A 144179-nucleotide genomic window follows, 5' to 3' on the forward strand; every position below is an offset into this window, starting at 1 on the left:
AAGCCCTTCTTGTACCTAATTGGGGTAAAAAGGCTGAGGTCTGGCTGTTTTAACACTGCATGGTATTAAGGAAGGGTTTTCTTTCCTTTTGCTTTTTTTGTTTTTTGTTTTTTGTTTTTTGTTTTTTGTTTTGGTTTTTTTTTTTTTTAGATGATTTGGGGGATAAATGAAAAGAAGAAGGAAAAGTGAAGGTGGAGCCAGGAGAAGGCAGAACATCATGTTACAATATGTACCCCTCCTTATAATTACTCCTCGCCAGCACTCCCTGCCCACTTAAGTCCTCAACACAGATTCAGAAAACACAAATATTTGCTCTGAATAAGTATTTCGTGGAGACCAATGAAGGCAATGCAATCTAAGTATAGATAGTTCAAGACAAAAGGGGAATGTAGTTGAAGACAGCACGGTAAAGTAAGGTGTAAATTTTCACAGCAAGCAAGCAGAAGGCCTCTGAACTCACTGAGTCATGGACACAAGGCTTAGGTCAAGTTCAACTGGACCTTTGAGGGATAAAATGGCCTTAGCTGAATACAGGTCATTCATTTATATTGATTCATACTTGATACTGTTTATAAGATATATCTCCGAAGCCAATAACATTTTTGAAAACATATTTTATTGGCTCTATAATATTATTACACTAAAGTATTCTACCTTTTATATCCTACTCTTTCTCTTTGTTCCCAGTTTTTTGAGATTTTAAACAAAACTGTCAATAGTACTTTTATATAAATTAGGCAAACAAGTCTAATTATCTCATTAGCGTAGATGAATGCCCACTCTTGCATTGAAAAATTAAACGTTTACAAGTTATGATATACATCGCAAATCTCTTTGAGATAATGTATACGAATTTCCAACTGTCATCAGCAGAGTATAAATGTATCTGTTTTATTATAACATTACCAGCACTATTATATCTGAATAGTATTTCACTCTTTTAACATTAAAAATATTGTCTATAGGGATACATTTAAAGTACTTTAGAACACTCTGGCCCTCCCTTTTTAAGTTGGGAATTAGGAGTCATCAAAGCCAATCTAGAAAGCGGACAAAACTGATCATTTGAGCCAGGAAGTGGTCATTAAGGTTAAGACATATGTATTGCTTTTGTTTTATATAAATGACAGTTTCATGTCTCCTTGAGAGAAAACAGAGACTCTGAAGAGGTCCCAAAGGAGACTGAGATGAGGAAAATATGGTTTACTAGTAAATGAGACACAGTATAATATCATGGAAGCCATGTGGCTACTACCTGGGCTAAGCTGAGAGGCTAACATAACAAATAGGTGAGCAGACTATTGATTCAGACTCAGATCAGACAGGCTAAAAAGGGAATGCATTCTTCTGGGGGCCGTTTGCTTTAGAAATTATCCACCAAGGGAATCAAAGAGGCAAAGGAAAGTAAGTGGTTCTGAAGTCAAGCAGGCTGGAAAAATAAACGATAGGAAACAGGTAAGACGTGTTTTCCCTTTCTAGGGAGTGAGGGAGGACTAAGAAATGTCCCTCAGGAACTACTGGAGAAGCCATAAAGCAGTATTGATCAGTGTGGTCCTAGTGCTTCCAACCAGCTCAGTACTGGGGCTTCTAGAAAACAGGCTTCTTGGGGAAGAGGAGAATGTGTGGGTAATCAGAAGAGTGATAGATGGGAATACTTCTGGGCCACGGAACATCTTTCTACCTATGTAATTCACTCCTAAACTGCTTGTTCAATAGGAGACAGAAATCAGACAGGATGTGGACCTCTTTCCAGGATTTAATCAGCTTGGACATAGCCAAGCCCACATGGTATTAAAACCCAGGTGTCTGCCACAAGAAACTGCGTATGAGACTGTAACACAGAAATTATAAAAATCAATACATTCCTGAGAGTGCAGAGATCGATTTCCAAATTGTTCACAACTTAGAAGCTACCCCCGACTCTCGTGGTTGTAATGAACAGTACCCAGAGACGATGGAGAGACACTCATTTTGTGCACACTATTTGCAGGACACTACTTTAGATTATAGAAAAACAGAGACTAAGAGCAGCAGAAGAAAGAAGGGTGGAAAATACTAATTCTCAATAGGCTGAGGACATATATGATGTTGTCCCCCTTTTTTAGTGGTAGGATGGTATAAATACTAGCACTTTATCCATTTCTTATTTCCTCCCAGGGACTTCAACAGAAGGCAGGAAAATTGGAAGCAGAGAGCTCCTAAGAATGAGAATATATTTGCTCAGATTACATCAATTTCTCCATGTTAGCTTTTTGTAAATGTTTGGGGATGTAGTAAGAACCTCCCATTTTGCACATAAGCATATGTTCCTCATTTTCAAAGCTCAGCATTGAGGATCTGGTGAAGAACATATAATCCTTATATCTAGCCTGGATATTTCATTGGGAGATGTGTATGGAGGTGCTGTTGGATCACATGTCCACCTGCATGTGCAAACAAGCTTGCTCTGAGGACGTTTTCCCTAAGTATTATCCATTTTGCATCGTTTTTGCCAGTTTCTGGAACTAATTTTTTTTTATTTTTTTAAAATTTTATTTATTTTTTTTTAATTTTTTTTTCAACGTTTATTTATTTTTGGGACAGAGAGAGACAGAGCATGAACGGGGGAGGGGCAGAGAGAGAGGGAGACACAGAATCGGAAACAGGCTCCAGGCTCTGAGCCATCAGCCCAGAGCCTGACTCGGGGCTCGAACTCACAGACCGCGAGATCGTGACCTGGCTGAAGTCGGACGCTTAACCGACTGCGCCACCCAGGCGCCCCTAAAATTTTATTTATTTTTGAGACAGAGCACAAGCAGGGGAGGGGCAGAGAGATGGAAAGACACAGAATCCGAAGCAGGCTCCAGGCTCTGAGCTGTCAGCACAGAGCCCGATGCAGGGTTCAAACCCACGAACTGTGAGATCATGACCTGAGCCGAAGTCCAACGCTTAACCTACTGAGCCACCCAGGAGCCCTGGAACTAATTTTTAATGGCTCTTCTATCCTAAGATATGGAGAGATAAAGAAGATTTTTGTCCTAAGATTTTTCCACATTTCCCACACAGCTGAAGCTAAAAATGGGTACTATCTGTTTTCCTTAGAGAGATTACATTATTTCTAAAGGGTTAACTTCATATTCCATAAATAAATTTGTCAGAGTATAAATGTTTCTAAACATACAAGGATGGAATTTCTCTCCCTCTTTATTTCTCTAATATTGCCCTCTGAGAGGAAACACATGGGCTTTACTCCCTGACTTGATCAAACACACTTTGATAGTATTAGAACAAACACATCGCTGAAGGACATTCTTCTAACCACAGATAAACACTTACATGGGTAACTCACAGCTATGCGGTCAGCCTTTTTTCCTTGTCAATGTTTTAGCATTGCTGAAACACTTACAGCAAAACTAATGGCATGAAAACATTATGAATTTTCTGGGTAAGAGAATAACTGGCGTCAGGACAAAGTCAAAATATCTCCTTCTCCTTTATTTTGATTAACCACTGATTAGCTCTTGTCCTCATTCATATACCTCTGATTAGTTTTTAACAAATTAGGCTCAGTGAGGAGCTGGAAATATTTCAAGCTGTTCATTCTTTAGAATTATAAGGTGGGTGGTATGCTGCAAAAAAACTTGGGGAAAATTGCTCTCCTCTATTCATTAATATCATATTGGAATGGTCTCTCCCAATGGCACATGACTACAAAGAATGACACATGACACAGCGTCTCTTCCTTGCTGACCATTGTTGGCTCATAGCTCCGGATATTATTCCTTAAGCCTATCACTTTTTGTAATTCTGCTTCTGAGAATCTTAATATGCTTGAAAGTTTTCCCCCAGAGGTTTCTTCCCACTGTTAAATGGTGGTGATATCCTACTGGTTAATCTGGAAGCAGTAAATATTTCCAGTAAGGCCATATTCTGAGAATCTATAGACATACTGAGTTTAGTGACATCACATTCTCTGTACCCAGTATCTTCCCAGTTTGGGAATTTGACTTTGATAATCATGGCTATGCACACCCACCTTATGGCTCTTATAATTATTATAATTTGTCCTTCAATATGATAACTAAATACTTTTTGAAATGTAGAAAAGGCATATTAATGAATATAACATTTATTCTGTTCTTCAGTAAGAATTGATTAAGCACCTTTTAGGAGTCTGGTAGGTTTGGGGGATATAATCCCTGCTTCCACAAACTTGACATTCTAACATCAAAGAGTGAAAAATTTTAAGACAAAAATGTTGGGTAAGGACTACAGAGTTAATAGGACAGAAGCAAGAAGCCTGGTGTGTGGTGAACAAGGGAGAAATGGAAGGAAAGCAGGTCAGAGACGTAGCCTAGATCTGGTGGTGTGCTGAAACCAGCTCAAATAAGGTTACATGAGCTTTATGTAAAAACTTCAGGAATTTTGTGAGCTTACTCTTGAATTCATGGGCATCTTAAATCAGCCATGGTGGGATCATTTACATGGAAATCAGTAAAAACTAAACATCCAAGATTCCCTTCCCCCAGAGATCTGGTTATTAAATATTTGCCTACATACCACTGCCTAGAACACTGGGTTTTATAGGCATGGAAGTTTTGAGATTATAATTGAATAGAAAATTGTTGGACAGTTGTATGCATGGCAGTAAAAGATCTCTCTGGCTACCGCATTAAAAGCAGACTATGGTAGAGAAAGAGTGGAAGCATAAAAAGCCCTTGGAAAGTGTTTTGCAGTTGTTACTGAAAATTCTCCAGCTGAATGGAATCAGAATTTCTCAATCTTCCAATTATTCATAAATAAGACCTCTTGAGCAGATTATATGAACTCAAGCAGAGCTGCCTATAAACGGACCTTTGGTAGCGATGGCATGACTCCAAGAAATCTACGGCCAAGGATGGTTGAGAAATGCTCACACTTCTCTTTTCAAGGTATTGATACAATCCATTTGCTGATTATTAGTGGGACTTAGCCTGCTTCTAAATTTTGGGTCATAGAATAACCATTTTAAATGTATATTTACTCCTAATGAAATTTAAAGTACACCAATGCTATACTTTGTCCCAAAACTCCCAAAGAAAACACAAACTTTCATAAGAAGGAGATTTGAGGTGACGGGAAGGTGAAGGAGACTAGTTTCTGAAGTTACCTCCAAATCTCTCATGTTCCCTTTTTTAAATGTTTATTTATTTATTTTGAGGGGGGGCGGAGAGAGAGAGAGAGAGAGAAAGAGAGAGAATGAGAAGGGGAGGGACAGAGAGATGGAGAGAGAAAATCCCAAGCAGGCTCCACACTGTCAGCACACAGCCAGACACAGAGCTCAATCTTATGAACCATGAGATCATGACCTGAGCCAAAATCAGGTCACCCAGGTGCCCCCAAGGTACTCCTGTACTTGCTCCTGAGCTGCTCCTTCAGGTAAAAAGAAATGGAAAAAGGGTAGAAGAAATAGAAAACTAACTGTTTTCAAAAATTTCCAAAGCCTGTAGAGATTGGAGAAACCACTTCAAAGAACTAAATAAACTCTTCCTCTCAACACCACTATCTCAAATATCAATGGTACTTGATTAAAAGATTCTGTTTAATGTAGTAGTTAAGTATTGGATGCTGTTGATACCTCCTAAATACATCAAGCTTATCTGTGATGACTAGTAACTCAGAAAATGTAATGTACTGTTTGTTTTGTTTTTGTTTTTCATTTTTTAAATGTTTTTATTTTTGAGACAGAGAGAGAGAGAGAGAGAGAGAGAACATGAGTGAGGGAGAGGGACAGGGGAAGAGAAAGACAGAATCTTAAGCAGGTTCCACACTCAATGCAGAGCCTGACACAGGGCTTGATTCCATTACCCTGGGATCATGACCTGAGCCGAAATCAAGAGTTTGGACACTCAACCGGCTAAGCCACCTCGGCACCCTTGTTTTTGTTTTTGTTTTTTCCTATTAAACAGAAGAGTCAGTCATATTGCTGGTATTTTCCTGGAAAAGGGATACCTCTTTTTTTTTTCTTTTTAGTTAAAGCTTTTGGCTGAAGTATATCACACATACGGCTCAATAACCATTCACCCATTGTAACCAGCTTTAAATTGAAGAAAAAGAATACTACTAGTATCTACTATTTTATGCTTTCTCTGTCACTATTCCTGCAATCACTGTCCTGCCTTATAGCACTCAACACATGTTATTGTATAGCAATATATCCTTCATTCTCACTGCTTTATAATGATCCACTGTAAAAACACGCCAAATGTGTTTAATCTATTATACTACTGATTGACATTTGGGTCACTTCCTGTATTTGTCTAGTGTTAATAATACTTCTGTGAACCTTTTTTAAAATGTCTTATAATGAACAGGGATGCATATTTCCTTGGGGCATATATACAGCAGTGGAATTCCTGTCTCAAAGTGTACACATGACAACTTTGGTATACACTGCCAAACAGATCTCGGGAGTGTAATATTTATACACAATAAGCAGTGTAAGAAAATTCCAGTTGCTCTACATTCTAACCAATATTTGGTATTCTCAGTCTTTTCATATGGATGCTATTTTGGTGTATCTCTAGTGGTATTTCTGTCATTTAAAATTTCACTCCCCTGATGCTCAATAAGTCACTGTTTCTACATTTATTGGCTTTTAGAGATATAGTTCTTTATAAAGTGCCCGTTGAAGTCTTTTGATCATTTTTTTTTTAAGTAGAGGCTTGAGATCAAGACCTGAGCTGAGATCAAGAGTCAGACGCTTAAGTGACTGAGCCACCCAGATGCTACTTAACCATTTTCCTATTAGGTGATTTTTTTTTTTTTATTGATTTGTTCAAGTCAATTTGTCTAAATACCAGTCCTTTATCCTATTTGTATAACGTACATTTTCACTATATCAGTGATACTGTTTAATAAGCAGAAGGTCTTCATTTTTAATGTACTCCAAAGTTTTTTTTGTTTTTTTTTTTGTTTGTTTGTTTTTACAGCTAGTATTTTTGCATCCCGTTTCAGAAAACATTGTACCCTGGGGTCATGAAGATGCTCTACTAGGTTTTGTCATAGAAGTTGTATTGGTTTATCCTTCACATTTAGACTGGCAGTCCAATTAGAATAAATACTTGTTTATAGTTGGAAGTACAGGTCAAGGTTAATTTTTTCTTACCTAATTGTCACATTTACCTGGCACCTTCTATTGAGAAGATCATTCTTTTCCCTACTCCTCAGCCATAGACCATTTATCATAAATCAATTGGTATATTTGTGTGAGTCTGTTTCTGGCTGAAATACTGTGCTAATTGTTTCTCCTGGCTTCCAACATTTCTCCCTGTGATTCCTCTTCTCCAGCATGTTAACCTGAACCACTCCTCACCATTTCCAAGTAGATGGTTGTCATATTTCATCGAACTTCTCTACCTCTTTTCAAGAGGAGCATTGTGTGCCACAAGCATGAGTGAGTCTGAAGATTAAATCCCCAAAGTTATCATCAGGCACTTACTTTAAAAACAGAGCCCTTCACAGGGTTCCTGGGTGGCTCAGTTGGTTGAGCATTCAACTCTTGATTTCCATTCAGGTCATGATCCGTGGGTTGTGGGATCAAGCCCTGTGTTGGGGCAATGAGCTTGATTAATAGTCTTTCTCTCTCTCTCTCTGCCTCTCTTCTCTGCTTGCTCTCTCTATCAAATTAAAAATAAATAAATAAAAGATAACAAACATTAAAAAAAAAAACAAAAACAAAAACAGAGAACAGGGCTCCTGGGTGGCTCAGTCTGTTAAGCTTCTGACTTTGGTTCAGGTCATGATCTCGTGGTTTGTGAGTTCAAGCCCCATGTTCAGCTCTGTGCTGACAGCTCAGAGACTAGAGCCTGCTTCAGATTCTTTGTCTCCCTTTCTCTCTACCCCTCCCCTGCTCATGTCCTGTCTCTCTCTCTCTCTCAAAAAATAAACAAACACTAAAAAAAGAAAAAAAAAAAACAGAGCCCTTCACTTTTTGTGATGAGCACTGGGTGTTGTAAGTGACACTAAGTTCTATGCCTGAAACTATTATTACACTGTATGTTAACTAACTGAAATTTAAATAAAAACTTGAAAACAAAACAAAACAAAAAAACAGAGCCACTGAGGAACTTACAGTAATACTTGAGTGAGCAGAAAATTCACATTATGACAACTCAGGATACAATCAGAGTTCCCATGTTATGTTTAATTCCTTGTGTTGTATCACAACTAATGAATATTTGCAATTCATTAAAAATTAAATAACATTAGCTTAAAAATAAAATTAAGTGAATAAAACACCTAATTTAATTTTTTCAGGAATGCCAAAATATAAAGACTAGTTTTAAAAGATGTTGAATAAAATCAAGAGTTTTACATGCACTTAATAAAGAGGTGTTTTTTCTGAAATATGTAAGTGAGTTTGAGGAATAAGGCTGACTTGAAGCATGATGGTAACATGAGAAAATATGAATTTGGAAGTATAAAATTGACCAAAGAATTACTTCGAAACTACTCAATGTTATTCAATCTGGAGCAAATTTAGTACTTTTCATAGAGACCAAATCATGGTTCCTGACTTCCAGAAGAGTACAGTATATACAGTTAAAAAAATACTTTTTCTGGGTTTCAAAAGTAAATGTAACACTCAAGATCCTAATAGGAAATAAATGGTGCATTTAAATTACAATAAATCAAAGACTCCTGGGTTGCTCAGTTGGTTAAACATCAGACTTCATTCAGCTCAGGTGGGTTTGAGGCCTGTGTCAGGCTCTGTACTAACAGCTCAGAGCCTGGAACCTGCTTGGGATTCTGAGTCTCCCTCTCTCTCTGCCCTCCCCCGCTTGTGCTATCTCTCTCTCTCTCTCTCTCTCTCTCTCTCTCTCTCTCTCTCTCTCTCTCTCTCTCTCCCTCTCTCTCTCTCTCTCCCTTTCAAAAACAAATAAACATTAAATTTTTAAAAATTACAATAAATCAGGGATAGTTTATTTACAAAAGCCCTAATTTGGGTCCAGGGGAACCAGAAGTGATAGTGCATGCAATGACCTGTGATTAGTAGCAGTAAAAGGACTGTAACTCCTAGACATGAAGAAACAAAGAAACCATGACCAGATCCAAAAGAGAAGCATACAGAGTAAGCTGATCTTAGCTGGAGGGTCGCAATCAACCTAAGAACACTGTAAGAAGAGGGTTTTCCCTACAGAGAAATAAATACCCAGAATACTCTGAATACATGAATCCCCTTCTCCCTTTCCAGGCCCTTACCAAACCCAACCAGATGTTACAGGGCATAGGAAGCCACTGTTTGGAGTCCATACGTATCAATCTCTGGATACAGAGCAAAGTAGGGTAGAGAGGGTAGAAAGTGGGAGATATCTAGAGCAAAAGGGATTTGAAATTTCTAACTTTGCTACCATTTATTTGTTGGCTCTTCTGCAGGTTTAATTATTATACACTAAAATATAATTTCAAATCAATTAGACTTTAGAAATTTAGGCAGATTAGATTCAGACAGATGATGAGTATTTAACCTTACAGCAACTATAAACGTGTATTTTGTGCGTGTAAGATATCAGGAATGAGTTTGGGGGGAGAGGCAAGGGATATAGATCCATCAGAAATATTCCTCAGAAGGTCCTCCTACAATCGTTATGGAAATAAAAAAAACATAATTAGTTCACCTGGGAACATTTTTGAATCCTTTAAAAACCATTTGGCATTGCTATTCCCTATAAGGAAATCTAGATTAAAGGAATCAGTAATTAAAATAGAGAGCTTCAGATGTACTTAATAGAGATGTTCTTTACTGAAATACTAGGAATAATATTGGCTTGAAGCATTACAGTGATTTAAGAAATAAGAAGTAGGAGGCATGCAGCTGGCTAAGGTGGAGTATTTATAGACAGTTTTTGGATGTAAATCAAAACTCTACCAGGAAGGTTTAGAATAGAATGGATACTTTATTAGGTAAGGTTCAATCTACAACTGTGAGTCAATTGAAAGTTAATAGCAGCTTTGTTAAAGGTCATAGATAAATGGCTACTGTAGTTTTAATGAATATTTTATTCATGTCACCTTTAAATTAGTTAAATTTGGAAAGAATAATGATGTAATGCCAAAGGCTCCTTCCTGGAACATTAAAAGCAGAATTTAATTTTAAGGCTTTAGTACCAGTTTTAGCTCTCTGATACAAGACTTTAAGGTATTTGGAGCCTTTCTTTTTTTCCTTTTTAACATCGATTGCATGTTAGAATTTGTTTCTTAAATATATATGCTTTACAATAGCAATGCAGCAGACACAGAAGAAAATTTACAATAATATAGAACTCTTTTTGAATGCGAATTCATCAAATATTACCGTAGGAAAATTAGGGAAGATCATTTAAATCATTTCTTTGAGACTCAGTTTTGTCTGAGAAATGAGAATCACTCAAATTTTGGGGCACTAAAGTAAGGTAAGCCTTTTCAATTAATAGCATTTACCATCGTCAATTTTGTAAGAATGGAGCCCCTTTTGAATGTTTCATAAACAACAGATCTACTAAAATAGAGAGACCCAGGGAATTTTTCTTGTCAACAGTGTGACATAGAGCATTACAAAACTGAACTCAGGAATTATGAAGGCAGTTTTAGCGAAGAAGCTATGTGACAGTTGCAGTCAGAGGGAGACTACAGGTAGGATTTCTAGATGAGTTTCACAGGCATGACGGGGAAGGAGCCTGAATGGAACAGTCTTGGACCTGTGGTGGTGAGCCTCAGAGTCATGACGAGAAAAAAGGGTGAGGGATGAGAAATAGGAAAACAAGATGAGACAAGAGGAGCTAGGTCAATGGAACAAGAAGATGTTGGGGAATCCAATTCATTCAAGGGCATTAAGGACATCTGTCTTGGATCACTTTAAAAGGCCAGGTGAACACTCACACTGGCAGTGTCTGCTAGATCTTGAGGGTCCTTGAAGGCTTCTTCCTACTGAAACAAGGTGCCCTAAAGACTCATGAAAGTGTGGAATATTTTGAATGTTTTCCTTAGTAAGCAGTGACTAAAGCTTATGAGGCCTTCTAGAATCACATAATAATTTAAGTAATTGAAAACTCTCTTGTGAGTTGCCCACATATTATATACTATACATCAACTTATATTGGTAAATTCTTTTCAAAAGTAACTTTTCCAAAAATATGAATTACTGCATAACTACTTAACCACTTGTAAAACAATACCACAGTTTGAAAGTCTACTAGAAATTGACTTAGTCTAAACACCATAACTCCTTCTGTTCATTTGTGTAAAGTTTTGGTAAAGTATGATTCAAAATTAATACATTGTACATAAAATTAATTTGTCTTCTATTCATAATTAATTGTGTTTGGAATTACCACATAAGTAGGTAACCAATGATTTCTTAATGGACTCCATCTAAGGCAACTTACTGCCAAATGTCAAAATCCTTTTACCAAAGAGTATAATTAAAGCTTGCACAATTTTTCAGAAATTCATTCATTTATTCAAAAAGTATTTATTTAGCCTCCATCCTATGCCCTGCCTTGTTTTAGGAAGTGAGGTACGGTTATACATAAGACAAAGTGTCTGGCCTTATTAAAGTGCTTGCATTCTAGTGTTAGAAGATAGTTGACTAAAACAAACAACAATCTAAATAAATAATATACAATAGAAAGTCAGGTAGAAATTAATGGACACCAAAGTGAGAAGACAGAGAATAGAAAAATTTTAGACAATGTGGTCAGGGAAATCCTCTCTAAAGAAATACTTTTGAGCCAGAATCTTGAATAAAGAAAAGAAGCAAGCCCTACAGATCTCTGGGGAAAAAAGCATTCAGAGCAGAAGGCACAGCAAGTGCAAAGGGCCTGAGGTAGGAAGTTATCTGATGTGTTCAATGAAGAGCAGAGACTTTTTTAGCTAAAATGAAACAGAAGCCAAGTGATAGGGGCTTTATAGGCCTTACATGGTTTAGTTTAGGGGAGTCATGGGATTTGTCTTATGTTTGAAAAGAATTCTGTCTTTCTTCGGAAAAAGACAGTAAGGAAACAGGGAGACCATTAGGAGTAAGAGATCTGTTAACAAGCATCATAGCAGTCCAAGAGGAAAGTGATGGTGGTATAACTTAGGAAATAGCAGTAAAGGGAATGATGAGCACTTGGATTCTATGAATATTTTGAGGAATGGGATTTACTGATTCACTGGGTAATGGTCATGAGAGAGAAAATGGAATTAGAAATGACTCCAATATTTTTTTATTTGCAAATGAGTAAATTTTTTGAGATGGGTATTGCTAGGAACAGGTAAAATCTGGGAAGGCAAATAAAGATTTTGGCTTTAGATATATTAAATCTAAGATACCTATTAGCCATCCAACACAAACATGTGAAGTAATGCTTATATATTCATATCCAGAGTTTGGGAGAGATAGCAAAGCAAATGATCCCTACTCTATAAATGATGCCCATTTTCTATCTTTTAACTTCGTATTACAGAAAAATTTCTGAGGAGACTCATACGATGAAATCTGTGGGGCTCCTTAAGGCATGTTTCTCAAGAATAAGGCATAATGGCCATTATTACTTGCAAGGAACCAGGTCAGTATATTTCTGATTGTTTTGAAGATTGTGGCAGGCAGACCCAGATCTTTGGGAAATCTTGCATCTATAAAAAAGGAAAACCTAAAATGGGAAAAGCTATAAGTTGCTTTTCTAAGATAAATCGAGAACAGATAAAACTGTTTTCTCCAAAGACATGCATTTGCTTCTAAACATGATTTGTCTAATAAAAAAGTCTACCTGTGGCTATTTAAATTTAAACTAATTTAAGTTTTTAAAAGATAGAGGTCAGTTCGTCATTTGTATTAGCCATATTTCAAAAGCTCAGCAGCCACATGTTGGTAGTGGCTACCATATTGGACAGCACAGAAATCTAACATTTCCATCATCACAAAAATGTATTACAAACTAATGGACTGTCATAGCTTTTGTCCTCAAATATCAATTTATAGGTCATGGAATCACTCAAATTATAAATGTAATTTAGTTTTCATTTGTCACCTCAATCTTGTTGTATTATGTATTAGTCCTGTCAGTTCTGTGTATCAAAGTCTTTTCTGAGAGAATATTCCGAAGCCAGACCTGAATTCTTTGCAAACAGAAGTTGATGCACTCAGTCAGTCCAGAAAGAGATCGTAGACTGGGGATTGTTAGTTTGTGTGGTAAGCAGTTTACCATTCACTAGTTTTGTTAATTGTCTTCCTTTCACCCCCATGAATTAGCTTAATTCAAGGTCTACAATCATATGTGACTTGCTTTAGTCATTGAAATGTGAACAAATTTGTTGTAAGTCCCTTCCAAGAGAAAGACTTCAACTGCTGAACCATAATCTGTCATGTTGCTTCTCCTCTGCCGCACCAGTTGCAATGTTTCTGATGGTGAAAGGTCTGTCAGACTGGGTCCCGGAGGGAGGACAATGAACAACACCACATGGAACATGTAGAATGGAATTGTAGGTGGATGTGTGGAATAAGTGACAAATAACTCTGCTATTTGTATTAGTCAGCTTTTGTTAGATAAAGCTGTAGGAACAAACAACCCCCAAATAATAGGGGCTTACAATAACAAATGCTTATCTCTGCGACACCTGGGTGGCTCAATCACTTAAGTGTCCAGCTTCCTCTCAGGTATGATCTCAGGCTTTGTGAGTTCGAGCATCTGTGTTGACAGCTCAGAGCCTGGAGCCTGCTTTGGATTCTGTGTCTCCCTCTCTCTCTGCACTCCCTCGCACATACTCTGTCTCTCTGTCTCTGTCTCTCTCTCTCTCTCTCAAAACTAAATAAACATTTGAAAAATAAAAACAAACAAGCAAACAAAAAAACAAATGCTTATTTCTCTCTCTCTCTCATGTTCCATCATGGCCATGAGTCAGCCACACCTCTGAATTTCTATTATTAGGTATATTCCCCATCCCAGAATGCAGACCTCGAAAGCCCCCTTGTCTTGAACTAATGCTATGGAGAAAAGAACCAGAGTAGAAGTAGAATCCCACAATGGCTACAAAAGTGTTTGTTTTGAATGTGGTATACATGACGCTCATTCACATGCAGTTGGCAAAGGCAAGACAAATGGCCTAATCTCATGTCAACAAGATTGGGGTGTACATTATCCCTCAAGGAGATGCTGCATGTCGCATGGGAACCAGCAGGCATGTATGATCTTGTGACAGCAAGGAAAGCAAGCAATCAGAAATGATAATATAATCTATACCACAATTATTTAAGCTATTGAGTTTGTTTCTTCAGCATAACATAGCTCATTCTTTCTAATGCAGTTTATTAAATACCTCAGATAGGAGGTATCTATCAATTGAATAAAACTTATTTATCAATAACCTACTTATTGTCTTACACATACAGATGTTGAAGAAGTCTAAATGCCTGCCCTTAACAGGCTAACAGCAAGCACAGACACCCTTAAGTCAATCTGAATTCAACCTTATTTTCAAATAGATCAAGGAATTATCATGTTTCAAAGGGTCACTAGAATACTTAAGTAAACACTATTTGCCCTATAATAAAGTTCATAGAACTGTGAATAATGTTTGTTAGATAAATGAATGTAAATGAAATTAGTAAGCCCTATAATACTTATCACTAATATATTAGATCCCAATTTGATTAGAAATACATCATCCCATTATTAAGAATGCATAAAACCCATATATCTTCTTCTCTATCTAATGAAGATGTAGGTTAATTACCAGTCTGTCAAAAGATAATGTGATACTCTAGAAAATATTATAGAAAAATGACTAGTACAGCTATGAACCATCCTGAGAAATCCTGTGACAGAAAGAAATTAACTCATGCCATTTGTACACTGTAGGCAGTAAGCAGAAGTTCAGAAATAATTACATGGAAAAATCAAGTACAATCTTCAGACTTGCCTAATTACATGGGATCCAATAGAATTAATCAAAATGACTTAATGATTCAATTCTCAATCCCCATTCTCAAATTTGGTCTGTGTAATATCAGGAAGAGTTTGTTCATTTGAACATTTGTTCATTTAGCAAATAAGAACTGAACACTTCCTGTATGTCAGGCACTGAGAATAAATAAGAGATTAAGATATCCATTGCCCTGCCCTCTTTGGAGTGTCCATTTTAGACACCCAGAATACTGTTTCATTTTTATTTTTGAAGGCAACATATTTTGCACACTTTCAGGAAGAAAGTATAGTTCTAATTAAACCACACCAAAAAAAAAAAAGGCATAAGAATTATTTTCAACCAAACAAAATGAGTTGAGTTCAGCATGTCTTTCAAGCATTTTGAATAGCAACGAGTTTGAGACTGAAGTGCACGCCTATTGGTTTTATGTTTTTCAAGTTCAGGGAGCCATCAGCTACTAAGAATTAGTGAGTTTTTCTAAATGTCCACAACAAAAATAGTAAGGCTTTACCATTACCTCAAAAACATGAGGTAGTTGAATAAAAAGTATAAACTGTACATCAAAGAGGCAAATATGTCTATAAGATCAGCAAAGTGAAACAGGGCAACTATATTCCCTCAAACATGTTAGACTGTCCAAAGGGTAGAGACAATCAGGGACTTGTTGATGGTTTTAACTGGTTTTAAATATGAATTGTTAAATATTATGGAGCAATCCACAGAATGGTACCAAGGCTTAGCCTATTTATGTTAACCAATCATACACACATTCTAACCACTGATATATACTTATAACCCCATTTATCTAGCAGCCATTTATCTGGATTTATAGTTCATAGAAACCACTTGCTTTATAAGACCGTCTTGCCATCTCCATTACCACATTTTTGTGTAAAATACGACACACAGAAAAATGTAGTAACTATTTTAGTAAACATGGCTAAGGACTTTGGTTTACATGATTGGAGAGTTCAGAGTTGGCTTAAAAAGGGACCACACACTGTACCTGCTCACAAGACAGACATAGTACTTCATTGAAAATAAATACCCCAACACACATTCCTGGGTGTTCAAAACTATCCCATTCATTAAAAGGTGGAAAAACAGTATTGTATAAGAGAACAAGTATAGGAATAAAATTCACAAGACCTGGATTTCTCTTTCTTTCAGCATCATTAGAAATACCTTCACTGAGTCTCACTTTCCAAATTTCTAAAATAGAGATAAATAAAGTAAAATGTGGATAATGAATCTTACTTTCATAGTGACTGTGAAAGACATACAAGTGGAGATATAGAAAGAGATAAAAATTCAGAGGGTGACCCATATAAATATAAAGTGGGATTTTCATTATCATAAAAATGGCTATATCTGGGTGCAAGGTTGTTAGGGATAGAATTTAACAGGCTCAGAAAGCATTAAAATGTGTACCTAGAAATACTGAGTTTTAACATTAAGCAATTATCTACTTGGTAGGAAGATCACTTTAAAATGATATTTTCATTTGGTAGGTCATGGATATTTAAAGGATATAGAGATCTCAAGTTGAAGAAAAAAAAACTTTAAGGAATTGCTTGGAGGAGCTTTATTCTCTCTGAATTAAGCTCTGAGTGAAACGTGATTCTGCTGGATGAACCTCACCTCAAAGACAGCAAAACTTCTGTGCAATGCAGCATAATTTTAGCCTACTTATTTCACAGATTACAGGAAACCATCTGGACATCCTTTTTCCTATAAATCCTTAAAAAATTGGGTCCTCATGAGAGTAGAGTCTTTTGTGGGTGAACAAATCAGAAGAATGAGGAAGATGGTCCTGCTTCCGATCCCTGTCAATCCCACATGTTTCGAGTGCTATGGAAACTTTGAGGTGCATTAAGGTCCAGATTTGGTATAATGGTTTGCTGTATACTTGGTTACAAGTATTTTAAAATCTGAGCAGATGAGCAGACTAATGTACTTCCGTAAATTCTGAGGTGATTAAGTTTTAGCTTTCAACAAATACGTGTGAAGGCAGATTAAAGATTATATGACATACTCTTCGCTAAGCACTCAGTGTGCATATGTAGAATACTTAAGAAACAACATATGATATTTAAGAAGCATAGATATTGAGTTTAACAAAAGAAAACTTATGGAACTCAGTTAAATATGTATTAGCTTCATTTTTTTATGCCATGATATCAATTATGCAGCTTAAATCTTTTCAGTGTTAAAAACACTGTCCAAAGTTACTATAATTCATTTTCTCAGATGTGAAAGTCATATTAAATCCAAGTTATGGAGGGCTTAAATTAATCAGAATAAGGAAATTTATGTTTGTACACTCAGTTTTTAATTTCCTATGCCTTTACAACTACACCCCCAGCCCTCTCTACCACACAGGCATGCACAAACACATGCTTTCGTCTTACTTCTTTTTTTTTTAATTTTTTTTAACGTTTATTTATTTTTGAGACAGAGATGAACGGGGGAGGGTCAGAGAGAGGGAGACACAGAATCTGAAACAGGCTCCAGGCTCTGAGCTGTCAGCACAGAGCCCGACGCGGGACTCGAACTCACAGACCGCGAGATCGTGACCTGGCTGAAGTCGGACGCTTAACCGACTGCGCCACCCAGGTGCCCCAACTTTCGTCTTACTTCTTATGCTGCCGAAAAAATATATACATGTATATCTCTCCAAGCTAAAACTAAATAGGTGAGGTCGTGATGGAAAAAAGTGGGACATTTACACCATCCCAAAGTACATCCCCAAAAGATATTCATTAAGTACAAAGGGGAAAAATAGTAACCTTACAGTAGAGAAATGTGTAATCAAATGATCAAAGTTAATATCACCAGTAATAGATTATATACCCATTTTATTTATTATATAAATATACATTATATTATATTTACTGTTTCAAAGTGTACAATTAAGTGATTTTTAGTATATTTTCTGAGTCATACAATAATCACCACTAATTTTAGACTGTTTTCATCACCTCATTAGCAGTCACTCCCCATTTTCCCCTAAACTCAGCCTCTAACAACCACAAACCTACTTTCTGTATGATGAATTTGTTTATTCTGGACATTTAATATAAACACAGAAATACATATGTGGTTCTTAGAAACAGGCTACTTTTAATTAGCATAATGTCTTCAAGATTCATCTATGTTGCAACACGTATCTCTTATTCATTTACTTTATTACTGAATAATATCCCATTGCATTGATAAGCTACATTTTGTTTATCCATTTTAGTTGACAGACATTTGCATTCATCTATGGAGGGAGTGAACTCTTATAATAATACTGCTAAGAATACTTATGTACAAGTTTTTGAGTTGATCCATGTTTTGTTTCTCTTGGGCAATTTCTTCAAAGCCATCCTAATGGATGTAAAGTGATTTAAAATAAGATCTGAAACTGTAAAATTCCTAGAATATAAAAATACAGGAAAAGCTTCCTTGACATTGGTCTTGGCAATGAGTTTTTGAGTATGACACCAAAATACAAGCAACAAAAGCAAAATTCTACAAGTGAGACTACATCAAATTAAAAAACTTTTGCATAGCAAAAGAAACAACAACAAAATGAAAAAGCAATCTATTCAATGAGAGAAAATATTTGCAAATCATATATCTGATAAGGGGTTGATATCCAAAACACATAAGGAACTCATACAACTTAATAGCAAAAAACATAAACATCTCAATTAAAAAATTGGGCAAAGAACCTGAATAGCCATTTTTCTAAAGAAGACATACAAATGGCTAATAGGTACATGAAAAGATCCTCAACATAACTGATCATCAGGGGAATGCATAGCAAAACTGTCAGCTATCACCTCATACTTATAATGGCTATCATCAAAAGGATAAGAAATAAGTGTTGACCAGAATGTGAAGGGAAAAAAAAAAAAAACCCTTGTGTGTTATTGGTGAATGTAAATTAGTGTAGTCACTAATGAAAATAGTATGGAGGTTCCTCAAAAATTAAAAAACAGAGAGGTACGTGGGTGGCTCAGCCGCTTGAGTGTTCGAGGTCAGCTCAGGTCATGATCTCACCGCTCATGAATTTGAGTCCCACCTTGGCCTCTGTGCTGACAGCTCAGAGCCTGGAGCCTGCTTCAGATTCTATGTCTCCCTCTCTCTCTCTGCCCCTCTCCCACTCACACTCTGTCTCTCTCTCAAAAATAAATAAACATTAATTTTTTTATTTAAAAATAGAGCTATCATATGATTCAGCAATTTCATTTCTAGATACACATCTAAAGGAGGGGCGCCTGGGTGGCGCAGTCGGTTAAGCGTCCGACTTCAGCCAGGTCACGATCTCGCGGTCCGGGAGTTCGAGCCCCGCGTCGGGCTCTGGGCTGATGGCTCAGAGCCTGGAGCCTGTTTCTGATTCTGTGTCTCCCTCTCTCTCTGCCCCTCCCCCGTTCATGCTCTGTCTCTCTCTGTCCCAAAAATAAATAAAAGTTGAAAAAAAAATTTTTTTTTAAAATAAAATAAAAATAAATTTAAAAAAATAATAAAATAAAGGAAATAAAAGCAGTCTTTCAAAAAGATATCTGTACCGCCCCCATGTTCACTGAAGCAGTAATTACAATAGCTAAGACTTGGAAACAACCAAAGTGTCCATCGATGGGGAGTAGATGAAGATGTGAAATAGATAGATAAATCATATCATCTGCAAATAATGATAGCTTTATCTTTTCCTTTCCGATCTAGAGAACTTTTTTTTTCTTTCCTAATTGCCCTTGCTAGAACCTTCAGCACAATGCTGAATAGCAGTGGTGAAAGAAGACATCCTTATCTTGTTCTTTAACCTAGAGGAGAGCATTCAGTTTTTTCACCTTTAAGTATGATTTTAGTCGTGAGTTTTTGTACATACTTTTTATCAGGTTGAGGATGTCCTCTTCTATTCCCAGTTAGCTAAGTATTTTATCATGAGAGGGTATTGGCTTTGATCAAATGCATTTCTACATCTACTGACATGGCTGTGTGGTATTTATCCTTTATTCCAATAATATGATGTATTATAGTGATTGATTTTGATTGATGTTAACCAACTCATTTTTCTTGGACAAATCTTACTTGATCATGGTGTATAATCCTTTCTATATGTTGTTGGGTTTGGTTTCCTATTATTTTAAAGATTTATGGGGCTATATTCATCAGGGAATTGTTCTGTAGTTTTCTTTTCATCTGATGTCTTTCTATAGTTTTGGTATCAGATTAGTTCTGTCCCCATAGAATGAGTTGGGAAATGTTCTCTGCTATTTTTTGTAAGAATTTGTGAAGGATTGGTAACAAATATTTTCTTTTTTTTCCTTTTCTTTTCTTTTTTAATGTTTGGTAGAAATCACTAGTGAAGTCAACTGGGTCTGGGTTTTTCTTTGTGAGATTTTGAGTACTAATTTAATTTCTTTATCTTGTTTTAAGTGTATTCAGATTATTTATTCTTGTCTTCATTGTTAATAGTTTGTATCTTTCTAAAAATTTTTCCATTTCTTTTGATACCTAATTTTTGACATACAATTATTCATAGTGTTTCATTATGATCTTTTTCTCTTAAGTTTAGTAATAGTACCCCTTCCGTCATTATTGATTTTAGTTTGAGTCTTCTTTATTCTTGTCAATCTAGTTAAATGCTTGTCAATTTGTTGCGCTTTTCCAAGAATCAACATTTTATAAAAATTCTCCGTGTTATTTTTCTATTCTCTATTTCATTTATTTATGCTTTAATTTTTATTGTTTCCTTCCTTCTCTTTGCCTTGGGTCAAGTTTGATCTTCTTTTCTAGTTTCTCGGTGTAAACATTAGGTTATAAATTTGAAATCTTTCTTATTTTTTAATATAGGCATTTATTGCTATACAGAAAATTCCTATCAGCACTGCTTTATCTGCTTTCCATAAGTCTCAGTTTGTTGTGCTCTCAGTTTCATTTGTCTGAAATTATTTTCTCATGGGGGGGGGGGGTCCTTTTTGACCTGATGGTTATTTAGAAGTGTATTTAAATTCCATATATTTATGAATTTCCAAATTTTCCTTCTGTTGTTAACTTTTAATTTAATCTTACTGTCGTGTAGAACATAATTGGTATAACAAATTATTTTCACTTGTCCAAGCTTCTTTTAAGGTCTCACACATCCTACAGAATATTCCATGTGCACTCAAGAATGTGCCCCCTGCTATTGTTGGGTGGAGGATTTACAGGTATTTTTATGTCTAGTTGCTTAATAATATTCATGTCTTCTATTTTCTTGTTGATCATTTGCTTAGTTGTTCTATCCATTACTGAAAGTGGAGTATTGACCTCTTTAAATATTTATGCTACAATGTTTATTTCATCCTTTTAGTCTGTCAGGTTTTTTTTTTGTCATTTTCCAGCTCTTTTGTGTATATATATTTGCAATTCTTAAGTCTTTCAATTCTGTTGTCATTCTTTACCATATTTTTTTTAGTCATTTTCTTACTGGTTGTTCTGGCAATGCAATTAACCTCTTAATTCATAATAATGTAGCTCAAATTAATATGAATAAGTTATAATAGTATACAAAAACTTTGCTTCTATATATCCAACTCCTCTCTTTTATGCTATTATTGACACACAAATTACATCTTTATACATTGTATGCCCATAAACACATACTTATAATTATTATCTTATTAACTTGTCTTTTAAATTTTTTTTTAACGTTTATTTATTTTTGAGACAGAGAGAGACAGAGCATGAACGGGGGAGGGGCAGAGAGGGAGACACAGAATCTGAAACAGACTCCAGGCTCTGAGTGGTCAGCACAGAGCCCGATGCGGGGCTCCAACTCACGGACCGTGAGATCATGACCTGAGCCGAAGTCGGATGCTTAACCGACCGAGCCACCCAGGCACCCCTATATCCTTCATTTTTAAAGGATAGCCTTGTTGGATGTAGGATGCTCATTGGAAGTCTTTTTCATATAGTACTTGGAATATGTCCTTCCAGGGTCTTATGGTCTCTCTGATTTCTGATAAGAAGTTAACTGTTAATCTTAAAGAGAATCTCTTGCACAACATGAGCCATTTTTATCTTCCTGCTGGCAGATTTTCTCCTTGCCTTTCACTTTCAACAATTACTAGTATAATTATAGACTTCTTTGAGTTTATCTTACTTGGAATAAAATTAAGCTTCTTGGACACATAGATTGTATTTTATTTAATGTGGAACATGTTCACCCATTTGTTCTTTTTCTTTCTTTCTTGTTTTAAATGTTTATTTATTTATTTTTGAGGGAGAGAGAGAGAGATCATAACCTGAGCTGAAATCATGAGTTGGATGCTTAACTGACCCAGGAGCCCCCCCCCCATTCTTTATTCAAAATTTTTTTTCTACTCTTTTTTTCGCTCTTCTCCTTTTGGGACTCCCATTGTATGTATGTTGGTACATTTAATGGTGTTCCACAGGTCTGTGAAGTTCTGTTTATTTTATTTACTTTTTTTTTCAAAATGTATAATCTCAATTAATTTGTCTTGAAGTTCACTGTCTCTTTCTTCTGCCAAGTGAAATCTGATATTGAATCCCTCTAATAAAATTTAAATTTTATTTAATTTTTCAATATCAGTGATTCTATTTGATTCTTTTTCACGATTTTTTCCTTCGTGATATACTCTGTTTAGCAAGAACATCACCCTTGTACTTTAATTCTTTAGACATAGTTTCCTTTAATTTACTGAACATATGTATAGTAGCTGATTTAAAGTCTTTGTCCCATGGGGCACCTGGGTGGCTCAGCTAATTAAGCATCCAACTCTTGATTTTGGCTCAGGTCATGATCTTGCCATTACATGAGATCAAACACTACATCAGGCTCTGCACTGACAGTAGGGAGCTTGGGATTCTCCCTCTGTCCTCTCTCTCTGTCCCTTCCCATTCTCTCTCTCTCTCTCTCTCTCTCTCTCTCTCTCTCTCTCAAAATAAATAAACATTAAAAAAATAAAGCCTTTGACCCATGTGGGAGGCAAAATAATCCCTCTTCTCCAAATATGTCCAGTCTTTAATTACTTAAATCTGTGTATATGCTATGCTACATGATTTAAACAACTTTGCAGATGTGATATAGGTTAGGGACATTGACATTGGGAAATTATCCTGGATTATCTGGATGAACCCTATTTAACCACATGAGTCCTTAAAAGCAGAAAGCCTTTCCTGGCTGCTGTCAGAAGAGATGTAAATATGAAAGAAGATCCAGGGACATACAAAATTCTACAAACTCTATCCTCCATTGCTAGCTCTGAAGATGAAGAAATAATGCATGAGCTGAGTTATGCCGGTGACCTTTAAAAGCAGAAAAAGGTAACAAAATGGAATATCCCCTAGAGACTCCAGAAAGGAATTCAGTCCTGCTGAGTCCTTGATTTTAGCCTGCTGATCCATGTCAGACTTCTGACCTACAAAACTGTAAGATAATACATTTATATTGTTAAGACACTATGTTTTGGATAATTCGTTATGTTGCCAAGAGAAAAATACTGCATTTGGTAAATCTAACATCTGAGCTCTCTCAAGGATAGTTTCTATTGATTGATTTTTGTGTGTGTGTATAAGCCATACTTCCCTGTCTTTCTATGTCTCATAAATTATTTTTGAAAATTGAATATTTTAAATAATATAGCATGACAACTTTGGAAATCAGATCCCCTGGCCAGGATTGGTTGCTACTATTGTTGTTTCTGTCTGTTTTTGTTGTTGCATTCTGTTTATTTAGTAACATTTCTGGATTAATTATGTAAATTCTATAGTCTCTGTTGTGTGTAGCCATCTAAGTCTCTGATTAGCTTAATGTTCAGTTAATGATTAGACAGATAGTTCCTTAAATGCCTTGAACCGATGTCATCTACCCTTTGTCAAAAGGCCTTTTGTGTGCATTGGGGCATAGCTTCAATGCTCCAACAAATTAGAACTCTGCTTTAACTTTCACTTGAAAAATTCCAAGGCTGACCAGAGGTGAGAGATTAAAAACCCCAAGGTTGACCAGATGTGAGAGATTCGGTCTTTCCTTAGCATGCACACAGTCCTGCACATGTGCACAGCTTAGGCATGCAAACGGTTTAGGTTTCCAGGAACATATAGAAACTTTCTGAAGTCACATTTGGACTTCTCATTTTGTAGATCTTTTTTTAATTTTTTTTTTATTCACCACTTATTTACCCCCACTGGTATCACCATCTGAGGCAACATCAATATTAAGCATTTGCTGCTGACTAGCAATGCTCCAATGACCTAGGGATTGTATACAATCTATTCTTCCCTTTCCAGTGGATGTCATACAGTGGGTTTTCTGTCACAAAGCAAGCCCACTGCTATTATTAAGATGCAGTCATTTGTTGAATAAATTTCTTTTTTTGAATATTTGAAAAACTTTAGCTGTTTTCAGAATTCTGAAAAAGCTGATTTTTAACAATTTTGCCAATGTTTTTATTGTCTTCAGTGAGGAGCAAATTTCAAAATTCTGCTCCTTTAATACCATTTTTCCAACTATTCTGCAGATCTAAAGTTATTTCAAAATAATACTTTAACATACACACACACTTAGCAACTTTCAAATATATAATACAGTATTATTAACTATAGTCATCATGCTGTACATTACATCCCCAGGACTTAGCACAAGGAAAAAAATTATAACTATGTGTGGGTGGATGTTAACTAGACTTAGTATGGTGATCATTTCATAATATATACAAATGTTGAATTATTATGTTGTACACCCAAAGCTAATACACTGATATTATGCCATATGTCAATTATATCTCAATTTTTAAAAACTTACATACCTTAAAAAAATAAAATAAACACATGCACATATTTGGTGAGGAAAATAACAAAATCTGATTTGCGAAAAAAATATGTTTATATCCACTGGGCTTATCCCCAAACATAATTTCAGAATTCTATAATACTATATATGTACATATATATATATGTGTGTGTGTATATATATACACTATAATACTATATTATAATGAGATTTCCCTTTATTTTTCATTTTGACTTCCACTTTATTTTTTATTTTGACCTTAGGTATATCTAAAAATACTTAAGTTACTGAAGAATAAAGTAAGTGAAAGTGAAACTTACATCATGTAAGTGAAACTGATGTAATTCTACAAAATTATTTGCATCAACAATGTACAGAAAAGGAAAAACTTAATTCTGTTAGTTCTAATTCCAATTTGGATTCATAAGCCTCTTCTACAAGTTTTATAGGAAAAGGCAAAAACTATTTTTCTCCAACATATTGATTGAGTCTCTTTGATTTCCCCAAATGTCTAACCTCTAACATTTTATTGTTTTGAATACTTACTGTTTAAAAAAATGGTTATTTTTATCACTATAAGTGATTAAATTATACTCTCCTATTTATGGTTCAAGGATTACAAAAAAGAAATAATTATTTTAAAAGACAAAAATATTCTTATTCATTAGGGAAGTTGCTCAAACAAAAAGGAATTTCAGATGAATTCTCATATAGAAAGAATATGTTTCTTTTGCAGTATATCCGATTTTATTTCATCCTGTTTATCTTTGATCAAATGTTGTTATTGCATATTCCTTCTGGGAACCAAAAAACTTCAATGTTTTATATTTTGCACAGTCAAACCTGTCTGAAGAAAAATCTTGAGAAAGGAAAAGCCAGTCTCAAGAGCAGCTGCTCATATGACACCTAATTAAATTTTTACACACAGATTAAAAGGATATGCTAATACTTTGTGTGCTCTCAATGAGAATTTGTGAAGCAAGTTAGGTAATCAGAATTTATAAAGTATTGAGAGATACTCTTAAATTCTACCTGATGCTGCTCCAAGTGCTATGCCGCAGTATCTCTCACACTGACGCTCAACCTGTGTGCACACTGGAACCACCTGGGCAGCTTTAAAAAACAATTGTAATGCCCAGGTACCCATTCATGACATTTTGACTTAATGGATACAGAGTGTGGCTTGGGCATCAGGATTTTTACAGCTCCCCAAGTGATTCTAGGATGCAGCAACAGTTTTGCAGGGCAGTAGTCCTTAAAATTTATTGTGCATGAGTCACCTGGGATCTTGTTGAAATGCCAGTTCAGATCTAGTGGGTCTGGATGAGGTCCTGAGACTCTGCATTTCTAATAAGGCCCTAGAAGATACCCAAGCTGCTGGTGCATGGACTATTTTGCATAGTATGATACTAACAAATTAAAAGCAAAACCAGGGGCTCCTGGGAGGCTCAGTTGGTTAAGCTTCTGACATTGGCTCAGATCATGATCTCCCGGTCCCTGAGTTCGAGCCCTGAGTCAGGCTCTGTGCTGATGGCTCAGAGCCTGGAGCCTGCTTCAGATTCTGTTTGCCCCTCTTCTCTCTTTGTCCCTCCCCTGCTCATGCGCTCTCGCTCTCTCTCTCTCTCTCTCTCTCTCTCTCTCTCTCTCCCTCTCAAAAATGAATAAACATTAAAAACAAAATTTAAAAAAAAATAAAAATAAATAAGTGTAACACCAAAAATAAGTCCATAAACACTGGCCACTCACTCCTGAAAAAGTGTTTCAAAGTACATTTGAGGGGCGCCTGGGTGGCTCAGTCGGTTAAACGTCCTACTTCGACTCAGGTCACGATCTCACAGCTTGTGAGTTTGAGCTCCGCGTTGGGCTCTCTGCAGACAGCTCAGAGCCTGGAGCCTGCTTCGGATTCTGTGTCTCCCTCTCTCTCTGCACCCTCATCCCCCACAGGTGCTCTCTCTCTCTGTCTCTCTCTCAGATAAAATTTAAAAAAAAATCAAAGTACATTTGAGACTAGCCTCAGAACAAAAGTGAGAACACCAATTCCCACAACAGTACTCTCTTCTCTCTGCAAGATGACTCTTCCTCAACTCTCCTGACTTTCTGTTAAGTTTCAAGCTATTGCAAAACATGTCTGTTCTTCAGAGTTCAGGAAACCCTACCTTCCAAAATGAGACTGCCTTCACCAGCCATTTGAACTACTCTTAAATTCTCTGCAGCTCATTATTGAATTTTCTTTAATTTTTGCCATTATAAATTTTATAAGGGCAATGGCTGTCTCATATTTCCTCTAGAAAAGGTTAAGGACATACAAGATTCAATAAATACTTGCTAATTAAAGAGTGTTAAGATATACATCACATATTATACAGATACTGGGAAGCACTTAGCCTAAGAAATCAGGTTGTAAGAAAAATGACTGGCTTACATATGCCACTGTTTAACTTAGACAACATGTATGTGATTGCAATCCTATAATATACGTCTTCCTAAAATTGCAACACATGTTATCAGTCGCCTATTGAATTTTTCTTCAAGACTTCTCGGACACTTAATATCTATACAATATACATCCTGCAACAAACAGCATCATGCTTGAAAATAAGGGCATCAGAGAGTCTTTATGGGCCCTGAAATCCACCTCCATCTATTAACTGAGACATTAAATTCTCTTTTCTGAGCTTCAGGCCTTCAGTTTCTGCACTACAACCTTATTAAAATGTAAATACCCTGCAGGGGAAACATTTCTAAAATGTATTATTAGTAATCTTTCAATAAGTCTAAATGAAGAATTTGAGATTCAGTTTGGCAGAGTGTCAGAATCAGAAGACAGAGCACATGGTGCAATTCTGCATGTGGTAGTTCCAGAGAAACGAATGTTCCAACCCATTTCCAAAGTGCTTAGTGCCCACTACATACACAGGTCTGCAGGGTCATCATAATAAAATAAACATTTTCTCCAAAGACAAAGTTACATTCAAAGTGGAAGGTAAAATGACAGAAAGCAAAGGAACGAATTTATCAACACTGGACAGCTAGCAAATAAGATGTGTTGTAGAGGCAAGGTCACTGGTTACTTCCCTCTTCCAAGGTAGAATAAAGCATCTTCTCCTTTACTTCCAAAGCAGAAGTAACCGTATCCATGAGGATGATGTGACCACTGATCCCAGTGAAGCATTCCAGAGTCTTGTCACATTTATGAGTTGTTTAATAGTATTTGTCCATATGTGCTTCTCATATGCTGCTTCTCAGCAGCATCTCAAAAAGGTCACGGGACTATAGATTTCCTTCAATTTGTACAGAAGATAGTCCTAAATGGTAAGCAAATCAAGCTTTATTTTTAATGGCAGGCAATCTAAAACTACCCCGGATGAATCCTTCGGTTAACCAAGGAATGACTTTGAACTTTAATTGCTTTGGAATTCTAGGGCTCCAGATACACTCTTAAAATAGGTTCCATTTATGAAGATTTGTGTTTTCTCTCTCTTGTTCCTCCCTCCCTCCTTATTTTTATTGTCGATGCTATACCATCTTCACTTAAGAACATCCACTCGTTAGCCAAGTTTTTGCCAAGAAACAGAAAGAAAACATGGTTTTTTAGAAAGCTGAGATCTTGGATAGTGAGAGTTGATGAATCTCATTTCATTATGATGGAACACCTTTGATATCTTGACATTTTGTGCTCACATAATTCTTCAGAAATAGATCACTAATCCAGAATCCTCGTGTGGCATACTGGTACATTGAGGAAGCAAATATTGCAAAGTTGCCAAAAGAAGACCAATTCCAATCTAATTAGGACTTGCACTGCTTCAGTGAAGGCTACATAAACACTCTGTTAATATTCACAGCAGCAGCTTTGTCAATAACTCCCCCAGAATCTTCAAATTTATAAGGGAAATCAGCAACTATTGATTCTCTGACACTGATAGATCTATCCAGATTCACTGCCTCCTTTCTCTAGCCTCTGCCCCAATAGAGGGCACAAATGCCAGTGCTCTAATCGGCTCCTAAACACTGAAGGATCATTATTAAAGTATGGCTGGCATCCCTGATCATTAATTATAATCTTGTGCACATATGCAGTGCGATTGCAGGAAATAATCAGCTTTGTCTGCCAAATTGGCAACATTTAGAAACTAATTTGTTATGACACAGCATCAAAGATATTTAAACAACAAACTCAAAGCTCTGCTGCTCTGCATACATTGTTAAATATCAGATAACGTCATTAAAAAATAGTGAACATAACCAGAGGGAGGGGGTATGTATCCTTGAACTTCCGTTCAAGTGGAATTCTCAAAAAGAGTTTTTATGTGGTCCCAGTCCTGCAGTTTTGTGTGTTGGGGGTGCTCCCCGGAGTGACTGCCATTCAGGGGGCTGCCTGAAAGAGCAGCTGTCAACTTAAAGTAATTAAGTGGACTTTGGAAGTACGACTCAAAGTGTGCCTAGGGCAAGGATTAGGAAGTATTGCTTTTTGTTTGGGATACACCAGAATTCATTTCCCTACTTAAGGGTTCAGGGCCAAATCAAAGCAGCAGATTCCTCACACCAGTGTCACTGTCTGAAGGAGAGGAAATGGTGTTAAGGTAAGTTATGTTCCTTCCTTTAGTGACATTGGCCCATTTACTCTAGAGTGAGAATACTCACTTTCTGAACATTGAACTTCACAAGTATATTTCTCCCTCCACCAACCTTTCACTCTGGACAGCATCACAAGTATTCTTTTTTTTTTCTTTTTTTTTTTTAAGTTTTCTTATTTTTGAGAGAGAGGGAGTGAGACAGAGTATGAGTGGAGGAGGAGCAGAGAGAGAGAGGGAGACACCGAATCCAAAGCAGGCTCCAGGCTCTGAGCTGTTAGCACAGAGCCCGTTGAGGGGCTCAAACCCATGGTCCTTGAGATCATGACCTGAGCCGAGGTCGGATGGCTTAACCAACTGAGCCATCCAGGTGCCCCTGCATCACAACTGTTCTGAGCCCATGTTTTCACCATGGTCATTCAGGGAACTTTATATTCACTGTCTTTCCTCTGCCATTTCCTTTTATCCCATTCAGCTGATTCAAGCCTAAGTCATGTGCTTCATTCTTCTGCCAAGCTTCCACTCTCCAACTTCCTAACACCTCCCGAATACACATACATGTAAATTTTTATTTCATTCCTTTTGCATATGAAAATATCGATAAAAGGATGTTGTTGTAACAGTTTCTAAGGATTCCAATTACTTCTACAAATACTACTATTGATTCATTTTTGTACCCTCTCCCAAAAAGCAGTTAAATATGAAATACTCCCAATAATATACCCTTTACAGAGCAAAAGTCCTGAGTGTTTATGAGGGCAAAATTTTACCCTAATTCCTCTCTCTACCCTTTATTTACTCCATCAGGGCTGAAGGTGTAATTTGAGGAAGAATAAACAAGACTTATTTTGTTTTATTTTTTTAATCTTTATTTTTGAGAAAGAGCCAGAGTGCAAGCTGGGGAGGGGCAGAGAGAGAGGGAGCCACAGAATCTGAAGCAGGCTCCAGGTTCCAAGTTGTCAGCACAGAGCCCGATGCGGCACTCAAACCCACAATCCACGAGTTCATGACCTGAGTCGAAGTCGGACACTCAACCCACTGAGCCACCCAGGCGCCCCTAAATAAGACTTATATGACCAGAACCTCCTTTCTCCCTTTTGACACTGCCCTGCTTGCAGAAGAAGCTATTTATTCTCCACTGTTCTCCCAGAGCAGCTCTTTGCCCACCTCCACAAGCTGGGCCTGCCCGGGTCCAGTGCTGCTTGTCATGTGTTGGTAAGTCTCCCTAATTTTGAAGCTTCGTTCATTTGGCCCTCAAACTATGAGAAGTCCTCCAAATTAGCATTTGCCAATAATACAACTGACATTCTGATCTCTGTTGGCCATCCTTTTGTTTTATTTTTCACTTTTTCTGAATCCTGGCAAGGAAGTAGGATGCTATTTATTGGACCTCCACAAATGTTACATTTGCTACATCATCCATAAAAAATAAAAACAGAACAGTAGAATTTGGGAGACAAAATATGTAGTTGAGAAACTTCTGGTAAGGCTAGCACGTGGGGAGGCCTGAGGTTGTCTAGGGCTGCCTGCAGCCATGTGGTAAGTCTGCCTAATATGAAGCTATATCCTCCAACTTGCATTTTACTAGCAAAGAAGGTGACGTTTTGCTCTCCATCTATTTTTTTTCAGAACTTGGGTGTGAATAAGCTTTTGAAGAGTAGAAGTTAAAATAATAGGAAAGTAAGAAAGAAAAATCAATGAAATAGAGTGCAATCTAATCAAATAATTTTTGTTCTCTTCATTTTGAAAACTAAAGGTACACAGAATTAGATGAAACATACTCTTCTTTTCATGATACTCACCATCTACACTTGTTTTATTAGTTATACTGTGCTTAACAACATACTAAACACCTTCTTCTTGCCAGTCTCTGGCTGAATCAAGTTCTTAGCCCACCCGAAGAACCACTAAGTCATGAATCTATTCTGCTCTTTATGTATATTCGCAACCTATATGATCTCATGCAATCCATCGTCTTTAAATAGCAATTCAACATATATCCCCAACTCAATCTCTCCTTTAAAATCCATGCTCATATACCATATGCCTACTTAATACTTCTGTACAGCTAACGAATATTTTCAACTTCACATAACCATAACTGACTTCCAGATCTTCCTGCTCAGATCTGTTCCTACATGAAGGATCAGTGGAGGAGAACCAAGCACCCTAACCCCAGCTCTCAGCCTGAGCCAACTGTCAGACCTCTGAGAGAGAGTCCTTCCAAAACCAACCAGCCCCCTGCTGACTACCAACTCACCCCCTAAGTGTGAGTGAGCTCAGCAACCACGCTGGGGCAGAGTCAAGGTATCCCAGCTGAGGCCTTCCCAAATGGCCAACACACAGAACTATATGCAAGTTAGGTTAGTGGTTGTTGTTTTAAGCTACTAAGTTTTCAGATAGCTTTTGGAATAGCAATAAATACCTGATATACTTCCCTACAGTGATCACTTGGAAACATAAGACACATATGCCACTCATCTACTTAAAGGCTTTTGGTGACTTCTCACCATGGTTAGAATGAAATCCAAAGTCTGCACCATGGCTGTAGTTTCCAAGACCTACACCATGCAGTTCCTGGCTCTCACCCTACTTCTTACCACTCTCTATCACCCACCAGACTCCCGCCATCATAGCCTCTGTGTCGTCCAAAAGAAACAAGGGACATTCTCACTTCAGAGCTCGTGCACAAGCTCCCCTCTCCCCCGGATTCTCTTTTGCTAAATATTAGCCTTGTTCACTTCTGCACCTCACCTATATTTTTGTTGAGTCACCTCTTCCTCAGAGAGGCCCTTCCTGACCCCTCTGTCTAGTAGGAATCCAACAACAACAAAAAAGCCCTAACCTTTTATCCTCTTAGCCTACTCTATTTTTCTTCATCATACATATCCTTATGTGATAGCTTATGAGATTGTATGTTTGCATGTTGGTTATGTTTTATTATTTTCCTCCCCCAAGAGAATATGGGCTCCATGAGAGAGGACACTTTTGTTTACTACTGTTTTCCCAACACTTAGAACAGTGCCTGGCTGTGTGAATGAGGGGTAGGGCTCGGCCAGAGCACAGAAAAAGTAAAAAGTAGCCATGCGACACAGGCTGAGTTAACAGAAAGACTGCAACTCCAGTGCAGAAAACTTGCACATTGTTGGTGCTCTGCCCACCCTCCCTTCACCTCTGTGCACCTATCCCCTGGCCTTTGTGTGCTTTGCTTCTATGGCTTCTACCTGAAAGTTTTTTCTGAGGACCTTTTTATGTTAGATGCTTTAAACACATAGGCCAAGAGCCAGAAATGCTGGGAGTTTATGTCCCTCCCAGGGTGGCTTATAGCCAATGACTGGCCAGGAAGATAAAGCCAGCCCATCTACTGTGCCTCAAGGTGGAACACACTTTGAGGTGTAATATATCCTTCAGAGCTTCTATGAGATCCGGTTGGTACTAAGATGTCATTTGAAATCATGCCTTTGCTTGGATCTTTCCCCTTCCCTGTCCTGATTCCTATACTTCACTATCAATTGCTCCAGAGAACTTCTTGTTAGACAATCACCTGCACCTGATATCTCTGATATCTCTTCCTACCCTCTGCTTCTAAGAAGCCCAACCTAGGGAAAGGGTCTCCCCCCGCCCCCCATCAACAGTGGAAGGTCATTTGTGGCCCTGCATAGAAAACTGATAATGGCAAGTGTTTATTGGGTGCTAAGTGCTCAGCCCTATGCTAAGAGCTTCACATGTATGATCTCTTACAATCCTTACAACCCTTTATTATCCCTAGTGTGACAAGTATTTGTGTTTAATAAGTTTATTCACACAGCAATATACAGGATTATTAAATGGAGACAAAGGTATCAGTGAGAAGCCACTGCAATAGTGTTAGGCAAGAAATAATGAAGACCTGAATTTTGTGACCAGTGGTAGAAACGAGAAGGCAGACACCACAATCTAAAGGAACAGAATTTGAGATTGACCCTGCCCTCACGGGGTCCCTCAAATTCTCCAAGCTTTAGTTTCTCAATTGTAAAGTAATAGGTTTGGAAAAAAAGTTTCCTCAAGAGTTTCTTCACTTCAGGAAATCTGGGAAGAAGACTGGGCATGAAGTCTTCGGAAGTGAACTGATATTCCCTAGGACTCCTCACAGCATGGCACAGGGGAAGAATGTGGACTGTAGCCGGTCGCCCTGGATTCATGCTTAGATTCTTTCAAGCTATTTGACTCTAGGTAAGTTTCTTAAACTTGTTAAGTGTCAGAGTATACATCCACAAAATCGGAATAATATATTCCTTACAAGGTTGCTGTAAGGTTTTGAATTCAATAGAAAATACTCACAGGGTGCCTGGCAAACACTTTGGAGAGTCGATTTGTAACTTTACCTCATCTTCATTTCATTAAATCTAGTTTCCTCTAGCTCAAAAATGTTTAAAAATGCTCTCACTATATTTTGGTCTTTTGTTTAATTAGAAGTGTTAAAACAAATTTCTTTCTCATTTTTTTGTAAAATAAGACTTATAAATTATATTATGAGTTTGGGGCACTCGGTGGCTTAGTCAGTTAAGCCTTAGACTCTTGATTTCAGCTCAGGTCATGATCTCTCACAGTTCTTGAGTTCGAGCCCCACATCGGGCTCTGGGCAGCACAGAGCCTGCTTGGGATTCTGTCTCTCTCTGCCCCACCTCCACTCACTGTCTATCTCTCTCTCAAAATAAATAAAAATAAACTTCAAAAAATTATATTATGAATTAAATGGGATTTTGTAGGCTGACCTGGGAGACAAACTATCCTTTTTAATACTGCATCTATATTGTTTAAATTAAAACATTAAATATTGTTAAATGTTAAATTGTTAAATGTTAAATGTTAAATATTGTTCAAACTTGTTTAAAATTCCAAATAATTGACTTCCAAACAAATTTTCAAGAGGACTGACTCCTGAGTTGTTGAGTCTTGCTATTAATTTACTGATAGGATCAAAGATTCATAAATATATTTTTCATGAAGGAAAATACTACATTGAGACAATTTTCATGCAGTCATGATGAAGTGTTTCTTACCTTACAAAAAAAAAAAAAGGAAGAAATGGCGAAAGGGCAAGAAATGAAAGGAAGAGAATGAGAGAGTAAAGAGAATTTAAATAGGAGAATTATAATATTGAGTCTTCATTCTCTATTTTTTTTATTTTTATTTTTTTTTTTGAGACAGAGACAGAGCATGAACAGGGGAAGGGTCAGAGAGAGAGGGAGACACAGAATCCGAAACAGGGTCCAGGCTCTGAGCTGTCAGCACAGAGCCCGACGCGGGACTCGAACTCACGGACCGCGAGATCATGACCTGAGCTGAAGTCGGCCGCTTAACTGACTGAGCCACCCAGGCGCCCCTTCATTCTCTATTTTTTAATGTTTATTTATTTTTGAGAGACAGTGACAAACAGAGCATGAGTGGATTAGGGACAGACAGAGAAGGAGACACAGAATCCAAAGCAGATTCTAGGCTCTGAGCTGTCTGCACAGAGCCCGACGCTGGGCTCATACTCACGAACTATGAGATCATGACCTGATCCGGAGTCAGACGCTTAACCAACTGGGCCACCCAGGTGCCCCCAGTCTTCATTCTAGAACATAGTATATCTATTTATTAAGTCTTTAATTTGTTCTCATCAGTGTTTTGAGCTTTCTGTTGCAAAGGACTTGCACATCTTTCGCTAGGTTTATTCATAAAGGTTTAATGTTTTTGTGATGTTATTGTAAATAGCATTTAAAAAAATCATTATCTAATTTTTGCTAGTCTATGAAAATTATCATAGATTTTTGTATATTGGCTTTGATTCTAGCTAGCAAATTTAACTAAATTCACTTGTTAACTGCAATAGTTTATATATTCTTCTAATTTTATTTGTATACAATCATATTGGCTGAAATTAGTGACAGTTTTATGTTTTTTTCTATAACTTTTATTTCTTTTTTGTCTTACTGCACTGGCTACAATGCTCAGCACAATGTTAAATATGAGTGATGGTGGACATCCTTGTTCTATTCCCAAACTTAAGGGGAAGGCATTCAGTATTTTACTATCAGGTATGATATTCACTGGAGCATTTTTTATTTAATAGCTTTTATAATATTGAAGAAACCTCCTAATATTTATAGATGGTTGAGATTTCAAAAAGTATAAATGGGTACTGGATTTTATCAAATGCACTTGCTACATGTATTGAGATGATCATACTATTCTTTCTCCTTTATTCGGTTAATGTGGTGAATTATATTGATCAATTTTAGAACGTTAAATCAATTTAAGAATGATTTTGATTGTAGGAAATTGCTTTTAGACACTAATATTTGAACATAACTCTTGAGTAGAATGCACTTCCAGCATATCATGGAAAGTACTTATTTTTTTATAATGTTAATTTTTAAATATACGTAAAACTCATTCAAGTGGTAGATGTTTTAAGTTATCTCACGTAACTCAGTTTTGTCTAAAAATAAATACACAGAATTATGTATCGACTGTCCTTTTTAACTTTGTCTTTTTTGACTAAAGAATGGTCAGGTGGAATAACCTGGAACAGCCATTAATAAAGAATGTATGTGGGACAGGCCACAGAAAGAACTTACTTCTTTGGTGGCAAAAATGAGTTACCTATACAGTCCTCATATGCCTATCCTCAAGTTTTGTGCTTTGGGTCAGTAGGTTTCTATTATTTAAAGCCAAACACAATTCTGAACTAGAAGAGATCATATTTACATAAAATAATCCAAACTGGGTATAGAAAACAAATAATGGAGAGAAAATACATTAAAAACTGGACAAGCCAGGGGTTGCAAAAATATAGTGGATGATTTTTCCTCTGAACTCATTATAATCCGGAAGCAAAAGTCTTCGCCTGCTTCTTGGCCAGCCATCTCACATATGCACATCCTGACAGTGCTTCATCTCAGACCTTTCCTTCTGTGTCCTGAGAACCAGCCATGCAAGGTGTTACACTCATGAGGTGAACCTCTGACCATTCAGAAAGACAGTTGACAAATAATTCTCCCTTTTGTCCCCGATGGATTGTCTTAAGACACAGCATCTCTGGCTTCTTGAAAAAACATTGCTGTGGGATTAGGCTATGAGTTGCTCTTCTGAATGGTCAACTAAATAAATGCACCATCATTTGACTCTCTCTCCCTTCCTGTTTCCCTCCCATGGATGCTTTCCCCACTTCTACTCCCCAGGATTACACTCTCCAATAAAGTAGCAGCATACAAACCCTCTGCTTCGGCACTACTTTCTGGGAAACCCAAACTAAGGCAACACATTTCTGTATTCAGTGTTTGCAATCTTTCACGGACATCACCAAGTCAAGTGATTCTCAGGAAAATCTATTTTAGCCATTAACTTTCAAAGACATCCCCATACACAAGCTTTTATTTTAAATTTTAAACATTTCCCTTTTTTAAAAAACTTAGTCCTGATCATAGTCTTTATTTTATTTTATTTTATTTTATTTTATTTTATTTTATTTTTATTTATTTTATTTTTTATTGTAGTTGACACACCAGGTTGCATCAGCTTCAGGTGCACAATATAGTGATTCAACAAATCTGTAGGTTATACTATGCTCACTACAAATGTAGCCACCATCTGTCACCATACAACATCATTTCGACACCATTGACTATAGTCCCTACGCTGTACCTTTCAACCCCATGACTTCTACATTCCATAAAGAGAAGACTGTATCTCCCACTCCCCTTCACCCATTTTACCCATCCTGAGAATACAGTTTTTAAAACTATGCAGTTCTTTTGCATTCCTTTCAGGAACTATTTGGGTCATGTTATCATTTGAAAAGCCAAGGTAAACCAGAAAAGCTTAGGTAGTGTCAAGCCTAGAGGTCTAAATGGTTACAAAATTTACCATCCTAATTTTTAAAAATTTTTAATGTTTATTTTTTTATTTATTATTTTTGAGAGAGAGAGAAAGACAAAAAGAGAGAGAGCACAAGCAGGGGGTGGGGATAATAGATAGAGAGGGAGACACAGAATCCCAAGCAGGCTGCAGGCTCTGAGCTGTCAGCACAGAGCCTGACGCAGGGCTCAAAATCACAAACCATGAGATCATGACCTGAGCCAAAGTGGAACACTTAGCCCACTGAGCCACCCAGGCATCCGCCCTTGCTAATTTGTAAGATTATGTATTTATCTGCCGTATCTTTATTTATCAATTGTGTGGAGATCTATGCAACAATTTAAAAATGTTTAATACCACACCCAATGAATTATGTAATTTATCTTTCAAATAAAAAATAGTTTTGTTATCTTTAGAATTCTTCTAGTTGAAATCAGAATATAAATAATAAAAATCTTCATTGTAGAGTAATACATTTAAAAAAACCTTTTAAAATGCATATATGTTGGTATTTATTTCTAGGCCTGAAAAATGTATGAAAAACGTGCTTAATAACATACTTTAAAAATTTTACCCCTTTATATTGATTTGGAAGAATGACCGTCAGTTATGTGAGATTATCAGACGGGCAAAAACCAAAGTTGTAGATGATAACAAATAGTCTCACTGAATTTTAGGCTGAAACACATACAATAAGAAGCTTGATGTAAAGGGGTATTCTGCCTCAAAATACTTCTCAATCCTTTAATGAGCCTTTATGTCTGAAGTTCATTTAATAATATACTTATTTTTAGGTAAAACCATTATTACCTTATTAAGATGAGAAGCCAAGTAGGAAGAATAATGCTTTAAGCCATAACATTTATAAAGTATCACCATAAAATCAGCAAGTCTATCAAGTATTTATTAAATGTTTTCTATGTGCCAAGAATGAATATACAAATTAATTTATTTGCTTCTCACCACAGTCCTACAAAGCAGGTATAATTATTATCCCCATTTTATAGATGAAGAAAATAATACCCAAAACATTTTAGTAAACTGTCCAAAAGCCACATAGTTAATAAATGAGAGAATTGAAATTTGAACTCAAGATATGCGACTTATGCTAAAAACTAGTAAGATTTAAAAAATACTGAATTGCTGAGTGTGTTCTTTCCTTCCCGGTAGCAGCAACTGTGACTTGCTTCAGCAGTTTCCTCAAATGCTAGGGATATCATCTGGTGTATGTAAATGACAGTTTAACAAGTAGAGAATCTGCATATCTTCCAGGAGATAAACTCAATGCCTCAGTAATGGAAATTTTCTATTAGAGAGCTTTGAAAGCACCCGGAGGTTCTATAGACAAACACACCATCTTGCTTTTCAAAGTAGTCACACTAGATGGCCATAGATTAGTTCCAAATACTGTTATTCAACATGTTTTGGAAACCTCTTTAGTAACTGCCTTTAGGACTAGTTTCTAAGTTGCAAAATAAAATCACTATCCTTTTTTTTTTTGTCCTCTTAAGCCAAAAGAATGCCAAAAAGATTCAGCATCCATCTTATCTGTATGACTTCACCCCAAATCAAATTCTGCTCTGGAGAACAAAATTTTATCATCACTACAGATAATCAAAAGAATGCATGCCACGTCCTGGGTAGGATTCCCAGAATATTTAAAGGAAAATCAGTGCCTACTGAAGTGAAAGAAAAACTACTATTAGGGATGCATAGGACACCTGATGCTATTTTAAGTACATATACATTTTTTTGCAGTCAAGTCTTGACTGCCTTAGTGTGAGGCAATTTTGAGATCTATTTAGTGTAGAGCTGAGGGAAAAAATGAGGGCATGAGGGAAGGAGCACAGGACAGGTGTTGAGGGAAGTATATTTAGCCTACCGTACAGGGAATATAACAAGTGGGGTCTGTGATAATTTTCTCTCCTTGCTTGTTTCAAAAGGTGATGCTCGGGCTGATATCTGCCGCACAGTGTGATTTATGCCACAGAAATATTTTCAGTCAACTGAGATATCTCATCTGGATGCAGTGTCCATTAGTAGTCTTTTCGGTCAAGGTAAAGACAGTAGGTCTAAATACATTTAGCAGCTCGCTAAAAAGGACTGCTTTCTTTACAGGTTTTGATTCCTATATGTATTGGCCCCTTGCCTATTTTTTGTAAGTCGTGGACTAGCTGCAATGCATCATCCCAGGGTAAAGCAGGGCTGGGAAATAAGAGTAGAGATGCCAAGGCAAAATAGTTAAATTGTGTGATTGCTTCTCCATTCTTAACATAATAACTGTTTACTTGGGGAGATTATACTTCATCACAATGTCTACTTTAGTCAAAGCAGTTTATGCAACAATTTCCTACATTCCCCCATATTTCTTGGGATATATCATTCCATATTACTGAAATTGTATTCAGAAAAGCACAGTTTTGTGCAAACCATTTCACTAGTCAATTGCTATTACCAACCATTGAGGTAACAATAATGTTTACCTTTTCCCTATCTTGTACAATATTTTCTAGCATTCTGTTTATATTTTAACATTTTCAAATATTTGAGCATCACTCTGTATTGTGGGTTTTTGTCATTGTTGCTGGGTTATTAGCAATAAACATTATTTCCTACCTACCCACCTTAAAGTCTGAAATGTAAAACTAACTCAGTCGTTTGACATTATTAAGTAGAAGATACCTCAATAGATTTGACACAGCTTAAAGTTTTTCTTTAAAAAATGCCTACGGGTCCTGCATGAGTAACAAATGTATTTTTCTTTGTTCTGTATAATAGAGCTAACATGTGAAATTAAAATGAGCACCTTCTCAAAATAAAAACTGAACACATATAAATCTGCTGTATACATTTCACTGTAGCTTTAGCCTTTGAGCTCTTAACATTTTCCTTTCCTATTTGACTGTACACAATAAACAGTGAGAAAAGTACAAGGCCATTAATTATCCCTAAACAAGGACATTCCCTAATGTTGTTATTTAAGTTGGTTCACCATTTCAAGAGAAAAGTCTGAACTTTGCTATAGAAATGGGCAATTATTTACATTTTTTTTTTTTACTCCTGCTGGTTTTTTTCCTTCTTGAAGTCTGTTAACAGGGTTTTAGGGCATCCTCATATGCAGATCTGAGGTACTTGACAAGAAACAGAGACATGCACTGTATATTTTGTTGACTACAGAGAATTTTCTCTTCCTTGATTTGATTGATCTCAAAGGAAGACCTCTCTGTGAAATGAATGCATCAGCATGAATAGGCTACAGTTTTATTCCACATTTTTTGTACTATATTCAAAACACCAGGCTTAAAGGGGGAAAAAGTGGCCCTTGAAAGTTACTATGTCACACAAACAGCTACAAAGTAAAATGTACGTGTCCACAAAAAGAGTTTAATGTAAATATGAACACTCTATGATTTAGAATGTAGTATGGACAAAGTCAGATTGGCAATCAAGTTGCACTGTTGAGATCTACTAACTTTGCAACAAATCAGGACACAAACAATCTTAAACTGGTTTGCATTCATCTTTGGAACCTCTAAGAGTAACTCTCTACAGCCTATCACACTGAAAGTGCTCTCTGTGTTGAAATATTAGGGCGTTATGTTCTCTATGGTATTTTGTATTTGTAAGGCAAAATGTGTTCCACTAACTATTCTTTTAACAATGAAGCTAAATTGATGATGTCCTGACTGGAATTTTACATGAAATCTATTAGTGGTGGAAAGTATTGATAACACAAATTTTAGTGAAGAAAACATTCCTCACCAGCACAAACAGCCAGATCAGCCGAGGTGTGTAGTGGAATTTGGAATTAGCAGCCAGTTCACATCAAAAGGATTTTTGAGGTCCAGCTGGAACTGGGATGCTTACTTAAGGGACGCCTATCATTTCCACACTGAACTTGGCACAGGGGAAATGGAGCGACACCATTGTGTCATTTCAAATGCTAAATAGGTTTAAGTCAGCTTGAAAAATGCCCATATTCTAAAACAAAGATACTAGCTTTTGCATTCTACTGTAGGATTACTATGATCAATCACACTATTGTGACCAATCGTTTTTGGTCATAACATGGCCCCTTGTTTTCTGCCATTTTGTTGCCCCTGCCCCAATCTTCCAACCATTTCTTATGCACAAGTCTTGCACACTTAATGCATATCCGTTCTATTTACGTTCTGTGCTTTTATTGACATAAATTTGCATCCATGAACAACATAGAGTATAGTTTTGATAAATGGACAGTAAAATGATATTTTACTCTACATATCCTTATGCACCTTACCTTCATTGCTTATTCTATGTTTGTGAGATGTATCTATATTGGCATACATCAGACTACCTGGGAATGAACTGACATGAATTATTGGCTCGCACAAGTAATTGTGTAGGCTTAGGTGCGTGTTTGTGTGTGTGTGTGTGTGTGTGTTTGTGTGTGTGTCTGCGTGCCCCAACTGGAAAGACAACCAATTAGAGTCAAAAACTCAACCAGACCAGTTTTTGGTATTGAGAGATGATAAGCAAAGGCTGATTAATTCACCCAGAAACAATCAGTCTATTTAGGTCAAACAGCTAGTTGATGGAATTTTGTCTCAATTGAATAGTTGTTAAGACCTTTATGAAGGGCTCATAGTGCTGTTCCATCTTTGTTGCCTAGTAAAAGGTCCGTTAGAATAATGACTTGATATTTAACTGGAAGTCATTAGTCTTCCTGGAATCCACTTGCCAAGCTCTTAGTATTTTTATTAATATTTATAACATTGATATTTCAAGGATAACATTTTAAATCAACAAAAGGACAGAGACCTTGACGCTGCATTGTGTCCTACTAAGCAACGCAGGTGTCAGTGATTCAAGTCTCAAATTAGCATAATGTCAATGTGTTGCCTGTCCTATCCAGTGCTCCTTTGCTTCTAGAAACCCCACTTTCTGTAAGTTTACATTTTCCAATGCTAAGGGTTTCCTTAAAGTGAAAACAACAAATCAGTTCTTTACATAAGAAGTAAGTACTTTACTTTTAAATATTAGCCTGAGAAAAAGATTCACACAGCTTTCTTTTTATAAGCATGGGTGGCATTTAAATGAATCATAATCAGATCTTTTACAAATGTAATGGATATAAGTAGTAAATAACTTTTAATTTAAACAAATAAAGTATCAACGAACAATTACAGTTAATTTCAAATTAATTATTTGGTGACTAATATCTAAGAGATTGATTTGTTTAGTTGCTTGGTCATAAGTGCCAGGAAGCCTTGCTTTCTCTGATGAAAAAGCTAAAAACTTTAAGGTATTGAGCCTTCAGGAGTAGTGGGAGCATAGAAAGTCATCTAGGGAGATTTTCAAGTCACACATATTTCCTTCAATTACTTTGGAAGATATATTCCCTTCATTTACTTTGGAAGATATATTCTTTCGCATATGACAAGAGAATGAATTTTTTAATGTCTTCAATATATAATACACCAAACTCTAAATCTAGATACCACATTCTAAATAAGAAATTCTTATAATTATTTTATACATGAAGAAATAGAACTGGGAAGGAAGATAACTTGTCCCAGGTCACACAAGGAGGCTTTGAGCCAGGAACGAACTAAGGGCTTTATGATTCCAAAGCACATTGGTTTTCTTTTGTTAAGACTCGGCTCCCACATTTGAAGACATGGTTCTGTCTACAGTAAGCTAAACCTTAAAACACATTTGGACATCAGAAATCAGCACTTGAGAGAAGGGAAAAAGTCAACCTTCAAATTGTGCTCTGAAGTTGACCAGGTGTCAAAATTACCTTGTTAAGGGTCACCTGGGTGGCTCAGTCGGTTACATGTCTGACTTCGGCTCAGGTCATGACTTTGTGGTCCATGAGTTCGAATCCCCTGTTGGGCTCTGTGCTGACAGTTCAGAGCCTGGAGACTTCTTCGGATTCTGTGTCTCCCTCTCTCTCTCTCTCTGCCCCTCCCCCACTCATGTTTTCTCTTTCTCTCTCTCTCTCTCTCTCTCTCTCTCTCTCAAAAATAGATAAACATAAAAACAAAATTTCAAAATTACCTTATTGAAAAAGGATGTAGGAAAATATTTTAATCTCATTGCTGAGACTATGGAACTCTTCAGGCAGTAGCAACACACATAAATAGGTAGTTTTAATGTTTTGGTACCTCCCTTTTTGCTCGTTTCAACTTAAATAAAATAGTATTGAGTAAAAACTTAGTTATTCTTTTCTTACTAGTGACTCAAACTTCTCCAAGTAACGATCTCACTTTGCCTTTAGATGTGGCAGAGACTATTCTAATTATCAAATGTTGTTATCAAGGAGGAAAGATTGAGCATAAGCGTGTTACTATGAGTCTGTGTTAACTGCAATTTGGAAACATGACAACACATTATAGACAACATAGCAGTAAGTAGAACACTTCTTTAAAAAAAGAGTCTCTTACATAGACTGGGAAAAATCACATAAAACTAGATAACATTATGTGAGCATTGCAAAGGAAACTTTTTGATTTATGATATTATGTCACACACTTGGGGATACATTAGGATAAAAGGGGATATCAAAAATCTAATTTCTTTTTCTTTATTACAGGTACAACTACAAGACAATATCACCAGATGGGATCATCAGAACCCATTTACAACTGCTCTACTTTTTGAAAATAAGGCAATTGTCTCAGGTATGAATTCATTACAGGCCTACTGTAACTAATAGAAGCTGATGATGGCTTTTCTGAAAACCTATAGAATGTCAAATGGGAGTTGTTTCTACTTTACAAATGTACTAGGCTCAAAATGCAAAGGAAAAGATGCACAAAGCAATGCTTATTATCTATTCACTCAGTTACGACTGTTTAAGGTACTCATGAAACCCATTGTTTGTCTATTTCTATACATATATGGTGTTATTCCATAAGTGACACCAAAGACACACTCTCTGTATATATTGAACATCCAAGTGGAAAAGTCAATTAAATGGCCATATGGTACTTTTTTGTTTAGGTTTTCAACATGAACGAAAACATTTTTCCAACTTTGAATTTATTGTGAGAGCTTTAGAGAAAGAATAATACCTGGTTGAATTTTGAGATTTCATTGAGATAAGTAAAAATAAACTCTGTGCTGTAAATTTTGTATTACATTTTATTATTTTAAAAATAACAACTGGAATGTAGATACTATGGTACACTCTGTGTGTGTGTGTGTGTATGTGTGTGTGTGTGTGTGTGTTATCTGTATATTAGAAAACGATTCTAACAATTTTTTTTTGTTTAAAAAGAAAATACTAAAGGTAGTAGTAGTATCATGGCTTTTGAATTTCTTCAGATCCCCATACCAAAATGACTAGAGGAACTAGAGGGTGAAACTGAAACCCCCTTGATAATACGTATAACAAAACTAGATGGAAAGCTGCCCACAAAAACAAGCAGGTAGGGACAAACTACCACAGCACAAGGTGTTCCTGGGGTCATTGCCAGCAAAGAAGAAAGCAGAGAGAAGCAACAGATATTTAGTGGACCATAATACAAGAGAATCCCCAAATAGCCCCCAGGAATCCCCTGGATGTTTGGTGTTTGAACTTGAGAGCAGCAGCTGAACAGGGAGGCGTTTACCTGACCCAACAGGTGAGTTCAAGGGCCTGACGTTAAGGTAAGAAGGGGACAGAGCAGACGAATTCCTATGATCTGGGACCCACTGTGAGGAGAAACTGCTGAGCAATATGTAGACAATATAAACAAACAAAAGAGAAATTTCAGATGCACATGTGAGGGTTGGAGAAAAAACAGAGCCAGGAAATCTCTGTGACTGAGCAGACATGTTGGTGACTATGAAACAAAATGACAAAAGAGGAAAGGTGTATTTACAAGCTATCTTGAACCACACCTCCTTCTAAAAGTCCAGTAAAGTTAATTTCACCAAAAACATGAACAACACAAAAAGAAAAATGTCAAATTCTATTCAAAGTTATTATAAGATGAAAGAAAACAAAGACCAAAATAACATTCCTACAAAAATTGCAAGCATTCCAGAAAGACATGCCCACAAAACAGATCCAACTGCATCCTACTATTTCAAAACAAGCTAAAAGGCTTTTTTAAATGATCAAAGATATGAAAGAATAGCATGAATCATAACTAGAAAGACTCAGGAATTAGGAGACAGAACTCGGGAAACAATTAGAAATAAAAGAAAAAAAATCAGAAACAAAGGATAAATGAGAAATAATAAATGAATAAACAAGAGGTTAATGCTTTAAGAGAAATGGAAGATAAAAGGAAGAACTTTTTTAAACTAAAAAAAAAGGAAAAAAAGGGGAAAAACTTAAGACAGGCAATGAAGATAGAGCATATAGTAAAAATGGTTCCTGATGGAAAAAGCCATAACCATATTTCCAGAAAACATGCTTAAAATCTATAGTTTTAAACCCCACTCAAAACTAGATATTGAGGGGTGCCTGGGTGGCTTAGTCAGTAAAGCGTCCAACTTTGGCTCAGGTCATGATCACGGGTCTGTGAGTTCGAGCCCTGCCTCGGGCTCTGTGCTGACAGCTCAGAGCCTGGAGCCTGCTTCGGATTCTGTATCTCTCTCTCTCTCTCTGCCCCTTCCCCACTCACACTCTGTCTCTCCATCTCTTAAAAATAAATAAACATTAAAAAATTTTAAATAAATGAATAAACATTTAAAAATTAAAAAAAAAACCTTAGATATTGAAAGAGCTTATATCTGAGATTATAAACTCAGAATGAACAATATTAGTAGAGATTTCAGCAAAATTACTGGACTAAAATAAAAAGGAAAAAATCTTAGTTTACACATATAGGCAAAAAGGAAGTGTCTTATAAAAGATGTAAAATTAAATTATTAGATTTATTGACTGTAACACAATACTCACGAGGAAAAAAAAAAAGAACAAAAGCCAAAGATTTTTTACCCAGCAAAACTGACTTTCAAACACAAAGAACAAAGACAAACTGTTATCACATGCAGAAAGACAGGCAATATTGTTTCCACGAGTTCCTTCTGAAAAATAAAGAACAATCACCAGACATTAAAATAACCAGAGAAATTCTGACATAAGCACTGGTAGTAAGCAGTAAATATGGAAATATAAATGAAGGTTAAAAGGAGATGATCTGTAATAACTGTATGCTCTGAAATTTTAAATATAATATAACTGTATAAGATGGCATGTGGCAGGAGAATATGTAAGGGATTTTTAAAAATAATTTCCATTACATATTAGTATCATTAGTACATGGTACTAATATCATGTATATATTAGTACATGGTAATATTATTACTGTTATTTTGATGCTGTTGTGTATATAGTATGGGATATACTAATTCTGTCATCCCTTATATACTACATTTTTTAAAATATTTTTTAATGTTTATTTATTTTTGAGAGTGAGAGAGAGAGAGAATGGGAGAGGGGCAGAAAGAGAGAGGGAGACACAGAATCTGAAGCAGGTTCCAGGCTCTGAGCTGTCAGCATAGAGCTTGACACGGGGCTTGAACTCATAAACTGCTAGATCATGACTTGAGCTGAAGTCAGATGCTTAACCAACTGAGCCACCTGCGAGTCCCAATCCCTTATTATCCTTGAGAATCAGGCTTTTGGGTGCCACAGAAAGGGAATATGTATGTATTATAGAAGAGGTTAAATAAAAAATCTATAGTGCTATATTTGAATTAGAAGTATCTGTATGAACCATGAGTCACTGACACACACACACATGCACGCACATGTGCACACATATCCTAACTCTTCCCATTCAAAAGGCCTAGAAACACTGACCAAATAACTGAGACCAATAATACTCTCTAGTGGATATATATGGTTGTCTTGAAATACTATTTCCCACTAAATGAACCTAAAGCTTCTCGAAAGAATGGCAATTCCAAGTCTACGGCAGAACATAAATAATATAAAACTGGAGCATGTGCCATTTCAGTCAGCAAGGGGGCTAGCAAAATCTACTAGAGTTGCGTCAAAAGAACTCCGTAGTTGACTTGAAAAGGCTCCCACAGGCCAAAGCTGGGACAATTTGAGCTCCAGTCATGTCAATAACAACCACTGGGTGAAATCCACACAAATATGTTAAACCACAAGTTACTAAAGAATAAATATTTCAGGGGCAACTGGATGGCTCAGTCAGTTAAGCGTCCAACTTCACCTCAGGTCATGATTTTATGGTTTGTGGGTTCGAGCCCCACGTCAGGCTCTATGCTGACAGCTTGGAGCCTGAAGCCTGCTTTGGATTATGTGTCCCCCTCTCTCTCTCTCCCTCCCCTGCTCATGCTCTGTCTCTGTCTCTCAAAATAAATAAATGTTTAAAAAAAGAATAAGTATTTTAAAAAAGAAAAAATATGGTTCTTTGTTACATTTGGAGATTAAGAATCTAATCACTTTTCTTAAAAATGGATTTTAAAAATCAAGCAATGATCCTACTTTTCGTATGGAAATGGAAGCACTGGGTAGCCAAATAGTATGTGAGAGAAAGTATCCCTTTTTAAAAGTATTCTGTCTGGCTGGGGCACCTGGGTGGCTCAGTCAGCTGAGCATCTGACTTCGGCTCAGGTCATGATCTCATGGTTCATGGCTTTGAGCCCTTCATCGGGCTCTGTCCTGACAGCTTAGAGCCTGAAGCCTGCTTTGGATTCTGTGTCTCCCTCTCTCTTTCTCTGCCCCTACCCCATTAGCACTCTATTTCTCTCTCTCTCTCTCTCTCTCTCTCTCTCTCTCTCTTTCTCTCTCTCTCTTAAAATAACTAAACATTAATTTTTTTTAAGTTTTCTATCTAATAATGAAAAAAACAATTATGAGATTAGACTATCACCATATTTTGCAACTGCCTAAATTAATAAAACTAGGTGTTGAACATCAACAGCTATTCAAATCACAGAAGGAGAAACATGTGGACATTTTGCCCTCTTAATGAAGACACCTAAAATCTTGCCAAAGGGATTGCATCTGATTCTGATAAATCCTCTGCATCCAACTACCCGCCCAATTTTAGGAAATACAGAAAATATAGGAACATGTAGAACTGCACCTATAATATTCAATAAGTAATATCTAGTCTTTTAAACTGTGCAGGGCAAAGGTTTATGTTCCTCAGAAAATACATGATGAAGAAAAGAATTGGGGCACTTGTGTGGCTCAGTCAGTTAAGCATTCAACTCCTGATTTTGACTCTGGTCAAAATCTCGTGGTTCATGAGTTTGAGCCCTGCGTCAGGCTCTGCACTGACAGCAAGGAGACTTCTTGGAATTCTCTCTCCCTCTCTCTCTGCCCCTCCCACTTGCATGCATGCTCTCTCTCACTCTCTCTCTCTCTCAGAATAAACAAACAAACTTTAAAAAAAGACAATTACAGACAGGGAAATTTTAGATTAACAGAAAATTTTAAAATCATCAAATAAAAAACTGAATAAGATTATAGCTTTTAGGGACACGCATTGGGTTATAAAACTATAAATAAATTCAAAGAAGTGATTGCTAGAAGAGTCAGTAGAGTTATTACTTATGGGGGAAGAAGAAAGTAAAGATTAAAATAAGGCACATATAGAGACAGTGGCCAAAGCATAAGAGACTCTTAAAAAATGAGAACAAACTGAGGGCTGATCGGGGGTGGGAGGGAGGGGAGGGTGGGTGATGGGTATTGAAGAGGGCATCTTTTGGGATGAGTACTGGGTGTTGTATGGAAACCAATTTGACAATAAATTTCATATATTAAAAAAAAAATAAAGACCGTGGCCAAAAAAATTTTAGTTCTTGACCTGGGTGGTGGTTACAAGACTTTTACTTGAAATAAGTCATTAAGCTACACATTTGTTTGGTATGGTTCTCTGGATCTTTTACTATACAATAAAACTTTAAATTAAAAGAAAAATATATTTATATTCAATCAATATTTTACACCAACTTTAAAATAATTTGTCTCGCTATAAAAATAACATACTTGTACAAAGTGTATAATTACTTAAGATATCTTTGTGAATTCTTAGTAATTTAAATAATTAGCCTATTATTTTATTATTTTATGACTATCATACCTACAAGCTAGACACAGATGCAACTTTGAGCAGTATTGACAAAACTACATAACTGCCTCAAGAAATCTTTATCTACTGGAAGCTGATACCATGGGAGCTACAGTAATGTCTGAAGATTTCATTGTGATGGGCCTGCCATATTTTGATCCTCTGTACCAGAAACTAAGCTTCTACTTGCTCAGGCAGAGAGGAGGGCAGAAATGAATCATGACAAAGAGGCCGATACTGTAGAAATCACTTCCAATCCTTCCGGTCACTTCACTGGGTAAAGTGTCACCATGAGCAGAAAGCCAATCCTCCATAATGATGATTTACAGTTGGAAAGTGGCTTTAGGACAGATTTACTATTGCCCTACTCACACCACTCTGTTTCTATCACCAAAAGACATTTTTCCTGTAAAAAGCAATGTTAGGAAAGGACATACACATCAGAGCATGTTAATAACCCCCCTTCCTTTTCCCCTTCAAGTAAAGTGAGCAGTTTAGAAAGGGGAAAAATGCATAACCATGAGAGTAAATAAAATGTTGAAGACATCCAAACCGTGTACAGGAGGGAATAAACATTTCAGCAAATACTCAAGTCACTGGACATATTTATTATTTTGAAATCTCAAAGTATAACAATAATTACAAGATTGACACATCTTTAGAGAGTATATACGAAAATGAATTTTTTTTCTTGTTCTCAAGTACAAATATTCTACAAATAAATACTGGTCACTTACTATGTGACAGGCCATGTGTTAAGCGCTATGCATAAATATTATCATTTAATCATAAAAAATTAAAAGACTAGAACACTAGAGCTTAGAAGAGTTGACTAAATTCAAGTTATATAGCTTATTTTCCTTAGCCATATACTATACTCATACAAAGAGATGTTAACAAGTTACATTTCAGCTGTGGCTCAAAGACAAAAAGTATTAGATCAAGTGAAACTTTTTCACAGGAGGTGTTCAACGTCTAGTTCATATGTAGGTGTAGGAGTGATTCTCTTGGACCATGTAATGCCTATGGGGGAGGACCCACATGGTTCTTCTTAGGGCTATGTAAGAAGACTGCCTGGAGAGAGAGACTAGTGAAGCTAGAGGTATGACTGGGTTCCTCAGAGAAGTGGGAGGAATCAGCCATCAAGCCAGAATAGAGATGTATTTGACCTTTCCAGAGGAACCCAGGGAGAAATCCTCAGAAATAGGGGAATTTTCCAAAGAAGCCATGAAATGCTCAGAAGAGAGACAGAGAGATACCAATAGACTGCTAGCCTCAGACACCTACAAGATCCAGAAATCAACAACATCAATTCACAACTACACCAGTATATTAGGATATTTCCTGACACCTTCCGTCTCCTCCTTTCCCAGTCACCAACCCCCAGTGGTCAGGAAGTACTGCTTTGTGCAGGCTAGGGGAAGGAGCATAAAATCCTCAGATGGTGGAAAAGAGAAAACACCAACTCTCTTGACCTGGCAGTAGACTTCCCACCTGCCACAGGGGGAGGAAAGGAGTCTAGAATTTAAATAAATTTGGGGTTCTGAATCTTACCTGCTTCTGATGGTATTGATCATGCTTATTACCGAACTGAGCCTATGTTTTGTGATTTCACTTGACTACAAGATGTTTATTATTTAAGAGTAAGGAGAAATGTTATGAGGTCTGCCAGGAACAGAGAAAGAAGTAGCCCCTGAGATGAATTTAAATGGAGAGAGGAAATTAATATAAAGTTGTTTTATGATTACATCCCCTGAGTTTTGCTTGTTCAACACAGAAGTTACTTTGACATGTGTGCTTCTGGCCGGTTATGAACTCCATGACTTGCCAGTAGAATGATTATTTTTGCCATCATATTATTGCCCCTATATCCCTCATATATAACCTCTCTTCTTATTCAGAGAAATTGCAGCTGACACTGATATCACTCACACGCCAAAATGGGGTTTAAAGGAGGCTGACTTACAGTTCCTGTTTTCAGGGAGCTATTTTTACTATGAGAGGCATAAGCCTTCTCTGAGTTACCTACAAAATGTCGTTCTTTTTCAAAACTCGGCTGCAGTTCTGCTTTTCTATTATTTGCATCACTTATGTGGAACTTACTGGATTTTATTATAATTTTGATCACATGTACGTGTTCTGTCTTTATCATATATAAGTGGGTCTTTCCCACTTTAGATTGCATTCTCTTTGAGGACACGTGCTTAAACATATTCTTTTACAAATTAATCCATAGCAGTTGACAGAACTTTACAACTAAGCGTTCAAGAAATATGTAATGTCTGGAAACATTACTTATACGTTGGCAAACCATGTTTCATTTTGTGACCTCAAACACTTGTTTCCACTTCTGTATCAGCTTGATGCAGAACAAATCATTGTTTAGCTTTATGCTAAAGAAAGCTTTCAAATAAAGACCCACTTAGCTGTGTGCTTTGATTTAAAGCCTGTCATCAGTATATCAATAATCTTTCATATGAAACTTCGGGAATGTGAAAGAGAAGATGGCATAAAAGGGCAGGAGAACAAAACTGATTGCCACACGAGGAAATTACTGGTAATTTTTGTATACTGATCCTATTTGTATAATGCACATAGATTTACAACGAGATTAAAAAAAATCTTATTTGCACATTGATTTTAAATTTTGTTCAGTGTGCTTTGAGCTCCCTAGGTCAATTTCTAACAGTTGTACCCTTGCTAACGTTATGAGTGGTGGCTGTCAACAGGAAGCTTGCCTCTGTTATCTCTGACATGGCTGACTGTCTGAGAAACAAAAAACTAGAAAATGACATTTATTCATTCCTTTTAATTCAATTATTTACTCCACAAATGAATTGAGCATACCCTAGGTTCCATGAAATGCGCCTTTAAAGTTCCAGAACTGCCTTCTCCACAGAACTGTAGCCACTATGAATACAACACTCACCAGATCATCGCCTTCACCCTCCTGAGAGACTAAGCAGCAGGTGATCTGATTTGAATGAGCCAGAGTGGACACCTCCACCTCCCCACACAACTCCTGCTAACGTGTGGTTTTCATTTCATATTTGGCTCATCTTCTGCCCTAAATTCAACAACTACTTCAATTGAAAGAAACAGGGTAGCAAAACTATCTGCAAATCCAACTGTACTCCTTGGTGACTTGTTTTTTTTTTTGTTGTTGTTGTTGTTATTTTGTTTTGTTTTTAATAAACATCTGAATCTTACGCAGTGACACAAGTCTGACATTGATGTTAAGAATGGAAGAGTTTGGGGAAACATAATTGTAGATGAGAAGGTAGAGCCAGAGTACTGGGAATAATCATGTTCCATTTATGACCACATTAGGTGATGACTATCCAAGAAGTCGAAATTTGCAATTATTTTATTTTGCCTTCACTTCATCACAGCTCACAGCAAAAAAAAAAAAATACAAGAGACAAAAATTATCTCTCTAAACTTATGTACAGTAAACAGTATGTATCAGCCTCCATGTAAACAAATCAGTTCTTTAGGTGGATATGAGGAAACAATTACAGTGCTCCTTGAGTTTAATTGGGGTAGATAAAGTGTGAAGATTTAAATTCTGTCGAGTAAATATGAGCAAGAAGAAAAGAAAAACTTGAATGTCTGGGAGCTCAAAAAGGTAATGTAAAAGCAAGCCTTGTTCTAGGAAGGAGAGAATTTGGGAGCTGGTTCTTGAAGGGAGCACTGAATGTGGATAAAAGAAGGAATGGTCGAGATGCCACTGAGGCAAGACAACACAAATTGTGGGCAACAGCAACAACCTATTGATCAGCTTGGTTGTAGCAGAGTCAGGGTTAAGAAAAGAGGATGACAAACAGAATCAAATAGTTACATGGAACTAGCAAAGTCCTGGATTGATGCAAAACATAACAGCTCCTTGAGTAGGAAATACAGGATACAGGTGGTAGGGTACGCATCCCAGAAAAAAAATGTTTATTCTTACCTTTTGTAGTTTTTATTTAAATTCTAGCTAGTTAAATACAGTGTAATATTGGTTTCAGGAGTAGAAATTAGCGATTCATCTCTTACATATAACACCCAGTGCTCATCACAAGTGCCCTCCTTAATGCCTATCACCCATTTAGCCCATCCTCTGCCTACCTCCCCTCCAGCAACCCTCAGTTTGTTCTCTATAGTTATGGTTTGCCTCTCTCTCTTTTTTCTCCCTTCCTCATGTTCATCTGTTTTCTTTCTTGAATTCTGCATATGAGTGAAATCATATGGTATTTTTCCTTCTCTGACTTGTTTTGCTTAGCATAATACACTCTAGCTCCATCCACATTGTTGCAAGTGGCAGGATTTCATTCTTTTTGATGGCTGAGTAATATTCCATTATATATGTATACACACATATATATACATATACATATATATACATAGACCACCTCTTGTTTATCCATTCATCAGTCGATGGATGTTTGGGCTCTTTCCACAATTTGGCTATTGTTGCTACTGCTGCTCTAAACATTGGGGTGAATGTGCTCCTTCAAATCAGTATCCTTATGTCCTTTGGGTAAATACCTATTAGTACAATTGCTGGGTCATAGGATAGTTCTATTTTCAACTTTCTGAGGAACCTCCACACTGTTTTCCAGAGTAGCTACACCAGTTTGCATTCCCACCAACAGTATAAGAGGATTCCCCTTTCTCTGCATCCTTGCCAACATCTGTTGTTTCCTGTGTTGTTAATTTTAGCCATTCTGACAGGTGTGAGACAATATCTCAGTGTGGTTTTGATTTGTATTTCCCTGACGATGAGTGATGTTGAGCATTTTTTCAAGTGTCTGTAGGCCATCTGTATGTATTCTTTTGAAAAATGTCTATTCATGTTTTCTGCCCATTTTTAATTGGATTATTTGTGTGTGTGTGTGTGTGTGTGTGTGTGTGTGTGTGTGTGTGTGTGTGGTGTGTATTTGTGTGGGGTGTGGTGGGTATTTGTTTCTTTGGGTTTTTTGTTTGGTGTTAATTAGTGTAAGTTCTTTATAGATTTTGGATATTAGCCCTTTATCAGATATATCATTTGCAAATATCTTCTCCCATTCTGTTGGTTGCCTTACAATTTTGTTGATTGTTTCCTTCACTGTGTAGAAGATTTTTATCTTCATGAAGTCCCAATAGTTCATTTTTGTTTTTGTTTCCCTTGCCTCTGGAGACGAGTCTAATAAGAAGTTGTCAAGGACGATGTCGAAGAGGTTGCTGCCTGTGTTCTCTAGGATTTTGATGGTTTCCTGTCTCATATTTAGGTCTTTCATCCATATTGAATTTATTTCTGTGTATGGTGTAAGACAGTAATCCAGTTTCATTCTTCTGCATGTTGCTGTAGAGTCTTCCCAACACCATTTGTTGAAAAGACTGCTTTTTTTTCCATTGGATATTCTTTCTTGCTTTGTTGAAAAAAAAATAGTTTATTCTTGAATAAAGCTTCACCTACAAAAATAGCTATACAGTTGCCTATTTTCCAGGTGGGCTAGCTATTAATTTATAAGTACACTCCAATATTTTTTTTCAAAATTTCCCAATGGTGGATGTGAGGCAAGAGAGGTAAAGGTAAAGATACCATAAAATTTTAGAAGTAATCAGAGAGCTGGATTCCTTATAAAAGGAATTTTTATCTCACCCCATATTATCAACTCATTATTTTCTTGAAATAGCCACATTTTGCATAAAAGGGGAGTGCAAGGAACTCATACAACAATTACAAACACAAGTTATTTTACCCCTAGTATCATTTTAGTAATGAACCTAGTTTCTCTTGCCCTTAAACCCACAATCTAAAATATCACACAGCTTGTGGGTATAGTTCCTCATGTGACAAGTATTTATTCTCACTGTGAAGAAAATCAGAAAATAACCATTGATTTAACTGAACAGTAAAATTATATTAGCATCTACACATTCTTAGCTGAGCTTACAGGTCAGATGTTTTCAGCCAGTTGCTGACTTCTTAGAGGTCAGTACTTATGACTTATTACTGCCATTATAAAACAGAAAAATGCAAACCACAGACAATTAATTTCTATGTACTTGAGCTACATAACACCTTTGCCCCGGTGATGTTTACCATCCTGATCTTTTCCTAAAAGTTAATGATGGATGTCCCATTAGGTTTATTTAATATAACTGCTTTAGCATTATAAAACATACTATTAAAAGAAAATAATAGTACTAATAAAACAATGGTCATTCATGATTAAGCTTATGCTTATGCTATAAGAATATAAGATATAGGGGCACCTGGGTGGCTTAGTCAATTAAGCATCTGACTTCAGCTCAGGTCATGAACTCATGGTTCATGAGTTCGAGCCCCACATCAGGCTCTGCACTATAGGGAACCTGCTTGGGATTCTCTTTCCCTTTCTCTCTCTCTGCTGCTCCCCCACTCACGCTGTCTCTCAAAATAAATAAACTTAAAAAAATAATATAAGATATAAATGAGACAAGATTGAACTCGGTGGTAAGAAGGGTCTAAGTCATATATAAAACACCTTGGTGATAGATGAATTCTTTCAGAATTTCAATATATTATTTAAAACCCCCACTCACTGAATACATATATTTGAATATATCTTGCTATTTTTGTCTCAATATGGAATAAACATGATTTCAAAATAAATTCTAAATAAAAAACTACTTTTCTACAAATGATTTTTTTTTCAACAGTTGTAGTATTAAAGAAGTAGACATTCTGACATATAGAACGATCTGGACTAACTAACTTCTCTTTGCATTATGCTGGATATTCTTTAAAAGAAAAATTTTTTAATGTTTATTCATTCTTGAGAGACAGAGCATGAGTGGGGGAGGGGCAGAGAGAGAGAGAGAGGGAGACACAGAATCTGAAGCAGGCTCCAGGCTCTGAGCTGTCAGCACAGAGTCCGATGCGGGGCTTGAACCCACAAACTGTGAGATCATGACCTGAGCCGAAGTCAGATACTTAACCGACTGAGCCACCCAGGCTCATCAGATATTCTTTATTGTTTCTTTTTCTATATGAACTTTCGAATCACCTTGACAAATTTAAAAAAATCTGTCCAAATTTTTATTGGGTCAGCAATAAACTGAAAAATTAACTAAAGCTGACACATTAATGGTGTTGAATCTTATCATCCAAAACCATGCCTTTCCACTTGTTCCATCTTCCGTCTTAGGTTTTTGTTTGTTTCTATTTTCCCGGAAGAAGCAGCCCCTGAGATGGAAATAAGAGTATGGAAAGTTTATTTTCTCTGGAACATCATCTGTGATGGAAAATGAAGGCAGGATTGTGCTGTCGGAGAAGCTGGACTGAGATGGTGTTGTAACAGATGCTTTAGCCAAACACTCAGGAAGCTTTGGAGTTGGGAAAGCTCTTAGAGCTCTCCCAAATTGAAACAAGGCCTCTGTAGGCCTCCGTGGACCAGTCAGGGCATACAAGCCTTCCCTAAAGAGGGCTATAAGTGGGTGGCTAAAGAAAATGCTAGGGGAAGGACTCAGCTGTGATTGGTCAGCATCCAGCACTCCTGGCAGCTGGAAGAATGAGTGCCTTATTCATGCCAGAGGCATCTTGTAGCTGCACCATATCATCCACTACTGATCATGCTCAGGCTACTAAGATCCACTTGCTTCATACAGTAAGCATACCATTGTAGGAGTGCTGACAACACTGACCCCATCTTTGGCCATCCATCTTGTGTTCCCCTCTGACACACAGGTGGCACCACTTTAGATAACTAGTAACAATCCTCTGGCACACATATGGTGCCACTTTAGATAACTAGCTTGTGATCTCACCACCATGCCCCTTGATCCGTGAAAGCTGAGAATCAAGGTCCATATAGAGGCAGAGAGTCCAATCGGGGTGCAGGGCAGCAGTGAACTGCCTGGAGCTATCTATCCAATTCCTCCATCAGTAAGTTACCCTGAATAAACAGAGTCTCTAACACTGTTAACAGAATTGCTTTGTGTTAACAGAGTTTCTTTGTGTTTTGTTATTAAAGTGCCTTCTCAGCCCGGAGGATACATTACTAACCATCCTCCATCTTCTAAAGCTGAACTGAGATGAACTTGCAACAGAGGCCTAAGCTGATTCTACCAGCTCAGGAGCTGAAAAGGCTCTTCAGAGCTATCCTAACTAAAGCAAGAGGATAAGTCAGTGTCCTGCCATACCAACCAGTCATTTCATGTAGTCTTCTTACAATGTAATTGACCTTTTGGAAAGCAATATTGAATGTTGGATGACAATGAAGTCATAGCTAAAAATTGTCAACTAACTTAAAAACAGAAAATAGGGAACTTTAGAGATATTCTAGGCTGAGAAAGTTAGTCCCATGTGCCCTTTAAAAATTTTTTTTGAGGAAGAGCTCTAATATAGACAGGAGAAGATATGAGATTCCAAACCTAGACTGCATCAAAGGAAATTCATAGAGGACAGTTGGGCCACCGTCAGTGGCAACCTGTAGTTCTTATCCATGGTTTCTCCAAGGCCCCAGGTAACAAAGTCCTCTTACTCTTGGCCATCTAAAGAACCAATGAAAAACTTTAATAAAATATTTTCTACCTGTAAATGCTTATTACTCTTAATAAACATTTCGTTTAGAGGCGCCTGGCTGGCACAGTCAGCAGATCATGTGTCTCTTGATCTCAAGGTCATGAGTTTAAGCCCCAGGTTGGGTGTAGAGATTACTTAAAAGAAGTAAAGAGACACCTAGATGGTTTAGTCAGTTAAGCATGTGACTCTTGAATTCAGCTCAGGTCATGATCCCAGGGTCCTGGGATTGAGCCCCGCATAGGGTTCCACATGGAGAATGAAACCTGCTTAAGAGTCTCTCTGTCTCTCTGTCTCTCTCTCTCTGTGCCCCTCTCCCCTGCTCATGCTTTCTCTCTCTCTCAATACATACATACATACATACATACATAAAAGTAAATAAACTTAAAATACACTTTATTTAAATGTAAAATTTTAAGCAAATAATATAACAGAAAATGATTCAAAAACATAAATCAGGTACACAAATGATCATATCCAAATATTTACTAAATATAAAGTGTTAAAACTCAGCAATTATTATATAGATAAATTTAAAAATCAATGAGATGGGTGCCGTTTGGTCCATCATTGTTTAAGATTAAAAGGACAGTGTTGTGCAGGTGATAAAATATGGGCCTTTTCAGGCATTGCTGCTAAGTGTGCAAATTGTTTTAATAATCCTAGAAGATGATTATTAATTTTAACAAGGTGCTAAGCCCTTGAGTCAGCAAGCAAGCCCAGGGATATTCATAGTAAGTCTGTTGGTAATAGTGAAAAATGAGAAATAGCCTAAAAAACAAAAAAGGGGTTGAATACATAAATTATTCTATGGAATTATAAAGTGAAACACTGTATTGCTGATAACAAAGGTGTTGTAGAAAAATAAGTAATGTCATGGCAATATTTTAGTGCTCTATTCTTAAGAGAGAAAAGAGATTATCAGGTAATAAGTAGTTTGTGGGTTGGCAATGTAAAATTGTATGTTTTATTTTTATGACGATTCTATTCTAGATGTAAGACTGAGAGGTTTTGATATACATGTGTGCGTGCAGGAAAAGATGACTGGCAAAAGAAGCTAGGAAGAATGAATGAGTGTATGGAGAAGAAAAGTTGAGGGCACAGGCAAAAACTGATTTAAGTTCTTGTAACGGGGAGTGTGCATACAAGAAAGAAGATGGAATTTTGCTTGTGAATGTTTGCTGTTTTGTTTGTGTGTGTGTGCGTGTGTATATACACACACACACATATATATCCCATATTACATATAATATGTAACAATATTCTGTATTAGATTATAATACATTAAATAATTACAAACGTTATGAAGAAAAATAAATCAGAAGTGTTATGGTAATTAAGGGACTGATTTCATTGGAGTAGTCTAACTAATCCTGAGATATTTCAACCATGATTTGAATGAAGAGAGAGAGTGAGCCCTGCATATATCTGGAGAGCATGCCAGCTTGACAAGAGAATATATGTGAAGGCCATGTAGTTGTAGAAACCTTGACAGTTGGAGGAACTGCAAGGAGCCCCATAATAGGAGCACAAGGCACCAGAGGAAACAGATAAAGTCTGGGGCGGGGGGAGGGGGGCAGGCAGGGTTATGGCTCAGAGACCATCCTATTCCTAGTGAAAACAAGTGATATGATCTTACTTAGGTTTTAAAAAAAATCATTCTTGCTGTTTTGTGGTGAACAGGAAGCAGGGAGATTGGCTACAGTCCAGAGGTGATGCTATATTACATTAAAGTGCTCAGGATTTACTTGCAGGTAGAATTTGTATTATGAAAGAAAGAAAAAAGTCAATTATGGCAACCCAGGATTTGGCCTGGACCACCTGAAGAAAATCCATGGCCTAGTCATAGACATTTTCATGTAGGGCACCATCAACAGTAGTGAATCCAAAATTCCCTAAAATGAACTTCTGAGGCCCAGATATCAAGTCAGAACCTAAGTAAGAAGGAAAAATATGGTAGATGCATCATGGTGATATTTGCTGAAAGACTGGCTTATAAACAATTGCAAGAAACTTCCTTGAAGCTTTAAAAACTGGGTAGTTTTTGGAAAAGGGTGCTAAGTTCCTGTAGTTGGGTACATGGATGGATGGATGGATGGATGGATGGATAGATGAAAGAAAGAAAGACTGCATAGACAGAAGCAGAGAGAAACCACACATGTGTATGTGTGTGTGTGTGTGTGTGTGTGTGTGTGTGTATAAAAAGCAAAAGAGAGAGAATGGATATGTCCAAAATGTTAATGGTAGATGATTTTTATTTACATTTTCCTCAATGCACTGGTATTAATATGATTAAGTAAGATAAAATGAAAGATTATTTTAAAAAACAGAGGTGGAGAAAAGAGTGGCCCTGCTACATCTCATGTTTCCTAAGACACTTAAATCACTATTTTACATTGTAATTTGACGTAATAATCCCTTGATCATTTAAGTGGACACCAAGGCCTAATAGCAAAATGAATGCAACCATCACTCAATGAAGCCATGACATTAGAAAAGCATCCCTGCATTATTTTATCTAGAACATAAAATCCTCTCTCAGTATTTTATCAGTTGTAAAACACTGTGTCCACTGCTTCTTGGACCAACAGTTATCTTTCCCCAAGTGCATAGCTTCTCTGGCCTATATGGGAGAATAGCCAGCACCCCAAGGAAAGCAGGGCCAATACTCATATTCTTATGGCACCTGTGAGTGGGCATGAGAGGCGCTGGCTATGGAATGTCTTAGCAATCATCCAAAGTCTAGGTGAGCAAAAACAAAAATAAAACCTAACCCAAGAAGATATTTCCTGCTGAGTCTAGTTCCTCCTACTATGTTACGGAATAGATGGGTAAGGTACTCTGAGAGTGAAGGAAGATAAACCTGCTTTTGATAAATCCAGCTCTCAAAAACAGAAATCTATGAGTGGAATCTGTGCTCCATGCCTCCTTTCTCCAACAGAATCATTAGGCTGCCTGTATGGGGCAATGTATGGGAGCCAAGGATCCTTGTGAGTTCTACAGCTGGAGTATGGAAGCATTGCTTCCTGTCTGCTGTAGAATATTACATCATGCCCAGAAGCATAAGGATGTCTTTGTTGCTGTCTTCCCTACAGTACTTCTTGATCCTACTAGAAGAGCTGGAAAATGTTATTCCTATTCATATAAATTTATACTTCTGAAGCCCTACAATGTTATTTGTTTCAGTGATTTTCTTTCACCAGCAATGAAATCCATGGGTTGATTATAGGCTATGTCTGTGAAAAATTGAAAGGATTTCTTTTTATCCATTTTGCATTTGTATGCCTTTTCAGTCCCATAGGGAGTCCCCCTGGGTTCTATTCTGGGAGCAGGGTGAGTATCAGTTTTAGCTTTTCATTTGTAAGAAGAAAATCTCCACAGGTTGGAGGGCTCATTGGATACTTAAATTGATATCCTCATCGTGGTTATATTAAGCTATGCAAATCTTTCCATAATGCAACATGAAATGCATTTTAAAAGCACATGCCAATATATGTAGAGTCTTAGACTTCACTCATCTTAAGAAGCACATAATATTCTTAACATTTAGTCACATTTAGATGAAATTTGAACATTTTTGCATTGAGTATATAGTTGGTAATGTGTTATACTGTTACATGGTCTTTTTTTCGTTTACCTGCCTTATCTTTCTCTACCAACACAATGATCTGCAAAGCCAAAGATAATATAGATTTACTTAAATCACTATGGAAACTCAATAGTTGATGAGAAAGATAACCTTGCTAACAGGTTGGGTGTTTTATGAGTGAAATAAAGGTATTATACTTACAGAGAAAGTTGGTAAAATAATTAAAAGACTCAATATTTATTTCAAGCAAATGGAACGACTCCCATCTTTGCTCCCCAAGGGAGAAGACTATGTCTTAGTCTATTTTAGTGTCCTCAACACTTAGCATAATGTCTAGTTGCTTAAGAAACAATCATACAGATCTGCTGGCGGATAGATAATGAAATAATGAGTCATTTAGGGATTGGCTGATGAATGAGTAATGACAAGCGCTTGTGAATCTAGCATAGAGTCATTTTCAGAGTAGCATATCAGTCTTGTCTTTCTTCTTTATCTAGGCAAGAGGGTAAAAAGCACATAAAAATATCTCAGTCCTGATTGGGAAACTCCTTCATCTTGTCAAGCCCCCAGGGATCGCAAGAGAATACTAAAATAAATATCTAATGTGAGTTCCAAATTAATAAATGAGACCTAGCCAGAAAAGTGATAGAGTCTGGCTTAAAAAAAAAAAAAGATAATAATTAGCTGGAGAATCCAAATAAAAGGCAACTCTTAGCTATCAGTCAAAAGATGGGGAGGAAGAAAGGGATGTTCTCTGAAGAAACTTAAAAATAGGCCTACATATGAGTAAAAGCTTTATGGTTGTAAGAAACTATATTTCTTCACTACTTGTAAGTTAGGGTTTTAAATAGCTGAATGCTGTTTAAGACCATGTGTGTTTACTTTTCCTTTCCTTGTAGGCAAACACAATAAAACAAAATGTTCCTTCTTTGTAAAATAAATTCTAACCTTGAGATTTTGTGATGTTTTACAGACAGCAGAGAGAGTTGATGGAGTTAAAATATACTATTCAGAGATTTTAGAGTCTCAGAATGATTGTTCCTTTGGGAATGGTACCTCCTAAATGAACCAGAATTTAATTGGAAACAGAAAATGCCATTGTTAAAATTACAACAGACTCCCTCCTCCAGGCACGTGTGCTCAAGTGTTATTCGCACGTACTTAGCAGGCTCTCTGGTGAGCTATGTGTGGCCATGTACCTGCCTTCTTTCCTCCCTTGGCATGTACTTGAGTTATAAATTTGTCACTGAAAATTTAGAAACCTGGGTATGATGCTCATAATAATAGCTTCTTTGTTTCCAGGCTTATTGAGTGAGTGAAAGTAGGTCTTCAAATAGTGAAACTACAGCAATATTAATTACTTCATTTGCAAACTTTATTTTTTTTTTCATTTCAAGCAAAATCTACACGTATTGCAAGGGAAAATCCTGCAGACTTTGGTGATGAATGTGCAGATCAATCAGAGACAAGAATATTTAAATGGCAGCAAACCAATAGCCTTTGAGATTTTTTTCCATTGTTTCCTTTTTTTTTTTTTTTTTAGGAAGCAGTTAATAGAGACAGGAGCTGAGAAAATACGAAGTCTAAATGTTAAACTTTGGGCTGAGACCATGAATCTCAGTTATTTAACACTGTTTCTCCTTGTTCCAGATATCTATCGCTGTGTAAAAAACCACCCCAAAAAGTTGCGGGGTAAAACTATAAGCATTTTATTATACTCACAATTTTGTGGGTTAGGAATTTGAGAAAGGCACAGTAGAATGGCTAATCTTTGCTGTACAATGTCTGGGACCTTAGCTAAAGTGATTTGAATGGGTGAAGATGACTGGAAAAGCTCAATAGGTCATATTTTTAGGGTCTTGGTTCCACCTGTTGGTTGGGTTCATTGATACTTTTTCACTTTGTGTCTATTTGCTTCTTTACTCACCTGTCTGACACCTAGGCTGGGCTACTGGAACAACTGGGATTACCCGTGTATCTTTCTGCATGTAGCCTGTCCATATGGCTAGCTTGATTTTCCCTACCATGTGGCAGTCTCAAGAAATGGGAGTTCTTACATAGAGTTTGGCCGCTCCAAGAACAAACATTCTACAAGTGGGTTGCCATAGCCTTAGAAATTCTAGAAAACCACTCCAACCAGAATACTGGTCAAACCAATTCATTAAGAAAAGGCCAGATTCAACAAGATCCACATCTCAAAAGAAAACTAAGATATGCACCCACATTTAATCTGCCATACCCCTTCTCATAGTATAATCCCATACATTTTTGAAAATTTTACAAAAAGAATTAAAGATAGGGAAAAAAGGGCATGGTATCAACAAGCCTAAAGATATATTAGCTTCCAGTTTAAGGATATTTTTTACCCTAGTGATCCCTATGTTTTTTTAACATTTATTTATTTTTTGAGAGAGAGAGACAGAGGGTGAGTGGGAGGGGAAGAGAGAGAGAGAGGGAGACACAGAATCTGCAGCAGGCTCCAGGCTCTGAGTCGTCACCACAGAGCCCAACATGGGGCTCAAACTCACAAACTGTGAGATAATGACCTGAGTCTAAGTCAGACATTCAACGACTGAGCCACCCAGGCGCCCCTCTAGTGATCTCTATTAAAAGGAGAAAAAGATAATTACTGGTAAGTTTGGTTGTCGGTCAACATGTATACTTTATGTGCCAGAAAAGTAAATACCATGAAATGCAAAACCAAAGTGTACAAATCTGGCATATTTAATCCACATTAAAATGTAAAGATTTTTCCTAAAGTAATTGTGACCTCCTAACTTTGTTTTCCCTCATTCAAAACACTTTGGCTTATCTAGTAAAAGGGTCTGTAATTTCTTCCATTAGGATGTATCTAAATGTGCTGTGATTAAAGGGGTTGTATCTCAAATGTGTCCTAATTCAACTGTATCTGTGAATTTTGCAATTTGGCTCCTATGAACTCTGACAATATGTAAAATTACATTTATGGAATTATACATGTTGCATGGAAATTACACTTATTGAGCTTTTAGTCTGTCCCAGGAAATATTTTAAGCACTTAATACCTATTAACTTATTTAAATTTCAAAATGGCCACAGGAAGCGAATAGTAGTATTATCTCCACTTAACAAATAAGGTATTTAAAGCCCTGCAAAGACCTTGCCCAAGATCACAAGGCCAGTAAGAAGTAGGACTGGCATTCAAATTCAGATAGCTAGCTTTACCCAAAGTTCTAAGAACTATAGTATCCAGTACTATGTAAGTTGTTTGGGTATTTCCAAAAGTAACAGAGCCAAAATTACTTTATGTAATTTTTCTGTTTGTGATGTGTTCTTCTGTATTTAAAATCTTGTTTTTAAGGAACAAATCCTTTACATTGTCTCTGTAACCTAAAATCCTACCAATCACAGACAGAAAATATAAACTGGAAAAATAATATCATATAGGGTATATTTTGTACTGTTTTTAAGTAAGGGAGTATTAAGCATGTATTGGGAGATATTTTGGTCCTCTGTAACTGGAGCCAATTTACTTGGATCTAATATTAAACTCCTGTTGAGTGCCAGTGACCCACTAGGGCTCGATATAGTTAGTTAGACTCAATTTCTCCAAGATGTGAAGAATAATGCTCATAAACAAGTATAGGATATAAATAGGCCACACTTCCTGTTGACATATGCACACAACAGAATGTGTGGTCACTGTACAGGGCTAAAGTGAAAGTTGATTTTTATGATTTCCAGGACATCCCTGTACTCATACCAGTTACTATTAGTAGATCAAACATATAGAAGGGCAGCTATCAAATGGGTGGTTTTTGTAGAAAATTAAATAAAATTCAATTAGATAACAGAGGATGGGCCAGACTGGACAACTGTCAGTATCGGCTTGGGCTGTTGTGTAGGTACTAAAGTATATGTTATTGCTCCTTCTGAGAAGATACGAGAAAAGTAACAACAAAGAGTGAAAATCAGGAAAACTGCATCAGGATAGACATCTTACCAAAGACTGAATGAGAAACTAGAGATGGATAAGCACAGAGCACAGAAAGCAGTGAAAGTTAACAAGTCATTCTCAACTTGGGAGTTTTGAGAACAGCAGGAAGGTTCTCTACCATCATATATTGCCTATTGTTATTTGCCATATTGTAAAGTGAGCACGAAATTTTCCTGAAGTCCAAAGGCTCTTGTAACTGATTGTGTTAGAGCTCCATCCTTCAGGGGGTCACACGGGGCAACTGAGGGATGCCAGCGGTGGTGACATCAAATTTCGGGAAACCTCAGATCAAGGTCATACTAATTTAGAAGAAACCTAATCTTAATTATCTTTAAATTAGAAATTTTGACTTCTGGGGAGTTATTTTGCTTGTACAGAAAACCAGATTCAAACCTCTACGACCTTTTCCTCCTGGGTCAAAGAACCTCCAGATGAAATAACTATCATCCCTTTTTGAGGTGGGCATTCTGTTTTTCCTAATTGTTTCTTGGTGCTTGAGTCTTCTGACTGTATGCCTTTTCTGGGAGCTTCAGAACTCTCTCCCTCAAGTTTTATCCTACTCATAGTTGAAGAGTATACAGGGGCTTACACCTGCCTATTACAAATTCAGTTTATACTGGTATCTTAGAAGCTAGAGCCTCTTTGGGGAGCATAACTGGGTAGAATGCATATATTTCACTTTGTGCCTTTTATTTTCTGAGTTTAAAAAAAATCCCTTACTTTTAATACGCTTCATATTAGCCTCTCTAAGATAACTTGAACCATTTTATTTGCCCTTTTATTGAAGCCAATGGGGCATTGCAAATTATCATTGTACTACTGAGTCAGTAATAGCCAGAGAGTTTTAAAAAGCATTATTAAAGGAACTAATCTGAATGCACATCAACTACTTTTCTCATTTGAATAATACAGGCATGTAATTTTTTAAACTGTATTAAAAATTCTCAGTTTAAATTACAGAATACAATTCCACTTGTGAGGCTCTAATGTGGGTTTTTGCAGCAAGGATTTGTTTGTTTTTTTGTTTATATAATACTTCCAAAATAAATTACAAAAGAAAACAATTAATAAACAAAGCCTGAACCAGACTTTAATTCTCTATGCCAATTGAATTGTCTTAAAAATTACTATATGTCAAAGACGATCATAATTTTCTATGTAGTCTAGCCAGAGAAGAGAAGGAAACCTACTCTTTCCTCCATTACTCCAACAATCCCCAAAGAGAGTAAGACAATAATAACTAACATTTATTTGCTCAATCTAGATGAGTGGCACTATGCCCTATGCTATAAATTATTTATTTAATCTTCCAAATAATCCTGAAATGAAGGTATTCCTATTTGCACTTTCCTCTGCTTTGTCTCACCAACTTGTCACCACTACATGTATCCCAGACTCTTGAGTACAACCTTATTGGCTAAGGTCAAGTTTGAACTCTACGGTGGTGACACCCGAGACTCAGGTTGACAATGAATGTTTTGGGGCTTTGTAGGGATCTGGCCAGAGCTGTGTTTCAAGAATATAAACCTGGAAGTCCATAGTCAGATCCATTTTAGAGAAGAACTTTTTGGATAGAAAACTCACCACAAGACAATTGGCAATAAATAGTTCAGTATTGACATAAAGAGGCTGCAGCTCTGAGAGAAAGAAGAAAGGAACAAGTACCAACAAATCGCTGTGTGTTGGCACCCAGAGGGGAACAGGTTTGAAAGGCAGGTTAGATGAATCGACCTGGTAATGGAAGGTGATGGTGCTACTGAAATAGTTTAAATGGACTACAGCAGAGATGATGGTGATGTTTCTTTTAGATATGTTGGCTCAAAGGGGCGCATGGGTGGCTCAGTCAGTTAAGCGTCTGACTTTGGCTCAGGTCATGATCTCCTGGTTTGTGAGTTTGAGCTCCACACCAGGCTCCGTGCTAACACCTGGGATTCTCTCTTTCTCCCTCTCACTCTGTCTCTCCCCCACTCTCTTTCTCTCTCAAAATAAAACTAAATAAATGAATAAACTTTAAAATGGATAAATGAATAGATAGATTGATACATTGGCTCAACGTTCTGGTAAAACGTACAGGTGGAAATGCCTGATTCTCCTTTTTGACTAGAGGAGTTAAACAAAAGCACAGTATGACTCTAAAGGAAAATCAGGGAAGACAAAAAAGAAGAGGCAGGCGGGGAAGGGTCTCCTACTTTACTATGTACAAGGAAAGGTTCTCTACCTTTTCTGACCACCATAGAACCTGCTGTTCAAAAAGAAAAAAAAAGTGATGTGACTTTACCAACTCACCAAACAGGATGGCCCTTTTAAGAAATCACACAACTAATTAAAACTCTCTGGCAACCACAAAGGGGCACCCATAAACCTACTTTATTACTTCCAAGACCCTCAAAAAAAGAAAGAAAAAATAAAGGGCAAGAGGATGGAGGGAAGGAAAGAAGAAAAGAAGAAAGTAAATAATAGGAAAAAAATACAGACCTGTTTTGCTTTGGCTTTGCTGCTAAATAGGTGGTAAGATAGATTCATTACCTCTTTTAGAGATGACAGGGCTCTAATGTGTGAAGAAAGCACATAAATTGCATACATTTTTTTTCTGAAATATGTAGAACTCTAATTTTTCGATATGCTGAAACTCGTTTTTTTAATGTCTTCTACTAGTTGACATCGAGCACTATCTCGAAATGGGAAAGGCTCCTTGATGACAATTCAAAATCTATTTTTAACCCTTCACTTTATAAGACACCTGGAAGGTGAAGTTCCTTGATTGTGGCCTCTGTTTGTGAGTCTCCCAAATAAAAGTGTAAACATGTACCTCTACTCAAAAGAGCACAGCTCCACCTCTAGCTTCCTTCCTCCCAGGATCCTCCTTTACTATTAGGAATGTTCTTGGTATCAGCTTTCTTAACACAGCAATACTGCTCTTTCCCATCTGAAATAACGATCTCCAATGCTTGTTTGCTTTGGTAGTACTTTTGTCTTAGAGTGAGATCATCAGCTTCTGGAACTGTTTTGAAACTCTCTCAAATATTACAAATTTGAGACTGGTGAACAGTCACAAATATTTACCAAGCATGTGTTGACCCCTTCACACACCCCTAAGCACAAGGTGATAAAGAAAGATCATTTAATCCAATTCCGCAATTCTTTGCTTGGTTTCCTAATGTAAATCAAAATGAATTATATGGCCACTGGAATGAGATCAAAGGAAGCAAAGGCCAGAGTAATTAGGCAGAAAACTTAGACCTCAAATGCAGGTGTTTCAGGCAAAACTGAGAGACATCTTTTATTCCAAGAAGGCTGGATATGTTTTTTGTTTTCTAGTTTTATGGAAGTAATTTAAGAATACTCTTGACTTTCCTGTAAACCACCTGAATGACTATCTCATTGGTGGGCTCATTCAGGTACCTAGTTGTTTTCTTAACCAATGAAAATACAAGGGAAATACAGACTGGCAGGATGGAATTCAATTCTTTGTTTCTTTCTTTGGGCAAGTTCTTTCCCTGCTAAGAAGCATGGAATGATTGAAGGAGCATGAGTATTGCAACTGAACAAACAAACAAGCTGAGTAACAATCCCAGCTCTGCCCCACCAGCAGTCTGTCACAGTTCATTTGTTCAGCAAACGTGTTTAGTGCGTGTTACTTTGAAGGTATTGTGCTAAGTACTGGATGTGGGAAGATGGAAACGCATCGCCTACCTTTAGGAAAGGCAGACATGTGCTTGGGTGCTATTGACTGTGTGGAGTGCTGTGGTTAAAAACATAGGAATTCAATAAAGCCCCAAACGACACTCCCTGAACAGGAAACATTTGAGCTGAGATTTGAAAAGTGAGTAGAGACCTTAAAGTCTTCACTTGTATCATCTGTAAAATAATAGGCTTGGGTTTCACCCACAACTGCTTCACTGGTGTAACACACAAGTAAAGAATCCTGGCCCAAGGTCTGGCATCAAGTTAGTTCTTCACTAACTCTCCTTTTTGCTAACCTGGCTGAGAAGCCTATGCTTATTTACTTGTTACTCATTTCCTTCAGCTTTGTTCCCATCTGAAATACACTTGAATAAATCCAACAGAAGAAACTAAGTTTCCCCAGGTTTTTGTTTTTTTTTGTTTTTTGGGTTTTTTTTTGCTTTGGGTTTTTCTAATTGATGTGTCTACCTCTTTTTTTTTCCCAGTCAGGCTGTAAGTTGCTACAGGACGACCCCCATGCCATATGCTTCCTTTGCATCCCCCTTACTGCTTAGCAAAATGTCTGCACACTGTAGGAGCCTAATTAGTGCTCGTGAAAGAAAGAGCAGGGGCAGGCATGTAGTTTGTTCTCAACAAATTATATTAAATTGGATCAACAAGTAGACTAGAAGTAAATACCAAACAGCCACAACGCACATTTGAGAGCTAAAAACATTTCATGACTAGCAAATAGTAACAGTCAGCCTGAAAATTAATTCTCTGTTTATTGCCATTTTTGCTATGATGGGTATCTTTAAAAGTCAGGCTTATTAGCATGCAGGTTTACAATTATGCTGTGAGCTCTGGGCCTTGTAATGTCCTGTCATTTTACCTCTAGGGATTTATGTTTGATTCCAGCTCTGTTTGTGAGTGCCCGTAGGAAAGAATGACAGAGCCATTCATGTTTCACCAGCAGATGATGGTGATGATATTATCATTCCCACAATCAGTTTGGTGATGGTAGTTTGAGCCTCATCATGTCTAACAGAGACAAAAATAAAGAAATTAATATTTGAAAACTCAGTGTATTGTGTTTAGCATCCTTATTGCCACTTTTATGGCAAGTGCTTTGACATTTAAGTGAGTTCCCATTTACAATATTGCCACCATAATCTCCTCATTTTCTAATTGCCTTTGGCTACTTATAAGGTTTAATTTCTGATATTACTTCTCAATAAAAAAGGAACTCATGTATTCGATTTATGGGAAATTATCCTAGGGATTTTAGATTGTTATTTTAATGTTGGAAGAACTCAGTGCAGCAATAGGTCCTATTTTCAGCTGCCGTAGCCTGCATGAGTTACATGAATTTCTTGGGCTATACGGCCATGGGGATAATTGCGTTTTGGGGGTAGCAACTCCTGTCTTCAGTTGTGGAATAGATGCATAATAAAGTATTCTGAAATGAGCAGTTTATCTGGCTATTCCTAAGAGACCCTTTGACTCTGGGATGGATACAGGACATCTGCCCCAGCACACTTTTCTCTTCCGAAGGCCTGACAGAGAATGCCACTGAAGTGTGGGATTTTCACTAGCCAGCATGATGTCAGTCAACTAAGGGATACATTTGGGAGGGCAGCAAACCAAGGCACTGCCATCTGACGGCTTTGATTCCACGTGATTGATTGGTCAGAGGATCAACAAGGCAGATATCAGACATGGTCTAAGCACTGAGCTGTAGGACTTGGTGTTTAGGAGGGGAGAAAATTTCTTCGGTTTGGCCCATGGATTGGAACCCAGCACAGAGATAGGGGTCCACCCCCACCCCTCTTTTCAAGAACATTCTTAAATTAACTTTATAATTCACATTATAATGTTTCTGAGTAACCTTGCCAAGCCTAGATCTTTCTTCCGTCCAAAACCATTCTGCTTCTTCTATACCAAATGCAAAACAGTATTTCCAAAGCTCTGTAATTCTATAGGGTTATCCTGAGGATAGCTTATTCATCTTTTGGATGTAACAATCAACACTTAGCTATTTCCCAGGCCTAATAGGAGTATTACCTTAACTTCCAAAAAGCCGAGTTAGTGGGTACTTATTTTTTTAGAGCACAAAATATGAAACTGAGGACACCAAAAGATAAGGGTTTGAAGGCAGAAATGCTTCTGCAGTAAGTCCTACAGAAATATTTTTTTTCCTTGTAGCCTGGCTTCTCTCTATACAATAATCTGTCTACTAAACCCTGGAAATAGGACTATTGTGGATCAAACAAGTTATGTAAATACATTTTTGCTCTAACTGTTGAGGAACTAAATTTAACAAACATTGGGAAGAGAAAGAGAGGAGGTGTGTGATATGATTAAGCAAAAGGATGTTCCTAAATAAATAAAAACCAGGCAATTATTTGCTTAAAACAGGATAATTGAAGCAGTTTGGGAGTCGGCACCATGATTTTCAATAAATCGAACTCCACATTTGTTTACATCACTTGAGCGTTTTATTCATGTTAGACACTAGAAGAAATCTAGCAAGACAATGGGAGAAGTAACCTAACGTTGCCAGTTAGCAGTTAGCTGACAACCTCGGGTTTTAAAAAATTCTTCCTGCTTCTCAGTTAATATTTAAGGATTATAACTATAATCTCTGGGTAATCTATTCAATAGTTTACATGTAGATAATAGTAATAATGTTCTGCAACTACCCATTGAGATAAGGAATCTTCACATTTCAGTGAATAACCAAGGAAAAACCCTGCAGCTTTTAGCTGGCAGTTCAGAGGAAGTTTCTGTTGAGTTTCTGAGGCTGTCAGACTACTATCTCCTCTGCCTGGCCATTTCTATAGCAGCTTTGTTGTGTTTTATGATGATTGTCTCACCCCCTTGAGATCAGCCATAGGAAAGGTACAATAGAAGCATTATTTGTATTGTTTGGTTTTGTATGAGACACACATTGGGAAGCCACTACTTCATGGAATAGCATTTGCAGGAGGTCTCCAGGGGGCACCTCTTACCAATCTTGCTGGCTCAACCCAAGGCTGAATGACAATAAAGAATGGGAAAAATTAAAAGGAAAGGTGCTTTAATTGAACCTGTATTTGTGGAAATGTGATCTAGACCTAGAAAACACCTTTTTTAGTTCCTGGAATGAGAAAGAGGGCTTCTCCAGAGGCCCTCTGCAATGACAGCCAAATCATTACAAACTAAAACAAATGCCCCCCATTAGCTGGAGATGTACTTCAAAAATTCTTCTTTAAGAAAAATGATTATTCTTCCATTGACAAATAAAATAAGGTAATGGAAAATATAATAAAAAATAAAATAGGGAAGATCTAAAACAGGAGTCAACAAACTTTCTCAGTAAAAGGCTTTAACGTGGCCCATGGTCTCTGTTACAACTACAAACTACCATTATAGCATGAAAGGAGCCATAGAAAATATCATGAACAAATGGACACAGCTTTGTTCCAATAAAATTTTATTTATAAAAATAGGCTGGATTTGACCCAGAAAGCTATCATTTACTGGCCACTGATCTGAAATATTTTCCAATCCAGCTACTCTAAAATTGAAGAAAGGTCTAAAGTAATGAAGTTAGCTAGGAAACAGGTCTAAAATCTGGATATTTTGAGGTTGAGTCTCTTGCCCCACAGTAACATTGTTGCAATGCGCTCACACCAGACGTTGCTTGCAAAACTTGGACGTTAACATGGGACACCTGAGAGGGCTGGCACCTCAGAGTCTTTATTCCTCCAGAACCACACAAGGCAAGTCATCTTCTCCCCAGCTTCTAACAAAACACCTTACAGCTGAGGTATGGTGGAAAAAATACTGGATTTGGAATGCAAAGGTTTGAATCTGCACCATCACGGTCTCATTCACCAGGTATGTGTACTCAGGCAAGTCAGGATGTTCATGGTTTTCATTTTCCTTATCTTTAGGAGTCAATATTTAACTCAGTAGGAATTTTGTCAGGATCAAATGAGAAAATTTGCCTAAAAATCCATTATTAATTACAAGGGACTAAACAAATATGAGCTATGTCAATATATAAATAAAATATACAAACAAATGGCTGTCTTCAGGTAAGACAATAGATTATGTGATGGGTTGTGATAAAGAAGCATACAAGTCCTATGTGTGCATAGTCCAGCTGATTTTATGGTATTTCAGGGCCTCAGATTATATCCTACTCTTGACAAGCACATTTGTAAATATATTATTAAAAATGTAATAAATTTTGTATATATCCAATCATGGGAGTTTCAAGACAAAATCTTATTAAGAAAAATTTAATGATATACTCTATAAGGTTAAAGAATAAACAGCCTTTTTTACATTTGAAAGAATGCCTATCACTGTGCCTCTCAATTTGGAACACAATACAAACGAGTCCTGAATTCACAAATGACTCATTGAACCAGAGAATGTTGGAAATTTCCCAGGATTGGGTTGATAAAAATTCCCTCACGCTTCTGACCCCTCATAGGTTCACAACCATTTGCTTCTCTAAAGTCATGTTCAAACCAGTGCAAGGCTCTCTTTCTTGAGGGGTTTCTAGGACATTTTGAAGTAATAAAAGAAAAAAACAGCATTGCTATATAATCTGGTTTGGGTGTCTATTTGTGCTGATCACAGTAACTTGCTTTAGGAAGCATTCTAGAGTCTATTGATTTGTTTGTTTGAATCCAACCATCTTTTTTAGAGTTACTCCACTTCTATCACTCATTTTAGTTCTATAACTCCAAAAAAGGCATAGAATTAATTATAATTAAAAGGAAAAATTTATTTTTTTATTTGAAGACATAGTTTTGGTGCCCATGGCTTCCAATAGTGTCTGTTAGCTCCAAAGAAATCTTTTGGACTAAACCTTAGGGATCATTGTGATCCTGAAAGCCAGTCAACTACCAGTCTAACACAGTTGAGATCAGTCTAGAAGTACCCTCTACATATGAATGTCTGTTAGGAAAAGGAGAGTGCTGATAGGGAAAAAGGAAGACGTGGAAGATACAAGCAGACAACATTCTACACTCACTCAAGCACAGCACGTTTGGTAAGAACACAAATTCATGAAACACGTATAACAAACTAGGAGTTAAGAGCCCTGGTCTAAAGCCAAACATAGGGCTAATGTTCTAGGTACATTTGTGCAAGTCCCTTCACTCTCTGAAGCGACTTCCATTACCTAACCTTTTTGGAGGGTTTGGACTGCATACCCAATCTGCTATCTTTAGTGTTTCATGGATTCATGATTCCAGGGATTTTAATAGGAATTTAATAGAATGAATTACGGAAGATTAACTGGGGAGATTATCCTCTGCATATCATAGTGTGATAAAAACTAATGCGTAGACTTCCTGACCTAAGTTCTGCCTCATAATGTAGTTTCTTCTTAACATAGACCGTTGGCTATATAATGACTCTACAACAGACATGTGAATGCTCAGAATGGATTCAATGATAGTTGTCTTTCCTAGGGCCTCATTCATTCCAGAGAAGAAATAATCCCTTCTTGATTCCTAGAACTATGTCCCCACTTCTCCCATCTCTAATGGAACACTCTTGGTAGAAGGTTAGATGTGCTTTGATTGGCTGTGCAGTGGGAGTAGCACACACAAAAATATGAATAGTAGGATCTGAAAATCTCGGGCTTGAAAAAGTAGTCCATAAAAGATGTTATATTTTATATTTAGAAGCAGAATTTTATACCTTATGGATTACAGATTATCCAAGCATAATAACTCTTTCCATCAATGATGAAAGCGATAGACTTATACTGAAAGCGATAGACATATATAGATGAAAACTATATACTTATACTATTAATTACATAATCTAAATACTTGGAAACTAGAATAGAATCACCACCAAACAACTCTTAATGTACTAGGGCAGTAGTTCTCGACTTGGATAGCACCATAATATTACATTTTAATTTTAAAAACAACTAGGGTTCTCCCCTAACCACTAAATTAGGACCTTTGAACGTGAGAATTGTGTCCCACACTTAGAAACACCAAAATGCAAATGGTGCACATGGAGATTTGCTACCCCACTTCCCTGACCTTGTACTACTAAAAGATGCAAGAAAAACGTGTGCAGACACCTCACTTTTCCCACACAAGTCTTCCTTCCTTCATTAGCACATATTCCAATAAAGTAACTATTTTATTTCATATTTCAAGTTTTCATTGAATTATAAAGAGCATAGGTGGATAAGACCACTAGCAATTATCATTTTGGGGAGGATGATGTTGCCTGGAAAAAGGCAGTCAGGGAAGCTGCTCCAGGTGGCCTCTGAGACCCCTGGAGATTTTCTCATTTCTCACTAACTCGTGTTTTACCATCTGTAAAAAGGAGGCAAGGTTTGCCTCTGACCACCCCAGAAGAATGATCTGAGTGAAAATATAATTAAATACGTGAGATCCTAGGGGCCCTTTCCATAAGAAAAGCATGATGCAAAAATGAAGACATCATGATAGTTACTGTGGTTGTCACTACTACTGTTACTTCGCAGTTGTACTACAATATCCCTGTCACTCTGTTAACAATCTTCTTGGGACCAAAAGTGACAGGTGTAAAATGATTTTTTTTTAATGTCACACTTGCTTTGTCTTGTAAAGAAAAGTCTATGAGGACCTCAGAGGAGGCCAAAAATACAGTATTCTTCTAAGCCAAGTTCCTATACCCTCAGATCTAATGCACACACTCATTATTTCAGTGTCTCCATCCCTTCAATTACCATGCCTTTTCATTCAAATATAATGTAAAGCTTTGGCTGATTTGAATAGTGTTATAAAACACTGGAGGGACTCTCTTTAGAGCATTAAATTGTGTCAGCCTTTCTTGAATCCAGCCTTCCTGGATATCAGAACAATTTCTGCCTCGCTTCTAGAGGACAAGCTCCATTTCATATTTGTCTCTCACAGAGGCACGTAGTATGTGCGTGGTAGTAACCGCCGCTATGCGCCATTGAAGGATCCTGTGTTCGGAGTAAAGCCCTTTTTCCTTACATGCACGATGAGAGAAACCACACTAACTGAGGTCTGTAATCCTTTCACTTCAAACACTGTTGCGATTTTCTAATTATTTCCAAAAACCCCAATAGGATGTTTTTTCAAAAGCTGAGCTACGTGACTGTAAAATCCAATTTGAAGAACAAGCCAAATATCATTGGCTAAAAGAACAAAGAAATCTTTGAATAGTTTAATAGTGTGTATGGGAACATGAGAGCTTTCCTCTGACAAATTTTAAGACAGATGATAAATTATAATAATTAAGGTATTGTCACTCTGGCCCAAAATATATATTCGTAGAGTGGAATAGAATAGAAAGCACAAAAACTGATTTATGTTTATAAGAGTCAATGGGAAAATAAGTGATGAAGACAGGAATTACTATAGTGATTGCAATGTTTATCCATTTATAATTGCTATTCATAGTATATAGAATATATATTTTCCAAGTCAACAAAATTATTGTTTGTACATGCTATGGTTATCTTCCTTTATTTAAATATACTTATTATTAGTAGTATTAGTATTGCTTTCAATATTATTTTTTTAATGTTTATTTATATTTGACAGAGAGAGAGAGAGAGACAGAGACAGAGACAGAGCATGAGCGGGGGAGGGGCAGGGAAAGAGGGAGACACAATCTGAAGCAGGCTCCAGGCTCTGAGCTGTCAGCACAGAGCCTGACATGGGGCTCGAACCCACAGACCGCGAGATCATGACCTGAGCTGAAATCGGATGCTCAACCGACTGAGCTACCCAGGCGCCCCTTGCTTTTAATATTATTAGCATTGATTAGAACTTCCAAATTCTAATGGACAATGGCAGTGATGGGAAGCATTCCTCTGACTTTCCAACTAAGTGGATATTTGTTGTTAATTCTAAACACTTTCCTTTTATTGTGTAAAAGAGATACCCTTTCTCTTGTTTAGTGAAGGTGTATTTTGATTCATGAATCTATGTTGCATTTATAAAAACTTTTCAGCATCTATCTGACGGTTTTCACATTTTTCCTTTTTTTTTAAGTTTATTTATTTATTTTGAGATAGAGACAGCACGTGCGTGTGCATGAGTGGGAGAGAGGCAGAGAGAGAGAGGGAAAGAGAGAATTCCAAGTAGGCTCTGAGCTGTCAGCCCAGAGCCAAGCATGGGGCTCAATCCCATGAACCATGAGATCATGACCTGAGCCAAAATCAAGAGTATGACGCTTAACTGACTGAGCACCCTCACATTTTTTTCCTTATGATGTGATGAATCGTGGTCATAGATCACATTCTTAAATTTCTACATTAAACTGTACTAGGTATAGTTTTTATTTAAAGTAATTAGAAGTTGAGAAGATGGTGTTTAACATCTTTGTATCTATAGTCATAACTAAAATTGGCTTATGGTTTTCTTTTTGCACTAATTTTGTGTTAGTCCAAGTATTAAGTGGCCAATTTTTCATACCAGAACCATGGCTCTTATCTATCTGAATAAGCAATCACACAGGACAAACTATACTACCCAAAGCCACTTGAGTGGGAAAATAAGAGTTTAGTTGTTACACCTACTGAATATAATGAATAAGTGCATATTTTAGTTTTCTTTTTTACAGATTAAAACAATTTTGAGAACCATAGCTATATCCATATGACATCAAACCAATTTTTTTATTTGGAAATTAAAATCTTAAGTCATTCATATTATCATATACATGCATAACACATATGAAAAAGAAAAATTAGGTGGATTTTCTTTTTCCTTAATTAAATTACTGACAGAATGTTTGGACTCCATGAAAAAAACTCAATCCAGAATACATTTTGGTAAAAACTGGTATTATACAAAGACAAAATTTCTGTGTAAAAGAATTGATCACTGTGAAACAGTGGGAAATCCTAGGACATGGAGTTATAAGATCTGGGCCCAAGTTAAAAATTATAAACAAGTTGTAAAATACAAAATCAACATACAAAACTCAGGTGCATTTCAATAAGTGTATAATGAACCATGAACAACCCAAAAAGAAAATTAAGGAAGCAATTTCATTTATGAAAGCATCTAAAAAAATAAAATACTTGAAAATAAATTTAACACAGGAGACAAAAGACTTGTATACTGATAGTACAAAATGATGCTGAATGAAATTAAAGAAGACACCAATAAATGCAAAGACACCCTGCATTCATGAATTGGAAGATAATGCTAAAATGTCAATACTATTCAAAGAAGTCTACAAATTCAATGCAATCTCAATCAAAATCCCTATGAAGTTTTTTGGAGAAATAGAAAAATACAAACCTAAAACACATATGGAATCTCAAGGAACCACAAACAGCCAAAACAATCTTAAAAATGAACAAAATTGGACGTCTTACTCTTCCAGATTTCAAAACTTATTACAAAGCTAAAGGCATCAAAACAGTGTGGTACTGGCATAAAGACAGACATATAGACCAATGGAGTACAACTTACCTTATACTATATACAAAGATTAACTTAAAATAGATCAAAGACCTAGATGTAAGAACTAAAACCATAAAACTCATAGAGGAGAAATAGGAAAAAAGCTTCACGACAATGGATTTGGCAATGATTTCTTGAATATAACAACAAAAGTACAGGCAACAAAAAAAAATAGTAAATTGGACTTCATCAAAATTAAAAAAAAAAATCTTTGTGCATTGAATGGTACTGTCAATAGAGTAAAAGGGCAACCCATGGAATGTGAGACAGTATTTGCAAATCTTATATCTGATAAATTGACATCCAGAATATATAAAGAACTCCTACATCTCAGCAGCAACAACAATACAAACCCAACTAAGAAACAGTTAAAGGACTTAAATAGACATTCTCCAACAAAAGATATATAGATAACCAATAAGCATGTGAAAAGATGCTCAACTTCCTAATCATTAGGAAAATGCGAATCAAAAGCACAATGAGATACCACTTCACGTTCATTAGGATGGCTACTATTAATAAAACAAAACATGGGGCGCCTGGGTGGCGCAGTCGTTAAGCGTCCGACTTCAGCCAGGTCACGATCTCGCGGTCCGTGAGTTCAAGCCCCGCGTCAGGCTCTGGGCTGATGGCTCAGAGCCTGGAGCCTGTTTCGGATTCTGTGTCTCCCTCTCTCTCTGCCCCTCCCCCGTTCATGCTCTGTTTCTCTCTGTCCCAAAAATAAATAAACGTTGAAAAAAAAATTAAAAAAAAAAAAAACAGGGGCGCTTGGGTGGCTCAGTTGGTTAAGCTTCCAACTTCAGCTCAGGTCATGATCTCATAGTTTGCGGGTCCGAGCCCCGTGTCAGGCTCTGTGCTGACAGCTCACAGCCTAGAGCCTGCTTTGGAATCTGTGTCTCCCTCTCTCTCTGCCCCTCCCCCACTCATGTTCTGTGTCTCTCTCTCTCTCAAAAATGAATAAACATTAAAATTTTTTTAATAAAACAAAACAGAAAATGATAAGTTGTTGGCAAGGATGTGGAAAAATCAGAGCCCTTGTGCTTCACTGATGGGAGCATAAATGATGCAGCCACTGTAAAAAACAGTATAATCGTTCCTTTAGAAATATATATATATATTCTATATATATATTCTACACATATAATATATAGAATATATATAATATGTGTAGAATAGATATAATTAATATAATACTATATTATAATTAATACAATAATATAATTAATAATATATATAATTAATATAATATAATTAATTATAATACTAATTAATATAATATATAATTATATATTATTTATTATATAACATATTATTATATAATAATAATTAATATAATCAATTATAATATAATTAATTATATATTATAATATTAATTAATATAATTAATTAATATATAATATATTATATATTCTATATATAATATATATATTATATATGTAATTACCATATGATCCAGCAATCACACTTCTGGGACTTACCCAAAATAATTGAAACAGGAACCGGAACAGATATTGTACACCATTATTCATAATAGCCAAAAGGTAGAAACATTCCAAATAACCATCAATGGATGAATGGATAAACAAATGTGACATACAATGAAATATTATTCATCCTTAAAAAATAAAGGAAACTCTGACACATACACCAATATGAATGAACCTCGAAGATACTACGCAAAGTGAAATAACCCAGATACAAAAGGACAAACATTGTACACTTTCACTTATATGAAGTAGTTAGACTAGTGAAATTTATAGAGACAGAAAATAAAATGGTGTTTCCAGGGGCTGGAAGAAGGGGGAGATGGGTGTTATTGCTTAATAGATACTGAGTTTCCATTTCAGAAGATAAAAAAGTTCTGGAGATGGATGGTAGTGATGGTTGTTCAACAATTTGAATGTACTTAATGCACTAAACTTTGCACCGAAATATGGTTAAGATGGTAAATCTTATCCATATGTCACCATGCATGGAGAACCACCCTAAACTACTTGAGACCAGGGATTATGTCTTATTTCTCTACATATAAAATGTTGTCTACACATCACGTCTGCTGGTATCAGATGGAGCAGGTTTTGAAACCCAGATTTTTCATTTACTGTTTATTTGACTAGTAATTAGTAACTTCTCAAAACCTCTGTTTCCATATCTATAAATGGCAGTTATATTATCTACCTTGTGAGTTCACATAAAGCATAAATGAGCAACATATCAAGAAAACCAGTTATGATGCTGACAAGTGTTAGGTTATCAAATAACTGCTCACTATTATTCTTGTCCTTGAACTCAGCATGACTGACACAGTTCTTACCTCTGATACCACCTGTATGACTAAGTATGACTTTGGCCATGATTTTCTGTCTATATAGTGGGAACCATGTCGGCTACATCACAGAGTTGCCATGATGATTAAATAAGATGATGAGAAAATTCATGTAAATTATAGGATATATAAAAATAATATATTATTAGGGGTGCCTGGGAGGCTCAGTCAGTTAAGCGACTGACTTTGGCTCAGGTCATGATCTCATGGTTCATGAGTTTGAGCCCTGTGTCGGGCTCTGTGCTGACAGCTCAGAGCCCGGAGTGTGCTTTGGATTCTGCGTCTCCCTCTCTCTCTCTGCCCTTCCCTCTCTCTCTCTGCCCCTCCCCCACTCACATTCTGTCTCTCTCTCTCTCTCTCTCTCTCTCTCAAAAATAAATAAATACTAAAAAAAATATTTTAAAAATAAGATATAAAAATAAGATATTTCGCTGCAGGATGATGAAATACACTAGAAAGTAGTGCAAAAATGTTTTTCTTTAATACTTGCATTTGCCACAAGGAACAGTTTTCAACATTGATTTTAAATGTAACAACATATTTCAAAAGAAAATATGCAGGAACTTCTAAATCTGGAATTACAATATTCAAGTTTCCCAGACATATATGAAAAGACTGATCACTCCCACACAAAATAAACACATATTTCACGGTGGCACTTACACTTATGAAAAAGGACCCAAATACTTATCACTCTGAAATGACTGCTTACACCGTACCTCGCGACCAAGGAAAAGCTACCTCTGATTTCATCGTATACTCAGCCTCGATGAGATTTTCTTGAAAGAGCCAAAGCCTCCACAGTTGAGTGAAACCAGATGCTCAGTAATCAACTGAGGGCGTCTGGTTTTCAAAGGCAGCATTTTGGAGGTTTTCCTATTACCTAGAGGAAAGCACTGGCAAGAAGAGGCATTTTCTGTACATGCACCTTCTTCTCCAGAGCAGCAGAGGGCACTCCAGCTCCACGAGAGACAGCCCTCTCAGGCCCTCAGCTCGCCTTACCTTCCTGGCCTTGCTGACTGAAGACATGTGAAACCCAGCCCAGCAGAACCCCTCTGTTCTCACAACTAAATTCCACTGGAAACCTATTTCCATTCCCTGGGAATTATCAGCACACTAACAAGGAGTAAATGGAGACCTGGTAAAGGGAAATTTTGTGGCACACGATGCAGCTGGCTGCCTCAGACCTGACCAACTTCCTTTCACCCCTCTTACTTATATCCCAAAGGCAGTTGACAACATCTGTGGCAGAAACTCCGAAGGAGCAACAAATACTTCCTCCAGTCCATAAGCCAAAGAAATTCCACTCAGGAATATTACGTTCCAGCCAAAGAGCATGGAACTGGCAGTCTGGCTGAGGATTCTCACCAGCTCTCAGTAAGTCTCCCAAGTAAAGGGAATAGGATGGGGAGATCCTGGCACACTGTCGGGGAAAGGTTGGGGCAGCAGATACAAAAGCAGTGGCCCTACTAGCCTTGATCAAAATAAGCAGTCATCTTCCTTAAAATATGTACATGTGTAGAAACATCTGCTACTAAGATTGTGCAAAGAAACTCCGCTGCCTCCTAAAGGGGTGCACTGAAAGAATTGCAAAACGATTTAAAAAAAAAAACAATAAATTAAAGAGGAAAGGTTTCATAAAGTTGCAGCTTTTTCCCCCCTGACCCCATTATTCAGTAGCTATTCAAATGACCCTAATTTAATTAAAAGAAAAACCCAGGTAAAGTGTTTTTTTGACAGGTTCTCTTCATTCCATTCATACTGCTTAGGAACCTAGATAATTCTCTATAAGGTCATCCGATGAGGATTTGCACTCCTCTCTGTTTTCTCTGTGGCCTGTCCCCATTTTCCTCATCCTATTTTTGTCATCCAATCTCCTTCAGTCAACATGATATACATTCTTTCCAGATCAGCCAAGCATCACAAAGAAATAAAACAACCATCCGGATTTGAATCTATGTTAACTAATATATCATTAAAGTCACCTTGCCTCCGTGGCTTTGCCAAAACTCTGGTGAAATTTACATTGAAGGACATTCATTATGATTCCCTTCTTCAGGCGATTTAACAAGTTTCAGGAAATGGGGGTATGTGGGATATAGGATAAATTGTTAGCTAATTCTAGGCATTGGCCTTCAGTGCCATACCAAGGGGTATGCCCTCCAAATGGGTCTTCAAATGATCAAGAACAGGTTCAAATCTGGACTGATTTTTTTTTTTTGTTACCTGTGTTACCTACAGTACTTAACTTCTTCAAGGCTCCATATTCTCATATATAAAACTAAAAATAGGGACAATATAGGGTTGTTAAAATGACTTATAGTTTATATTCATATTTGAACAAAAACGCTGGATGCTCAGTAAACATGACATTCTCCCCTCAATTAAAGCAATGAATTAAATGCTATACTTACTACCAAGCACTTGCTTATTTCTGGCTTATGGGACGTTCAAATTCTTCAGTTCACTCTCTCCATTTCAGGACACACAATGTCAGCAAGCTTCGTGGAGGGAAAAAAAGGCGGGGGGAGATATATTTAGATACGAATTATTGTCCTTTTATCCTGAAAACTTCAGAAGAGCCTTCTTTTATCTATTCAGAAATTTTTCTGGTGTCTCTGAAAATGAACAAACAGACCCAAGGAAGACTGACAAAGAACAACCTGACTTAACAAGATTTGTGTAGAAGACTTTGGTGCAATACTGTCAGCATTTCTAAATCACTCTGCACATCTAGGTTTCTTTCCAAATAGTATATTGATTACTTGCAGCCAAATTGTGGTCTTTCAAACAGCATGTTCCTTTATCATGGAACCAGCGGTTTCAGATTCCATAATTGAGAGCTACATAGTTTATAGGAATTGATATTCAGAATATGACTTTTTAGTTTGAAGCTGAATAATGATAGATGTCCGTGGAGCCTGGTTGCTTGCTGGGAAAAAATAGTGCATTTCAAGTTTCCATATTTTTGCCAGGGGAAACAGCACCTTATGCATTCTTTCAGGAGAGAAAAATATTTCCATCTATCACACCAGTTTAGAAGACCTAATTCTAGAAATGCCATTGTAATAGTTTCTTCTTTTCTGGGGATGGCTACTCAAAACTAAACTTAATTTCTTATAGAGAAAATAAGTTATAAATTCACCTTGTCTCATTCCAGCAAAATCATTTGTTGCATACTATATGTACCACTGTCATTCTGTCTTTAATGCTCAATTTTGGATTAGGAAAAATAATAATGGAAAGAATGTATCACCTCGTTTTCCATGATGGGACATGATACATTCGTACCCTTTAAATACAATGGAAGTGAATGCAGACTTCTTGGCCATATGTACTATGTACTAAGTGGAGATCAAATAGTCTTCATTTTTATTTCACCCATATTATCTGGAAAATATCATTGACATACCTGCTCTCTTCCTCTCTTGAGAAAAAAAAATTAAGTTTTATTCAAATATAAATCTAAAAGTCTTTATATTTTCATAAAATATTTTGGAATATATTTTTAAAAACAAACTCTCTAATTAGTTAATAATGGTACAAATATCTTACATCCTGCATGTTTTTCCCTTACATCCAATCACTAAAATTTAGTGATGTAAAAAAAATTAAAGTTTATGTATCATTTTTTAAAAGTGTTTATTTATTTTGAGTGAGACAAAGAGAGACAGAGAAAAAGAGAGAGAGGGAGAGAGTGGGGGAGGTGCAGAGAGAGAGGGAGATAGAGAATCGTAAGCAGGCTCCATGCTGTCAGCACAGAGCCCCATGCAGGACTCCATCCCATGACCATGAGATCATGATCTGGGGCAAAATCCAGGGCCGACTGCTTAACTGAGCCACCCAAGCGCCCCTAAAATTTAGTGATTTTTAATCCAAATAGACTTTCTGACTGACATCTCATTAAATATGAGTTTGAAAGAGAAGACAGAAGTATTTTATGCAAAGATCTGGAATATCAGCTTCCTGAGCAAAATATAGTCAGATTGGTAAGACAAATTGCTTTCCTACTGCACCAGAATATAAAGGAAATGTCCTGTTCTCTCAGGTAGAAATGTATGTGGAGAATGTGAACTACTTAATGACACAGGAAACAGTTCAATTTTCTGGTTCTACATGCACGTACTGCTCTAAAAAGCACTATTTCCATAATTTACTACAATATCATGTAATTACAATTTTGGATGTAGCTCTGTGAGACTTCTCAGTTTGAGACTACATCAGTCTACCCTGATCCCTCTCTTCTTTCAAGTTCTAGAATGGGGTATCTTGCACTTTGATACTTCAAATTTCATTCAAACAATTCCATATATATTTTGGCTTACACTTCACAAAGATTACACATTCTTTATATATACAGAATTGCAAAATTTTGCTTCTTGTAGACAGTCATAGTTTCTTAAAAAGTGACAGGCATAGAATAGGACCTCCAAAAACATTTTTTCATAATAAATTGTCTTTGGAAATATTATTGAACACAAACAAGACTTTTAGAAATCATAGTGATTTGTGATAATATTAATATAAAGAAACCATGAAAAGTTGTTTGCAAGCTACAGTCTTTTAATCACAGTTATTTTTTCGCCTTTCAGCCTCTCCCCTACTCACTCACACACACACACTCCTGAGCCAAGAAGCGGGGCGGGGGGGGTCATTTTGCTTTCCTATCAAATCCTGAAACAGTAATGTTATAAATTCAGAAATCATTGTTTTTCTTAAGTATAATTGACAATTTTCAATGGCGGTTCTGAAGAAGTCTATAAAACTATCTAGATGATAATCTTGAAACCAAGTTAACTGAAACATACATTAGAAGCCAACATACCTAAGTTTTGAAATTAATAAAATTCCTTGGTAAAGTTTGCACGCTCCAGGATGTGATTTCAAGAGATTACCTCCAGAATAGTCTCATTAGTTTTATGGAAATATGTAAACTGTATTTAAAGTTTTATTTTGTTAACCTTGACAGATATGTTTTATTATATTAGAATAAAATAAAAAATAAAATTAAATACAATTTAGGGGCGCCTGGGTGGCTCAGTGCATTGAGCGTCTGACTTCAGCTCAGGTCATGATCTCACAGTCTATGAGTTCGAGCTGCGTGTCGGGCTCTGTGCTGACAGCTCAGAGCCTGGAGCCTGCTTCAGATTCTGTGTCTCCCTCTCTCTCTGCCCCTCCCCCGTTCATGCTCTGTCTCTCTTTCTCTCAAAAATAAACATTAAAACATTTTTTTTAATTTTTTAAATTAGAATAAAGGAATATGGTATTAGTGAAAATGGAAAGTTTTTTTTTCTTTTTTTGTAATTTTAGAATTATGCAAAGTATCTCAAAGAATTATAAGATCCAAAAGATATATGAAAATAAGATATTTTATCTAAAACCTAGTGGTCGATTGGTTAAGAGTTAATCTTTACCTTTCAAATTCAGTAAGTAAAAAAAAAATTGTCTGATTTGCTTTTCATAGAAGCACCTGTGAATTTGAAATTACAACTGTTTTTGAAGAATACCATATGAGGATTAGGGAATCCTATTTTGGGAAGTGAGTGGCAAGTATTGTGCACCAAGGCAAAAAAAAATCTACATGAAATTATTTTGGCTTTAAAAAGCAGGAGTGGGGGGTAAAACTGAAACATAGAGAGTAAGAGTTTTCAGCTCCAACATATACTTTATTCCCCACACACACACACATATTCAGTCACTTTTTAAAAAATCTTTTACCTGAATTTATGTTAAAATTCACTTTTAAAGCAAGAATGATTCTGCACTAGATGGGATTCTTCCCGAAATAAACATGAGTAGTGGCTATTTCACCCAGCTTCTCCTTTATCACTCTAGAGAAGGAAAGTCGACAGACTTTGTATCTGCAATGTAATTAGCTTACAGAGGTAGGATCATAATGAAAGCAAAATTCACATTATTACAGCCTTGTGATTGCTTGCTTATTCTGACTAGAATAAAAAGTGAATTCCACTATGTACATTCGAAGATTTATTGAATCCATTTTCTAATATTTTCCCTCCAGAAAAGCAGGAGTTTGATTAGCAAGCTGGAACACTAAAAATGGTTCCTGAGTGCAGAGTTCCCATCCTGTGTCAGGGGGATCAAAGAAAGGGGAAGAGCTCCAAAACAAACATAGCATGTGCTGTTTGACCACCATAAATTGTACAACGCGTTTCTACTGCCAAGTTACAATTAAATTGTATTTAGGAGAAGTTACACATTGTTCTTAGAAATAATACTAATAATGATCCTGTCAATCAAAATTCCTGAAACTGAATTGAAAGCTCTTTGTTGGGTCTCGCCATCAAGGATGCGTTGCAGGTGAAGAATTATTGATAGCCAGATGCACAGACTACATCTTTAGATCCTATGGCCTAAGGTCATGAAGGTGAGGGAAGCAAAATAATGCCGTTCTCATCTAGCAATAATGGACTTGCCAGAATTTGAAACAAAACTCTCCTTCCAGCTACTGCTTTCATGTCAGAGAAATAAAATACAAGTACAAAATTTAAAGCTTTGTGTGTCTAACCCTTTCTGACCCCTTTTACATTCAGTTATTAATAATAATAACTATGATAATAATGCTTATGCCCAGGGCTGGAATGAGGGTTAATTAGTTAATATTTATAAAGCTTTCTGAAAATGAAAAGTACTATTTAAACACTCGGTATATTCTTTTCTTTTCTCCTTTCACCCTTAACTTTCATTTCCTTCTTTTATCATAGATCAATTTCTTTTTTTCTCCTGCCTGGCTAATTTTTTTCACTGGCTATATTTTCTCCTCTTTTTTCTGTTCTTGCCCTTGACTCCACATTGATCCCTATCACTCTCACACTTCAACCTTACCTTTGCTCTTCTCCCCTCCAGTGCTGTAGGCACCTCATTCTCATTTCATTTTTTCTGTCTAGTTCCTTTATTCGCTCCACATTCTTTCATCTTTTGCCTGTATATTCATCTTTTTCATTTTCCTCATTTATAAAAAAAAATCAGTAAAATATTAGAAGTGATATAGCTGTCAATTAAATTTCATATCCATATTATGGCCCTTTGAGACCAAGAAGTAGATAAATCCAATTGGTTGCCCCAAACCCTTCCTACTAGATAGCCCATTCTATGAAATCATAGACTACAACCATCTGGAAGAGTTTCTCCCTTGTTTCCTGCAGAATCTCAACAAAATATTGCTTCTAATGAATCCCTCCATTCTGAGAGCTTTTAAAAAGTCTTGATGATACTATGAGTTTTCAACAGGTTTATCAAAGGGCATATTGTATGTGAAACCAGGTTTTAGCTGGTTTCACATAGATATTTCCCACTGTAAGTGCAAATTCTAAAGACTTGGGCAACAATTAAAAAAATTGGAATTTATCAATTTATCATCCCCTTTCTAAAAGTAAAAGTGTAGAAATAATGCAGCTAGCCCCTAAGGCCTACACAGACAGACAGACAGACAGACACACACACACACACACACACACACACAATTTAATTGTAGTTATAAAGATCAAGTAAATTTTAATTCTATATTTTAATATGTTTCAAGAGATTCTATTGTTTGAGAGTTTTACTCAGATTTTAGAAATAAGATGGCAAACATGAAGACCTATTCGGTTTATAAGCTCATGACTCAACTAGTTGCTTCTTAATTATTCTCACTCATCAGAATCCTTTTATCTAGTTATATATATTGTCATCTGAATAATCTAACTAAATCATTCAAACATTGCTATATTCTTGCTCAAATGCCTTCAGGATTTTCCAATTGCTTATGAAGTTCAAAGCTTACCAGTTAGGACCTGCAAAATCATTCCTCAGCTTAAATTTTCAAGTCAAATAAAATATTTAGTAAACACATACTGTGTGCTATGTTAGGTGCTGTTGGGATACAACTTCCCAATTATAGCTGCCTGGAGACCATGGGAAGTACTTACGGAGATCATAAGAAGTATAAGCCATTGTATCTAAAACCAAAACATCCAGCAGAACTTCGTATGGCCCCTTTGTTTAGCTCTGCTCATCCAAACTTGTGTTGCCTACAACCAGTTGTTAACTGGTTTCACAACATCCTCTGTGCTTGCCAGTCTCTGTGCAATTTCATAAACCCAATAGGACCCTGCCACTGCTCTCTGCCTACCAATTTTTAAAATATCTTTGGGGCGCCTGGGTGGCGCAGTCGGTTAAGCGTCCGACTTCAGCCAGGTCACGATCTCGCGGTCCGTGAGTTCGAGCCCCGCATCAGGCTCTGGGCTGATGGCTCGGAGCCTGGAGCCTGTTTCCGATTCTGTGTCTCCCTCTCTCTCTGCTCCTCCCCCGTTCATGCTCTGTCTCTCTCTGTCCCAAAAATAAATAAAAACATTGAAAAAAAATTTAAAAAAAAAAAATAATAAAATATCTTTACCAGAAATTTTGAACTGATTTTCCTTCATCCTGTGATAATTATTGCCCTATACACTTATTTGGATGATTAATCCAGCATAATCTTGTTTTATTTACTCAACAGATACGCATTAAACTCCTGCCATGATCAGGAAACTATGTTAAGTTTTGTAGGAGTTGTGGGAATGGCAGTTGCTGCCATTAGGGTATTTATCTTCTCGGGGATATAAATAAGGAAGAAGGTATATTAAGTAACAATGAAAGCTATCAGTTAAATACAGGCATACAGATGAAGAAGAAAACATTTCAGCAGGTAGTCAGTAGGTCGTATTAGAACTGGGCATGTTACTGATGGATAAAGAAGAATGGAAGGTCTTTTTAAGAAGATGTATCAATCATATTGCTATGTAACAAATTATCCCAGAATTTAATGGCTTAAAGCAACAAACCTGCATTTATGATCTCATATTTTCTGTGGATTAGGAATCTGGGTGCCGTGTAGTTCACTGTCTCTGACTTAACACATCTCGTGAAACTGCAATCAAGCTGTTGGCTGGAGCTGCAGTATCTCTGAGAGGCTGCACTTCCAAGATCACTCACCTGGTTATTGGCTAGCCTCATAGTCCCTTGCTATGTTGGCCTGTCCACAGAGATACCTTAGGACAAGGCAGCTGGCTTCCTCAGAGTGAGAGATCCAGAGACACAGAGAGACAAAGACAGAAAGCAAGTATACACAAGGCAGAAAGTCAAGCTTTATAACCTGATTTCAAAACCGGCATCATATTACTTATGCCATGTTCTACCCATTATAATCAAGTCACTAAATCCAACCCCCACTGAAGGTGATGAGATTACACAAGGGTGTGAATACCAGGAAGTAGGGATGATTGGGGCCCTGTTAAAGAATGACTTCCACAGCAATGATGATAATACAGTGAAAGGGCAAGGGGCGAAATATTTAGGAAATGGTAAGCATTCCAGGCTAGACATGTCATAGGAATAGAGAGTTCTGATATTGCTGAAGAGTCTGATTTTATGGAGCTACTAAAGAAATGTTGAAAATATTTATAAGAACACTACGATCAGGGCGACATTAAAAAAAATTCAACTCATTGTATTAAGCACAATTTTGAGGTAGCAGTCTCCAAATAAAGGTATATAGTTAAGAAATTTACATCACAGCCAAAACATTACATCCACTTGAAACAAGAATTATTCTGAACTGTAAAGTTATATTATATAACTTTTTATGCTCCATATATATCTTGTCTATCTGTGACTAAATCTTAAGACAACGATAGGCTATGCCTTTGTATCCTCATTGTGTCTAACACATTGTACCTAGTTACAGCTGCATAAATATTTGTTTTTAAAAAAGGCAGGGAAAAGATCATGAGAAAGTAGTATTCTGGAAGGGAAAAGAGTTTTCAAGAAAGATGCGGCTGGTTTTCTCAAAATAACACCAAATATTTGAGTTGTAACTGAAAAGAGAAGCCTAGATATAAAAAGTGAGATATCTTTCCAAAAGCATTACCAATGGGGATATAATGTAGAACCCAACACAGTGAATAGATACAGAGCAGAGAAATGGAAGAACTCAGGGTAGACTTTGTTTGCAGGGAGTTTGGTGGTTCTGGGAAAAAAGAAAGTATTATAGTAGCTAGGAAAAACTGTGGTTGAAGTAAGTGAATACAGGCACATTTTTTGGCTGAAAGGAAGCAGTTAGTGGAAACGGGAAGAATTTAAAGACTTGTGAGAGAAGAAAGAGTTTATGGTGTAAGTCTCAGAACAGACAGAAAAGAATGAGGTTTAAAAAAAATGCACAGATGGTGGCATTAATCGTGGAAAGACACAGGAACAACTCTTCCTCCAAGAGACAGGAGGAAAATGTGTGTGATGTGTGAGAAAACATTTTTAATTCACACAGTTCCATACCAAAGTCTCTGCTATCAAAATGATCGAAATGATTTTAAAGACCATGTTACATTCTGGTTTGTGAGTCACAAATAGAGATCATCTAAGGGTACAATTAGGTATATGCAAAGTAATATAAACTGAATCCACAACAGTATCTTTACTCAATATTTTTTGTTTCATTTCATATACTTCTGCCTGATGGGACCTATGGAAAATTTATTCTCATAAAATAAACAAAGTACTCATAGAGTGTTATGTTACTATTAGGTCAAATAACTTTAAAAGAATGTTATTTTTCCCCACATCATCAAGAATTCTATTTAATGACTATCTGAGCTCCTATGATATGAAATGCATCAAGTTAGAAAATGAAGAGGAGACAAAGACAAGAACAAGGAGTCCTTGACTTTAAAGAACTCACAATAGAGGAAGGAAGGTAGCAAGTACACAAATTCCTCTGACGCGGAATAGACGGCACGGAACTGTCAGTAACAAATTGATAGGAATTCCAAGGAAGCAAAGATGGTCTTCAGATATGGTCATCAGGAAGTCCTCATGAAAGAGACTACAATTTACATGGAACTGGCATCTTTATAAGACTTTTAAGAAGAACCATGAAGAGAAAGAATGCTCTAGTGTCAGGCAGCGACATGGATGAAGACACAGAGGTGGAAGATTACAGAAACTATTCAGAGAAAATCAAGTATCCCAATTAGGCTCAAAAGTAGTGGCATGAGGGGGAGAGTTGGAGAAAAGCCTGGAACATCTGGGGCTGTAATAAATGGGGTTTTCATCAATGAGTCAATAGATGCAAATCTATGTTTTAAGAAGCTCAATCTAGTGGTGATATGCTTTAGAGTCAACAGGAAAAGGTAAGGAGAATTCAATTAAGAGCCTGTTGTGGTAATCCAGACAAGTAATGGGAACAGAAATGGAAACAATGTCTGACTGGAAACCCTCAGTAGGATGTGTGAGGCCTCGGAAGGTGAAATGAAAAGGATAAAGCAAAATGACTGGATGTGAGGGTGATGAGGGGGAGCCAGGAATGACTCCAATAGTTTTCAGTTTCGTTGCCTATGCTGCCAAGAATTCTTAGAGTTTGGAAAATGGACAGTCTCCAAGAATCGCAATTTAAGGATAGTGCAGAGCACTGTGGAAGTCAATGCATACTTCAGAAGATTTACCGTTCGGACTGAAGGTTAGATAATGGCCTGAGTGAGAGGCTATAGTCGCATCATACCACAGGCACTGTAATGAGCAGTATGCTAGTGTGAGGAAATAAAGTTACTACACAGTAGGTACTGGTGGCAAAATGTGGTCAACTTCTGTAATAAAAAAAGGATATCTTGCCAGAACATTCCGCATTTTCCTTCCTTAGCAAAATATTCCTCTAGCATCAATTATTAGCTCTTCAGGATCAAGCACCTTTATGGAAAATCCTAAAACATCCCTAGCTTGTTCCTAATCAGGGAGACCTGAGAACAGCATAAAGCCATAAAGAAACTTGAATTATAATAAGCACAAGCCAGTCAGCCAATCAGTGTAAGATATATTATTTATGTCCCCAGTAAAGGATGCAGCAAATAGATGCTCTGTCCTATCATTCTGCACTTTGAAGTACACAGACTCATTACAAATGAGACCCTAAGTTCTTTTTTTTTATTTTACTCTATTTTTTCTTTTCCTTAAATCAGCAATCCACCATATAGGCTCTTACTGATATTAGAGACATACGTCTCTTAATCCAATGGTATATGAATTATAGCAGTAAATGGCTTTGAAAGTGCCTCGAAAACAAAATATGGAAATTCCCACCTCACTCTCCCAAGAGAATAGGATGAGCAGTCATTATGTTTGTGAATTCAGAGAATGCTACCCCGTTGTTCAGAGACAGCAGGTATATAATTGTTTGTCTCTTTCTCTCTCTGAAGTAGTTTTTTTTTTAATGCGAAACCTCAGACATACTCAAGGACAGCTTGCCAGATTGGTCAAGAACACTACTATATCTACATATTCACTAAGTCATAAATCTTCTATACTTTGGCTATGCATATATGACACATGACCCTTATTTCTCCCCTGTGGTAGCTTACTCAGAGACAATAGAGGTCTATGAAAGCACAGTGCTTCCTTCACAGGAAATATTTCACACATACCTCTGCACCTACCAACACATCAAGTAATTGAGATAGCCTGGAAAAGAGTGTAACATTAATTCTCTTAAATAGACTAATTTCGCTCAAATAAGCAAGAAAATTACCTCACATATTTGCTATCTACACACAATAATGCTATCTACATGTTTCTAGACTTTGGTTATGTTTTATAAGAGCTAATAAACAATTCTCTGAATTCCTCTGGTATTTGGTTCAATCTGTCTATCAGGCATTAATTAGTTCTATACCAATCTCTCCTGGCTGTCCTGTGGAAAGGCAGCACAAGGGAAAAATCAGTCAGGATAACAAAAGAAATACTTGCCTCCATTCTGACCAGAAAAATTTGTCATTAATAGAAGGTTCAACATTCAGATCCAAAGCTCATTTCACTTTCTCATGGGAAAAGAGACAACTATACTATGAACATTAGCCAAATTATCAGTAAATTGAGAGATGTTTATTTGGCAATTTTACCACTAATACTTATAAAACAAATAGGTATAGGCCTTTTGAGTTTGCTTGAGTTCACTGGAGAAAAATGACACTTTTAATAAATATACCAGGCAATTCAGTGACAAGGGACTTCCAAGCTATAGGTGCCATTCATATTTTCTAAGAATGTAATCAGAAAAACAAAAGAAAAACTAATGCAGTGTTATTACTTCTAATGTTTCCCCATTTCACTTAATTATGTCTACTCAAAAAGGAGCTCTCATTTCCCATGTTTCATATATGTTTTAGCATTTCTTTTTCTCAGTCTTTTGGTGTATATTGAACTAATCAAGGTTCTCGGTTGCAAGTAAGTGAAGCCAGATTTGGCTAATGCAAACAGAAAATAAATTCTTGGGAGGATCAGTAGGGCCTTCTGTAATTGATGGACCAACTGGAGAATTAGCTGAGAAAATATATAGGAACCATAGGAGGTGGGTGGATAGGTAGCAGAGAACACCACCAATGACACAGCACAGGGGTGGTATAGACTTGACTTCACTCTACTCCAGCACCATCGTCAGTCCCCCAAAAAACTCAGCATCTTTATATCATCATCTAGATTCAAAATCTCAGGCTGGAACATCCAATCAATGGCACTTCAGATATGTGTCTACACCTTCACTCACTGAGAATGGAGAGACATTGGACCTACAGTGTCTTTACTGGGAAGTATGATTGTGCCTGACAAGACTCACACAAAAGAATAAGTAATTCAGCCCATTAAAGACAGAACTTCTCGTGTTGGGCAAGCAGAAAACATGGCAATGCCCATTATGCATGCTATAAGAATTGCACTCTAAAAATCACATAATTATATTGCTATGTAGTAAGCATATTGAATTGTTTTTAATTTGGAAAATGGGACAAAGGGAAATGGATTGAATGTTCCTTTTAGAAACTTCATTATCACATTGGGTATACATTGGTCAATATGTTTCTGTCCTGTGAGGCCTAGAAAGAGAAAGCACTTCCCTCCATCTTTTTTTAACTCTCTCTTCAAAAAGCCTTGATATATTTATTAATGAACGCCATTTTAACACTAAAAATAATGCAATATAAAGCTACTGTTATGGAGAAGTTACTTTTTTATAGTTTATTTATTTTGAGAGAAAGAGAGCACAAGCAGGGTAGGGGCAGGGGCGGGGGGAAGAGAGACAGAATCCCAAGCAGGCTCTGCACTGATAGTGAACTCACGAACCATGAGATCAGGATCTGAGCCAAAACCAAGAGTTGGATGCTTAACTGACTGAGCCACCCAGGCACCCCCAGAGAAGTTACTTTTATGCTAAGCACTGTTCTAAGTGTTTTATGTATACTAGCTCATTTACCTGTATTGATTCATTTTATTTAATGGGGTTTCTAAAGGTTTCTGAAATCATTTTTGAGAAAATAAGCTCAGGTAAGGTTACTAAAAACCATATGTCTCCTCAAATGCTGGAATATTCTGGAACTACCCAAATATCCCATGCTACAATTGGTTCTTAAAAAATTACCATCGGGGCGCCTGGGTGGCTCAGTCGGTTAAGCATCCGACTTCGGCTCAGGTCACGATCTCACAGTCCGTGAGTTCGAGCCCCGCGTCGGGCTCTGTGCTGACGGCTCAGAGCCTGGAGCCTGCTTCCGATTCTGTGTCTCCTTCTGTCTCTGCCCCTCCCCCGTTCATGCTCTGTCTCTCTCTGTCTCAAAAATAAATAAAAACGTTAAAAAAAATAAATAAATAAAAAAAATTAAAAAAAAAAAATTACCATCATTTTCTGGAGAACTGAAGAGGAAGTGATTCTTATTTCATAATGCATGTTTGTTACCCTAATTCAGATATGACTGTAATACCACCAAGATAGCATAATAAAAACCTAATTTTTCTAGACAAAGTATCCTTGGTAAAATTACAAACTGGTAATTTTTTATGTTTATTTATTTATTTTGAGAGAGAGAGAGAGAGAGAGAGAGACAATGTGAGCATGAGTGAGGGAGGGGCAGAGAGAGAGAAGGAGAGAGAGAATTCCAAGCATGTTCTGTGCTGTCAGTGCAGGGACTATGAGATCATGACCTGAGCTGAGATCAAGAGCAGGACACAACCAACTAAGCCATTCAAGTGGCCCTACAAATGCTAATTTTTATAATTATCATTACTGAATTTATGCTGAAAAATATCCAGGTTGGAAATGTTTGAGGTAAGGTATTTCAATAGACTAAAATTATAGAGAGTTTTTTTAAAAATCACCATCATTATGTCAAACATATTCTACCATGGAGATAATCCAAATCACATATAGTCACATAGCATGGGTCACTGGTTGCCTACAATATCCATGATCTCCTTCTCATTCACCAAGAGGACTCCAGGAATCTACCCAGCTAGAAGAAAACATTTCCCAGCCTCACGATGAATTAAAGGTAGCAATCATGGGGTGGTGCTCTAGGAAAATTCTTTATGAAGAGCTGTATTTGGCCTTCCCCTAGCCCTTTTTTGTCCTTTGGGTCCTGCCCCCCTCATCTTCCAAAGCCTAGCCGAGAATACAGGTGCAATTACTAGACCTCTAATAGTCAATTTGGGGCTCTAAGGTGATACTGAGGATTGAAGCCATGAGGTAGGATGGCAGAGCAGAAAAGACAGATATGGAATCCCTGAAGACAGAATAAAAACACTGTGTCCACCCTAGACTGCAACCTCTACCCTTCTTTTTTACAAATTCAATCTTGCCCGAGTCAAGGTAATTTGAATTTTTTGTTATGACGCGGAACACAATCCTCCTTCTTTGAGTTTGATATTTTAGATGGATATATCATGTGGAACACATATGAAAAGTTCTAGTAATGGTGCCTTTATATTTGTCTAGCAGCTTACCATTGAAAATGTTTTCCACATACATCATCTCTTTTTTTTCCCCTAAAGGAATTACAGATAAATGAGGTTAAATCATTTCAAACTGATGAAACACACAGTGAAAGCACTAGATACACTAGAACTAAGATGATCTCACATCTTTCCTTATCTTTCTATTACTTTCTTTCCTTTAATTATAGCTGCACTTATACGGGTTAATTTACTTTTGTTTTTATTCTTGTATGTAGAAAAAGGACATTTTAACCTAGATGTTTAGTTTCTTATTATTGTTGGAAATTAGCTCATAAAAGGTTTTCTGAACTCCATAAGTTTCAATTCCAATTCAACGTCTCTAATTTAATGTAAAATATTCACTTTTTTTTTTCTCTTTAGATTCCCTTCACCCATTTCTCCACCCTCATCCCCCACCTCTGTTCTCCTACTCCAATCTGTTCTCTGTGTCTAAGAGCTTAGTGGGTCTTTTGTTCTGTTTGGTTTTGGTTTTTGGTTTGTTTGGGGGTTTTTTGGTCCCACATATAAGATAAATCATACAGTGCTTTTCTTTCTCTTTCTGACTTATTTCTTTTAGCATAATGCCATGTTGGCACAAATAGCAAGATTTCACTTATTTTCATGGCTGAATAATATTCCATTGAATATATATATATATATATATATATATATATATATACACACACACACACATATATATATCACAATCTTTTATCCATTCATCAATTGATATTTAAGTTGTTTCCATATCTTAGCTATTAAAACTCTAATAACCTGAGAAGTGGTAATATCAGGTGAAATTATCCTCATTTTATAGACAGTAAAACAATTTCATATGTTAAGTGACTTGCTCAGGACTATAGAGTTAAGTAGAGTATCTTTAATGTGAACTCGGGTCTTTAAACTCCTATTCCATCTCTTTCTACTATGTACTACTTTATCTAAGAAAGTTTTGTTTTTCCAGATAATACACCATTTCTGAAAATACTCAGCCAGGTATTCAACCTAGAACATGTAAATGCATTTGCTTATTCTTCATATTAACAACTTCAATTCAGTGAGAAAGCATTCCATTCACAACTCAATAGCTATAGGCCAAGAGAAACACAACAGTCTGAAGGTGATTTACTGGTGATTTTGGAAGACCCCAGGAACATTATTTTAGAAAAATCTCAGCTATCTGACTCAAAGACCCAGAATAAGTGAGCCAAAGATATACAATGTGGGTGGCAGGAATTATTAAATGAAGAGGAAAGTCTCATAGGTCTATGACTTGAGGATGTACAGTCAAATAATGATTTTTAAATTAGCTGAATATTAAATAATGGTGGGCTTTCAGTATAAACGTTTTATATAACTAATCGCATAACCTAAATCTACTGTTTTCTTCACATTAAAAAAAAACCTGTAACAAACACTCTGAAGCATAAACTGTAAGTTTTACAAGTGTCAGTTGATCATGTTTTCATCTATCCATTAGTAGTAGGCAAATGTCACCACTATCTGTATTACATGAAAAAGGCAAAGAATGTGCCCCAGATTCTGGATTCCAACTAAAAAGACAAAAAATAGACCCAGTGACTGAATTAGCTCACCACTTTTTTTCTGCACAAGTAAAAATAGTTTTAGAAATGAGGAATCATACAAAACAGAGGGAAGTATACCCACCAAAAAATCTAATATAGTAGACCAATAAGAAGTTGGACTTTGGGACACCTGGGTGGCTCAGTCGGTTAAGTGTCTGACAATGGCTCAGGTCATGATCACAGTTGGTGAGTTCAAGCTCCACATCAGGCTGTTAGCACAGAGCCTGCTTCAGATCCTCTGTCTCTCTCTCTTTCTGTCCCTCCCCCACCCTCTCTCTCTTTCTCTCTCTCTCTGTCAAAAATAAATAAACATTAAAAAAAAGTAGTTGGACTTTGATGTAAGGAAGACCTAAGATAGAGTCTTGACTTTGCTACCAATTGGCTCTTTGGCCTTAAACAAATCATGCACACTCTCTTTCCTCACCTATCAAATGATAAAGATAAGAGTGCCTCAAAAATCTGTTGTGAGGAGTCAAGGAGATCACATTGTTGCAGGGTGCCTGGGAAGTAGAATAAGTACTCAAAAATGGATCATCATTAATATTTTTTAGATAGATCATAATTAGAATTTTCTTTTCTGATATCCCAAAGTCTTCTCATATGTCTCTTAGGTCAAAAAGGGCATGGTTTACTTAAAAAATATCTCCAAATAGCATTGCCATTATCAACTTACTTGTGTATGTATGTGTATGAGTGCATGCACAAGTGTGCCCAAAACATCATGATCGAAAGCGATGAGAGATTTCTTTTTTCCTTCTTTCTTTTCTTTTCTTTTCTTTTCTTTTCTTTTCTTTTCTTTCCCTTTCTTTTCTTTTTCTTTCTTTTTTTTGAGGGGGGGGAGGTCGGGGGACTGTATCACTTTAGACCAAATGATAGGCCAAAATAGACTATTTTTTTTCTTCAGTGTACATATGTACAGAATGTACACAGTATTTGAGGCAAGATGAGGTAATATTAAGATGGGGTTTCTTTCCTGAAACTTATCCTGTTGAACAATCACCTCTTGAAGTACAGAAAGGGTGACTTAGTATAATAAGCTATCTTAAAGAATTCCAAAATTCTTCAAGTTCTGAATACTAAGGAGAAATCCTTCATTTAATATTTATCTTGATTTCAACAAGGCTAGAAAACATCAAATTTGGGTAAGACAAATACAATAAGTACTCTCCCATTCTTTGGTCCACCTCACCAGACAAATATTGAAAGTGGGTATGGACTGACGACAGAGAGTACATGAAGGTGAATAATGGCACATAAAATGCCTTTTGATTTTCACCAAGGTTGTGATGTTGCTTCTGGGAGTCCTCAATTATCTGACGGATACAATATATATCCTGTCAAACTGCAATCTCCTAGTGCACAAACTACTTCCTGGATCTCATCTGAATTTACCACCGGAAATCCCCACTCCTTAATACCTCGCTAAATGGTTCCTTTGCAATAAAGTCGGATGCAGCTGCGTCCCAGAAGCACCTTTGCATAGAATGACTCTATTTTGCCTGTTAACATTTTAACCACGGGCTCTAAAGCACTAGTATTTAAATGAGAACTAAATCAAAAATTAAAAACTCATTAATTTACAATACTCTCTTGCTGAGTATCAGGCAGTTTAGACAAAACAGAAGTCTACCTATGAGGAAAAAGTTGACTACAAAAATTAATATTGCAAACAGGAATCCAGGAAAAATACATATTTAAGAAAATAATTGCTATCCATGCCTTCGGAAGGATAGGCTAATTACAAATATCTTTATATGTATATATGATCATTTTAAGAATTTTTAAATGATATGAATAGCCTAGGTTTATGTTAACACATATTCTCAAAAATACTAAAACTGCATGTCTTTTAAATATTATATAATGAAGACTGTCTTTTTCCCAAGCTAACCTGAATTAAGTTTTTATTATTTTTAAAAAGAAAAAGGTAAAAAAATATGTTTTATGATAACTGATCAAATATTAGATTTTATATACCTGAAATATTTTTTGTATTCTATGAAAAATATGCATATAAATACATATATACACACACAACACACATATGCATATACATATTTAAGTATACATATACAGGTGCAGAGGCACACATATACGCATACATATGCTGCTTATTCCATTCATTGGATGAATTGAAAAATATATCACTGTAACAGAATCATTTGAGGAACTGAATGCAAATATCGAATAATATTTTACTGGCAAAATCAAGCAGACAAAAGCTTCATCTAGAATAAATATATAATGTGGCCAACAAAACTGTAGAAAAATGTTGGCAGGCATCTGTAAAATATGTGCAGATAAGGTAAGTCCACCCATCCTTTCAGAGAAATACAGAGACGGACCAAATGCACAATATGAAAACAAAGTCCTGGAATCCAGAACTCCATTTGAGGAGGAGGAAAGGTTCACAAATCCCAGAGACCCTTTTACATAAATTTTGATGTTTTCCTTTTGTGTACAGTATTGATGAGTGTGTCGTATGCTCATTGAGAAACCAGCCCTCGGTAATTGTCAGGGATCTTCATTCTTAGTGCAGACTCCACTGGAAATTAATTGCTTCGGTGCAATCTGAACCACATCATAAATGTCATGTAGAAGTTGCAGGGAGTGAGGAGGCAGTGACAGCTCAATCCTCACTGTTTCATTTAAAGGTGGGTAAAACACACTGCGACAGAAGTGCTCTTCATCAATAATTTAGTCCGCAGTGTAAAGCCAAGCCGTGCCAAAGATGCCAGGGGAGCCGCTGCCTCCCTGGTTTTAATGACACCAGCAGGGAGGGGTTGAGGGGCCAGCTCAAATCAACATTCACTGCACATCTGGGCATGTCGGCAGATGAAGATATCAAGGACTGAGCTGACAGGACAAAGGGTTGAAAAAAGAAGTGTAACCTAGAAAACCTTTACTTTGAATTCTTTGTATAAATTCAAGGGAGATGACAGTTCCTAAGGTCATCTTATATAATAAAACTTCAGTGATCTACATAGAAAATTTTAACCCTTTCCATCATGTAATCAAATAAAATGAAAGTTTAGTTTCTAACATTCATTTTACAACTCTAAAATATTCCTATTTGTTCCCCCCAAAAGACTTCTGCAATGAACGAAATGTTAACAGGGATTTTCTGATGGCATCTCATGAACCCCAATTATAGCTCCTCAAAAGCCCCACTATGGTTAGGGGGGGAGGTCAGTCCAACTCTTAACCTAGGAGAGTTTAATATCTTGGCTATTTCACAATGTTTGCCAGAAACTCAAAATTTAGTTAGGAAGCTCCCATTGTAATGTAAAAGAAATAATGTAAAATGGCACAATCACCCGTTCCGTATTGTACCTACTTTAAAAACAGATAAAGGAGGGAGGAATGTATGCTTCACTACCCAAAGAGTGCTGTTTCTGGGATTCTAGTGCAAAAGTTTGGATGGGGCTTCAAAAATGGGAATTATTTGAATTATATGAGTAGCAATCTTGTCCTAATCCTTTGAGGACACCATGCATCCCCAGACTGTGGTCTTCTTAGAACTCCAGAGGCCAAATTCAATTATCTCATCCTATGTTTTGTATATTTGGAGGACATCACAGCCTCACTAGGCTGATTGGATTATCACACTAAGATTCAGTCTTCACTGAGGGAAATTTACTGAGTTTCCATTTTCACCCTAATGGTTTTCACCACTAAAACGGAAGTTAGTAACAGGGTTAATGCTAATCAAAATTAAGAGTTTAAATTATTTCACTATAGAAATAAAGAATAAAAGACAATCAGTATGTGTAATTTATAAAGAAAAAACATGAGGCAAACACAAAATGAATTTCAAATTTAATACTCTGATAACATTTGGCCCCTTTTGGGTGATTAGTATTTAGGTGATTATTATCCAAAATATAGAATGTGTGAGAAAGCCACACTAGTTTCAAAGTGTGAGTTCATGGGGAGGCATATGATAAGAACCTAATAAATCCAAATTTCAAAAATTTCTAAGCATGATCAGTCCATCTCAAAGCCATTGTAGGATAAAAAAAAAATGTGTAATACAATTTAAAACACATTTTGAAAATGCCTTTTATGAATTGGTGCTGATATTCATGACACATCATATTTAAACCATTACTGCAGATCTTGTCACAGTTTGTCTTGCTTTTCTAAATGTCTGGTATGTAGAGTAGGTTATGGTTCTTGCCATTAATCTGCTAATTTCCTCAATAAACTCAAAAAGAAGAATGCCAACAATCCAAAACAGGGACAGGTAGGCAATCCTATAGGATGTAGGTTTGACAGAATGACACACCCAACCCAACCCAACCCAATGCCCAAGACAGGTTTTTCTAGTGGAGGGAAATCCCATGTGACCTGTGAAGAGTCTCACCAGAAAGAAAAGTGTCTGCGAAACCAAATCCACACCTAATATACACAAGAAAGAATCTGTAAAATAGCTTGGTCTGTAATTGTCGAAGTAGAAACTTTGTGTGAGCACATGCCAAATTTCCCATTTCATGGCTGATAAAATACACACAATTAATCAATAAAAGTCACACTTACCAGCCAAAAACTTTGTCCCACCACTTCAGCTTTTCTCAATGTACTACTATAGTTAAGAAAGAATTGCTTAATTCCATTAAACACACACACACACACACACACACACACACACACACACACACACACTCATTTATCAAGAAAATACATGAGGGATAAGACTATTGTATTAGAAAGAACTGAGATGGGGGCACCTGCCAGGCTCGGTCCATAGACCGTGGGACTCTTTATCTCAGGGTTGTGAGTTTGAGCCCCACGTTGGGTGCTGAGATAATTTTTTTAAAAGACAGAAAGTATTAAGTTGAACCATATGAAATTGCTGATGCTCGGCTCTTTTCTACCTACAAAAATGTACCTTCATATGCCTCACCCTAATAATTCTCCACTTTTTAGCAGCTGATCTAAATAAGAACTCTGATGATAATGTAAATATTTGTTAAAATCATCTGTTCAATAATGCTTTAACAAATTTTAAAGCCCTAATATGTAGCAAGCACTTTCTTTGGTCTTAGATTAAAAAAAAAAACACTAGTGATAAAAATCCTTGCTTCTTCAGGAGAAATTGAGAGAAATTAGGAAATATGTGAGTTTAATGCTAAGACAATGGAAGTTCTGTTAAATAACAACTAAAAATGAGCAAACTGCACCTTTGAAATTATCTCAGTTTACAGAAAATAAAATTTGGGTGACAATAATTTTTCTATTTTTCTATTTTTAGTGTCCATAAAAGCAATATCATGAAGCCAACACATAGAAAACTACCACAACTTGCTGGTGGCAAGAAAGACCTGGGGAAAAGATATTTCATGTAGGCGATAGGAATGAAAAATAGAATGGCAGGTGTCACAAATATCAAATTAGTGTCCACTTTATGAACAGAAGCTGCTCAACTCTCTCTCCATATTCACATGTATGAGTCCCTTGAACTCCAGATGGAAATGGATGTTATAATTATCACCGGACTGTTGTAATCTTAAATGGGAATGGAAGATAATCATGCTGGAGTGTCAGATCCGAAGGATGGCTGCTTTTAAAAAGCCCATTAAACAATATTATCCAATTTAAATGGTAGCATTATCAGAAGGGCTTTGATAATGTAGCTACCAATTGTGCTCTCTTGATTTGTAACTTTCTTTGAGGGCGTGGGGGAACATGAGCTGTTTAAAGCACCTTTTAACAAAGCTCCTAATTTCTTTCTGACTTTGAATATTCTCTTTTCACTGCAGAGCTGAAGGAAACCTGTAGCTCTGATTAGAATGAACTTAGATTATACAGAAGGCCTGCCCTACAATTATACATGTGCCGACATTAAAACTCAGAGAAGCAGCAGCCCATGGTACAAGGACTAAGTGGAAGGTAAGAGAACATCCACTCGAAACTACAGAAAAAAGCAGAAAGAGTAGGGCCTTTTTGAGAGTCAGATAAAATATCGATTTCTAATAGATATTCACCAGAGAAAAGTCACAACCATTCTGACATACTTAGTTATTTTAAGAAACCTTGGGATCTGTGTATGTCCATATATATTATACAAATGTTTACCCAAAATATGTGACCACACATTACTGCTGGTAGCAGGTATTTTTTTTTTAATTTTTTTTTCAACGTTTTCATTTTTAGGACAGAGAGAGACAGAGCATGAACGGGGGAGGGGCAGAGAGAGAGGGAGACACAGAATCGGAAACAGGCTCCAGGCTCCGAGCCATCAGCCCAGAGCCTGACGCGGGGCTCGAACTCACGAACCGCGAGATCGTGACCTGGCTGAAGTCGGACGCTTAACCACTGCGCCACCCAGGGGCCCAGGTAGCAGGTATTTTTAAATTAAATCTTGTCATTAGAGCATGACGAACCATATCAGTACCTCTTCTCAAACACCAGTAAAGGCACTTGTTTTTTGTTTTGGGGGTTTTTGTTTTTGTTTTTGTTTCTTTGCCTCTACTTGCTAGTGTTGGTGGGATATGTGAGTGGTACGACCCTAGGAAGAGGAACTCTTAGTTTAATAGGAGTAACTAATAGAAATCACTAATTTAAGTTAATAATTTTATGATTTAATATGGGTGTCTCAAAGGGACAAATAAGGATTTTTAAAAGGAGTCTTTTCCAATATGTAGATTTTTTTAAGCCAGTTATTGGAACACTCTAATAACCATCTAGGCAATAATGGATGAAGCAAACAACCCCGTTCTAAGAAGTCAATTCTTTCTTCATTTAAACCCAACCTCCCTGTAGAATCACAAGACTCAAAATTAAATTTTTTAAATGATTATTTGTTTTTGAGAGAGACATAGAGTGTGAGCAGGGGAGGGTCAGAGAGAGAGGGAGACACAGAATCTGAAGCAGACTCCAGGCTCTGAGCTGTCAGCACAGAACCCAATGCAGGGCTCTGACTCCCTGATCACAAGATCATGACCTGAGCCGAAGTCCGACGCTTAACCGACTGAGCCACTCAGGCGGCCCACAATACTCAAAGTGGAGAAAAGACTTGCCCGCCAGACTTGTTAGTGATGAGAGGTAATGCTGTCTGGTCCTACTAACTGGCATCTATTCCACACACCAGTAGATTTAATTTGCCATAAAGTTAAACATCTCCTACAAGATGGAACCATTCGCCTGGACATTCATTCCTTGCCATCTTCCCCATAGTGTGAAATGGCAATAAATATTCAAGACCATAAGGAGGTGGGGACAGATTGGGAAAAGGGCTCCTTCTTAGGAAGGAAATGAAAAGATATAATTAAAACAGGGTAAATATCTGAAGTCTCAGCTACCTTGACCAGTCTGTGAGATCTGGGAGAAAATATGCTTTCAAGATCTTGCAAAAAGGTCAGAGGAGGGTATTTTGAGGGTAAGGGGGTGGAGGGTCCTTGAGAGGAGCCAGGGAAGAAACATTCTAAATAGGCTTTTTTTAAAATTCACTTGGGTTTGCACAATATGTTTCTTGAAAGAGTGAAGCCCAATATATAAAAAGCTGACTATTTATATATTTGATTCCTTAAAAGCAATTAGGAATACAAAGCAGATGGTCCAGCATTGTAGATTTCCCTTTTCATATTGCTTAAACACTAGAGATCAATAAGTCTAATATAAACAGATGATTTCCATAGCAGGGTTTATAATTAGCTGGCACTGAATGTGTCCAAACTCTAAAATAATTAGCAGAAGCATGTGGCACACCATTAAAACCTTGTGGCTTGTCTGCATTTACATTTATAATTATTAAAGTTAATTATGATGCTTGTGGTGTGGTTCCAAGCTCCTTTACAACTTAGATTAAATATTTTTTTTAATCCCATAACTTCCTTTCTAACCTTCCTCGAGCCTCTAGAAAACAGTGAAATCAGACCAAATTAGGAATGTATACCTGCCATTTTTTTGCTCCAAAGAATAAATTCTGACTTTATCATAAAAGATACGGTCTTCTTAAAGACTTGGCAGCTTTCTCAACTGATACCAATATTTCGATCTTGAATTTTAATTTGTTCATAATCATGGGGATAGGCAGAATAACAATGCTTACAAGTTGATAGAGTGAAAGCTGTCATTTTGAGAGCTAAATGAGGGGCAAGTCGGTGCCAATATAGTCTCCTCAATTTATTACATAGTAATAGAGAATGTAAAATAACATACTTACATGATGTTCTTGATTCAAGGTCTAAAGTTACTCTCAAAAATAACCCCAATAATGTTACCCTCAATTATTTTAGAGTACAGGAAACATTTCACAGAGTGGGAGCAAGCAGCCCATTTTTATTTTTAAAGCTCCTATCTCCTAAAAACAGCATTTAATAAAGGCTTCTCCTGTATTTGGAGCTCTGGGTACAACAAAAACTATGACACAGACACTGCTTTCTCAGCCAGAACTCATTCTCACCACCAATCATGATGACCACAAGAGTAGATTTCTTTAAAATTTGCACCAACAAATATGATGACATTTCTGTGGGTCTTATACTCAGGTGTCACTTACTGTCACTGCAACAACTGGCCACAGTTCTTAATATAAATCTCATTAAATCTGAAGATTTCCAACCTCCAGCCAAGAATACCTTGCAAGCATTTTTACTCTGTACTATATGCAATACACCAGGTCACACTTAAAGACATAGTCCCTAACATATTTCCAAGACAGTAAATCAGAAAACAAATATTAAATACCTTATATCCCACATTGGCTCACAGATACTTCTGCCATTATATTCAAGTTATCTATACTCAATAAATATAAAATGTGCACTTTCTTTATAAAAGAACCCATTGACTTACACAGTTTAAAGTGATTTGTCTAGTGTTTTTCATTTGCTAGAATTTAACATAAATTGCATACACAGTTAGTATCCTACCAAAAAAAAACCAGAAAAACAAACAAACAAAAAACTCTATCCTCTGCTATTTCACTCTTCAGATAATTTCTATTAGATTTTTACATGAATTTAAATATAGTATTTTTGTCCACTTACAAATTGTAAAACACATCTCTATAAAGTATCTAACTACCTGCCTCACTTCTTCCTCACAAGAGAGGGAAATTTTTTAATAGAAATGGTCACGTTTTTCATCATGAAGAAAAATCCTTTGTTTCATCACTTCTCATGATGCATCATTTAGAAGTAAAAAAAAAATTAAAATATACTTTATTCAAAGTATTTTAATATTAGAATGAAAGAAAATCATGTTAATTTCACTGCTAGTGAAATATGTAGATAAAAAGACTATAATTTTAATGTAGCATATAAAAAGGTAAGGATGTGATATTAGCAGAGTGATTTTAAAATTACATATTATTTTAATAAAACTGTTAAATAACTATGTCCAATGAAATTTTATGGTCATTACTGGCTAAGAGAGGAACAGAAGATGAAAAAAAGAATAGAATGAGATGGATCAAAGTGAGGAAAATCTCAAGACTGGAAGGAAAAAGAAAAGACACAGGAAAAGGAGTACATAGAAGAAGTCAAGAAGAAAATTAAGACTGTGGAATCTATATAATGGAAATATCTGTCTACTGGAAAAGGTCATGAATATTCTCCCAGCCCAGTCTCATATCTCCAAGATCTACCCCCAGTTCTCCAAGATCCAATGTGAAACAATTTTCCCCCAGAGAAAACTTAATTCATACAATGCCCCTGGTTTCTTATCATGTGCTATGTTATAGTCATATGTGTGTGTTTATATGTGTATATTTGACATATATATGCTCTATGCTTCTTGAAATTTTTTCTGAGGATACTTGCATCAAACTGGTAGTCTTACATTATTTTTCCTGAAAAAGTTAATTCACATCACTATCTTTCTTTACTGAGATAACCCAGAGACGTTAACAAAAGCAAAGTTTTTAAAGTTTCGTCTTATTAAGAGAAGGAAAACTATTTACATGAAATCTTGTGATAATAACACCACATTAATTTGCATTCTCTATAATAATCCAATGCCATCATTCATACAATTTAATTGCAAAAACATGAATTATGCCAGTCTTGATCTTACACTTTCTGGCTGCCTAATGTGTTTAGGGAAGTTTGTTAGATGTTGGAGTCACAAAGATTAACCTCAAATGACTCACAGTCCAATTGCTGACATGAAGATGTCATGAGCAACAATCCAAGAGAAGGCCTACCTTGTGAAAAATGCATGGTACAAACCACACTTAATAGATATTCAGGAAAGAAAATCAGTCACCCAGGTAGCCTTCACTAAAATAATAAAACTTAAAGTACATTTTTTGGAAGGATAAGACTTCAAAAAGCTCTAAGATATTATGATAGGATATTCCAAGCCAAACAAAGAGGAGGTGTGTGTGGGGGGGTGTTATGGCACAGAATTTATTCAGTGAAGAAAGAAATAGGCCAATTTGGAGAAATAAGTAGATGTCACCTTGTATGAGGTTGCTAAGGAGTTCATATTCCCACGTCAGATGATAGAAAACTTTGCAATTTTTGTGTGTATTTACAGGGCTTGCTTGGATTCTTTTTCCTCACTATGTGCATTATCTTAAAAAATCAGCACAAATTCCTATGCCATTTTGCCCACGTCAATATATTCTTGGCCTATAGAGAATAAAACTGAGGTCCTATCCCCCTGGCAGCTCAAGTATTTCCATTTATCAAATCTCCAATTAAAAAAAACAAAAATACCTAGTCCTTTCTCAAAAAACCCACATTCTTCTCCCAGACTAGTTAAGTCTACTTCATGTCCATCACAGATTTTCTGGCCCACTCTTAGGTTTCCTCTGGCTCAGGCCAGACCAAGAGATGTCTGGAATGTGACAAGGTAGTATGAGCCTGCCAGCTCTATTCTGTTAGCAAATTTATTTTCTTCTCTTAGACGGATGATAAAAATGTCACGGTGTGATGCTTTAGCAGGCCCAGGAGCTCCCACCTACAGCTGTGGGGCTCGAATGGGACCTGAAGCCAAGAATGCCATAAGGAACACAGACAGTGCCTCTACCATCATGCTTCTCCGGCATTGCTCATTCTCCTGCTAAATGATGCAATGGGACCCCCTCAGGGATTCTGAGTCTGATCATGTTTTTCTTGCTATTTTTTTACTTCCATCTTCCCTTCACTAAAGCAGCCCAAACTACTGAATTTTTCATGAAACAGATAATATCGTTGTACACAAGATAATGGCATTCAAATACATCCATCTGCTTGTTAGCTCTGACTACATTGATTGCAATTTTACTGAAAGAATATTTACAAAAAATGGTTTTTTTCCCTCCTTTTGTGGTATTAAAAATGCACATTTTCATAAGGGAACTATAGAGGGACCCGTATACATACATAAGCTAAGAGGGGAAAATGAACTGAGAAATTAAGCAGCAGTCCCTGGGGCTCATCCAAGAACAACAGTTTACTTTTTCTCAAAGATGAATTTGAAATCCAGATGAGTTTTATGACTCAATGATTTTGTTTTTCCATCAGCTAAAGAACGGATGGTGGAAAACTGATTTTCACTGCTATGATAGGCAGGGCCTGGGCGGTTCCTCCAAAGGTTGGAAAAGAGAGTCCTGTCACTCACGGTAGCTGGATGGCAGTGGCCGGGTGGAGGAGGATGAGAACAATAATCTTCCTCTGGCTTCTTTCAATCTCCATGGAGGGACAGGAAAGATGAAGAGGAAATCAGAGTAGAAGAGAGAAAAAGAGGAGGCAAAGAAGTGTGTCCTTCCAATCTGCCTTTGTGGCCTAGAATTTGGCCTCTGATCCTAAAATGGATAATCATCAATCTGATCCACAGAAGGAGAGTTCACTAAATTTTTTCACATCTCATCTCAAAGACAGTCTGTTTTATAAAATGTTATTCAATAATTCCTAAACGCCCTCTACCTCTGTCTTCTTATTTATAAATGATGCACTTATGTATTTACTTTGCTATTTTAATTGCCATTCTCCATCTTTAGAAGTCAAATGGAAAATTAATTCCGTGTGTTGGTATATTATGTCATAAGATGTTGTTTTTCCTGCACTTTTTCTTTGTCCTATTCAACCACAGTCATATCATATAAACTGGTTTGGATTCTTATTTGAATAATTGCTAAGACATTTTCTAACTGGCATGAGATTTTTAATTGAATGTTCAATTAATTCAATTACCCCTAGCTTCCCTAAATTCTAGACAATTATCCCTAGCATCCTTAAATTCTAGACAAAGATTTTTTTAATCCAGTATACAAATGAAACAGCAAGTTTATTTCAGTCCATACTGTCCTCAATCCTCTAAACCAAAAGGAATGACACCTTGCACTTAACCCAAACATTTTCCAGCCAAAAAGCTCTTATCATTCTTTAATACTTACAAGATTTGTAGGTAGAAGCTTCCTTTAAACTTTCAAGAAATGTTTTAAACAGTCAGCAATTCTTCCATTAAGAAGTAATTTTAATTAAAAACCTTAAGAAGAACTGTTACAATAAACACAAGGACACACATGCACAGGCATACATACTTGTCTTTTGAATGATATCCACATTGGACGAGGGTGGGTAGATATGGTAATAGACTTCATGAGTACATTTTATACAGTGTTATTTTCATGTACCATGGGATAAACCCAGATTTTTCGGAGCCTAGGCTGATTTCTTCTAGGTGCCCCATATCATATCTAGAAACTTGCATGAACCTAACAAACAATTAAAAATGAGTGGGGCGCCTGGGTGGCTCGGTTGGTTGGGTGTCCGACTTTGGCTCAGGTCATGATCTATGGCTTGTGAGTTCAAGCCCCGCGTTGGGCTCTGTGCTGACAGCTCAGAGCCCGGAGCCTGCTTCAGATTCTGTGTCTCCATCTCTGTCTCTGACCCTCCCCTGCTCATGCTCTGTCTCTGTCTCAAAAATAAATAAACATTTTTTAACAAATTTTTTTAATTAAGTAAAATGTACGGTCCTCCTTTATTATTTTTGGTATGTATTTTGGGTCATTGTTGAATCAGAATCTGCTGTGATCATGAATTCCTTTCCTTTTTAAAACATTTTATCATTTGTGAGACAGTGAAGTAAACAAATTATGCCAATGCTTGATGTTCTTGAAAATGATAAACGGTTTTGTGTGTTCTTCTGTATTTTCAAAACAAGTTGAAATTCTATTTAGAAATTACTCATTGGTCTGAGGTGCCTCTTCTTTTTTTTTTAAGCTTAATATAATATAATATATTGGAAACCATATGGTGCATGGGCAGGCAGCCCCTTGCCGTGGATACTACGTTGTTCTCACCACATTAATGTACACACTGAAGACCAACCAAGGGAGGTAAGTCTTTCTGATATTGTTTCAAAGTTTCCCATTAAATAAGTTTGGCTCTTGATGTTGGATCTAGTTGAAGTAACTACCACCTTTCCGTGCCAATGCTTTAGCCATGATATGTCTTTGCATGATAAGTTATACTTATTTCTAACAACTAACTAAACTGTCACAATCTCTAAATCAGAGAACAAAGACACTGCAATAGCAATAAAATGATATTACTTACTTTAAATATCAATGAGAAGTAAGGTAATAACAGCTGCATAAGCACACCTTATCCAAACATTCTTCCAAAGGTTAAATCCCTACAAACCAAATAACCAGGAAAGAAGGTAGGTTGGATGACTGTCCATCTTGGTCTCATCATATGGGATGAGAGAAAAGGCCACATCTTTTGTATTTTCTTTTTCTTTCTTTCTTTCTTTCTTTCTTTCTTTCTTTCTTTCTTTCTTTCTTTCTTTTGAGATCGGGGGAGGGGCAGAGGGAGAGGGAAAGAGATCATGTTAAGCAAGCTCTATGCCTGACATGGAGCCCTGCATGGGTCATGACCTGAACTGAAATCAAGAGCTGGACACTTAACTGACTGAGCCTCCCAGGTGCCCCATTTTGTATTATCTTAATAAACTCTGAAGTCCATTGTAGAAAATCAATAAATATTAACAAAAAAAATCTGATGCTAAGACACTGGATTCCCCTTGTACACTATAGTACATAAAGCATTCTCCAGTATTTTCACTTACACCAGTATAATGAGAACTGTGTATTAGAGTCTGGATTAGGGATATAAATTTTAGATCTCCAATACGGATGTATCGTCTCCCACAACTGTTCTTATAATTCTTTCCTACCTGGGCAGGATAACCAATTCACTGTATCCTCTAACTGCTCCTCTTAGGACAAATATCTAGGTCAGTCCACTTCCTGTCTCTATCCATGTAAATCTGTCTCAACTCAACGACTTTCCCTAATAAAGCATTCACTACTTTTATATAAGTGCAAAACCACTAGATCCAGATCCTTTTAGAACATGTGGGACAATTGTTTATATGTCCTGAAAGTTCCATAATACAAAAAAAAAAAAAGATAATAATTACTTAGTGTCCTCTTCTAACACACCTGTTAGGAATATGGAGAGGAAGAATATATAGTTCCTACTCTCAGGGAACTTATAACTTAAAATAATAAACAAGAACAAATAACTGTATAATATAAATTAAACAGACACTCCAATACAATATGCAATTATATACCAATGTTATAGAGTTCAGAGGAAGAAGTTATTTTGGGCAGGAATAGTTAGGGAAAGCTGTATTCTTTGAGTACAGCTAGGAACAATTGTAACTGATAGAAAGGTAAGAAAGAAAGAACCAGGGAACCACACAGACCAACTTCCTTTTGTTACAGATGATGACACCAAGAATCAGAGCAGTGATGTGACCTTCCAAGTTAACAACAGAGAGAAGTGATAGAAAGGCAATGAGAATTCAAATTATAACTACCAAGGTAGTATTTTTTTTCTCTACCAGATGAGACCACATTTTCTCCAATTCCATAAACCTACCTCATTCAAGAAGGGCAGACAATGGGCTCATAAAATCAATAAACTACAGTCTTTGGTGGGAGGTGACAAACTTTTTCTGTGTGGGGCCAGGTAGTAATATTTTAGGCTTTGTGGACCATGTGGTCTCTGTAACAGTTACTCAGTTCCCCCTTGTAGTATGAAAGAAGCCACAGACAATATGTATGTAAACAAATAGCTGAGTTCCAATAAAACTTTATTTTCCAAAAAACAAAAAAGGAGGCAAACTGGATTCGGTCCACAAGCTATAGCTGTCCAGGTGTCTATAACTATATGAAGTTAAAAAAAAAAAGATATATATTCAAGTTAAATCAAATCCAGTCACAGTTATATGGTTAGAAAATATGCATTTGAACCCAGGTATGTCAGTTCAGGGGCTCTTAACTATTCTTTTTTTTTTCTTAGAAACTAGGGCACTGTCTACCTGTCCTCTCAAGATTTTTCTGTTCACAATAGCTTTCAGAATTAGAGATGAGTTAATTACCATTCTGCCACAAAATGGAGACAATTTTGGGGTCATAACCCAGATTATTCAGTGGGTAATACCTGGGTAAGTATTAAATTGGTAAATCAGGAATTAAGCTGATAAAATCAAAATCTGCAGAAGAGTTAAATTCTGAACCTAATTTGTGTGCCTTATATAATACTTGTAGTGTTTGCTTATCTTTCATAACTCTCCAATTCAGATTAATTTTAAGAATTATTTCGGCCCTACAGACTCCGGAAACTTTGGAAACACATCTCCTTGGCAGTCAGAAACCCACTCAGAAGCTTTCATTTCCTTAAGGGAATGTACTGTTCTGCCTTCAATCGTCAGAAAGGTTGCTAGAAGCATCATATATTAATGACACTTTGCTGAATTTCAGAAATAGATTTACATTATATAAAACTTAAGAGTGTTGGAAAGGAAAAGGAGCAATATAATACCCTCCTGCAGAGCTTAACTCCGTAACTTCTATCTCCCAACCTCTCTGGTAAGTCAAGATTCTTCTCTACTTGGGCACTGCCAGTCCCAGAAAGAGGTGCTTAGGGAGCCGAACCAATTCAAGCATTCTGCTACATGGCGAGGAGTTCTTACTTTGAGATTTGAAGCAAAAAAAGATTATTTGAGGGCCATTCAGCTTAAATGAACCTGTGACCAAATTTGTTATGCAGTTAAAGTTCTGCAATTAATCACACATATATCTCCTACCACAAAGCAAATTACACAACCTTGAATTTCTTTATCCTACAACCCTTTCTACTGAATACTTTGCAAATACTTTCGATAGACTAGGAGAGATTCAATGTATGGAAAAGTCCACTATGTCTAGCTACTACTGGTCCATTATCATTTTCTTGGCCTCCTCATTTCCTTCATTAGTTCTAAAGGTTGAACTAGTTAGAATCACTTAGAATAGAGGTTTATCAAAATTGTTGCCCAAGGGGCTAAGGGTACACAGTTCCAAGGCCAAAACTTGGGTGGGTGAACTCCAGGTATCTAGCAAGCAAATTCTCTCCAAGTGCTTAGATAGCCCTGAGAGTAAAATCCAGAGAAGCTAAGGAAACTAGGGGATTCAGAACTGCAAGATACAAAACCCAGGAAGGAACAAAGCAAGGACACATGTCTCCAACTGCTTTGAAATGGCTGCTGGGGTGAGAGTATATCAAACAGTTGTGAAGGACATGTTCTATATACATTACACAGCAGTTCTCTTCAAAAGAAATTAAATAATTTTCTAAGGTCCTCTGCAATTTATGCCTTTTAGGAAATTAAATGGGGATGTATGTTTTTTCACCAGGTACTTTTTGGGATGGAATGCAGCCAGGCTACAAAAATTTTGTTATCTTCAACACTATTTTTTAAAAACAAAAATCAAGAGAAAAAATAATTTGGATGCTGGCTATGTCTAAAATGTTCTAACAAATGGGGCTCCCGGGTGGCTCAGTTGGTTAACGGCCTGACTCTTGATCTCAGCTCAGGTCTTGATCTCAGGGTCGTGAATTCAAGCCCCACATTGTGTTCCACACTGGGTGTGACGCCTACTTAGAAAAAACTTATAAAATGTTCTAAAAAATTATAAGTCAGGATATTGAAATTAAACTATATAGTGGAATTATATAAATCATGATAAATTATAGATACAATATATGAATCTAGTGCAGAATGTGTGGACGTGTTTGCTTTTGTTTTTGCTTTGCCAAGGCAAAGCTGGGTACCACTGTCAGTGCCCTGCTCTATAGTAAAAAGAATTCTACGCTTTTCAAGAAGGCGGTGAAACAGTGTGCACTCATCTGGAAAATTCTCAGGCCTACATAGAGGAATCCCTATTGCTATTCAAACCCTTAAGATAATCTAATCTAGAGAGATATTTTTCTTAATGAATGAAAATGGCTTCAAATGACCATAAACCTATGTTAAATTAGCACCCTGTTAACTTAATACAAATAGCATCTTAAGCCAACTGAAATTAAATGATCACTGAGAAAGATTATTATGAGACTTACCAGTCTTTATCTAACTAAAAAGAATTTTTATTTCAAGTGATATATAAATATCATTTCACTTATCTGATGATCAAACTTCAAACAATCTGACCTACCTAGAACACTACTTATAGTGGATTCTTTTTAAATTCCCTGAATGGCAAATTGCCATCAGAAAAAGAGGAAGATCCCTACACTCACGCTCTGCGGAGGTAACCTGAAGCGTCCCACATAGCTGGGTAGAAAATAAAGCAGGAGGGTAAATGCAAGAGCAGTAAGATACAGCAGGTGTCTTGGGAAGGATGAGACCAGAGAACAATGCAAAGCACACAGAACCATACAAGCAAAGGACTTTGAAATTACTTGTGCGGCAAGAAAACATCCTTTGATTGAAACCAGAAGTATTTAAGTGCTAGCATAAGACGATGTATTTTAGAAAATAAGTTAAGGCAGCCGTTCTCAAATTCAGCATGTATCAGAAGCACCTAAAGTGTTTGTTAACACAAGGGCTCTGGGACCCATCAGGAGTTTCTGACTTCGTGTTTCAGGGACGAATGAGGTCCAAGAATTTGCATTTCTAACAAGTTCTCATGTTGTGCAGATGCTGCTTTTCTGAGAACTGCCCTTTGAGAACCACTGATCTAGGATATGAGAGTTCCTTCTTTATGAAAAATCTGAAAAACAGAGCGGTAAACAAAGAGACTCACTCAAAAGGAGACACTGCAAGCCAAAGGTTGATTCCTAAATGGACTGACTCACACAGAGCCGCATCCTAAAGCACTTGCTTGTCAGTTACCATTCTCACTGTTATTTCAAACCTGATTTTTTTTTTACAAGAATAGCTAAATTATTCTGGAACCTGTTTTCCTCAGCATGTAAGACATTCCTAAAATCATAAATTCACTCGTGCTTTATAATAATTGATATTATTATCTAACTCAATCGAAAATGTGGAAGCAACCTATAACTCTGTGCCTAGTTTTATGAACTGGTTGATATGATTTCCTTAAAAGCCTTCCTTAAAAGTCAGGCCTTTTGGTGCGCCTGGGTGGCGCAGTCGGTTAAGCGTCCGACTTCAGCCAGGTCACGATCTCGCGGTCCGTGAGTTCGAGCCCCGCGTCAGGCTCTGGGATGATGACTCAGAGCCTGGAGCCTGTTTCCGATTCTGTGTCTCCCTCTCTCTCTGCCCCTCCCCCATTCATGCTCTGTCTCTCTCTGTCCCAAAAATAAATAAACGTTGAAAAAAAAAAAAAAACTCAGGCCTTTTGTTTGTGGGTGGGGTGTTTGTTTGTTTGTTTGTTTGTTTTAGTTTGTTGGTTGGTTGATCTGCATTTAGGTTACTACATCGAAGCACATTTAAAATGTACAAAGGGATTTCCTTTCAAAGGAATCTTACAGAAAACCCTTTTTAATGTGAAGGATTATTACACACAGATGTATCTCTCTGATAAACTAGATTTTCATGCAACAGTTTGGTAAAAAGCAAACTTGTCAACACACTGCTCCAAAGATTTCAGTTTGAGAAATTACTTTCACCTTTTTCTTTCTCTCTTGAGGTAATTCTTCTACTTCAACTTAGCCTCATAAGTAAAATCTTCACATGTGTTACTTTTAATTTCTTTTCATCCTTGAGAAAATGAAGAGTATCAAGAGATTCTTCCTTCAGAGTGAAGGGCTTGTTTGAAACTCCAATGCTGCAAGCAATGCCCTAAGTAGGTCAAATTTCCAAGCTGTAATTTCAGCAGACAAATTTGTCTGATTCCCCAAGACAATAAGAGGATACTTACTGCAAGGGTGTTTCAGCTGTCGAATCCCAACCTGCAAAGTCTTTGTGGTCTAGCCCAACGCATCCCAACTGCCCATGACATGCTAACATTAGCTTGAGCATGAACACTCATTCCAAAATTCCAAACTATACTTGAGGCGTCTGGCTGGTTCAGTCAGTAGAACATGCAAATCTTGATCTCGGGGTTGTGAGTTCAAGCCCCACGGGTGTACAGATAACTTAAAAATAAAATCTAACCAAAAAACTTCCCAACTATACTCACATATTTCTCCATTCTGAATGTCTTCAGTCCTCCAACTCATGTTCTGTCCATCTATCTTCAAATCTAACTCTACAAAGTCTTCCCCAAACACTTCATCTCAACGGAGACAACGCTCTCTTCATTTTCTCCCTCCCTCCTAAATTTACTTTCTATATGCCTCATTATGGCACATTCTATCTTGCGGAAGAATTTATTTCATAGTCCACTTTGTATGCTTAACAACAGAATCAGTTCTTAGATGTTAAGAAGTATACCTTATTTGGCACAACCGTAGTTACTCAACACATAATTCTTCAATACTCCATGTACAGATTATTAATCCATGCCTATGATAGTACTCATACTCCAGTCCAATTAAGACACAAATGTGCTCCCTGAAGTGGTTCATCTCAGAAACTTAGATTTTCTTGAGACTGCTTCCCCTAGCGAGAAACATACGGGCCATTTCTTTGCCATGGCAGAAGGAGAACCAAGTACCAACATGGAGGAGCCCTGCTCTTGCAATGGTCTTGCCTTCTCTGTGAGATCAATTTCCACCCAAGTCTCCACTGGAAATATTTTGTGCTGCAAATAATTGAAAGTTTCTGTGGTGACACAGTGAAGGGCTCCAATATTATACAGTGGGCATTATGTCTCTTCATACACAGAGCAGTGGTAAGTATGATGTTCACTCTGATAAAACATCCCAACAGAGAAAAGCAATTCTCAAACACAGCATCACCTAGCACAATGGTTAAGAGTCTGGGCTTGAGAATCAAAGATGTGTGATTTGAAAAGTTTTTGCCTTTTACTGGTGGTCTGACTTTGGACTAGTTATAATCCATCCTTGGATGCCAAATGTGAAAATGGGATCAGAATGACCCCTGCACAGGCTGCTTTAAATAATCAATTTAGATGACATCTGTAAAAAACTTAACAACATCTGGTACAAAACAAGCATTTAATAAGTTGTGGTTGTAAGTGTTACTAATGAGATTTTAGTCAAGCGAACTATAGCTCACAAATACGGACCACTGAGGCACAAAGAAAGCACAGAAGCCAAGTAGCTAAATATAGGCATTGGTCTTGACACATTTGGCTGTTAATCACAAGCCACTAAGTGGCCCCGTCCTAGAGGCAACCAGAAATCCTGTTGGCTTTTGAAAAACAAAATAACCCTATGAGGGAGACGGAGAGATTCTCCCACAGAGTAGACTGCTGAGCAAATATGGCATCAATGAATGGCTTAAAGTATATCTCCTACAGGACTCATAGCAACAGCTTTCATTTTCTTCTATTTTTCCTTTTAATTCTTTTCCTCGCCTGATTTGCTCTTTCCCCTTCTATCAGTAGCCCTAATCAATGCAGCAGGTCAGGTTGAAAGAATGGACAGCCTCAGAGCCACATACATTTAAACCACTTTAATGCAAATATTGATCGTAGGAGCATAGACACAGGGTGGGCTGCATTTTTTTTCTAATGGATGTGCTTTTTTTTCTGGAGCTGTGCTACCCATGATAAAACAGATCACCATAGATCAGCATTCCACCATCTTTCTACGCACAGAAATGCATAAGCATATCCAATAGCTGGGCTGGCTGGCTACATGCAATGCTAAGCTTGTGAGCCTCCAAAGTGGGTGTTTCGATAATCTGCTGGACTGTATTTTCTTAACCATTTACACTTCCCTTCTCACACTTGCTAGATCAGCATTTTTGGTGTACACAGAAGTAGATTGTCAGAGTGGGTGTGGTACCTTGTGTCACAAGAACAGTTGTGCAACAATGTCCGCTATAGTAAGGCGCTTAATTCCAGGGTACACAAGATTATCAAAACATCGTATTAGATGGCCACTGTCCAAGGCAGATTTAGCAACAGAGTTCAAGTCTGCACTGAAATCCAAACCGAGAGATCAAGGGCAGGAAAGAATTCTAAGGGCCACTTTGAAATTTGATACTAAAAAGATCTGATATTCTATCTGTAGGCATTTTTAGGTTGGACTGGAGGGGGGGAAAAAGGGAATGAAAGAAAGAAAAAGAAAACCTGCTTGTACAAAGAAAGCCTGCTTGGCTTATTGCCAAGAGAGGAGGCGTCACAAACTGGGTAGTTTGAAAGCAACACAAACCAAGCTAAAACCAAAGAAAGGAAGGGGGGGGAAACAACTCAACTCAAAAGCCCCAAAGGAACACCAGTTGCTTCAAAGCATTACTAGTTGCTTTCAGATGTTTTTAATTCTATTTTTCGATGGGTCTGTAGTTGCTGTTGTTGTGACCTGTTACAACTCCAAAGGAAAATAAAAAGCAGCACCATTCCACCACATTTACCCAGATGGCTGTGAGGATGGAAGCATAAGACCATCACAACCCTCGCCACCCCAAGAAGAAGATTGTCTGCTTCTTCTCCAGAGCTCAGCGGCCACCGCATCTTTATGCAAAAGGGTAAATGTCATCATAAAGAGGAACGAGCAAGATGTGAACACCAGGTGGACAGAATGTTCACTGTGGGCTTATCAGCCCTAAGAGCCGCAGATAACTGGAGGTGAAGGGGAAACCAAACCGAGTGGTATGCAAAGTGGGAGGGAAGCAAGGTGGAATGAAGCCTTTGACCTTGGAAGAGCTGAGTACTAGAGGAGGAGGGGGAGGGCGAGGGAGAATGGAATGAGGAATTCCTTGCTGTAATATATTCGGGTAAAAATGGGGCTGTCATCTTGAGCTACAAGTTAGAAAGTTATTACTTTTAATATGCCACTACCTTAGGCCTATACTGTTATGTAAAAGAAAAATAACCTTGTGTGACAGTTTAACATTGATCGATGTGCCTGCCAAATGCAAAGAGATAAATAAGCAGGTGATGAATAAACAGCACTTCAAGTAAAGACATTACGCTGCATGCATAAAACGGCGCCAGGCACCTAGGAGCTGTGGGTGGCCGAAGGTTGGCCATTTCATGCCCACTCAGTAAAGCAGACTTAATCGCTTCCAATATTTTCTGTTAAAAAGCAAGCTTAATGAGCCAATTTCACAAGCCCAGAGAAACTGATTATTATCTCTGAGTTCCAACAGAGTTGGTTGTTTTCCAAGAGCCAGGTTTTTTTTTCTTTGACTGGATAAAAACCTTTTTTAAAAAAGGAGAGAGAGAGAGAGAGAGAGAGAGAATGAGAGAGAGCGCGCGAGCTAGGGAGAGCGAGGGAGGAAGAGAGGGAGCGACAGAGGCGGCAAGAGGGCAGGGAACGCGGGCTGGCGGGGGCGACGCGGCCACTAGATGGCAGTGTTACCCCGCAGTCAGCGGCGGGGCCGAGGCTTGCGACCGACTGGACAGGGCGATTGGCTCAAAGATGGGACGGTAAATACAGCTGAAAGCAGCTTCCTGAAGAGTTCACACCCTACCCTCCGCCCTCCTCGGACCCTTTGTCCACAATTATTCCATCCTCCAGCCCGTACAAGGCGAAGAGACAAAAGGGGCAGTCCCCGAATGGCCTCCCTCCTGCTAACAGCCCAGGGCTCTGATTATTCTTCTGTGCAGCCGCGTTTCACAAAGTACCCGCGTCTTTTCTACCCCGTTAGACCGAGTTCTTCCTGGTGTTTTTTTACCCTTAGGGGTTTGCAATCTCTGTCTCCCTCACAGGGCTAAGCACGTGGCTATCGTAGGGGCTGAAAGCCTCTGGAGGAGGTAGCAATGTAGCTTTTCACCATTTACTTTTTCCCTGCCTCTTTCTCTTGCACTCTATTTTGCACATTTAGTAAAAAAAAGAAAAAAAAAAGAATCAAAGGTATAAAGTTCTTAGTGAAAAGATTCGGAGTAGCGAGTTTCCCCTTAGGAAGCCAGTCGTCCTTCAGAGGGCGTGAGTATGTGTCTTCCTTCAGCTACACAACAACAAGGTGAAAACCACAGAAGCACAGGGTAATTTTCACCAACTGCAGTTATTCAATCGCCACTAGCGGAGAAGACCCAGCAACTAGACCTCAGCATATAATTAACTCAGATATTAAAAACAAAACAAAAAATTTAAATGAACTGCTGTTAGGTTCTAAATTGAGATGCACGTTAATTATTTATGAATATTCATAGGAAACTTGAACAATTTCCAAACTTGGCCTTTAGTTTCTCATCAGTTAACCAAATAACTGATGTGTGAGGGGTTTTTTTTGTTTTGTTTTTCTGTAGGGTAAATTCTTCTACATGTGCAACAAAGCTATCAAATTTATTAAGATTTTTGAGATTCATTTTGTGTTCTGATGAATCAAAAGGGAGTGACTTGGTTATAGAGAAAAAATAATTTTCATTTCTTATCTTTTGCTGCTAGTCAACCTGTAAGGGAAGAATGAAATGACACTTGGTGAAGATTGGCCAATCATGGGAAAGAAAATTGGGATATTTGAGGAACTTTCAGAAGAAGCAGATTAAAATTTAACTTCTATATGTGAATGGTGGAGTAGAGGCAGGAGGGGCAGGAAGTGTTTGGGGGTGGGAAGTGGGCACAGAAATGAAACTAATAAGACTAAAAAGGTGCCTAACACCCAAGAACTTATTATAGGTAATCGTAATCGTGGCCACTATTCTCATTCAATTACTCTGAACAAAAAGCCCCTAGCTATCCCTGAGTTTCACTTCAACATTCTAAATATTTATTTATTTATTTATTATTGAGAGAGAGAGACAGAGACAGAGAACACAAATGGGGGAGGGGCAGAGAGAGAGAGAGAGAGAGAGAAAGGGAGACACAGAATCTGAAACAGCTGTCGGCACAGAACCCAACACGGGGCTCAAACTCAAGAACCGTGAGATCATGACTTGAGCTGAAGTTGGACACTTAACCGACTGAGCCACCCAGGTGCCCCTTCACTTCAACATTCTAGTTCCTGCCTCCCCTCCCTCACCGAGGGTCCTTGCCCACTCCCCAGATTTAAACCTCTTCCATCCCACTGCCACAGGACCAGCTCTCTATTTCTGAAGAAGCTAGCTCACCAACCAGAGGAACCCATCTCTGCTGAAATATTAACCAACAGCCACACTGGATTTTTCCATTGACTCCAGAACTTTGAGCCTGAAGTATAAGCAGCTATCATTAGGGCTTCTCAAAAGAAAAGTCAAAACCATGAACATCCCTGATGCCTTGGTTAAGTCTTCCATTACAAACAAAATGTAGCAAAACAAAATACAAGAATGAAAAGGTATGTGTGATAACCAACATCAGCAATCTGTCCTTTTGGTGACTTGATCAGCCAACAAAACTCCTCTCCTGTTCTATGCCTGGCACTGTGCTGGGTGCTGGAGAGAGACAGCCAAGGTTCATGTATTGCTTTCAAGGAACTCACTGGCTGGTGGTTCCAGCACAGTGAGAGAACAGAGAAGCTGGTGGTGCCCACAGGTGCCTCCCTCTCCAGATCTGGCGGGTCCTGAAGGCTACTGTAATTGGGAGTGGGCTCAGGGGATAATTAGTTTCCCAGGGCTGTCCTCACAAGTTACCACAAAGTGGTTAGCTTGAAAGGACAGAAATTCATTCTCTCACAGTTCTGGAGTCTTGCAGTCTGAATTTAAGGTGTTGCCAGGGCTGGTTCCTTCTATTGGCCAGGATGAAGAAAACATCCATGCGTTTTTCCTAGCTTCTGGTATGACAACAATCTTTGGCATTCCCTAGCTTGTAGATGGAATGCTCCCATCTCTGCTCATGTCTTCACGAGGACTTCTCCCTGGTGTTCCTTCTCCTTTTCTTATAAGGACATCAGTCATATTGGACTTAGCCTTCCTCTTAGCTAATTACATCTGCAAAGACCTTATTTCTTAATAAGGTAACATTCTGAGGTGCCTGATGAATGTAAATTTGGTTGGGGGGGAGTATACTATTCAACCCAATACAGAGGGCATTTTAGGTAAGGGTGCCAGAGAATACAAAGCATCCTAAGAATTGCAAGTTGTTCCTTGCAGCTTCAGAGTGAGATGCAAAAGAAGTATGGGAAAAGTTGGATTGGAAAGGGAGGATGAAACAGATCAAAAAGGATCTTACCTGAGACTTTAAGGAGTTTGGATATTGCACCGAAGGTGGTAAAAAAAAAGGTGGGTTTGGGGGTGCTTGGGTAGGTCAGTCAGTTGAACGTCTGACTTCCGCTCAGGTCATAATCTAACGGTGTGTGAGCTGGAGCCCCACATCGGGCTGGCTGCTGGCAGCATGCAGCTGGCTTTTGGATCCTCTGTCCCCCTGTCTCTGCCCCTACCCTGCTTGTACTCTCTCTTCTCCAAAAATAATAAACATTTTTAATTGGATTTTAAGCAAGTAAATGTTAACAACACATTTTGCTAGGAATATAGGTATTTGGAAAGTAGTGAAATTGAAAGCAGGAACATTAGTTAGGGTGGTGTTGCAGTAATTCGAGATGAGACTCTGACAACACTGTCTATGGGGATGAAAGGAGAAAACATATTTGAATTTTAATTAATAAATTATAATTTTCAGAATTTTAAGTGGGTAGTATTAACAAAATATATATTGTTGAAGAGTAAAGATGTGGGAAGCTGACAAGGGCCCCAGACTTGACCAAGAATTCTGGCCTAAGCAATGAGGCTCATCATCAAATCACTATGCAAGGTCAGAAATAGATTTTCAAGAAGAAACAGACTTGAAGACTAGAACACATTGGAAACTGGTTCGGTTTTGTGTATGTTTGTGTGTGTGTGTGTGTGTGTGTGTGTGTGTGTTGGTATATACATAAGAGAGGTGGGATTTCTACTGTGTCATATTCATGGAAAACACCAATATTTAATTCATACCTAAGGTGAGACTTCCACCCCTTTCCAAGATCTCTAAATAATGAAGATACAGCCACAGACAGCAACTTGACCCACTAAAGAGATGTGAAGAGGAAGAAAAATGGCAGTATTTCCACTCCAGACAGAACACTTCATTAAAAACAACCCTCAATAAATATTGAAACAAAGGTACTTTTCTCTCATTTATCACCAACCCACTCACCTTTTACTCATTGATATGTTCAATGACCAGTGTGTTTGCAGTACTTATAAGTACTCATGCTCTTTCTTAAGTGGTCAGAGAGATGATCACAGAACAAGATCTTCAACTGCAATAAATAGAACACTACACATTTAACACACACCAGCAAAATGTACTGTAATATTTAGTCAAACAAGACCAAAATTCAGTTCAACTCAGAAAAAAAATTGAAGCACCAAGCTAATTATAGCCTCTGATATTTATTCTTCCCAGCGTATGAAATGTATATGCTGATAATTAATGTGATGCATGAGGAGAGTTTGTACCAAAAACAAAGAAAAAAAAGAAAGAAAGAAACCAAAGGAAAGCTAATACAATGCACATAATTCTTACCAATTCTGAAGCAACAGAAGCTCCTACCTTGTTTCATGAAGGTTCAGGACATTTTAAAACATACTCAAATGAGTGTAAATTGATTCTCTGCTTTTGGTGTAAATCCAAAAAGAGGTTATTTCTGAGATCTAAGATTGATGCTAAGATAGAAACAAAAACATGAAGGTCATAGAACTGCCAAAGGGCAGATGCGGAAAAGGACGGGCAGCTGCAGCTGTAATTATCCATTAATCTTACATATTCTATACATGAGTACAGAAAAACTCAATTGCTGCTGTATTTAGAAAACTACAATAATGGATGTAATTAGAAAGAGAAAAGGAAAGTAACTTAAGAGTGCCCGCAAAACACATAATTTTCAGAAAATGCAAAAACATACAATAGATTTCCTACTTGAATCTCTTAAATGGAGACTTCTACTTGAAATCTTGAATTACAAGAGATGTAAATTTCTCCATAATATTAAGAACAATTACCCATGATTTTTTTAATCTAGAAAAGTGAGCAGATGCCATTTTCACATTATTTTTATAGAATTATTAGAATAGAGATAAGTAAATTGATTGGTCAAGAGATTACCCTTATATTAGGATAAAGACTATAATTAAATAGAAATCTCTGTAAGGGGTCAAAATAATCAAGATTATATCTTCGTTAATGTATTTTGGAAGCAAAACTAACAGCACTGCCAGTATGCTATTACGCTCTCCTACAAAAATACCATAATTCTTTATTTCTGAAGCACACTGGTATAAAGTGTCAAGATTTCCATATTTAATGTATTCCAAAAGTCCAAATTAAAATATATTAATATTTTATAAGATTGTGTGTGTGTGTGTGTGCACGCGCATGTGTATACACTCCCAGGGTATACTTTTTTTATTCCAAGTAGCTTGCTTTATATCTGTATTTTCAATCTTTTTCAAATCACTAATACACATTGGTCCATAATAAGTGTGCAAAGGCCCAATGCCACAGTAACTAATCTAGGTTGAACTTGACACTGTATCTACAACCATATAAAAAAATGTCTTAAGTCTATAGTATTTGAAAGTATTAAAAGATTTTTTTTCTGAGTCTTTTTACCAAATTGATAGCCTGGCACATAATAGGTGCTCAACAAAGGCTGTGGAGGGAAGAAAGGTACATGCCAACAAGGACAAGTTACCTTCCTCATTAAAATATTCACCTGTTACATGTTTCATTCTTCCCTTCTGGACTCTCCCCTTGACAACTAACTAACCTTTCTGATTGTTAGTGGATTCCACTCTGTATACTTTATGATATGTACTTTAATAGGTATTCCTTGAACTAAAAAAACAATGGGAAAAAAAAGACCCAAACCCTACCTGATAAAAGTGACTTAATCTCTGATGATAATACTGGTTAAGAGCCAGGTGATCCTTAGCCATTCAGAAGTCATTGTGTATGCTGTACCTTGCTAAAAGATGCACCCATCAGGAAAACCCAGAGGAAAGGGATGTCATCACATTATTTATCAGGCAACACTATGGATTTAGATATTTCTCACCATTTCATTTTTTTCTTAAATACAATAGATTTTAAGTTTCAAACTTTATTTTAATCCCATGGATGAGAATATTCTAGAAACTGGAGAACAAGTATCAAAAGAATAGATTGTGTGATTTTTAGCTTTCATACTATGGTAATACTAAAACACCATTTTGACCCTGAGGAAATACACAGCCTAATGAAAGGGTCAGATTTCCACACAGCGCCAAGAGGCCTCGTGGAAGTCAGAATGACCTTGGCTTGACCCCCAGCTCTGGCAGTTACATGCTGCTGAACTCACATCTCTATTTCCTCACCTATAAAACAGACATAGAAGTAAACCTCAACAGTTTATAATGAGAATTGCAAAGGTAATATATATAGTTTAATCCAGGTGTTCTATATATGCTAGATTCCTTCTCTTTGACCCTTCCTTATTAAAAAAAATTCTACACTTCACTGATTTCTTAAACAAGATATACATCATGAAATTAATTTTCCTTGACTTCTCCCAGCCAAGCAGTTATAATACACTGTTTTATAACCTATAACCATAAAAGAAGGCTTTGTTTACATTTAAAAAAAAGTTTTACTCTTACAGAATACACAAAATTTTTGTTTTCATCACTTACGGAGAAAAGTTTTCTAAACTATATTTGTTCTTTTCCTTATTTTAATGATATTATGAACTTAATAACTGAATAGATGCATATTTATTTGAAAAAAATACACAAAAAAGCACAAAGAAGAAAATTAAAATCACCATAATCCTCTCACTCAGAGATAATTACTGCTAATTTGGGGGCCTTTATTTTCATTCTATATATTTGAATGGGATAATTGCCTGTGTGCTGCTTTGTAACCTTTTTACACTTATTAATATTTTATGAACATTTTGAATGCCTGAATAGTCTTAAATTGTCTACATAATATATAATGTAAAGATCATTTTAGTGGCTGCATATTATTTTATCTCATGGATATACCATAAATTATTTACTCAAAGCCATATTGTTAAACATTTAGGATTGCTGTTGATTTTAAGTAAGACTGATACAATGAACCACCACATACTCATGACCCAGCTTCAAGGATTATCCACTTGCGGTCAGTCTTAATTCCATCTATACTCTCTCCTATCCCCCATCTTACCTTTAAAGGATAAGAACTTTTTAAAAACATAATCACAATACCAGTGTCACACCTCAAAAAAATTTATAATAACTTTTTGTATCATCAAGTATCTAAGAAGGGCTTTCTCTCTCTGTCTCTCTCTCTCCCTCCTTTTTTCCCACCCTTTCTCCTCCCTTCCTCTCCAAACTGATCAGCATTCATATAAGATCCCTACACTATAAATAGCCAATAAGCCTCTTTAATCAGGAGAGATTCCTCTCCATTTCTCTTTTTATTCCCTTGCAATTTATTTGTTGGAGAAAATAAGAAAAAGAAAAAAACAGTTCAATGGATCCTTGGTATTTCTCATGTCCTGAATTTTGCTGACTGTACCATCATTTATATCATTTAGTACGTTCCTCTGTTGACTGTATTTTCGAGAAGTAGGTACTTAGATCTAGAATTTTGCTCAGATTCCAGTTCCATGTTTTGCAGTATTTCATAGGTAGTATGGTCTGCTGCCCTCGGGTGGTACATCATGTTGGATTGTCAGTCTTTTTCTGATGTTAGCAGATCCATTACTGATCCATTAATCAGTATTATGAAATAGTGATATTCCAATTATAATAGTCTTGCTAATGTGACTAACAGGCAATAGCTAAAATCTTATAGTTAATTTTTGTTAACGTCTATGTGCATATGTTTATATTTAAGAAAAGTTCCTAAAAATAAAGTATCTGAATTAAAGTAAATTTACATTTCAAATTTACATTCCCCTACATATTGCCTAACTGCCCTCCAGGAAAGTTATACTAACTTGCATCTCAATGTGAGGTTATCACTGTCTTAAACATTTATGTTAATGTGGTCGCCATGAATGAGAAATTCAATGCAGTTTAGTTTGCAATATTTTGCTTACCAACAGGATAGAGCACGTTTTCCTTAAATTTAAATTTGTGTTTCTTCTTTTGTAAATTGTCAGCTCTTGTTACTTGATTTTTTTTTTGTATCTATCTTTTTTTTTTCTCTTATCCCCCCTGGCTTCTTTGATATACTTTTGTTAAGTATTATAGAAACGTGATCTCTGATGAGGAGTAGCACCATTATAATATATAAAGACACCATGTACCTGTAACATCCAAGTGTTCTCCTCGCTGCGTGTGACCAGCCTAACACTTTATGCAAGATCCTCATCTGCAAAATAACCTGAGAATGACTGACATACTATTTTAGGAATGGTATTTTAGTTCATTACAATGAGGGGATGAGGGAACTGGCCTGGCCTGCCATTGTTCTCAGCAAATGATTTTCATTTCAAGTTTGTTTTCCTCTTATAATTTAAACATTATGCCAAGTCATTTTCCAGTAGCATTATGCTTAAAGAACATAAAACATGATACTAAATAGAGGAGGCTCTACAAAAATCCCTGTACCCCATATAGAAATTATAGGTTCATTCATCTCCTGACTTTGCAAGTATTCTGCACCCTCCTCCAAAGAATGAAAAGCAGTATTTTTATTATTATGTATTTAAAAGGTGATAAGGAGCCCATCACGTTGAATCACTATAAATATAAAGGTTAACTATTGCCATTTAGGGTCCTATACCTACACATGCCACCTGTCTTAGAACAGCCTCTTGTGCTGGAATCAGTGATGCACATTCAGTCCAATTTTTTAAGTACATTCCTCTGAAAAGCAGAATTACAAATAATTGAAAGTCTAGGACTGACACATTAGAATTTATGTCATCTAAGCCCAAATCTAAAATGAGAAACAATAATACTATTTAGGATGGGAGGTAGAGTATTAAGCCTACTTGGTGGGGAAAATACTTAGAACTGAAGAGGAAGCCAAAAGATAAGTTAGGTCTTTGCCACATCAGCATTGATTTGTGCGTTCAGACCATGCAAATGAATGAATCAGTGCTCACGTCAATTAGTTCCAAGTGGTAGCCTGGTTTTCCAACTTCAAGCATACATAATAGAGATTATATAGCATCTTATGAAAAATGGAAAAGGAAGGAAAGAAGGAAGGGAAGGACAGAGGCAGAAAGGGAAGAAAGAGGGAAAACAACTTGCTAAAAAAATATTTTTTCATTTCAGAGAAAACCAACTTTTAATTATTATTAACTGACCACAATGCTCCCTTTCACTAAACTCAGCCCCATAATTATCTTTTCAGTTAACCTCCATACAAGTCCATCTTGGAATTTTAAGATAATCTCCTTTTAGTGTTTAAATAAACCGAAATATCCCAGATTAATTTCCTTAACAGATTACAGATGAGCACAACTGAAAGTGTAATCAGGGGTGCCTGGGTGGCTCAGTCAGTTAAGCGTCCAACTTAGGCCAGGTCACAATCTCCTGGTTCATGAGTTCAAGTCCTGTGTCGGGAGCCTGCTTTGGATTCTGTGTCTCCCTCTCTCTCTGCCCCTCCCCCCTCTCTCTTTCTCTCTCTCTCTCTTTCTCAAAAACTAAATAAACCTCAAAAAAAATTTTTTTAAGGTAACCAAAATTCTAAACTATTTCAAGGGAGAAAGTAAAAAAAATTTCACCTCCTTAGAAATGAAAAATCTTCCTCAAGGATGGCTATTTTGAATCATGTGTATCAAAACTGACAAGGAAGGCTAACTGTGTGGTCTGGGCATTGTTTGAGCTTGCTGAATTCTGCAAGAGAGGGAGTAGGCCTCCCTCATAGACCTACTTTAAAGATTAAATAAAGGAATGCATATAGATCCTTCATACAGTGACTGACAGAGATGTGCTCAGTGAACATTAGTTACTGCTGTCATCGTGATGATGATCACCACCATTATATCATCAAAGTGTCTGGAAAGTTTTACATCAAAATACGTGACCTATAGAAAATATTCCGCTCCTCTGGTGAGGGTGCCTTATTATACAGTACATCTGTAGTTTTCATAGTAGCCATCTAGTGAAATCAGTAGTTCTCAATGGTGCGAGGAGGTTGTGACTTTGTCCCCCCAGGAAATATTTGTCAGTGTCTGGAGACATTTTTATTTGTCAAAAGGCAATAGTTGGCTGTTGGGGAGCTGTTGTTACTGGTGTCTAGTGCGTAGAGGCCAGGGATGCGGATAGCCATCCTACAGTGCACAGAACAACCCCAGAAATGGGCAACCATGGAGCCCAGATGTTAACAGTGCTGAGGGTGACAGCCATGCAGGGTCGTCCATATATTCTGAACAAACACATCTGAAAAGAAATATTCAGGCTTGTCCTGAAACAAAAGCTCTGAATTCTCCCATGTATCTTCTTAATTTATATTTAACTACAATAGGATTCCGAAACAATTTACACAAACTCACTTGATGAAATAGGACGGACAAGACCCACTGCCTCCAAAAGCTTACTTTTGTAATCAGTTAGGTTGCCCACTTAAAGAGCCATGAATTTATCATGCTTTTCTTGCATGCTCTGGTAGCTTGTTTATACCTTTTTGGGGAAATTCTTAAGAGGCACTAGCAATTCCTTACATTTGATGTTGTAATGTCTAGAATGTATATTTTTATCTTAATGATTTCAGTAGGAGAAAAAGGACACTGTGAATACATGTTAGCCATATGGAAAAGACAATGAGGTTTAGTAATTAAAACTGAAAAGGTAAAGAACTATGCAGTAATTAGAACACTGATTAATCAGCTGATAATTTTATCTTGATTAATGCTGCTGGTTTCTCTTCTTATTGACCTGGGAAAGGTAGGTTTAGACCAATTAAATATAAATTATTCTCCTTTTTTTACATTCTGGGCAGCTTCCGGTATTCTAAGTCATACTACATTTAAGAAGTACTATTGAAATGCTTTTACTAAATTGGGCAGTTCAACAAAAGATAGAATTGGGTTTATGTTTCAAATATGCTCATGCTTTTATCTAAGGCTGAATTACACAGAACTGTTTTATTTCAATATTATCCAAGGAATATTAAAATTCAGGTAAATTGCTATTTTAAAAAACCCTCTGATAACATTTAAACAGTTAAAAAAAAAACAACTCAACTAGATTTTACTAAGTATCATTCATTTTACTAAGTATAATACGAGAAATCAGAAGAACTAAAGTTGAATATAACTAGTTATTGCATATAGGGCCTCACTTCTTTTTTTATTTTTTTTTATTTTTTATTTATTTATTTTTTTTAATTTTTTTTCAACGTTTATTTATTTTTTTGGGACAGAGAGAGACAGAGCATGAACGGGGGAGGGGCAGAGAGAGAGGGAGACACAGAATCAGAAACAGGCTCCAGGCTCTGAGTCATCAGCCCAGAGCCTGACGCGGGGCTCGAACTCACGGACCGCGAGATCGTGACCTGGCTGAAGTCAGACGCTTAACCGACTGCGCCACCCAGGCGCCCCATCACTTCTTTTTTTAAAGCTTATTTATTTTGAGAGACACAGAGCATGAGCGGGGGAGGGGAGCAGAGAGAGAATCCCAAGCAGGTTCCACACCAGCAGTGCAGAGCCGGACACAGAGCTCAAACCTACAAAACTGTGAGATCATGACCTGAGGTGAAACCAAGAGTTGGACACTCAACCGACTGAGTCGCCCTGGGCCTCACTTCTTGGAATCCTGTGGCTATGCTAATTAACAGGGCACATCATTCCAATATTAAGGAGAACAATCACTAATTCTTAGCCTATCAGTTTTCTTTTTTGTTATTATTATTTTTTTCAGCTTTATTGAGGTATAATCGATATACAGCCTTGTGTAAATTTTAGGTATACAACAGGATGATCTTATACATGTGTATATTGCAAAATGGTTACCAAAATAAGGCTAGTTAACACATATTTACGCGTGTGTGTGTGTGTGTGTGTATGTGTGTGTGTGGCAAGAACTTTTAAGATCTATTCTCTAGCAAACTTCAAGTTTACAATATAATGTTGTTAATTATAGTCACCATGCTGTATATTAGATCCCCAGGACTTATTTATTTTATTAACTAGAAGTTTGTATACTTTGACCATCTTCCTCCATTCACCCACCGTCACTCCCCACCAGCAACCACAAATCTACTTTCTGTTTCTGTGAGTTCAGTTTTTAAGTTGCTACATATAAGGAAGATCAGACAGTATTTGTCTTTCTCCGGCTTATTTCACTTAGCATAATGCCTTCAGGGTCCATTCATGTTGTTGCAAATGGCACAATTTCCTTTTCTTCCCCCTATGGTTGAATAATATTCCATTGTGTATATATACCACATTTTCTTTATCCATTCATCTGTTGAAAGACATTTAGTTTGTTTCCATGTCTTCGCTACTGTAAATAATACTGCAATGAACATGGTGGTGCTGTAGTAATATAGTGATTTCATTTTCTTTGGATATATACACATAGGTGGGATTGCTGGATTATATATGTAGTTCTATTTTTAATTTCTTGAGGAACCTCCATACTGTTTTCCATAGTGGCTGCATCAATTTACATTCTCACCAAAAGTACACAATGGTTCCCTTTCTCCACATCCTCACCAGCACTTGTTATCTCTTTATTTTTTATTTATTTTAATTTTTTTAAATTTATTATTTTTGAGAGAGAGAGAGAGAGAGAGAGCGAGCGAGCGAGAGAGAGCACAAGCAGGGGAGGGGCAGAGAGAAAAGAGAGAATCCTATGCAGGCTCCATGCTGTCAGTGTGGAGGCCAATGCGGGGCTCAAACCCACAAACTGTAAGATCATGACCTGAGCCTAAGTCAAGAGTCAGATGCTTAACCAACTGAGCCACCAGGTGCCCCAGCACTTGCTCTCTCTTATCTTTCTGATAGGAACCATTCTAACAGGTGTGAGGTGATATCTCATTGTCATTTTGATTTGCGTTTCCCTGATGATTAGTGATGTTGAGCACCTTTTCATGAACCTGTTGGTCATTAATATATCTTCTTTGGAAAAATATCTACTCAGGCCCTTTGACCATTTTCAAATAGGATTTTTTGTTTTTGCTTTTGTTTCTGAGGTATAAGAGTTCCTTACATGTTTTGGATGTTAACCTCCATTGGTATATGGTTTGCAAATATTTTTGCCCATTCTGTAGGTGGCCTTTTCATTTTGTTGATCATTTCTTTTGCTGTGCAGAAGCTTTTTAGTTTGATGTGGTCCCACTAGGTTTTTAGTAGCATCACCTCCTCCAGCAATTTTTTTCTTCTGCTTGTTCATTTTTATCTTTGTTGCTTGTGCTTTTGGTGCCATATCCAAAAAAATGCATTGCCAAGACCCAATGTCAAGGAATGTTTCCTCTATGTTTCCTTCTAGGAGTTTCACAGTTTGCTAATCAGTTTTCTAGAAGATATCCCCCAATACAAATAAAGGCAGCAACTTTTAAAAAGCTTAAAGCTTCCTGAATTCCAAAGGAAGTATATCAGTAGACCTTATTTTTTTAAATTTGAAAATATCTATAAAAAATAGCCAGAAGGACTAAATGAAAATGATTTAGAAAGAGTAAAAATCTTTCTTTTGTACAATTAAAATGATTTCACTCAAGTGACAGAGAAATTTTGATGAAGCCCAGCATACAATATTCGCTACCTCTCTAAAATATTTGAAATATTCATGATCAAACAACAAAGCTAAACACTCTCCAATTTGAAATTGTGTATTTTTCTATTTCTAAAAAGTTCAGGTTATATTGTGGCTACTCAGTGTCCAAATTATTGGAATAATTCTAAAGTTGTTGACTAAGGAGATAATAATATTCATTTAAAAATATTCATTGAACTTCCTTACTAGAATCTATCATTATCAGCACCAATCCTCACAACTTATTATGTACTTAATATATACTATGCTTTAAAAAATGACTTCACTTATTATTAAGCATAGGATTCTCTATTCGTCTATTCAAGTTGCTATGTTTTACACTAATAATGTTTTATTCATTCACTCATTTGATAATGCCTCCTACATATAAGATACAGAAATGAATGAAGTAGTCCTTATGGACTTTTACAAGCTAATTACCTGGAATAAAAACTAAAATTAATAGTATAGTGGAAAACCAGGAGCATTACACCTGTTAGTTCTCTATAGAAGCTAGGGAGCTGATGTCTGACTGGAAATACATAAACAGGATTTCAACTCAGTTATTGAAATTTTGTATTAACTATAACAATAGTTAATACATGCAACACATGTATAGCACTTAGTAATTCACCAAATACTTATTTTGTCCCTCACAAAATTCCTGTGAGTTACATCAAATTGTTGTCCTTATGTTACAGGGGAGAAAAACTGTGGCTCAAAGAAATTGGGTTACTTGCTTAAGCATACTGAATAATCAGTAAAGCTAAGACTGCAAATGTAAGCTGTGGTGGAAAACCAAACAAATAAAATACTAACCAAACTATACACACACACACACACACACACACACACACACACACACAAGATTATACAATAAAGAACCAGGTAAACAAAGCCCATTTTTTCTACAAATATTTACTTCTGTCTACTAGGTGGGCCACATGGAATATGTAGCCCTTTATGTGGGCCTTGATGATTGAGTAAACTTTCCAAAAAATATAGGAAGGGGACTTATGGAGGCAAAACAATGTTACAACACTGCAAACCAAGACAAGATAATGAAGCCATGAACGTATCTGGTATGTTTAGGGAATTATGACTATGGAGGACAATTGAAGCATAGGTCAGTGAGGAGGATGTGTTAAATGAAAGTTGGGACCGTATACTGAAGGATCTATTGGCACTATGCAATAAATATGTACTTAATTGGCTATACCATTAAAAGTTTTAAAGAGGAAAAGGAAATGTATAATATGAATAATGTTGTAGGAAATTAACACTACCAGCAGGAGGAAGAAAAGATTAGCAAGGTAAAAGTTCAACAATTTGCTAATTCCCTTTCAACCTCATGGTGTGTGTGTGTGTGTGTGTGTGTGTGTGTGTATGTATGTATGTAGAGTAGATAATTCAATATGGGTGCAGGAGAGAGTGACTAAAAGACAAATATAGGAAGAGGAGAACAGAAAGGTAGAATAGGTCAAGATGCTCCAGGACTTTGACTGCTAATAATTTAACCATTTTTTTTGTAGGCAGGGTTTCTGGCACTTATGATCAAATATTATGTTTTTGCTCATTTATTTCCCTCAGTCCCTGGCATTGGATCATTGGATTGTACATGTGGAAAACAAATGATAAATGTTTTTATTAATTAATTGTTAACTTATTAATTTAGTTGCGTAAGATTAAATCTAATAAAAAGCAACAGAAATAGGGATTTCTTTGGAAACATAATGTATCCATGTCTAGAAAAAAACAAAACAAAAAACAACATTCGTGTTCTACCAAATCAGATAATAAAAAAATAGATTTTAAAGGAAAAAGGATGGTGAAGCACCTATAACTATAACCCATGAAGCCTGTAACAAGAACACAATCATAGCAAGAAAAGAATCCTAATTTTTAAAATACTTGTGTAGTTTAACAGACATATTAAGTACTTAATATAAAGATATACTATGATGAATATGGGACTTTATGTTTAAATAATGATGGGTTTAAAAAAAGTACCATGGTAGAAAGGAGTTTAAGGAAAGGTTGCTGAAATATGTAAGAAAAGAACAGAACGACCACAAGGGAATTACTCAATTAGCTCATCCAAGACAGACCACATGGTCAAACCGAGCCAGGGAAAGAGCTTGCAGCCGGTGGGCACCGTAGCCAGTACTCTTCCTCCATGTCTGACACTCTCCACTGTGTTAATGTGTTGAGTCTAAATGTTGTTACTTGGCACAAAATATTAATTGCACATAAGCCCACGTAATTTCCATTCTAAATAGATATCATTCCATGTTTACAAATTGTATAAGAGCTAATTAATGTTACAGAAGTACATATATAGCAGAAGAGACTATAACTGGAATTATTAAATCCTCTAAAATCAACTAAGCAGTCCTTTTTCTCCTTTTTTTAAAATTAAGCATACACTGAAACATATGTATAACATGTGAATAACATATAAATGAAAAATAACTATAAAACAAGCAGCCATACAATCACCACCCAGCTTCAAAGTAACATTGTTGACACTTTTGAAGCCACCTCCTGATCACATCAATGTCAGTGACACACACTCAGAGGTAACCACCATCCTGAATTTAGTCTGTATCATTCCCTTACCTTATGTATATTTTATCCTAAGTATTATGTTATTTGATTCTGCATGTTATGTTTTGTTTTATTAATGAAATCACATTGGACATAATCTATGCCTTGGTTTGCTCATTCAATATTATGCTTTTTAGATTTAATTGTGATGATGCATGTAGTTGTAGCACAATCATTTTCAGTGCTGCATAATATTGCATTTCATGAATATATCAAAATTCATTTATCCATTCTACTGGCAATGAATATCTGGGATATTTCCCTTGTTTTTTGCAATTATAAACAAGGTATCTATCCATTATCTTTTACCTATCTCTGCTATGCATGTACAATATTTCTGTCGGGCACATAGTGGTTGATTGTATGGAATTTGCATGTTCTACTTTCTTATATAATACAGATGGATTCCTGAAGTGATTTTAACTACTTTCGTTCCCAAATACATTGTATGGAAGTTCTCACTGCTCCACATCTCTACCAACATGAGACACTGTGACTTTTTTAACTTCTACCAATCTGGCAACTGGAAATGTCATTGTCCTTTCATTTGTGTTTTCATGATTGCTAATGAAGTCACACAACTTCTTTTGTTTGCTTGCTAGCCATGTATCCTTTAATGTGAAGTACATAGTCAGGTTATTCATCCATCTTCTCTTTGGCATTATTTGGCTTTTGCACATAAATTTGTAGAATATACTTGTATATTTCAGATTCAAATCCTTTACCAATGCATATATATATATATATATATATATATGATAGTACATTCTTCCCATTTTGTGGCCTATTTTCACTTTAATTATGTCTATTCATAAACAGCTATTTACAATTTTTGTGAAGTCAAATTTGCCTTTGTAATTTGCTAATTCTGTATTATCATTAAGAAATCTTTCCTGAGACTCCTGGGTGGTTCAGTTGGTTAAGTGACCAACTCTTGATATCAGCTCAGGCAGTGATCTTGCAATCATGAGATTGAGTCCCACATCCGGTTCGGTTCCATGCACAGCATGGAGCCTGCTTGGGATTCTCTTTCTACCTCTCTCTCTACCCCTCTCCTACTTGTGCTCTCTTCTCTCTCAAAAGAAAAAAAAATGTTCCTAAGCCAAGAGCATAAATATATTCTCTTATATTATCTTCCAAAAAATTAGAAATTGCCTTTCATATTTAAGGTTTGTAATGCATGGAACTGGTTTTTTTATATAGTGTGACATAGGGAATGATGTAAGGAAAGGGTTTCATTTTTTACCAAGTTGACAAGGAATTGTCTTGAAGCAACTCCTGTAGTCAATACTTTCCACCCCTGATCTGCATTGCCAGTGCTGCCTTAAAGGAATTGGAAGTCTCTTTCTGGCATCTCTCTTCTGTTCTACTGTTCTATTAGCTAAGTCATAAAACTACCATATATCTTAATTACTGTAACTTTATAATAAAAATTAGTATCTGGTAGGGCTCGTCCCTGAATCCTTTTCTTTCTCTGTGGGAATATGTTGGCTCTTCTTAACCACTGCTCTTCATACACAATTAAAATCACATTATACAGGTCCATACCAAAAAACAGGAGGAGGAAGAGGAAGAGGGAGAGGGAGAGGAGGAGGAAGAGAAGGAGAAGGAGAAGGAGAAAGAGAAGGAGAAGGAGAAGAAGGAAGGAGAAGAATGGGGAGGAAGAGAAGGAGCAGAAGAAGCGGAAAAGGAAGGAGAAGAAGAATGAGGAAGAGTAGAAGACAAGGAAGAAGAGGAAGAGGAAGAGGGAAAGCTTTCAATATGTCACCATCAAATATGATGTTATTATTTTTTTGGCAGAGACTGTCTGGTTAAGAAATTTCCTTTATACATTACTCAATTCATTCTAAGTTTTTGCAACTAATTTATAGTGAAATTGGTCTACAATTGTCCTTTTTTATACTGTCTTTGTATCAAAAATTAAGTTGGGGAATAGACTCCTTTTTTTCCTCTGATCTGAATCTTGTAAGATTGGAATCTTCAGTTGCTTAAAACTTTGGTAAGAAATCCCAGTAAAATTATGTGGTAATGATGATTTTTGAGAAGATTAACTACTGATAAAATTTCTAATGGATATAGAGTGTTCATATGTTCTATTTCTTTTTTAGCCTGTTTTGGTAATTTATGTTAGGTATTTGCCTTTCGTGTGGTCTTGAGTTTGGCTCCATAGAGGTGTTCATAAGGTCCATTTATTATCTTTTTAAATCTTGATGAGTTTTAATTCTGTAATCATTCTTAATATTATTTGTTGCCCTCTTTCAGTTTTTTCATAGGGCCTTTGATTCCATTGGTCTTTTCAAAGAATGAACTTTAGTGTTGTTGATTTTCCCCTATTTCTTCTTTTAGTATTTTATTAATTAGACCTCTTACGTATGTTTTTTTTCCTTTCTCTTAGTATCTCTGGACTTATTTTAAGCTCTTTTTCTAATTTTTTTATTAGACATTGATACTGGATCAAACTTGGAAACTTTTCTGTTTATCTTCCAGTTATTGAGTATGGTATTCTCTATATATTTCTTCCATAAAAGTTGTTCATTGTGTTGTTCAATTCTGTCTGAAATGTAAACTCCTAAAGAGATGTTTTCAAATTTCCTATTATATTGGTGTACATCACCAAATATTTTCTTGTAGTTCTATCAATTTTTGCTTTGTATATTTTGAAGCTATAGTTTTGGACACACAAAGTTTAGAATGTTTGTATCTTTCTAATTAAGTGAAACTTTCAATGTTTTGACCCATTTTATATCCATGTCTTTTCTTTTTGCCTTAAATTGCTTTATCTTGTATGACCATGTCTAGACCAGCTTCCTTTAGTTAATGTTTGCCTAGTGCATCTTTTCCTCTCTTATAACTTGAGTTTTTATGTGTTTACTTAAGGCAGAAATCTATAGTTTTTTTTTAATTCATTATTTTTCTTCCTAATGAGTTTAATCCATTTTTTCTTTTAGCTACAAAGTTTGTTCATCTATATTGTGTAAACTATATATTTACTTTTTTTACTTGGTACTTTCTATTATCCTTTTCTGTTGTTGTTTGTTTTTAATCATTGACTTTTATATTGAGGTTTGGTATTGGTTGATATTTATCTCATTACAATTCTCCATATAATTTAGATCTACACATTTGACTTTTAATGGTTACCTTATTAATTTTAATAAGCATACTTAACTTAAAAAGTGAAGATAATCAATCTTCTTTAATGCCTCCCAAACTTTACAACAACCTTGGAACACTTTAACTCCCATCACCTCCTCCAGACAAATACTATTTTGGTGGTAGTATTTCGAGTAATTATATCTTTAAATTAGACTTATATAGTCAATGTTTAGATTTTTCTACAAACTCTCTCTCTCAATCCCTCTCTCTCCCTCCCCCCCCCCTTCACTGTGTCTTGGTATCTTAGATTTTCCAAGTGGGATTCGACTTCCTTTCTAAAGGAACTAGTTTAGAATTCCCTTTGGAAAGGGACTCTTGGTGATAAACTCTCTCACTCGTATTTCTCAGGCATTTTCCTCATGTTGCCTTGTTTTTGAAGGAAAGGTTTTTGGAAAATTGCAGGTGGATCATTATTTTCTGTATGGTGTTTAAAAACATGATCCCACACTCTTTGTCACCTTTCATTACTAATTATGATGTCTGCTTAGTCTAATCATCTTTGTTTTGTGTGTAAACTGTTTTCACTCACTGAGGGGCTTTTGCATATATTTTCTGGGCTTTGGTGTTCTGCAGGTTCTAGGTTTGAGATTTCTAGGTATGGATTTATTTTTATTTATCCTTTTAGACTTCTGTATCTGAAAATTAAGCATTCTCCATCAGTGCTGGAAATTCCTTCCCATTATTTCTCTAAGCAATGACTCTTCTACATTCCATTTTTCCCTTCTAGGAATCCAGGGAGATACATGTGGTTCTTCCTCCTCATAACACATCTCTCAGCCTACCTTCCTCCATATTTTTTATTCTTTCATTTATCTTTCTGTGCTATTTTCTGAATGACTTCCTCAGATATTCCAGTTCTCTAAAACTCCTTTTAACTCTATATACTTTGCTATTTAGCCCATCTTTTGAAATTCTTTCAAATGGTGAATAATATATTAACATCAGGTTTTTTTAAATATACTTGATCTTTTTTATAGTTCTTATTCATATTTTCCTACCCCAATTGTTTTAAATGACTGTTTGTTTCTTTGTTTGTTTTGAGAGAGAAAGAGTGCATGTGCAAGCAGGGGAGGGGCAGAGAGAGAGGAAGAGAGAAAATCCCAAGAACGCTCCATGCTGTCAGTGCAGAGTCCAACACAGCCCTCAGTCTTACAAACCATGAGATCATGACCTGAGCCGGAATCAAGAGTCGGATGCTTAACCGACTGAGCCACCCAGGCACCCCTCCTACCTAACTTTTAAACACATTAAACATATTTGTACTGAATATTTGTATAATGTTTTTATTTTATATTTGCATAAATTCATTATCAGAACTCTTTTCAGGTTTAATGTTGCTACACTTTGTCTCTGCTGGCTGTCATGGTGATCTATTTCCTTGTGTGTAGTGCAAGTTTTAATTTTTGATTATTCACTCTCCTCCTTTGTAACTTGATCTTTGAGAATTCTTTGAGGCCAGAATTGAAAGTAATTTCCTTCAAAGAGTACTTCTGTCTATCTCCATAAACTCCAACGGGGTCCTGCTTTAATATAAATTCTTTGCATGAGGTGTTTCTATTTGCTTGCTTTGTTTTCATTTTTTCCACAAAGGATATATTTATCCAGATTCAAGCAAGGCTGGTTTGTGCTATGAAGTCTCAGAGATGTTCCTCCAACCCTCTCGTCCTACTATTAAAGCTCATATAGAAAATGCTTCCTCTTTATGGGAGTTTATTTCTAGTTCACTCCTAAACTGAAAGAGCAGCACTCAAGGTTACCAAAGTCACGCAATGGGCTCCCAAAAGATATCCTGCCTTATGCAGGCAGCAGATTTATTTTGACTCCTACGCACCTGGCAAGGAACATCAACACCAAAGATCAAAATCATTAGTTATGCAAAGGCCTCCCAGGCAAAAGTCACTTTTAGTACTGGCTTACTCATCTGGATTCCCACCATTACAATATTTTCTAATATTGAGGAAACCAAAATTTCTTGGTAGCTCTGCAATGTAAATTAAGTTTTATTTTACCTTTAAATTTAAGTGTTTTCGCTGCAAGTGTGGTACAGGGTATCTATCTATTCGGCAGATTATCAAAAGGATGGTCAAGATCCTCTTTTCTTTCCATTGGCTTAAATGATAAAGACCTCAAACATTTGTCAGATGAATAATAGTTAATGGGTGAAGAAGTGGATGGCTCAATAATCATCTCCTCTACGCCATCCCTCTCTATACCAGGTTGGCAAACTTTTTCCATAAAGAGCAAGAAAGCAAATATTTTACAGTTTGCAACTCAAAAGATCTCTATCTCAATTATTCAACTCTGCTTTTTTAGTGTAAGAGCAGCCACAGAAAATACCTAAATGAATGAGCATGGCTGTGTTCCAAAAAAGGAGAAGTAAAAGAAAAGAAAAAAAAAAGAAAAAAAGAAATCAATTTATCTGTGCATTGTCTAAATAAGTAATGAACTTATTTAGAAGAGCTCCCACTGGCACAGGAAAAACTCCATTTATCTAAGCACGGGAGAAACATCTTGAGAAATAAAATAAGTATAATGAGCATTTCTCTGAAGTAGACAGACATGGTGAATTTCCACATTGTACACCAACCTCCTAGGAAACCAAAAGAACTGAGAAGACACATCCATCTTCCCCAGCTGCCCTCTGAGAGCGTGCATTCCAAGAAACTATACAGTAATCTCTCATCTGTAGTAAAGTTTGCACTGGGACCTGTCTGTCATCAGATATATTGTATAATTTTTTTTTTCAAAGGAAAGAACATACACTGTAGTATTCGAGAAATAGTGTGAATTATATTACCTGGGATGGGCTATAATGTATGCCCTTGAACTGGGCAATACTTAAGTGCTTTTCAGATGGCAAAATTGAGATTAAAAGGGTTGCTCACTTGAAAATGACCCTTTTTGGTGCTCCACAAAATAGAACCTTATAAATTTAGCACAAAATGTCTTTCTCAGAGGTGAGGCATCCTGTGGAGCCATTCTTTAGCAGTTTGATCATTAACCTAGCTTGGCGCTTTTAAAAATGTTCGTTATAAACTGTAAAACATAAGAAAAGATTCAAAGTCTACAAAATACTGTTTTCCTTTAATATCAAAGATCACAAATAATACCAACAACTCATTTTCATGGACAGCCAAAAAAAATCCAAATATGACAAAAATATTGAGAAGGATCATGTTACCTTTGCAGCTAATATTCTAAGAGAATAAAGCATTGGTTAAGGACATCTGTTCTTTTAGACATGTTGGTCAACTTTTCTCTGGACTCCGTATGATATTTGCTAGTTTGAGAAAAGAGAAATATGAACTACTATTCTAATGCAGTCATAGCCAAACATGTTTCAAAATTGTTCATTATTCTATATCAAATACATAGCTGAGTCTGAGACCCTAAACTGGGCAAAAATGGAGTCAAGAATTTTTTGGCAAAATCTGGGCTAGCAGCTAAACACTGCCCTGAATGATGTGTCTCTGCCTCTCTCCAAATAGCACTCTCAGCAATGCCTATGACAGATGGAACACAGAGACGTGAGGCACCAGGCTTCTCTCTCTAGATGTATAGAACTCACCCAGTTTTTATATATGTCATTAACTTTCAGTTCTTGAAGGATTCTATACCTCATAACACTTAAGACCTCATCTCCTCACCAAATATTTGAAAAAAGGTAATTTTAAAAAAGGATGTAACTATACATACAGTGATACAATTACATTATTATGCAATATTATGATGATGATATGATTTAATGATAGGTTTTCCTCTTTATATTTTCTATTTCCATATTTTCTACATGGAACATGATTTATTGTTTTAATCAGGTAAAAAACACACATGTGCCCAAACGATGAATACAAGTCAGTCTTGAAGGTCTAAATTTTGTCTGCAGCCTACCCACTGCAGCTTTGGCATGTGCTCTTGCTTTCATGGACCTTGGCCATCTGTTGGGTGATCCATCCCCACCCATAGCCTCCAGCTCTGGCTCCTGTCATCCTTCTGCTTGCCCCTTGCTTTTCAGCACAAATCCTTGATCTGACTTACCAGGTTCTTTTGGATGTGTTGTGTTACCAACCCCACGTGAAGGGTTCCAGAAAAGCTCAGAGCCAACCTTATACTCACTTTCTCCTTTGAAGGGAAGCCAAGAAAAGGTGTGCTTAGGAATGCATAGTGCTATTTCTTGCTAACTCCCATCAGAGGAAGCAGATCAGTAGCAAAAAAGAAAAAAACATTGTTTAGTTCCATAGAGTTGGTAGTGGCTCAGAATGTTTCCTTATTAATGCTGGTTATTTCTTTTTTTTTTTTTTTTTTTTTTTTTTTTTTTTTTTTTTTTTCAACGTTTATTTATTTTTGGGACAGAGAGAGACAGAGCATGAACGGGGGAGGGGCAGAGAGAGAGGGAGTCACAGAATCGGAAACAGGCTCCAGGCTCTGAGCCATCAGCCCAGAGCCCGACGCGGGGCTCGAACTCACGGACCGTGAGATCGTGACCTGGCTGAAGTC

The 144179-nt window shown here is 36.8% G+C and overlaps 1 long non-coding RNA gene across 2 annotated transcripts; it reads left to right on the forward strand.

Annotated features, from left to right (window-relative positions):
• The first annotated feature begins 44571 nt into the window (after positions 1 to 44571).
• Positions 44572 to 120300, forward strand: LOC125162201 (uncharacterized). 2 transcript variants are annotated; one of them, XR_007150926.1, is made up of 4 exons: positions 44572 to 44756; positions 103849 to 103978; positions 111244 to 111359; positions 119682 to 120300. It is a non-coding gene; the product is annotated as an uncharacterized LOC125162201 (long non-coding RNA). The 2 variants fall into 2 exon arrangements; XR_007150927.1 differs by lacking the exon at positions 119682 to 120300 and adding an exon at positions 112758 to 112991.
• The last annotated feature ends 23879 nt before the right edge of the window (positions 120301 to 144179 follow it).

This window comes from Prionailurus viverrinus, chromosome A3, assembly GCF_022837055.1.
Source record: "Prionailurus viverrinus isolate Anna chromosome A3, UM_Priviv_1.0, whole genome shotgun sequence".
Taxonomy (NCBI): domain Eukaryota; kingdom Metazoa; phylum Chordata; class Mammalia; order Carnivora; family Felidae; genus Prionailurus; species Prionailurus viverrinus.